This window comes from Catharus ustulatus, chromosome Z (genome assembly GCF_009819885.2).
Source record: "Catharus ustulatus isolate bCatUst1 chromosome Z, bCatUst1.pri.v2, whole genome shotgun sequence".
Lineage (NCBI taxonomy): Eukaryota > Metazoa > Chordata > Aves > Passeriformes > Turdidae > Catharus > Catharus ustulatus.
In genome coordinates, this window is record NC_046262.2 from 33,606,784 (window position 1) to 33,731,563 (window position 124,780).

The 124,780-nt window shown below is 40.6% G+C and overlaps 1 protein-coding gene across 1 annotated transcript; it reads left to right on the plus strand.

Moving 5' to 3' along the window:
- Positions 1-25,665: 25,665 nt before the first annotated feature.
- SH3GL2 (SH3 domain containing GRB2 like 2, endophilin A1) lies at positions 25,666-121,588 on the plus strand. The gene is made up of 9 exons (XM_033085356.1): positions 25,666-25,778; positions 101,290-101,358; positions 104,784-104,856; positions 108,605-108,748; positions 110,691-110,824; positions 111,859-112,017; positions 113,402-113,505; positions 117,581-117,711; positions 120,100-121,588. The coding sequence occupies exons 1-9, from the start codon at positions 25,734-25,736 to the stop codon at positions 120,297-120,299; spliced, it is 1,059 nt and encodes a 352-aa protein (XP_032941247.1). The 5' UTR covers positions 25,666-25,733; the 3' UTR covers positions 120,300-121,588.
- The last annotated feature ends 3,192 nt before the right edge of the window (positions 121,589-124,780 follow it).

Sequence of the window (124,780 nt, forward strand, 5' to 3'; positions counted from 1 at the left end):
AAAAAAAATATCCCTCCATGCTGTTAATGAAGGCTATGAGCTAGACAGAACTTATAAGTCATGATTGCATATGGGGACAAAGGGCATGAGTGGACCTCAAGCCTTACAATGCATCTTTGATGTATCTTTGCACATTGCTCTTTCTGCAGAAAAACTTCTTAAAATATGAGTCAAGGAATAACCTCAGTATGTGGCGATAATTATTGAAAAAGTAGTGTTATTACCTTATTCTCTTTGATCTTTCTCTAGTTATACATGCACAGACTGCATTTACTCTCTTAGCTACAACTCTGCATCAGGAACCCATGTTGAACTGGTTTTTCCGAGGGATTAGCCTCTATTCTATAAGGAATATTTATTCTGTCGAAAACCACACATCAGAAATAACTGTAGCCAACAGGAGCTCTAGCTATAGCTTTTCCATGTGAAAATCAAGGTTTGAAGGTGTCAGTTGAAAATGTAATTATTTTTACACTAAAAACAATGATTTTTTGTGAATGCAAATAGGAGAATAATATTGAATTAGAAAATCTTGGGTGAATGGTTACTTGAATGCTTATTTATGTAACTCACTATCTCTATTAAATTTAATTTGCGATGTTAATGTAGGGAAGCTGCTGATTCTGAACCTGTTTTTCAAATTAGAATAATTACATGAAATATAAAATCTGTTGTTGTACTAGCAGAATATCATATACATCAGAATATGTATCGGGGATTTGGGGAGCGCAATTCTGTGTTCTCCATGCTGCCTACCCTTGAGCATCTGGCTCAAGACAGGAATTTTTTTTGTCACTTTCTGTTTTCATGTATGTTTTCCCAGGTCTAAGAAGCCTGTGAGACTACTACTGGCACAAGCACGACATGATCTAGCTCTGGAGAATTGTGGTGTTTAAAGCAGGACAGTTTGATGTTCTGACACAGATACTGTGTGAGCTGGGGCTCACCCACTGCCCTCCCTGGGCCCTGAAATGTGCTTTCACCAGGAGCACAGTCTCCTCCAGCACTTGGGTCCAGGGGTTGTGACAGCAGGCTGCTGACAGCCACGCATTGAGTGACAGCCTGCAATCATCAGGCAACTGAAGTGATGACTTACATCCAGCATCAGCCCAGGAAAGTCAAACAGGAAACAGGACCGGAGACAAGAATTCCTGGAGTATAGCCCAGCCTGGGCTAAGGAGCTTTTTCTTCCTTTTCCAGTAGAGCAGATTTCAATTCCCACTTCAGGTCATCAGGTTCCTTTGTGCTGCTTCTCTCTTAGTTCTGCTTTGCTTCCTTGCTCTTTCTTGGCTCCTGCTCTGCTTCCAATCTGATTTTCCAAGCCTTCACAGTTATGATTACATGGTTGAGAAGTTAATTAATGTTTGTAGGTCATTGTTGGGACTATTATTGCATTTTTGGGACTATTATTGCATTCATTGCATTTATTATTTTAGAAATGATCTGTATTTGATAAGAATGTCTGTGAATCTGAACTAGAGCTCATGAAAAAAATCTAGTACATCAGTTCAACACTGACTGAAGATTGTGATCTTTAAAGATGGAAAAATGAAATGCCATGGTCCCTTCCTCATGGGAGAGATTCCATGGTGTGTCCATTCAAAGGGAAAATAATCAATGATAATTCTTTGAATATTTTGCTAATACAATTCCCTCCTTCAGAAGAAGTTCTAGTGGGGTTTGCTATGGAAGGAAGTGGCCACAGAGTAAGTTCTCAGCCTTCTAATATGGAGACAGCCATTCCCTCCAGACAATACAGACTTCTCCTCCAAACAATGAACAAACAGGGAACACATTGTTTGCAACTGATATGAGCTGCCACTAAGAGAAATAGGAATCAAATGAACTTCTTTTTTTTCAGGACATAGAGTTTCTCAGATCACTGTGATCCTCTTCCTTTTCTATGTTTAGCACTTGAAATTCTGTAATCAAATTTAAAACCTAATGCTTCTATAAGATTTTACATTAGTGTGTATTAGACATATGTGCTGTAAGTTGGGAAAGGTAAATTAGGAACTGAAGTATTAAAGCATCAGATTGCTTTTTTAGGTAAATGACCTCGTGTTTAACACTGGATGGCTCTGAAGTACATGCAATGGAGTCAAGTAGGGTACAGGAAGTGGCTAAGTTCCACTACAAAGCTACATTCTGCATGGAACTAACTGGATAAGGGGTTTTCATGGTATTAGCCTCTCCGAAAATAGTATCTCTTTAAGGTGCCATGCAAAGAGGATTTGTAAGTTGTCTGTGAGGTCTGATTCAGAATTTATCCTGGCATTATGACAGAAACTTAGCAGGCACTTGATAAAATTTAAAAATTTATGTTGAGACATAAGGCAGTGTGCAAACTTTATCTTGACACAATGTTTCTGTCTGGTTGCATGTGAAACTGTCTTAACTTCTGACTGACATATGCAGTTTGCTGAGAGTTGAATATAGGCCTTCTATTTAAGAGGCATATTTTTACGTTCATTAATATGGAGGATTTGCAGTGGTGCAACCCAGATGAGGATGTGAACTGAGCATGTGCTGAATTTTAAGCACACCAGAAGTCCTCTGGCTATTAAGTATCCTCTTGCTTCAGAGCTGACCATGAAAGAAAAATGAAGAATGATGCTGCAATGCAAACATCAGATGACTGTCAAGGTCTCCTTCCTGCCTTCTCATATCTGTGCCTAATGTGTATTATACAGAAAAAAGTCTCAAAACATTCCATTTCAGGGGGATTTTGAAGAAATCATCTAGCTTGAATTCCAAGTTTTGCATTTTTCTTAGAAATCCTGTGCTTCAGAAGTCTTGTTTAACAGAGCAATAAAAGGACAGGATCTCTCCTATTTTGTACATGTTAAAGACCTTGTCAAGTCCCTTGTCATTTGCTATGACACAGAGGCCATCTGCAGGAGTTGGGCTGATTCCTTCATGTAGAAAAAAATAGTAATATTTCACATAGCTAAGTACCAATATTAAGATTATAAATGTTATAGCCATCATTACCTAGATGAGGTCCCCCAGTTTCCTGTTTATGCAAAATTTATTTTTCACCAACTTTTCACTGGCCTCCAAAACACCTTCTCAGTTATGAATTCAAACTGAAGAATGTTCTGTGCTGGTAACATAAACAAATCAAAGCCTAACTTTAGCACCTTTGTACACAAATTACTGAGATTAGTAAGTTTTTATCTTGTGTGATGGAGACTGGCACATGGCAGCAGCATCTGGCTAGTAATTAATATGAAAACTCACTGATGAAAGCCAACACACAGATGTAAAGTAGTAGTTGTTCTAGTGGTATTTATGTCTCTCATCCAAAAACTGAAATTTAGTGACAGGACTACTGTGTCCATGTGAAGGTGTGGAACGAGTCAGTCGCAGGCCAAGACAGACATAAAAACCAGAGCTGTGTTTTCCAGTGTTGTACAACACCAATCACAGATCATAATAAGATATGACAGCCTGTAGAATGAGTTCCTCTTTCCGATGGCATCCACACTGCTATATTTTCCTACATTTTAATTCTCCTGTCATTTTGTGTTGTTGCAGACTCCTGTGATGGCAGATGTACGTTAGATACCTAACCTAGAAGACTAGAGATTGTTTCTAACCCATGATCAAAGAACAGGAAGTTTGTGCAGATGCTATGATAAGGATAGGAAAACTCCAACAAGGAAATAAACTTAGAAGCACTTTTTAGTAGTTAAGAATCTGTCTTTTATATATAGTTCCAAGGAAAAAACCTACATTAAAATAGAATATGTTTTTAAAATATATATACTTATATAATTCAAAAAGTGAGATGCAAACATGTCATAACATAATTTTTAGATTATCCAGTAATAAATTCTAACATTAATGACTCATTCCTTCACTTCCTATTCCCTGAAAACTTTAACAAAGTTTTTTTGACAGGGACGAGTAATGACTATTCACTTTTAAGCTCTGTTGTTTTGCCGACTGAAAAAACAATAGTGACTCATTGTTCTTGTGGTTCTTTGCTGCACAATATTTTTTGATAGTGTGTGAATTGCCACATATATAAACCAAAATAAATATGCCCCTCATTATGGTCTGTAGTTAGAAGTCATAAATCCTGAAACGTTGCTAAAAATAGTGACTTTCCTGTGAGTGAATGAAAAATGTCTCACCTTTTCATCAGCTGCTGATGTCCCTAAGTAAACAATTACTTGGTATAAAAGGAATGGATATAAAAACAAGCCTTCCTTCTTGTGAATTATCCAATGGCATTTACTTTACAAGGGTTACACAGAAGTCTATGAAACTAGGGAAAGGAAAATAAATCAATTGTAACATGTCTATAGATTGTCCCACAAAGTAATCCTGATCGATGCTCATGAAATTTTCAGTATAGTTCAACCCTGAGAAGCCTTAAATTGTTTCTGACATTGCAGTGGTTTATATATCATTTTTATTGGCTTAATGAAATATACATGTGTACATTCTTCCTTGCCTGCCCTTGACTCTTCCTAATGAGCTCATCTTTTTGTAGCTTTCATTTGCCATAACAACCACCTTAAAGTAAAAGGAGCAGTATAAATAATTTGATAACTACTGGGAGCTAAGCTTGATATTAAGATGTATTCTAGGTATTATATATATTCTAGGCTTGATTACAGTCATCCATTCAAGCTATCTGTCCAAACTCTACTGATGAAAAAATAGATTTCATTCATAAAAAATGTCTTAGATAAAATTATTTGACAACAATTATGCTGATGATCTTATTGTTTACTGCTTACTAGTATTTATACTAAAATTTTATAAACCACAGTAAACCCAAGAAAACAATCAGCAAGAAGAGGCAGTTTTTAATGAAGAATGGGACTAAGCTTTAGGTGTTGATTCCAGATCAAACACAAGTCATAAGATAAATGATTACAGTAGTTTCACGAATACAAGCCGCACGGATTATAAGCCGCACCCCCGGTGCCTCGACAATGTTGCTGTCTTTGTCAATAGATAAGCCGCACCCCGAATATTAGCCGCACTTTCGTTCGTCGCGAGAATCCGTGCGCAGCTTTCACAAATTGACCAATTAGTAACAGGATCGCGGCATAGCGGGCTTTACTGGCTCGGGGCGGGGCCAGGCAGGCTCGGCCCGCTCATGGTTGCTGACGGGGCCGGCCGGGTGGTGCTGCAGCCGCCGCCGGGCTCACTGGCCCCCCTCTCCCGTCAGCACCGCCCCGCCGCTGCGTTAACGTAGTCGCCCTGCCGGCGGGCCAGCCGCTGCTGCTGCTGGCAGGCATGCCGGCCGCGTCGCCGCTGCGTTCACGTACTCGCCCTGCCGGCGGGCCAGGCACTGCCGCCGCTGGCAGGCATGCCGGCCGCGTCGCCGCTGCGTTAACGTAGTCGCCCTGCCGGCGGGCCAGGCACTGCCGCCGCTGGCAGGCATGCCGGCCGCGTCGCCGCTGCGTTAACGTAGTCGCCCTGCCGGCGGGCCAGGCACTGCCGCCGCTGGCAGGCATGCCGGCCGCGTCGCCGCTGCGTTAACGTAGTCGCCCTGCCGGCGGGCCAGGCACTGCCGCCGCTGGCAGGCATGCCGGCCGCGTCGCCGCTGCGTTAACGTAGTCGCCCTGCCGGCGGGCCAGGCACTGCCGCCGCTGGCAGGCATGCCGGCCGCGTCGCCGCTGCGTTAACGTAGTCGCCCTGCCGGCGGGCCAGGCACTGCCGCCGCTGGCAGGCATGCCGGCCGCGTCGCCGCTGCGTTAACGTAGTCGCCCTGCCGGCGGGCCAGGCACTGCCGCCGCTGGCAGGCATGCCGGCCGCGTCGCCGCTGCGTTAACGTAGTCGCCCTGCCGGCGGGCCAGGCACTGCCGCCGCTGGCAGGCATGCCGGCCGCGTCGCCGCTGCGTTCACGTAGTCGCCCTGCCGGCGGGCCAGGCACTGCCGCCGCTGGCAGGCATGCCGGCCGCGTCGCCGCTGCGTTCACGTAGTCGCCCTGCCGGCGGGCCAGGCACTGCCGCCGCTGGCAGGCATGCCGGCCGCGTCGCCGCTGCGTTCACGTAGTCGCCCTGCCGGCGGGCCAGGCACTGCCGCCGCTGGCAGGCATGCCGGCCGCGTCGCCGCTGCATTAACGTAGTCGCCCTGCCGGCGGGCCAGGCACTGCAGCCGCTGGCAGGCATGCCGGCCGCGTCGCCGCTGCATTCACGTACTCGCCCTGCCGGCGGGCCAGCCGCTGCCGCCGCCGCCAGGCTCGCCGGCCGCTCCCTCCCGTCTGCACCGCCGCCGCGTTTCCTCGCCCTGACCGGCACTGCAGGCCCCCGCACCGCCGGGCTCCCCCACGCTGCTGGGCCCGATTCTGCTGGGCTTCCCCCGCTGCCAGGCAGCCCCACCCGCCGGCCTTCCTGCTTCTGCCATGCTCCCCTGCACTGCTAGCCCCAGTTTACCCGGGCTCCCCCGCCCTGCTGGCCCGGGCTCTGCCGCCCCCCCTGCCCCGCCCTGCTGGCTGAGGCTCTGCCGCCCGCCCCCCACACTGCTGGCCCCGCCTCTGCCAGGCTCTCCCACCTCAGCCGGGGCCGGCCGGGCTCCAGCTTGGCTTGGGGCTGCCGCAGGCTCTCACTTCTGTGTTGGCAGCTTTTAGAATTTTGTTAATGTATTAGCCGCCCCGGAATATTGGCCGCACTTCCGGGTTTCCACCAAAATTTTGGTTAAATTGGTGCAGCTTGTATTCGTGAAATTACTGTATGTTCATTTTGAGTATGGTATAATGCTGAGATCTTTGAATTCAGGGAACCAAAATCAGCAGGGCATACCTTGCTGGTTTTTCAACCCACAAGTGCTGTTCATATGATTTTGATAACAGAGATACCAGAAGGGGAAAGTGCAAAAATTATAATTAATTTACTTAAATTCTGATGGTATTGCTACATCAAGATAAACTCATCAGTCTATTTTATTTGGCTTCTTTACCATATTTTCTGTTTTGCTGTGACACTGTTTTTACCTCCAGTGTCTGATGCATAAGTGCCACAACTGTACAACCTTTTGGTCGACAGAACTCATCTGAGCATATATATACTATGAACATGCTTTGCTGATGTTTGTAAGCTTAGGAATTTTATTTCTTAGTTGATTACCTTGGCTAATAAGAATTGAGAGAGAAAAAAGGAGCAAGAGGAAGTTGAGGTATTTGATATTCTCAAGTCATTGCTAAATGTGAGGGGGCCCTGCTTTCCTGGGGATGGCTGAATACCTGCCCATCTGGGAATTGGTGAATTAATTCTTTGTTTTGATTTGTTTGTGTGCACAGCTTTCGCTTTATCTATTAAACTGTTTTTGTCTCAAGCCATGGGCTTTTTACTCTTGCAATTCTCTCCCTCATCCCCCCAGGGTGGTAGTGAATGAGCAGCAGCTTGGGACTCAGCTGCCCACCAGGGTTAAACTTGGCACCTGTCTTCTTCAGATATTTTTCAGATATTTTTCACATTGAATGCTCAGTTACAGAGTGCTGTGAACTTTTGTGTACCTTCATTACAGACTCTGACTTCCTGTCCCTGACAGTGTCTTATTGTTCTGTCAGAAATTCATTGTGTTTGCCCCACCTCGCCAGATCTGTGACGTCTCTGAACTTCTTGTCCCAGAATCTGCTCCTGATCTGCTCTCTCAATAGGTGCTCAGTTTTCAAAATCATAAGACTGTTTCTTTTTTAATGAGGTGAGCCAAATGCTCTTTTTTGCTCTTTCCTTAAAATAGAACTTTTTTCTTACATTTCACTTTCTGTATGGAGTGCTATTCTAGCTGGTTTCATAGAATTCAGTTACCATTGCCCCACAGCTGAAAGGCATTTAAATTATCATGTGCTTCAAAACCAAATATCTTCCTTTATTCTGCTTGCAAAGTGATGTTCAGTTTGAAATTTTTCCAGCACCCATGTCTACAGCCCCAAAGTCTGTACTCATCTGTACAGATTTTAAACTATTTTTTTTTTGCTTTTAGCTGCTCCATCTTTCCCTTTACAGTTTCTTTCCTCTGTAAGTGATGACCAGCCAGTGTGGTTTTACAATCTCACTAAATCTATAGAAATACTGGCTGCCATTAAAGGTAATGATCTCTCCATTACTTCCCTGCTTTGGTTCCACATCCTGCTACTATCCATGGCCTGGTGCTAGTAGCTATCTAGATAAATGAAAACTCAACCTCTTTTCATTGCTTTGGTTCTTTTTCATCTTTGTAAGTTTCCTGATCTAGATGTTGCACTGATGCAGAAATCCAGCCTGTCATTAGAGTGCCAGGGATGTATGAAGAGGTCACACCTTCACTGTAAAGATCGTAACGCAAAGAAGGAGTGTGCCTTGAGGTTAGCTAATAATGTTGTAACTGCTCTTAACTCAGCCAGCTGTTTTAATTTGAAATCTGAACACAGGACACTGCTGCAGAATTTGTAAATATACAGGGAATAGAAATGAAGGAAAACTATTCTTCATATAACTGTTTAAAAAGGCAAATAGAAATGTTTTCTTTCTCTATTTCCAGCTGAAAAGCAAAGCTGCTTATCCACTAATAACTAATTCATAGTGGGTTTGAAGTTGGCAAAGGATTTTTCTCTTCTACTCAGTTTTCATTCTGGAAACTTCGTGAAGATTATGGTCACTGCACTAATCAAATAGGTGACTGCTTTGGGAGCCATCCTGTATTTCCATCTTCCCTTGGAAATGACTCGCTTTTACACAGATAATATGCTATTTTTTATATATAAGGAAATACTTTGCAGTATTCAAAATCTATCACTAATCTTTCATCCAAAATAAGGCAGTATGTAAATTTCCATCTGAAGCCTCTGCATACATCGGCTTTTATATTTAGAATAAAAAAAATATGTTGATAACCATGTCTGATAGAAGCACATACATGAAAATTTTATTCATGGGATGAGTGAGACCAGATACTACAGTAATCCACTCCTTTTAAATGATAATGTGTTTGGTGTCACTAATACCACTGGTTTATCTCCCAAGGAACCCACAAACACAGGCCATTGTTTTTAAGAAGTTTGTTTGATGACCTGGACATTCATTTTTCTTGTTTCCTTTCTATCTACCACCAGAAAGAATGGTACCATCCCAGGTGCAGGTAACTTCCTATTGCATCCTTGTGACTGAAGGGAAAGAAACACAAAGATCAAAGATGCCATGAAGTAAAATCTAGCATGTAAATTGGAAAGCAAAACAGCTGTCAAGAGGAATCACCACAAAAATGTAACAGTGCACCAATGATAAAATATGGGGGGAAAGAATGATTGTGAAAGAACAAAGAAAAAAAGACACTAAGAAAATAGTTTAGTGGTTGAGGGTCAGGAGGAAATATACAAGAGAAAACAGATTTCATGGTTGTGAATTTTTCAATGACTGCTTTGAAAATGTATGTGAAAGACTGTTCCTTGAATGATTAATAGAAGTTGGGTGTCTGATATGATGCACATTTTTAGCCTCTTTCTACAGTGGCATAACTGAAATGATCTAAACATGAGATAATGTTAAAAATAATGTAGTAGTGAGATCACGCAGAATAGGAATTGGAAAGATTTGGATTTTGAGCTCTTTGTAAGTACTTCATGGAATAGCAATTGTGCTTGGTCTTGTCCCATATGCTATGAATAACTTCTGAAAGCATGATGTTGAGATTTTGGAAGTGATCTAAAATAAGGGTTTGTTAATATCTAATATCATGTAATAAAAAAATTTTAGCCTAATATTCTTTGAGCACAGAATCATGATATACAGTTTCAGTACTTAATTTCTCCATAGTAGTTATTCTAATACTGTTTTTTGCTTCCTAAACATGTCTACTAATTGTGATGATATGAGAGTTCAATGCACTGAGGTTTTTTTGCTGTTAATGCTAATCCACTGACCTTAAGCAGCTTGAACTGAAGATATTTATAGTTTGTCACTGTCTGAAGTCTTGAATGTTGAATGGAAAAGCAGTAAGTGCTTCCTTCAATTGTTCGTTTCTGACTATGAGCTTAGACTCTTGGCATTCCTTCAACATCTAGGAGCAGGTGGCCTGTTTTGTCTTGTATTCACTAATGCTCCTGAAGTATTTAAAATTACATTAGTGAGAATGGTCTGATGACAGGACTGTGCTACATGACCCGTGATCCAGGGTCAGTTTCCAATTTTCAAGCATTACGACAGAAGCATGTGCAGAGCAGTTCCCCTTTGAGCAGTTCTGAAGACCCTAGGGGGCTCTGATAGACCAAACAACAGATGGAAAGGAGCATTCTCTTTATAGCAGGCCTAAGGCAAGTCTTATTCTTTTTCACTGTTCTTCTTCAAAAGAAAACAAATAATATTTTTTTTTAATACTTGGATGGATTTATTGCAGAATCTGCTGCCTTTTGTTTTGTTTTGTTTCGCTTTTTTGTTGTTTTTTGGATTTTTACATTTAACTTCATGAAGCCAAATGAAATTTTGGGAGATAAAATTGATTCTGCACAATTTCTATCTCCTCTGTAGGTCTGACTTTCTAATCAGTATTTAATTTCAGTTTGCAAATGAAATGGTGCACAAAAATAGGGATTCCTAAAATGGATCTTCCTTTTAATATGGATGTTTAATTTAAGAAGTATAGACCAAGAAGTAGTAAGAGGAGAGTTCAGGGCAGAATGTCAGCAATATATTTTAGTTAATGTGCTGAGCAAGGACTGCACCCCTGAAAGTTTAAAATCATCTTTTAGAAGGTCCTTCAAGTCTGCAGGGAAAGATATTCCTTACATTTGATGTCCAGACTGGCATACTTGGAAAAAGAAGCCTTCTGCAAAAAGTTATGGAAACTTTAAAAGTACCAAAAAACTGCCTGATTTTACCAATGTTATCCTTTGTTCCAACAACCTACCTATAAAATATGGTCTGTGTGAATTTCAACAAAATATTATAGGTACTTAATGAAATACAGTTTAATTTTGCTGTTTATGTATATATCTTATGGAAGTCTCATTGGGACTTCAGCAAAGCATGCCTCTATTTGTTTAACTGGGAGGGGGAATACCTCCCATGTTAACCAGATCTCTCTTCTATTAGTTTACCTTCCTCACTCCCACATAATATTTCCTTTAGAAAATATTTTCAAAATAGTTTCCAGCAAAATTATTTTTAAAAAATGCTGATTGCTTATACCAGAATATTTTATTGATTCTGAGGTATTGTTTTGGCAGTTTAGCAAAGCCTCAGTGTAAATTACCGCTATATTTAACAGACAAATTGACTGATTGCAATGAATGTGACATTACTGGCAAAGAGGTTATGTTGCAAACATAAAAAACCCACAAATGATCTTTCTTTCATTAGGAAAAGATATGATCAGAAAGCAATTCTTACTTTAAAACGTATAATAAATTTTTAAGATATTGTCTTATTTCAAGATTTTTTCTTCTAGAAGGCAGCCTTCAAGCCTCTAAACTTGATATTCAATAAAAAATAAAGGTCACTTATAAGTTTAAAAACATCGAACAAGTGAGTTTTGCAACAAACAGCTGCAGTCTTCTAATGGCAAATTATGAAGAGTATCTGAAATAGATGCAAACTAAAAAAAAAGAAGTATTAATGAAAAAGGGGGAGGAAATTTCAGATTAAAAGGATTCCCCAAATATTATGAAATAGGCAACTCGAATTAAAATGCTTCTGCCTCTAACTATTTCTATAATTACAGTAATTTCACGACTACAAGGCACACCCTTTTGACTAAAATATTCCCCTGAAGGCGGAAGTGTGCCTTATAGTCCGGTGCGCCTTATATGATCTACAAAGTTCAGAAGTTTGCAAATCCGGAAGTGAGAGCTGCGAGCCACGGAGGGAGACGGCAGGGCGACAGCTGCCAGGTGGAGGCGGGGCTGTGCCTGGACAGGCATAGTCCGGCCCCGTGCAGGAGGAGAGGAGCCCTGGCAGGCATAGCTCGGCCCCGTGCAGGCAGGCAGAAGCCTCGGCAGGCATGCCCTGGCCCCGTGGAGGCGGGGAGGAGCCTCGGCAGGCTTGCCCCGGCCCCGTGGAGGGGACACGGAGGGGCGGGCAGCAGAGCCCAGTCCCGGGGAGGGGGCACGGAGGGGCGGCGGGCATGCCCTGGCCCCGCCAGGTACAGGTGGGCCTGGGGGCCCGCGGCGCCCCTCCTGCTGGGTATAGGCGGGCCTGGGCCCATGGCTGCTGGGTTGAGGCGGGGCCTCAGCCAGCAACCCCGTGGGGGGATCTGGGGGCGGAGCCTCTCTGCAAAAAAAACCGTGTACCTTATAGTCCAGTGCGCCTTATCTGATCTACAAAGTTGCGAATTTTGGCGACTCCCCGGGGGTGCGCCTTATAGTCTGGTGCACCTTATGGTCATGAAATTACTCTATCTCTTCAGTCTCTCTTCTTCCCCTCCATCATTACAAGGTTTTCAGGCTATTTTTGTAATGAATTAAATAATCTCTTTATAGCAATTTGCAGTCTCTCTTGGGAAACACTAGTATTGGGAAAATCTTGTGGACTTATCAGGTAAGCTGCCAATTCTGTCTTGAAAACCTAGTATTATCTTCTATGTGAATGTCAACGATTGGTTTACTCATACAACCTTCAGTTAGTAAGAAGTGGAAATATCTGTCTATATCTCTCCCATTGTAACAATCTCTCTTCTGCATATCTTTTGTATTTTTAATACAATAAACAAATGTATGTCCCTCCCTCTACCCATACAGTCTTCTCTTCTATTCTGTCTTCAGTAATATTACAATTAGCAAAATGCCTAATTTTAGGCATTTAATTACTAAAGAGTCCACATCTGAGGTGACAATCTAGTCTCTTTTAGAGACTATTGACAGAATGGGAAGCAGTCCTGTCATCTGGAAACAGACAGATGAATCAACTAACTTTGCTTTAGAAGATCTGCCTCTGTGTTAATAGAGAGATACAGAGATAGCTTAGATGTACCCTCAGTGTCTTTGCAGATGACACCAGACTGAATGATGTACAGTAATTTCACGACCATAAGGCACACCGGACTATAAGGCGCACCTCCAGGAGTCGGCAAATTTCGCAACTCTGTAGATCATATAAGGCGCACCGGACTATAAGGCGCACTTATTTTTTGCCGTGAAGGTCTGTGCCGCGTGCAACGAGGTAACTAATTAGTAACGGAATCCCACGATCGTGGAGTTTACTGGTAGGTGCTCAATTTGCAAACATTTTTCACAGATTGGCGTAGCCTTTAAATGCAGTCCCAAGTGCCCTCCCCGTGCGCGGGGCCCGGCACTCCAGCCCGCCCTCGGCGCCGGCTGGTGAGGCAGGGCTTGGGGCTGCCGCGGTTTGCAGCTTCTGTAGCAGCCCGCTCCCTCCCTCCCCGTGCTGCCCTGGCGCTCCGGCAGCCCAATGCAGCTCCGGGAGCCCCGCGCTCCCCCAGCGCTCCAGGAGCCGCATGCTGCTCTGGGAGGCCCGCGCCCTCCTGGGCTTTTCCCCCGTGGTGCCACTGCCCTGATGCCAGCGGCTTTCCCCCAGCCACCTGGGCTGCGCCGCCGCAGCACTTTCCCCTGGCCACCCAGGCTGCGCCGCTGCTGCTCCCTCCCTCCCTGCGCGGCTCCTGCTGGTCGTGGCCGCCCGCTCCTGCCCCCCCTCACGTCAGCACTCCAGCAGCAACCCCCCGCCATTGCAGCTCACACTTCAGATTTGGCAAATTTCGCAACTTTGTCCATTACATAAGGCGCACAAGACTATAAGGCGCACTTCTGGGTTTGCGGGAAAATTTTAGTCAAAAGGGTGCGCCTTATAGTTGTGAAATTACTGTAGTTAATAATTAAGAGGGAAGAGATGAAAACCAAGTGGACAGTCACAGGTTTGAGAAGTGGGCCCATGTGAACCTCATGAAGTTCAACAAAGACAGGTGTAAGAAACTGTACCTGTTTTGGGGCAAGCCCAAAAATGAATTAAGGCTGAGAGATCAGTGGATTGAGAGAAGCACTGCAGAGGACTTGGGGTATTTATGGACACAAAACTGAATATGTAAGTGTGCTGGTAAATGTGCACTTAGAGCCCAGAAAGCCAGTATTGTTCTGAGCTGTATCCAAAGCAGCATGGTTTGCAGGATGAGGGAGGGAATTCTGCCCATCTGCTCTGGGGAGACACCACCTGGAACAGTCTCTTCATTCAGCTCTGGCACCTCTGGCATGAAAAGGACATGGACCTGTTGGGTGAGTACAGCCAAGCTGACCAGAGGACTGGAATGCCTGTCCTGTGAGGAAAAGAGAGAGTTGGGACTGTTCACCCCAGAGAACAGAAGGCTCCATGGAGACCTTATAGCAGCCCTCCACCTCCACAAGAGCGGGGGGACTTTTGACAAGGGCATGTAATGGTAGGACAAGGGGGAGTGGTTGGTGTACGTTAGATGTCAGAGAAAAAGGGGGTGGTGAGGGTGGTGAGGCACCAGAACAGGTGGTCTAGAGAAGCTGTGGATGCCCATCCTTGGCAGTGCTCAAGGCCAGGCTGGATGGGGCTCTGAGCAACTTGATCTAGGGAAAGGTGTCTCTGCTCATGGCAGGGGCTTTGGAAAAAGATGATCTTTAAGGCTCTCTACAACCCATTATATGGTTCTATATCTCTCCTGTACATATCTAAAGCTGGTTGAGGAGATTATTATTACTCAATATTTACAATTTTTTTTTTCTTGCTTTCAATGCAATTTACTTACAGGAATTGAGAAAATTCACTTAGTTCAAAGTTCATTTTATTCTACCTTAGGGATTTCCATAGCTTCATATACTGCAGCAGTTTCATGTAAATCAATACAAAATATTGTCTAGGCAACACTGATGATCTCTTTAGTATACAGTAATTTCATGACCACAGGTGCACCGGACTATAAGGTGCACCCCCGGGAGCTGGCACATTTTGCAACTTCATAGATCATATAAGGTGCACTGGACTATAGGGCGCACTTTTTTTTGCAGAGAGGATCCGCCCCCAGCTCCCCCTGCACGGTTGCTGGCCGAGGCCCTGCCTCAACCCAGCAGCCATGGGCCCATGGGCCCACCTGTATCCGGTAGGAGGGGCGCCGCGGGCCCCCGGGCTCGCCTGTACCCAGCAGGGCCGGGGTATGCCCACTGCTGCTGCACCCCGCCTCCATGGGGCCGGGGCATGCCTGCCGGGGCTCCTCCCCGTTTGCACGGGGCTGGGGCATGCCCATGAGGGGGCCACCCTGCCTGCACAGGGCCGGGCTATGTCGGGGGTCCTCTCCTCCTGCACAGGGCCAGGGCATGCCTCTGCCCTGCCTCCACCTGGCACCCTGCCGGCTCCCCCAGCGGCTCGCAGCTCTCACTTCCAGGTTTGCAAATTTCCGAACTTTGTCCATCATATAAGGTGCACCGGACTATAAGGCGCACTTCCGGGTTCAGGGGAAAATTTTAGTCAAAAGGCTGCACCTTATAGTCGTGAATTTACTGTACTCAGAAAGAGATGGGTTGAGGAGTTAGATGAGTGCTCAAGATTCATTCTTTTCTTGTTGATATTCTGCTCCCACTTCTTGTGGGACATTTACATTTATTGCATTTCAGATGCTGAACAGCTAAAGACTGGAACCTTTCTGAAAAGACATTTAGGAATCTGCTGCCTGCTTTTATGATGCTCTGTCTTGCCTACAATGCAGAAGAAGCACCGGCAACTTTGCTCATTTCACCCTGTCTTTCCTTGTGAGGTTGCATTGAGTTCCTCATGCAGGTATAGAAAAGGTTATGCGAAAATACAGCTTGATAATCCTGTAACATTTCTGTGAGTTACTCGTCATGTTTCTGGGGAAAATGCCTGAGAGGCCTTGCAGCAAAGAAGAACAAGCTACAGAGAAGAGACCAGTAATCTTTGTTTCTGCAGGGTAAGACTGGTTTTTGGGTTGTTTTATAGTGGAGCAGGGGGACTTGTTTGTTATCTATTTGTGTTTGTAGAAGCAGAAAAATTAATTCCTTTTTCTTCTCCTCTCTAGTTTGAGCCTCGAGGTTAGTCCAAACAGTGGTTTCTAATCAATTAAAATAAGCCAATTTCATTAATTGCATTACTTCAGCCACTGTAGAGGCTCTGGTCGATTTGACACTTTCTGTACAACTGTACAAACTCTGTTATAACTCAAGCCCAGTAATAAAATGATGGACAAAAAACCTACATAGAAATTCTGAATGCCTATCTTGTGTAGGGAAGAGAAGGACTATGAATCATCTTAATAGCTGAGAGAGGTGTACCAGTTAGTTAATTAACAGTAAGGAATCTGTAAAGTGAAAGCTGTGTGGGTGATACCAAGATGTGGCTTGGATGCTCTCCCTGTTTCAGCTTCTCTTACTCAGTGAGGGGATGGAAACATAAGGCTGGGAACCTGGGATGTTCTATGCTCATATTAACACTGGTGCTTGTACAGTAGCAAATCTAGTGAGTGTAGAACCATCCACTTAATCAGGGCATGCTGAATAACAAAGGCTTCTTTCTTTCCAGCTTGAACATCAAGGGTAGAGAACTTTAGCACATGTGTTTTGTGATTGAGGTCCCTGGCTCAGTGCTTACCTGGGATCAGTCACATGGTGCAATACATAGCATTATTAGATGATAATTATTGCAAGATTTTTAGTGAAACTCTTAAGCTTTACATAACTAGTGGAAAGAAAAAACCAAACAACACGAACTTGGAATGGAGGGAGAGCGATCCGGATATTTCATTCACAGTACTTAACATCTAAAGCAACAGGTCAAAATCAAGATGTTCAAGGATCATCTTATTTCAGCTGAAGCATCTGAGTGCACCAATCAATCAGGCATTGTTTCTTTTGTCCACTGTCTGGCCTTTTTGGTCTACTCAAAAGTCTCAGAAATTATCTTTCTGCAATTAGGTCAAATCTATGTTAATTTTCAAGCTTGTGGAGCCATGGACTTACTTTAGTGTCTTAGCATCATTCTTTCAGTAAGGACCAGTGGGAATTGGTGCCAACATTTGCCAACTTTGTTGCTAATCTCTGTCAAGGATGGCAGAGAGTTCTTCTCAGTACACCAAATAAGCACAGATGAGGTAGACTCTAACCCCATGGACAGCAAGATGAACAACAGCTAACTGGATATTCAATAATACAGAAAGACCAGTTGATACTGAACTCTCACACAGATTTGTGGTAATTGAAAAACAAATACCTGGGTATGAAATTGTTATGACAGAGGTTAAGAGTTAATGGCACATCACTGAACTAGAATTCACTGCTTCAGTGTCTGCTGCAAACCTGAAAGATCTGTTTATTATTTAAAGCTCATATTCTAATATAATTTGTTACGAAACTTTGGCTGTTTCATGCTGACTGCAATGGTTATTTGCATCTCTAAATATTATTTTTACTGTAATGAGGTCCCTAAAGAAGAGTACATTGGAAGGCTCTACAGTTTCATCTAGTATTTCTGTAATTCCCTCCCAACACAAATAGTCTGTAATGTTCTGTCCTCACTAAACAACTTACATTTCCAGAAAAGAAGAGAAATTTGAAAAGTGAGCAGAATCGTAGAATGGTTTCAGTATGAAAGTACCTTAAAGATCATCTAGTTCCAAATTCCCTGGCATAGGCAGGAAAACCTTTTACTAGACTTGGTTTCTCAGAGCCGAGTCCAGCCTGGCCTTGGACATCTTTAGGGATGAGGCACCCAAAATTTCTCAGGGAAAGCCAGGCCAGTGTCTCACCACCCTCACAGTAAAGAATTTCTTTCTAGTATCTAATCTAAATCTATTCTCAGTTTGAAGCATCCCCCCTTGTCCTGTCACTACATGCTCTTGTAAACAGTCTCTCTCCATTTTTTTCTAGGCTCCCTTTAGGTACTGGAAGGCTGTGACTAGGTCACCCCAAAACCTTCTCTTATCCAGGATGAACAGTCCCAATTCTTTCAGCCTTCCCTCACAGCAGAGCTGCTCCATCCCACTGATCAACTTGGTCGTCCATTCTGACTCTCTCCAAAAGTTCCATGTCCTTCCTGTGCTGGGACCCCAGAGCTGGATGCAGCACTGCAGGTGGGGTCTCACAGGACAAAGCAGAGGGGCAGAATCCTCTCCATCCACTGCTGCCCATGCTACTTTGGATGCAGACTAGGATACAATAAACTGTCTGGTTGTCATATCCAGCCTCTCATTCCCCAGCACTCCCAAGCTCTTCTAGGCAGGACTGCTCTGATCTGTTCCTCCCCAGTCTGCATTGACACTAGGGGTTGCCATGACCAAGGTGCAGCACCTTGCACTTAGGTTTTTTAAATCTCATTAATTACTCTGGATCCACTTCTCAAGATTATCCAGGTCCCTCTAGATGGCATTTCTAGTGTCCTAAGATGTTTTTTTTCAGCAAGTTGAGAAAAAATGGCCTGTCACTGATTCTCAGGCCTAATAGTCTCAAGAGCCAGAATCTTCTTTATTAAGTATGCATTGGCTTGTGTTAGCTGCTTGTGTATCATAATGAGACAAAGACAGTAGGTTAAAAGTATCTAAAGGCTAAAATACTTAGAAACATCAACACTGGGATTACAGTAATTTCACGAATACAAGCCGCACTGAGTATAAGCTGCATCGCTGGGTGTTGGCAAACATTTCGTTTTTTGTCCATAAATAAGCCGCACCTGAGTATAAGGCCACTCTGTCGTTCGCAGGGAGGACCTGCGTGCAACAAAGTTGCCAAATAGTAACAGAATCATGGCATGGCGGGGGGTTTACTGGTTCAGCTCGGCCATGAGGGCTCGGGGCTGCCGACAGGTCTGGGTGGCCCAGCTCGGCGCTGCTGCTCAGTGGGGCCGCTCGGGGCCAGCCGCTGCTGCTGCTGGGTTCGCTCGTCCTGGCCCAGCGCTGCCCCGCGGTGGCAGGGGGGGCACAGAGGCCGCCGGCACCTGCGGCAGTGGTGGGAGGCGAGGATGGAGCCACCCCGCTCCTGCGGCGGTGGCACGCGGGGACGGAAGCCCCCCAAACCGCGGGGCCAGCAGCACGGAGCCCCCCACTTTCCCCCCGGGCCGCGGGGTCAGCAGGAGAAAGCCCCTGCCTCCCCCCCGGCCGCCGGGCCAGCAGGAGGGAGCTGCCCCGCCTTCCCCACCCCCTGTGCTGCCTGCACGGAGCAGCTCCACCCACCGCACAACAGAGTAAGAGTAACCAATTTGTAACAACCGCGTAAATGCCAGGTTTTACTGGCAGGTGCTAGACTTTGAAGTTTGCACTGACTTGGTTTGCACTCCCATGGTTGAAAATGTCAGAAAATTATTCACATATTGGCCACTCCTGAGTATAAGCCGCATTTCCGGTGAGGGAGCAAAATTTTGGTCAAAACGGTGCAGCTTGTATTCGTGAAATTACTGTAAAAATATACAGTAATTTCACGATTATAAGCCGCACCTGATTATAAGCCGCACGTTACAATACAGAGTGTGATAAAAGGTATCTGTTCTATCACCATCTGTTGAGGGTGGGGACAGTGATCCTTATCTCAATGGCAGATAATCTGCTAATGGGCCATCCATTGAAACCAGACAGGGCATTGTTCTTTATCTTTTCACACTCCATCCTCCCTCCAGGGAGTAATTGTCTGCTAATGGCCCATTGAGTCCCACTGTGTGACTGATAAAATTACTTCATCCCATTGGAAGTTGCTCCAGCCAGGGGGAAGAGCCCAACATTTCTTACCAAGACAAAAACAGAGGCTTTGGGACACTAAGGTAGCCCCTTTCTCCACTGGACTCCAGAGGAAAACCGGATTTCTCCATATCACCGCTGGACCTCCAGAGGGAAACTGCACCTTATACAGGAGCACTGCTCCAACTGAGCCACACCTGTCACTGCAGGAGGATGCAGCCACCGTGGAATGAGACTGCTACCAACACCCTTCCTGACGGGATGTCAGGTTGTACTCTGACTTTGTCAGGGTTTGGAGTTTGTTTCTTTGTAGTACTGTATTTCTATTTTGATTTCCCTAGAAAAGAACTGTTATTCCTAATTTCCATAATTTTGCCTGAAAGCCCCTTGATTTCAAAATTATAATAATTTGGAGGGAGGGGGTTTACATTCTCCATTTCAAAGAGAAGCTCCTGCCTTTCTCAGTAGACACCTGTACTCCAAGCTAAATCAGCAACTTTTTGTTCTTTGTCCATATATAAGCCGCACCTGATTATAAGCCGCACTTTGGGTTCGGACCAAAATTTTAGTCAAAATGGTGCGGCTTATAATCGTGAAATTACTGTAAGTAAATATAGAAAAATCACTTCAGTACAACTGGAATTACAGCACAGAATTGAAAAACTGAGACGTTTTCAGCATGAATATAATTGTGATAAGTTCTCACTCTGTATGATCTCTCTCTCTGAACATATTGTTATATATCTATATGTAATGAAGCTGTAATTAAGCAAAGAGATTAAATATACCACTATTAGATTAAGTCATCTTAAATGCCAACTCTTGCTGCAGTGCTTTGTTTATGACAATCTTGCTGATATGGTATTGCACGGAACTGCTTACCAACACAGAGATCAGAAGGAGCATTAATTTAATGAAGAACAAACAATGCTTACCTTTTCATGTTCTTGGTTTCCTGGGAGTTGGGGATATGGTCGTGCTGGCATCTGGGCAGCTTAGTAGCTCATCATCTGTTTCAAGAAGACAAGGGACAGAATATGAGCAATTTAGCCTAACTCTTCTACTGATTAAAATTTTTGATTAAAAAATCTAAGTTATCTGCACACCTAAGGTATGCTTCGTATTCTTCTATATGTTTACAAACACAGGCATATGTGTGCATGCCTCTTGTCTACTCTAGAAAGAACCTGGAGATATCCAAAATCCACCTTCAGGACTTCTGGCCTACTAAGACATCAATGCCTAGACAATGATTAAGTATATATGCAACTGTGTAAGGTGTTCCAGCATCTCTGAAATTGATCCAGGTTGTTCTGTGCTGCTAGGGGCCCTAGCTGTAAACTGGTGCTAGATTTATTGGCCAAAGACTGTGTCTTGTCTGCAGGTATGTTCTGATATTTCTTGGTTGTTATGCTGAAGCATATGCTCCTATGAAACATGGCTAAAAACTGCTACTTAAAAAAATGAAGGTGGCTGAAAATTTTAGATGTGATTCTTAAAGATTGAAAGATCCAGACTAGGCAGTATTTAGTAAATGAGGGATCTAACTACTTATTTAACTTCATGCAAAATTAAAATTAAAGGAGATATGAAGCTGGAAAATAACCAATCCATGCTCTCTCTTCATAACTAATGGAACAATTAACAAAAACTTACTGCTGGTGATAAACCACAAAGACAAGATTCATTATTGCATTGTCCTGCATTTTTCAAATACGTAATTTTAATGGATAAGACACGACATTCATGCAGAACAGCAGGATTAATAGCACACCTCACAGAACATGGACTGGAAGTAAATAAGCATCTTTGACAACAGACAGAACAGAGCTCAGCAATAATCTTATCAAAAGCATTTTGTCAGAAAAGGCTCTCATCAGCTCTCATCAAAGACAAACAAAAAAGTGCTTGTTACTAAGGTATGACGGAAAGAATAAAGACCTTGTTTTCTTTTGAGCGTGGGGACAAAAAACCTGCTGTACTTTAATGAACAGTGTTTGAGGAAGAATACTATGAGAGTAATGGTATTGTGTTCAGTCAAGCTTTTTGTACTTTTATAAAGAAGAACTCTTGGACATTGTAGGAAACCTCATCTGTTGATCACCAATTAAGAAAGAAAATGGAAGTTGTAAATTCATGAGACTGGAGATAGGTAATTTGGAAGGGTGAATCTACCAAACCTGGATAATCTGTTATGCTTCAAACACACAAAAAATTCAGCTATTCAATTGATATCTACTGCAGTTGGAAGAGTAATAATACTCAACTGATAAGAACAATGTCACTAATCCTTCTTTATTTTATTGGTTTGTGTGAAATGAAATTAAAGGGTTCCTGTAATTCAAACAAAAGGTTAGGGGTTATTGACATTTTTCTACCTTGATTTTTTTCCTTATTAGATGCTTCCAGCTTCTTGTAACTTATTGCCTATGTCTTGTGCACATTTTTACCTTCACAAGATGACAAAATATTTCCTAATCTGTGAAGGAATTAATTTTTTAAAGAGATGATACAATAACAGATTATTTTGTTTGCCTCCTTTATGTCTCACATTTACACGGCTATCTTTCACCCTTTTCAAAAGTCAGCACTATTTTAATGTTCAAGCAATTATTCATTGCCTGCTGATTCACACATCTTGGATTTAGATGTCTTTGCCAGCTGACCTGTAGTAGTGTAGCCCAGATTAGTTTTCAAATGAGGGCTCTGATTTTTAATTTCTGGTTTAATTTCTGACTGAGATACACACTCCCTGATCAGTTGTAGGTGACTGACCTACCTTCTGTGGAGCCTTTACTATTCGTAAGGATGTTTTTGCTTTTCTGTCTCAAGCACGTATTTTGTTTGAAAATATCAACAAATATTTAATGTAAAATTATTGACATAACACTATAGGGAACTTTATAAATACCCAAATACTTCCTCAGTAAAATATGAATGAATGCTCTAAGAATATTTTGGGGGTTTTTTGGTATTTCTTATCTAGAAAAATTTGTATTCATAACGCTGTCTGCTTTCTTTTTTTGTTTCATTATATTTACCTTTGGTTTTTCAATGTGATTTTATTACCTGAGTGATGAACAGAGTGATTTGCTTCCGCAGCAATTTCTTCAAGGGCTTAACATCCATGCCATCTTGTCCTGGAATTAGCTTTGTGTTTTTGCAAACATTTTTTGCTAGTGTTTTGATTGTATTTATCGCATTTCATTTTATTTCAATAGGCAAGTTATCAAGTGGATTTTATTATGCTTTACATGACTTTGTGTTGTTGAAATATTACTTACCTGCTTTTTAAGAGAAAAAGAATTCTAAAAAGCTGTATCAATTAAAGCATAAATCAAATTCTTGAAGACTTATTGAAGTGAATATTTCCACTTATTTCACTAAATGTCAGAATGAGAATGCAGTTCTAAATTTGCAGATTCAATTGTATGTTATATAAGAACTAAAGTGATTTACAACCTAATATCATAACAGGTCCTAAAAGAGGAGGACTAGGCTTGCACCTAGAGAAGCCTTTGTCCTTCCTGCATTTGATTATTTCTTGCAGCTGCAACAATGGTGACATTCTAAAGTTATTGATAGAATTTTTCTTTCCATGTGGAATAAAAAGAAGTGTTTAGCCTCCTATACTTATCCATTTTAAAATGGGGTTTGGACTTACAGGTATAGATCTCATAAATACATAAAAATATTTTAGAATCAGATGTAATATGTCATAGGCAAACAATTTGTTATTGTTTGCTATAGTTTATTAAAACCAAAAGTTGTCTCACTAAAGCTGATTTCAAAGCATTATTTATATTCCTCCAGGAGAAGAAATCACAAATTACGTGATCTACTGAGGAGCAAGCACTACATTAATTTCTCTTTGTCCAAGAAGTGCCACTATTTAATTTACAGAAAGGGGTTCTAAGTCCATTGACATTGATACACATGAACTGATTTAATAAACTGTGTTTTAATAAAGATAATACTTTCCACTCCCAGGAATATAGCTATTCTGGGGAAAAAAATAAGAAAATAAATAAAATAAAAAGAAAAGCAAAGAAGTGGGAGCAGAACCAGAAGTGTCAGATTCAGCTATGAAAATACACAGAAAATAATATAGGTGAGTCAGGGCATTAAACTACAATTTGGGTTGATTTATAGTAAGGCGTTGTACTATAATTTCTATCAACAAGCAGTGGGACAATCAGGGGTCTAACACCCTTGAAAATTAGTGATACCTTCTATTTCTAGCTCATCACTCTGATACTGAATTTGGTGGACATTTATATGTCTATTAATTTATTTATTATTTATTATTTATTTCTAAAATTTTCACATAAAATTTATAGCAGACAGGAATGTACTCTTTTGAAATAGCCAGCAAAAGTTAGATCCTGAAATGTTACCACTGAATTCCAGTAATTTAGCAACATACATTCTTAATTCCATAAAAATAATTTAGAATTATGACATTTATCATACATTTACCATTTAGTTCTCACTGTGTTTCCAGACTTAAATGCGCTTTCCCAAATACTAAGTACAATGGGAATTTTCTGTCCTGTTTCTGTGTTAAAAGCACAGTGGCTGGAACAAGAGACTTCTACTCTCTGCCTAGCATATCCATGTGGTCTTATTTCTCATACTTTAAAACACTGTTATTACTAGAGTGGATAGAAGTGTTTCTGGGACCTGGGACTGGGCCAGAGAGCAGTGCTCCTGCTTATGCTCAGCATAAGGTTGTTACCATTTCCCACTCTCCAGTGAGAAGAGAGGTATTCTTATTTTGCCATTCTTGATAATGAACAACTTTGAAAATACTACCAAAATACAGGATAATACTTCCAAAAGCAGGACTTCCATTTCAGACCCTTTTCTTCACCGCAAGTCACTTCCCAGAACTGCATTGTACCATTGTACCAGTGATCTGGAGGCCTGGCTGTGCCTCTGGGTGCCCAGAGGTGTGGCATCGTCCCTTTCCCCATACCTGACAAGGCAGAGATGTGTGCCTGAAGACTGCAGTGCAGCTTGGCTAGGTGCAACTAGCCTGCGTGGAAGCACCATGGCAAACCCTCACAGAGTTTATAAATAGGTGCTTCTGAAAATGCTAACTAGCTCGAGTGATGAGTGTTTGTTGTGTTGGAATTAAACGCCAATGTAGCATGGGCTGCTTTCGAACAGCTGACGAGCTGTGAGTGTGCATCTCCGTTGTGCTAATTTGCAGCACACATATGCAAGCGACTGGTTCAGCCTGCAGAGAAGGATCATTGTGTTTGGATCACATTGCTCATGTTGTTTAGTCTTTTGCTGGCAGAGCCTAATATTTGCTAATTACTGTTCTGCTGGTGTTTTTAACACTGAACTGCTGAAGTACATGACTTTTATCTGGGTTCTAGCCTTTTACTCTCCAGCCAACAGCCACACCAGCAGGCTGGAACAGGCAAGACTTAGAAGTGCTTTTCTATGCATCACTGACAATCTGGAGGGAGAGAAGCAAACAGCACTTGTTGGGAAAATCCTAATTAGCCGGGATTCGACTACCAACTGTGCTCCAGCAAGGCAAGAACAGGCCCAAAGAAGCTAGAAATGTTTTCTGTCAAAAAAAAGGCCAACACTGATATTCCCTCTGCTACTGCTTTCCCCTCTTACCCCCATTACTGCTCCGCCAATTTCTTTTCGAGTTCATTCCCGCGGATGATGTCCACTGGGGTGAGTATCCCGGTCCCTGCCGGGGAGGCTGCTCAGACCACACCGAGGTCGGCCCAGGGCGGGCAGGACCGAGAAGCCCCACGCCCCTGACCTGCACCGGCGCGGCCGGCCGCGGATGCCCATCGCGGGGTGTCCGCACCCACCGCCGTTCGGTCCATCGTCCGGACACGCGTGTGCGAGCGCTGCCCGCCACAGCGGGGCGCGGGTCCCCGGGGCCGCGCGGCGGCGGCTGCAGCGGCCTGGGCAGCCCCACGGCGGCCGCTGCCGGGGCACCTGCGGGGCGAGGGCGGCCAGAGGCGGCGCGTCCCGCCTGACGTCACGGCGCTCCCGCACCGCCGCCGTCTGACAGCCTCCGCCGGGCGCGGTGCGGTGCGGGCAGGCAGAGCGCCCCGGCTGCGCGGCTCGGCTCGGCTCGGCTCGGCTCCGCTCCGCTCCAGCGCGCTGCCCTCGCCATGTCGGTGGCCGGGCTGAAGAAGCAGTTCCACAAAGCCACGCAGGTACCGAGCCCTCTCCCCGCCCGCGGGGCGCGCTCGGCGGCGGCCGGAGGGTGCGTGGGCGTGCATCCACGGGTGTGCGCTGTGCAGGGTCGTGCGCGGGTCTCCGCTCGAGTGAGTGCAGGCTGAGCGGGTTTGCGCGGATGCTGTGCCCGGCCGTGCGTGATGAGCGAGCGTGCGGGGGCCGTGTGTGCGCACGGAGGGCAGTGGGTCTGCAGGGCTGTCCGTCTGCGGGGGCCGGGGCTTGCCGGGGTGCTCCCGCCACTCGGCTCCGGCCGCGCTGCGGAGCGGACAGTGGCTCCCGGGGTGCGGGACTATCTCCTGGGCTCCCCTGACCTTTGCGCTTGCAGCCCGCGGGGGCGGCTGCTGGAGCAAATACCCCTGCCGAGGTCTGTGCACCGTGTTTCCATAGGCGTTGTTTTAGCCTGACTTTGGGAAAACAGCAATAAACATGACCTTTTTGTTTTGTGGGTCTGGACAACAGCTGAAATCCGAGTAATGAGGTTTGGTTCTGTTGCTTTAGGCATGGTGTGATATTGCAGGAAGGTCAGGGTGAGTGTTTCACCAGTAGTTGAGTTGTTTCATAATACAAAATCTGTGTGTTACAGTCTGCAAGGGTACAGTTTCTGACTCACTGTGCTTTGGGGCTGAATCTAAAATGGTTTCATAGAAGTCAGAGGAATTGCTTTGGATCTAGGGAACTGACACCAAGACCCGTGCAGTGTTTTGGGGTTTTTTGTTTGGTTTTGGTTTGTAACTAAATGCAAAATCTCCAGTTATTTCCTACTACTTGCCATTACAGACATCTTCAGGTGGGAGTCTTGGTCACTGCAAGCAATCTGTAGATGCAGGCACACAAGATACATTCAGCTGTTAGACTTTTAAACACCCATGCATTTCCCTTTCTTATGCATCTAATTGCCTGAGCACTATGGGGAAGTATTCCGTAAAAGAATGATCCTTAATCCAAGTGTTTGTCCAAATTCTGATTTTCCATACCTTGCAGTACACATTATAACTCTGAATGCAGTGGTTTTATTCCATGTCCTGCATGGGTGCATGCAGGCACTGAATAACACTATTGCACCTTTCATGCTACATTGTGCTGCATCATTGGTAAAATAAACCTTGCAATAAAACACTTCTTCTCTCAAAACAGATGCCATAAGGAGCAGGTAAGGGTGCCTGAGCCCATCCAGCAGCGCCCATCTGCTGCTGCTTACTTTGTTGTTTCTCCTCCTGCTGCCTATCACCAGGAATCATCATTACTGCAATGAGTTCTGGTGCTGAAAATAAGAATTTCAATGTCTGTACTGTCCATGTTTAAGAAGCAGGCAAGCTGAAGTTCACTTTATAGTACTACAAGTCTCTGTTTTCTGTTATTGTAAACTAATGAGAATGCATCTGCAGCAGCAGAGGTAAACATCTTTTTTTGAGGGAGCATGGTGTGAAAGGTCTGTGCATGCTGTTTTGTCCTTCAGATGACACTCTCACAATACTGTCATTTAGAAGGAAGGAAGAGTTTTAGCTGTCTAGAACCTAAATATTTAAGTCTCTGATGCCAGATTTAGCAGCCTGACATCTGATGACCCAGGGATTTTTGGCCCCAGCCTTGACTTTCACAGTTTTTTTTCGTGCACGCCTTGAAGACATCTCATGTATGAGAATGAGTCACAAGTATGTTGAAGACAGATCTGCTTATTGGCTTGTTTGCATTATGAGTGAGAAATCCGCAACATAATTGTGCTGACCCTGCTATAGGGAGTAAACCTTTTGACTAGTGATTAAACCCCAGGTGAAATACAGATTGACATTGCTGGCATGAATGAAACATCCCAGAAAGGACCAGATAAATAGGAAGTTTTAAGAATTCTAAATTATTGATGTGGTTCTTATTCATGTTTATTCATATGATGTGCTGTTTTAATAGAATCCTAAGTCATATGAAGAACACATCTGGATTGTTTAATACAATGTAAACATTTTATTTAATTTCATTTATTGTTTTCTGACTTGTGAAATGTTAAGCTACATGACAAGCTGCATGAAATACTGCCAATTTAGAAGCCATGCTGAAGAACTTAATGCCTGTCAACTTTCATGGACCAGCTGCAACAGCAGTGAGTCATTGAAAAGCAGGAGGATACTTTGCACTTTCTGGAATGAGTCGAGTGTTCACCCTTTTGCCTTTAGGAAAAACTGACAGGTTTACCTCTGTGCAGCAGAGAAATAACGTTTAGAGAAATCTTCCTGAATTTGTAAAAGCAGGATGAGTCTAGAAGTCCTGACATTAATACAGAATTTCAAGACTGTATTGTTAGACTGACCAGTGTGGAGCGGATTAAGTTATTAATTTACTTCTAATACCCACAAAGCACCTAAGGAGAAGTAACCCCATTTAATTGTTAACATGCTGCTGCAGATCTATCATAACATCCTGAAACTAGGAAGATCTAAATAGTGTTTTTCGAGAAATGGGCACCAAAGTACTGTGCCACCACATACTCCCTTTTTCTTCAGGCATGCAGACTCCTTTGCCAGTCATGCTGTGCCAGTGTGACCAAGAGAATATTGCTTCTTACAGGTTTATGTACAGTTTTTAACACTACCACAATCAATTTGGGTGATAGAGATTTGACAGTCTGGGGCATTTAAAGAGTTGTTTTAAAATAGCATGAGCTTTGTTTCCACATGACTGCATTCATTGCATAATATGACTCTTGCGAGGCGCAGTCAATACTAAGCATTCAGAAAGTAATAATTTCATAGGGAAAGAGATTAAAAAAATTCTGGGAATGGTCACATCTGATATTTCATTTGAAACAACCGAATAAATGTGATTGACATTTAAGTAGCAGTATGAATGTGGTGATTTGAACCAAAATCCTGTCATATGGTTTATTTTCTACCAGAGTATTCTGCTTTTATGACAATCATGATTAAATTTGTCTCCACACAATTAACCATTTTATACAGTTTTATAGAGAAAAATGTTTCATATTGGAAGAAATATCTGAAGAAATTACTTCATTCGCCATTTTCAGTAGCTTGCCCTTAATTTAGGTGGAAAGTACTGTGCTTCTGTCTTTAACAGGGTAACCTGTGAATGGCACAGTAAGAGAATGATTCTGCTGGTTAGTAAGAGGCCAGTGAGACTCCTGCCTAGCTATGCTATTGTTCACAAGATTCTGTGATCTTCCTAGGGGTTCTGTGCTCATTCAGAGCCTGTCTACACAGGTTCTCTTGTGGAAAAGAGTATTAGGGTTCATCTGCCTGAATGTATTTTTTCATTCCTTAGTCAGAAGTATGAAACATGTATGTATGACACAATCCACTCACTAAACAAACTGCAGCTAACCAATTTTTACTGTTCTCTGTTGATATCAATACTTTCCTAAATCTCTAGCACACTGTGTATTTATAATATGTTCCTGACTGTCCTGCAGTGTTGAGGGGAGCCGTGTGTACTTTTCCAATGACAGGATCTCCCTGTCTTTCCCAGCTGGCTGTGGTTGAAGCTGGACTCACACCGAGTCTGCTTTTCTCCTTCAGTGTTTCCTCACAACCTCACCGCCCAAATAATGGTCAGTTCCTGTGTATGTAAAGGTACGTGTGGGAATTGGTCTGGAAAGCTGGGCAGCATTATATTTTACTTAATGCGAATGCTGCACCATGTGTCGCTTATGCAGAACTTAATGAGCTTCCTTCTCATGTGGCGTGGAAACTTGTGAGCAGTCTGAGGAAGGAGAACCTTTTGCAAGGTGGTGTGGCTCTGTGGACAGTGCCCAAATAGGCTGCTAGAAACCTCTGCCCGAGAGGTAGGCACCACCAGCAGTCTGTTGGTTTCTCCCAGTGTGGAGGGATACCTTTTGAGATCAAGGAAAGGCCGCAAATTTTTGGTCTGGAAATAAAGGCTATTTTTAGAAAAAATACCTACTTAGCTGCAGAGGGAATTATTTCCACAGCAGGTAGGGAAATTCTTATTGTTTGTGCACTCTAGCTTGATTGCCAGATACATTATTCACATTTGGCATCATTCCCACACGTCCTTTTATTGATATTACATAATTGAAAGGGTGAAAAATTGACTTTAATCTAAATTGCCCGTTAGTTGGATACTGTGTAACCCTTCTGAGTTGTTGATGGCTTAAACAGTCTGCCCCAGTTTCAAACCCGGTTTCTAAATCTGATTGGAGGAACTGCTGCTTTGTGTACTAAAATGATCTTCACTTTTTTTTTTTTTTAATTTCTCAAACATCTATTAATGTAGTAGCTTTCCAACTGACAGATACACTTTCCATTTTCATGTATGTAAAAGCTGGTGCACTAAATGACACCCATCTGTAAGTTTTTCCCCAGTGATGTCTGGAGGCAGAGAATACCCATGGATGCTGTGCTCAAAACACAGCCTGCACCTGATTTTTGCTTCATATCTTGACTTCCATCGTAACTGGAATTATTATATAGCAGGGAAGAACCGGACGGTCTTGGTCACTCATGCAAAGCTGAGTTTTAAATGTGTCCTCATGACTAGCATATTGATAGACAGCATGTTTCATGAAAGTGCTGGAGCAGCATGACCGATTTTAATTGAAGAAGATTTTGCAGAAGTTACTGTGCAGAAAATTCTCTAATTTTATGTAGCTCATAATTGCCAGTGGAAGGGAGATGCTGGGTTGGTCTGATGTATTTCTTATGAAGGATGAAGGGTTGAGGAGCTTGAACATTGACTGTCATGACCTAGTAGTGTACCAGTGAAGTCTTTAACTTTTAAAAACTCAGCAAGAGGGATGGAGCTGAAAATCTGCTTTGCAGAGGCCTCAAGGAACTGCTGCCACTCTGTGAGTACATCTGAAGAGAAACTGTATGGACCGCATAAGTGCCCTGATGAAGCAGACTCATGACCTTCTTATCAGTGAAACTCTGTGGTATGGCCAGGGACAGCCAAAACGTCCTCCAGACCTCTTCTGTTAGAACTAAAAGGTCTTCCTTCTGCTGCTTTCTAGAAACTTCTGTGACTCTGATTCTCAGTTTCTTTGCAGGTAGTGGCCTCTGATGGGCAATGGTGGTGCTTACCCTTTCTTACGTATATGGAGATAATCTGACGAAAGAAGATGGAGCTACAGCATAATATTGTGATGATGTTTGCCACAGCACAATTACTTTGCTTTCAGTGTTTAACTAATCCTGTGCTTAATCTTGGAGACAAAATAGTTGCATCTTTATAATCTGAGGTTGCAGCACATCACAGGAATCCATTCAGTCTGTCACAGAAGTGTTAGGAGTTAAAACTGATTTTTTTTTCTCCCAAAGTGGAGAAAAAAGAAATTGATATTTACTGTGCTTACACTTCTCATAAGATTTCCCTTTTTGCAGGCACTACATGGTAGAAAATGAGACCTGCATGGTAGAAAATTAAAAATTAGAAGTGGTTGTTTGAAGTTCAGCATATTTCCAATATTTCTGTATGTGGAATCACTGTGATGGACCTGGACAGAATGATTTGTGGTCATTAGTTGCACTTGGTGTAATAGTGATGATGCTCTTGTGTCCGTAACGAAGGATGTCTTTATAAATAAACATGTTTCAATTTTTTTTTTTATTCTGTAGACTGAAATTGGACTGACGTAGTTGTTGCAGCATCATATGGTTCTCACTGAGTGCAGCAGTTTACTCTCACCTTCTTTGCCCATCATCATTTCTCCACAGAAAGGGAGTGCTATTTGATCCCAGCCAAGGTGCTGCTGAGGCAGCAGCAGTATAACCTTGTGGTTTGATGTGATGCCAGAGGACCTTCTGAAAGAACAAGAAATTCAACCACTCATTTGGCTATTGCACCACTTACTGGAGGAGGGGTGGAGAATTGAATGCATATCTATTTCAGAGTAGATATGTGCCACTAGTTGGGATCACTGATGTGATTTTCATCAGACTGGGTTTTGGTTCTGTGTTCCTTGAATTTGTTATCATGTCAAAAAGGGGATGCTATGCTGAATCCTTTATAAGCAGGCATTCTTAAATAGAAAAAAATATTGGTTTTCCCTGCCTTTTCCCCCACAATTCTATGGCAGCAGAACACTACACACTGTTAAAATATTTACATTCCCCTCTGCCTCCATCATATTTTTTGTGGATTTCAGTTTTTAATGGCTTTTTTATTTTTATGTTTTTAATAACTGTGTTATTTATATATCAATTGTTACTCTTTTTTGGCTGATTTTCAGTTTCTATAGGCTGTGGAAGGTCTTTGCATGTGAAGAGAGTTTATCTAAACATTTTGATATAGGGCTTGTTTTTCACCTTTGTGTAACGAAATTCGGTGACTGTTGTGCAGAAATACCAAAGATACTGTTTATCTTTCAATTTAAAGTGTCCTCAAGTGCTAGACATCACTTTTGTTCTGCACCTTTGGGAAAGAGTGCAGCAACGATAAAACAGAGTGGTAGGAGAGCGAGTGTCCGTAGAGATAAACACTGGGTTTTTTTCTTCAGAAAGAAAATTTTCCTTTAAATGTTGTTGATTTAGTCTTTTATGACTTCCAGTAGACTAACAGAATTTGCTCTTTTAAGCAACACTAGACAGATATTTTTGCTGAGTTCTTTTCCAATCCGAGCACTTTTCAGCTTTAAGGTATGTGCCAGAATTTACTTTTCATGCAAAATCAATCTAGATGGAGAAAACCAATTAATAATTCATAAGGTATAAATGTCAAAAATAAATGGTGTTTGCCTTTCCAGATGAGTCACTTAGGGCTTCTCTGCCTTGGAAAGTTACAGCATCGTAATCTAGGGGCTGAATTTGAAGTGCTGCAATTTTACAAGTGTAACTCTGCAGTGGATGGGTTTCTTTGTGCTTGTAGAACAGTTTTTCAACTTAATTGGTTTTTTTTTTTGGTTTTTTGTGGGTTTTTTTCTAAAGGGAATTGAGGGTATCAGACTAAAACTCATTCTTCCACTGCAATGGAGCTGTTTGCACAGAACTCGCTAAGGCATTGAGATCACCAGTTAGTGTTTTTTCCTCTTCTAATTTACCATATTAGTTTGTTTTTCTTTGGTAATGCTATCTTTGTCATCCAAACACAGCTAAAACTGTGTTTTGCTTCAGTTTAAGTGAAAGGTGGTTTCAGTACTTCAAGCAGGTCCTAATTGAGTCTAATGTTGGTTGCTTCATCCCATTTCTTGCATTGGTCAGGAATGGATGGAATTTGTTTTTATTTTCTACTGTTAGGGAAAATAATTAAGAACTTTTAAAACAGAGTAGTGGCATGAAGAATGCTCTAGCCAAATGCAAACATTTTTAGGAACCAGAATGTTTGAATGTGGAAATGTGCCTTGATGTGCAGAATAACCACACAAGTCCACATTTTATTCGCTGGATTTAATCATCCAAGGAGCCTTTCACTAGTATTAACAAATGGAAGTTTGTCTTTTGGGAAGAATGATTGGATCTTGTGTTTTTATTTGCAGTCTAAATTTGGGTTTTAAATATACACACAGTATTCTGAGGCTGATGGGGAATCTTCCTTTCTCACGAAATTGCTGAAAAACATATTGCCAAATATGAGGCAAATTCACTACTGTCAGAAGTGGATATAACTGTGGCAAACAGTAAACATAATAGGCCTTTCTTTTAAACTGCCGTAAGTATAAACAGGTAAAATATGAGTTTTTGAAGCATGGGAAGATGTAATTGCTGATAGCTTAGGCAAGCTTTGGTAAATTATATAAATCTTTAGCTTTTTAATACAGAAAAGTATTTTTTCCTTTATCAGACTTTTTCTGTTTTGTTTCACCTATGTAAGCTGCTGCAAAATGAGGCATATAGGATCAAGAATTAAGCTTTGCATGGTACGAGTGGGACTTTCTTACTAGAGAAAGTAAAAGCCAAAATATATAAAACATCAAAATATCAAAAGGCAAATAACTTCTTTGTTTTACCATATTGTTATTCAAAGTATGTAAGGGTGATTTTGGACCTGTGACTTTTCAAAGGCCTGAACTGGCATGTTTTAGGAAGGCTGCGCTTTTATGGCAAAAAATCTGTAACACTTGAAATAGAATAACTGAAGCTCTACAGCTTCTGGAAAGTATCCTGGTTTTTTATTTAACAGTAGACTTGGGTGGGAGTGAAATACTAGAAAGGAAGTTGAGTGAGGAGGAAAGACTGGAAAAATTCACAACAGGAATCCCTGAAAACTGAGCAGAGGCAAATTGTCTGCTGTGGTATGTATGGGTGAGTGACTAGAGGGAGAAGGAATGGTAAATGTTAGTAAACAAAGCTAGAAATTGCTGTTTCCTGCTTTATTAGCCTGCTATTTCTAGGATTCCAGTTCCTGATCGGGACATAGTGATGATGTGTGTTGTTCCAGCCTAGGAGGAAAGGTGACTGTTCCCAAAACACATACAGCTTAAGTATCACCAATGGGTTAACAAGGTCAGTATGAATTTGATGGTGTCCGTCAGTACAGGTGGAATCAAATGTGAACTAACTAGGGAAAAAGCCAACATTGTTTCTAAGATGACAACCCCAGCTGTTGCAGATTTCCTGTCTCTAGGAAAGAATAAGGACAAGGCAATACTCTGTTGCTCTGCTTTCAAAATAGTCTTTTAACAAGAACTGCTGGACAACCACTGAAAAACAAGCTTTCCATGATTTAGTGCTTTTTTTTTTTTCTTTGGGGAGAGTTTGCTGTTCTGAGTAGACTGACAGAGCCTTTATGTTTTGTGTGTGGAAAGTTTCCCCAGCACCGACTACCAAAGGTTCTGCTAGGTTTTGATCAGCCAAATCCCTGTATCGAATCAGTGACTCATTCAGACAATCCAGTGAAGCTCAAAACTCTCCCAGGCAGAAGCTGAGCTCTGGGCTAGCGTATTCCTGGGACTCCCTGCAGTGCAGTGATGTGCTGGGGCCCGAGGGGCTGCCAGTGACTGAAAGTACCCAGCCAGGCTGCAAAGGCAGGATGCAGTGACGCATGCTGGCTATGCAGATGTGTAGCTTTTTGGGATGAAAGGCAAGGTTGTGTCGTGCTTCTCCATAGCCTAAAGGATAGGGAGATCCTTGTACATTAACATGAGAAAGCATTTCTGCAGACTCCTAAGATGAGTTTCAGTGTATCTGTAGAAAAGGAGTTATCCTTCTGTTCTGTGCTGTTCAGTGTCTTAAGTGACTAAACCACATTTATTCACCTTCATCAAAAGCACATAAGTCTCTGGACATGGGTGCAGTTTGAGGTCTGGATGATGGCAGGAGCTGGGGTTTGGCTGTCTTGTTCCTTGATGCACAACCTGAACCTACTAGCCAAGAAAGGAGATGAGCATGCTTGGGTTGAGCTTCTGACAAGCTCAGTAGTGGGGCCTACTGGTTCCACTTCAGAATCAGTTCTAATAATTAAAATAAGTTCCTGGGATAAAAACAAATTGAAATATCAGTGGACTTCTGTTTGAGAATGTCTGCCAGACTGTAGGCGAAAATTCACGTGATGCCCAAGGACTGGCCTTACACTCATTTCTTTTGGGTAATTTATCCCTCTCATCTTAGGAACTTCCTTAGCATCTTGAGCTCACTTTCCAATTTGTGTATTAAAACAGCTATATGGAATTTCTAGCAACTTTTATAAAATGCAGGCAGTCTTCCTGACCAGATTTGAAAGCTTCTCTAGAGATATACAGACATGACGCTGTTATATCCTGTTCCTTGTAAAAGATTCTTTCTTTTCTTCCACAGCACATTAGAGCTAGAGAGATTTGAAAATTTACTGAAGCTGCAATAAAACAGCCTATTCTAGTTCTATATTTTTCTCATTTCTGTTTGCAGATTAACTACATGCATTCCCAGGGAAACTTATTGACCTACAAACAGATTGTCTGCTGTAGACTTTTTTTTTCCTGATTTCCTCCTGATATTTCTTTAAAGCCTTTGGAAAATATTGTTACAGTAAATTTAATTTCCTTTAAATGCTATATTAATTTTCTTGCAATAAAATTAAAGTTGGGAAGGTAAATTAAGCAGCTGAGGGAGAAGCCATGGTTGCCAAATGAGCTATTTGTTAAAGAATGAAGACCAGATCAGGAATATAAGTAACAGCCTTGTGGATAGCTGAGACAGCTGGCTCAGGGCTAGAAACATAGGGCTTTTTGAAGCATGTGATGAAGCAAGTAGCAGGGAGCTACAGCAAGTGGGGAGAGTGGGATCATGTGTTGTTTTGTATGCCATGTTTTAGCAATTTTATTAACTGTACACTAAGGACTTAACAGAAGAGAAAGTGAAGAATATTTTCTTTGCCTGTTCTCTATTGCAACATCATGTATGTAGTCATGATACCACAACACACCATGGGTGTATCACTATCAGAAATCATCAGGTGTCTGGTATGCCCATTTCCTGGCCTAAACTCCTCACTGTTCCCCTTGAGAGTGAATGGCTTTGTGGTTATAGGTTTAAGATGTGAAATACTGAAGCTTAGAAGCATTAATAAGCATGGATGAGATCATGCCAACTTGCTCCTTAGTATTCCCAGGTGAGAGATGAGAGTGCTTTAAAATGCTGTTGCCCTATTTTTGCTTTCATGGTCTTGCCTTGGAAGTTACTTTCTATATACTGAAGAAGAAAGTAGCAGTCATTTCAGGTGCGTATGCTAAGCTACAGGGAGGACTTGAGAGAAAGGCATAGGAATTCTGTCCTATCATAGCACAAATAAACTGTATCTGACAGAAAATTTTCTGTCTCTGACAGAGAATCCTAGGGAAGAGTAGAAGAGGCAGGGAGGAAAGATAAAGTATGTTTACAAGTACTTTGTTTCCTGCCGCAGCCCTCCTGAGCCTGTGCCAGCAAGGTCTGCAGTGCCTTCTTCTGCAACCATTCCTTTTCCCACATCTCTGCTGCAAAGTGACTGACCAGGAAGGCAGAAAAAGAGACTTCTTTCTTTTTTTCTGTGCCATTTTTTGACATCTAAGGAATTTGTGGCAGGGTTTATGGGCTTAGATTCCTCTGCAGCAGGTCAGGGTGAGCAAGGAGCTGAGACTTAAGCAATTAATTCATTGTTTCTATTATTGTGACTCCTGGGCTAATGTATTTAGTTAGCAGGCTGGAAAGGTTGGGTTTTGTTATGATACCTTATTTGTTTTTAAACAGCAAAAGTCCTGTTATTAACTATTGCTATAAATTATGTAACAATGTAGTATAGCTCTTAATTCTTTGATGTAATATTTTAAAAGGTGGATAAATCAGTTAAGGAAAGCAGAAAGCATTTATGATTATGCAAGCAGTGCATAATCAAGATTTACAAACGTTTTCCCAGTATTTTGTTTTCGAAGGAGACTTGATACAAATGTGCAATGGAGGTGACCTTGTTCTTAGAGTGAGGCGTTCACTAATGCTTGTCGTATATGCCTTTACTCAGCAGCAAGAAAATATTCTGCATACTAAATTCTGTAGATCTGGGTTTTTTCCTCATTTATGTTAAGCATTCAGAGATCAATTTTAACCCAACTTTAAAAAAAAAATTAACAGTGTTTTAGCAGCATGTAATCCCAAACATTAAGGAGACATTGCAGAATCCAGATGTTTTAAAATTAATAATGCAAGAGCAAAACCTAGGCTTTTGTTATAACCACATGGTTTTAAGACTTAGAAGTTTTGAGGGGGAAACAACACATAGCAGACAAATGACAGGCACTGCAAAGACCATCAGTAATTCCTCTGAGTCATTTTGTCGTAGAATTTACCTCCTCCTTTGAGAGCTGTTCCAGTTTAAAATGTGTTCCAGATCTTTGACAGTGTGTGATTGTGCCCCTCCTTCTTGCTTTCTTTCAGAAGACTGATGTAACAGCTGACCTGAACTTCTGAGGCAGTGTCTATGTTGTAAAGTCACACAGTGCAAAGAGCTTGTGAAAATTGCAGGAAATATTCCAGTTTCAGATGGATTTTTCTGTGTCATGTGAATATCTAAAGTTTTTGGTTTTTTTTCAGACAGCTGTGAAGAGCTCTGTTCAGCTGATGGGTTGAGTAGAGTTTTAAATTTAGTAAATTGATTGACTACCACTAGTGTCCTTTGCAAGCAAGGAGGTAGGTAGATGCAAGAAGAAAAGTAGTATCATCCACACAGAAAATAAATTGTGTAGATTTATGGACAAAGAGGGCTGTATTATAAGAAATGGTGTAATAATGAGCAGAGCAGGTTTCTTTACTTTCATCTCATTTTAAAGAGCTAGATTGTATTTTCTGAGGCACAGGAAACATGGGAAACCAGGATGGAACTCCTGAAAAACTCCCTGTGATCTCTGGTGGTCATGGTAGCACTGCTGGTTTACCATCTAGAAGTGTCATCTTCAGGTACTGGGTACCCTGCTGCAGCACTGATTGTTCACATCTCCAGGGTTTGAATACTGCACACCAGGAGGCTGGTGAGGAACCGCTTCTGTGCTCCAGCATGAGTTTTGATGTCTGCCACAGCTGGCCTAAGAAGTGAAGGATCCTTAACCACTTTCTTTCTGTGCACCCAGACATAAACTAGGCAGTAGATACTTGTAGTAACCAAGGAAATCACACTGGCAGTGCAAGCTTTGCTCAGAATTCCTTTCCTGGCTTTGCATCACTTTTGTGTCACCAGCGTGCAGAAGTTGTGACAGTGGGAAAGCAGCTGCAAACTCGTGAGGAAACTGTGAATTCATGATCTCTGGGTGTGCCAGAGATGGTAGCTGTTATAGACGTGGCCCTGAAGGCAAATGTCTATTTATTCTGCTTTTTTTGCTTTCTATTTCTTTGTATTTTGCTGATCTGAGCCATTGCTGTTATATAGCCAGGACACAATGATTAGAGTGGTGTATCATCTTGACTGATGCTGGTCTTGCTGAATAATTCTGTGTAATTCTGATTTGCTAATTTACCCAAGTGTGCAGTGCTAGTGACCAAAACTATAAACTGCCATACCTGTTGATTGTCAGTGATTTGAAATCTGTTGTTTTAAAACCCCGCTTTGCAGACTAAGATGGACCTGTGATTTCTCCTTGACATGACAACTGTAGTTTTGCTATTGATCAAGTAGTGAGACTGAAAGATATGATTAATTTAACCTACATTTAACAGGCAAAGCTTATTGTAGAAACTGAAATATTTTAGGTGAGGATGGGAAGACCCTGCATTCTGCATCCCTCTGAAATGTCAAGAGCATGATGCCTCCTGGCCTCTGGAGGCTTATCTTTCCAGATACTTCCAGTAAAGCAATGCACTTCATCAGAACCATAGGCCGTCAGTTTTAATCACCTTCAAGTTCTTTATTTGCACCACAACCTGGTTTTGGTGTGTGGTAGGAGAAAGATGTATATTTATGTTATTTTTTAGGCCTTATATTTAATTTCCTTGAAGAGTTGAAGATTTAAATGAAGAAAGTGTAGTTGGAAAGGTAAATTTTCAGCACTGAGTTGATCATAATTAATCATCTTTTTAAAATTTGGGCCGTTCAGCTACACTTCCCAAAGTTCACACAAAAGCTTGATAAATTGTAATATTATTACTCGTGAGTGATACTTTAATCAATCAGGGAATTTATAGTTTTGTTAATATATGTGGGTGAGAGCCATTCTGTATTTAAACTGATTGATGTATTTAATCATAGCATTGGGCATGTCAATGTGTATCTGTCTGGTTCTGTGAGTTTGTTGTGATCTCTGCAGCTTTGCTTGGCAGGGGCATGTGCATGGCAAAACTTTCAGGCTGCACAGACTTTTGAAGTTTTCAGAAGATCCTCTTTGTTACATAGAGCAGTCATGTAAAGTGTAAAGTTTGTTTTTTTCTTTAAATCTTCCGAAAGCAAATGTCACCATTGGTGTACTTTACTGTCGTGCTGCAGAAAGGAGGCTTATCTGTACTTATGCAAATAGCATATGTGAGAGTTCTGTTGCTTCTGTTTAATTGTGTTTCTAGGGCTGTTACAACTTTTCTTCCCATAAGATGTAATGACATCATTGAGCAGCATTACAAGTGATCTTCATCCTTTAATATGTACTAACCAGTCACACAGAATTGTCCAAGGAGTAGTCCACAACCTGAATAATCTGTGTTGTATTTTTTTTGTGGAGTATTCACAGGAGTTGCATGTAGCAAGGTCCAAGATCATGTGTCTAAATAACACAGAGGTTTTTTTGCCTTCAGACTGCTATAGCTGGTGTTTCTTTCTTATACTACAAATGTATTTGGGTTTATAGCATTTCTCCGCCCACGTAACCTGAATTTTTCCTGCTAATTTCACATATGCATTCTCTGTGGAAAGATCTTTGAGTCAGTCTTTGCTTCTCTGCATTTGGAGATGAATTTGAATCTTGAATCCAGTTGGAGTCTGCCTGTAGACATGCAAACATTTTTCATTTCATGTTCTGGTTTACTCGTCCTTGTGGAACTAGCAATTAAATTATTGTGGTGCATCCCCATTCGCATATTGTATATGATTATGTATCAAGCTGTCCCAGCCATTAGGGATGTGAATGTAATACTTAGACAAAGGAGATAGGTAATTTTATGCGTATGACCGTATTATTTATGTATCTGTGTTGGAGATATTTGGATGCAGACAGCCTATCCTGGTAATCTGAAGTTCCTCTTTAGGTGATGAAGTGGTACATCAGAGAAAAGGACTGGCTGTTGTTACTATGTGACCAGTGCAGAATATCTGAAAATGGTGCATTCATTGGGTATATGTGTGCTGCAAACATAAACAGAAGGGCAGAGGTAGAAAAGAGATCATCAAGCTTTTTGTAGCAATCTTAAGCTTGAGCATTCAAATCAAGGGATGAAAGTGCCTTCTGAAGTGATAATTAATATTTGATGTTTTATATCCAAGTAGTAAATCATGGTAGTTTAATGAGACAAGCAGTATTTTTTTGATATATAGTGTAATCAGCTGTGAACATTAAAAAATCTTGAGGTGTGCCATTTTGACACTGAGAGGCTGAATTAAAAGCATGATTTAAAAAAATTACACTGGACTGAGTTAGTATTGTTCTTGATTAGAAACTTTGCGTGTTCATGATTCCAAACCTTTGAAGAAGTGCAGGGGTCAAATGTTTCATTTAAAACTCCATGAAGTAGATATTTTCAAGTAAATTGTTGGTCTCCAAGTTCTGAAGCTTTTGTGAAAATAGTAAATAAAATTGCAATTTCATAGTTAAAAAATCACAGACATTTCATAATCAAAGTGAATTCCTCCATAGACTAAATGTAATGTATGGTGTTTTCTTCCCAGTGTTGGCATTGGAATAATTTTTCCCAATAAGTGACGTCAGCTGCTTTTTTGTAAGTGTTTCTCTCAAGGTCTTTCACCCCCTTGGTCACCTTCCTTTGGACACGCTCTAATAGTTCCATGTCCTTCTTGAACTGAGCTCCCAGAGCTGCAGACACAACTGGAGGTGAGGCTGCACCAGCACAGAGTAAAGAGGGACAATCATTTCTCTTGCCCAGCTGGCGCTGCTGTGCCTGAGGGACTCCAGAACACAGCTGCCCTCCTGGCTGGCAGGGCACTGCTGGCTCATATTCAACTCACCATCAATCCAAACTCCCTCTTGTTTTTCCATGAGGCTGCTTTCCAAAGTCTTGTCCCTCAGCTTGTACATACAACCTGGATTATCCCATCACAGGTAGAAAATCCACCACTTTCTCTTGTTCAATTTCATGTTGTTGATCATTGCCCACCTCTCTAGTTTTATCCATATCTCTCTGTAAGGCCTGTCCACCTCTGAAGAAGTTCACAGCTTTTCCTCTTTTGGTAACATCTGCAAAGTACTTAACATACTTTCAAAATCTGTGTCCAGATAATTTATAAAAACATCAAAGAGCACTGGCCCTAAAGCTGAGCCCCATGAAGCCTGCTGGTGACTGTTTGCCAGCCTGGTGTGACGTGACTACCCATCAGTCAATTTCTCACCCAACATGTTATAGACTTTCCTAGCTGTGTGCTGGACATTTTGTCCAGCAAGCTACTGTGAGAGACAGTATATTAATCATGCATAATCAATGCTTTAATTAATTGCTACACATCACATCCTCTCCATTATATAACGTATTTTAACTATTTATATCCACAACAGAGTGTGAAACTTCTTTAGCCAGTTCTTAAGACTGTTAAATAAAGTTTTCTTGAGTCCTCTATAAAATTTGTATTAAATCTCACGTCTTCTAGTTCTACTCTGTGGATTGTTTTCCTATGTCTGAAACTGCAGAGATGACTCACTGTGCTGGGCAATATCTTGACCCCAGTGAAGTAGTTTTATAAAAACAAAAGTATTGCATTTTTTTTTTTTACACTGAGAGACAGCTGCAGATATTCTGCCTGTAGGGTGTTGTTCAGTGACAGAGGGAAAGGGAGGCTCGAGCAAAAGAAGGGTCACTGTATGTGTCACCAGTATGGAAATATCATGTAGCACTGATAAATAACTGTGACTGCTGTATTAAAAACATGCTGGGATTAGAGCCATTATGAAGCTTTTACAAGTCAAATGAACTGTAGAAGAAAAAATTGCTTTGCTGCTTCTGTGTGAATAACTTCTTTTGGCAAAGGTCTGGAGATCAGGAGTCAAGTTAGTTCCCAGCCAACATTTAGCCATTTTATGGCAAATATGCAGTGCAGATCTACCTGAAGGGTGCGTGTGAAAAAGGAAAGACAAGAGTCTGGTCACGGACTATTACACATGGTGGCCTAAGAGCCTGAAGCAATAATGAGTTGTGAGTAGCTTGTGGGGAGGACCAGGCTGCAGGAGGCTGCTGAGCCATGTAGTGTCATGGGGATTAACACCCATGACACCCATGATCTTCAGGTTCTTGGAGGATGCACGGCCTGGTCTTCAGGTACTGTGCAGTTAACAAAATAGGAGGCTTTCTGAAACATTCAGTTATGCTTTCAGATTTTTCATCTAGGTTTAAGGTTTTGATTTAAGGCTAGGAAGACAAATGTAACTCTGAAGTTAATAGAAGGTTGTGGCACAGATATTTATACACAACATATCAAACATTTATGTATAGGCACTTTCTCTAGCTAAATTAATTCCAACTACAGAAGACATGTGGACATTTAAAGTTCTCAGTATCCTAATTTTTATAATGTATAATAGAACTTTTGTTTTACATAATTTGGGAAAGAAAATGCATTATTTTTCTAACTCAGATTCTGCACATTGATTTTCTTTGAACTTAAATTTTCAAGTAAATTCTTAAGCTACTTCAGATGTGTTAAGGAATATTCAAAACCCAAATACTTCCAAGGTTTGGTAAGGACATGAAACAGTGTATCCAATGATGATGCCAGCTATTGTGATTGTAGGGGGAACAACTCTCAGTGATTCTGAGGGAAAAGATAAGTCTAAATGAAAGGTTTATGACATCTTTCACTACTGAGTGATAACTGAACAATAGTTAAAGCCTTGTTAATCTTGTGGTATATTTAAAGTGCAGATATGTATGGGAGATTAAGTATGCTTTTTTGTGTCTATGTGAAATACAAGTTGACTGTTAAGTTCCTAATTCAGTGTTTCTTCTCTTTGTTGGTGGAGCCATTGGCTAATTTGTGTCATAGAAATGGTTCTTCCTAATAAGTAATCCCATGATACAGGAGTAATGTTTTAACACCATCTGTAGAATGGACCAGTTTTGCTAAGAAATACAAATTTTGACAAAATTTTTGGCAATTATTGTTAAACTGCAACATTTATCAATGACATGTAGAGTGTGTAAGAATTTGATTGGGGAACAGAAGTTTCAGTTTGTGTTTCAAGCAGTTTGTAAGCCGGTGTTTCACTGATTTTCTGCTCTTCTCTCTTAAGCAACTTCAGTTTCTTAGAGTAGAAGAGGTAATTTAGAAGTGGAAGGTTCTGAAAGCAAGAATGACCTCCACTGGTACAGCCTACTTGTGAGCAAGTAGAGGTGTAGTGTTGGAAGAGCAAAGGAACTTACCTGCTGAAAAATTCTCTCTCTGCTTCCACAATGGCACAAAATGATCCATATCTTCTGGACCTTTGCCTTAAGTCTTCATGCTGCTGCCATCAGCAAAGTCAGTTTTGGTTCAGATGTCCAAGTGAGGGAACCCCTCACCATCACGGATGCAAGTGGCAACATAACCACTTTTGGGAGAAAAGAAGGAAAAGGCTTCATGGAGTATCACTCTGGAAAGCACTGTTGTCAGGAGACAAATCAGGTCAGTGATGAGCACTACAGTGAGGATTAGTGGACAAGGTTGGTAAATGAAGTCTCACTGGTATTTTAAACCAAATAATGGTGTTTATTATCTTTCTTCTCAGTGCCTCATGTGGAAGCTGTCTAGTTGTGGAAATATGAGAACTGGGGATTTAATTCTGCTAAAAAAGAGATATTGAGTAAGTCCTTTCATATAAATAATGGCTTTTTCATAGAAGCAGAAAAAAGACCTCTTTAAAATTTGCGTTTCCATTCTAAGTGGACTAAAAGGGTAACACAAACATTCTAAAAGACAAATATTGGGAATAAAAAATGTATTTTTTTAGAGTTGTTTTGAGGGAGGAAAAAGGCTGATGCATTTCCAAATGAGGATACAGTCTTTGTAGGAACTTCTGACACACCTTTTATGTTCACACAAGTAACTGTAGGAAATGGTAGTAAACAATTAGTTAAGAAATGAGTAATGTGTGGTAGTAGACAAATGCTTTTGACTGTACAGTCCAACTTACACCAATAACAATTGGTCTTTCAATAACAGTCTTGTTTCATGTGATAAGAGTGCCTTTGTGACATGATAATGGCTATCTGACACATATCAGGCTTTGAGACAGTCAGTGATGCTCATTATCAAAATGCCACAGCACAGCAAAGCCACAGTGACTGTTGTACTGCATGTTTTACTCTGCAACAGGCCCAATCCAATTTAATTTGGTAAATTACAGTAATTTCACCATTATAAGCCGCACGTGATTATCAGAGGCACTTCCGTGTGTCAGCAACTGTCTTGGGTTTCAATACAGAGTGTGACTGATAAAATTACTGCATCCCATTGGAAGTTGCTCCAGCCAGGGGGAAGAGCTGAACATTTCTTACCAAGATAAAAACAGAGGTTTTGGGACACTAAGGGAACCCCTTTCTCCACTGGATTCCAGAGGAAAACCGGATTTCTCCACATCACCACTGGAACTCCAGAGGGAAACTGCACCTTCTACAGGAGCACTGCTTCAACTGAACCACATCTGTCACTGCAAGAGGTCTGCAACCACCATTTAATGGGACTGCTACCAACACCCTGCCTGACAGGGTGTCAGGTTGTACTCTGTCAGGGTTTGGAGTTTGTTTCTTTGTAGTACTGTATTTCTATTTAAATTTTCCTAGAAAAGAACTGTTATTCCTAATTCCCATATCTTTGCCTGAAAGCCCCTTGATTTCAAAATTATAATAATTTGGAGGGAGAGGGTTTACATTCTCCATTTCAAAGAGAAGTTCCTGCCTTTCTTAGCAGACACCTGTCCTCCAAACTAAAACAGCAACTTGTTCTTTGTCCATATATAAACCACACCTGATTATAAGCGCACTTCGAGTTCGGACCAAAATTTTAGTCAAAATGGTGCATCTTATAATCGTGCAATTACTGTACTTTAAACTTCTTTTGAGTACTCTGCAGAATCAAGCACTGTCAAAGCGGTTGTTCACTGTTCAGGCTTCCACTATGTGGAGGCCTGCATAGGAAATCTGAAGAAAGTAGATGTGGATGGCAGATTCAAGATAACTGTGTTTTGTAGGAATGGTATATCTAATTAAAACATAAATGGAAATACTTTGCAGAGTATTTTGGTTGTTCAACGGCATCAAAAAAATAATGTCTTTGTAACTGAATTATATATAGAAAAGTCCATTTGACATTTCAGTTATATTCAAAATACCTAATTGTCAGTGTGCATACTTGAGATTTAGGTGGTGGCTATGCCAGCTACTAGAGGAATTATCAGCTAACTGAGGGTTAAATGGGCTCTGATTTATGGCAGTCCAAAGGTAGAGGAGCACTTAAAAAGGTCACCACATTTGTCCCAGGAGTTACCAAATGAGACAGTACAGTAATTTCATGACTACAAGCCGCACCGTTTTGACTAAAATTTTGCTCCCATCCCGGAAATGCAGCTTACACTCAGGGGTGGCTAATATCTGAATAATTTTCTGACATTTCCAACCCCGGAAGTGCCAGCCAGGGTGCCGAGCTGAGCACCTACCAGTAAAACCCAGCTTTACGCGATTGTTACAAATTGGTTACTCTATTTTGTGGCAGGTGGAGCCGGGCTCCGTGCCGGCAGTGGGGGGGGGGGGGGAGAAGGCGGGGGACTCCCTCCTTCAGGCAGCGCAGCCCAGGGGAGAGGTGGGGGGCTCACTCCTGCTGGCCCCGCGGCCTGGGGGGAGGTGGGGGGCTCTGTGCTGCCATCCCTGCCGCCCCGGGGGGAAGATGGGGGGCCCCCATCCTTGCCTGCTGCCGCTGCTGCCAGAGCAGGCAGGCTTCCGTCTCCGCCTGCCGCAGGAGCGGGGGTGCTCCTTCCCCTACTGCCGCCGCGGGTGCCGGTGGTCTCTGTGCCCCCTCCGCCACCGCAGGGCAGCACGAGGCCAAGGCGAGTGAGCCCAGCGGCAGTGGCAGCCGGCCCCGAGCAACCCTGCCGAGCGGCAGCACCAAGCTGGGCCACCTGGCCCTGTCGGCAGCCCCGAGTGGGCCAAGCCCTCATGGCCTGAGCCGAGCCAGTAAACCCTGCGATCCTGCGATTCTGTTACTATTTGGAAACTTTTTTGCACGCTGCAAACGACAGAACAGCTTATAATTGGGTGCAGCTTGTGTATGAACAAAGAACAAAATGTTGCCAACACCCGGAGATGCGGCTTATAGTCAGTGCGGCTTGTAATCGTGAAATTACTGTAAATGAAAGTATATTGATTTGTTTGCATTATGGTCAAGATTATAAAAATATGAGCATTTTATTTTGAGCTGTGGCAATTGAGAAATCACTGCAAAAGATACTCAGCAGGAAAGCCAATCATGACCTGAAATTTGCAACATTATGATAATGATCCCTGTCTGTGGGACAATTCAAGGTTACATTTTGTCTTGGCTTCCCTAAATACAGTAATTTCACAAATACAAGCCGCAGCAATTTGACAAAAATGTTGGTGGAAACCCGGAAGTGCGGCTAATAGTCGGGGGCGGCTAATATGTGAATAATTTTCTGACATTTACAACCCCAGACGTGCCAGCCAGGGCGCCGAGCCAAGCACCTGCCAGTAAAAGCCGGCATTTCACAATTGTTACAGTGTTACTGTGTTGCCCTGGCTCCCTGCAGGCAGCACGAGGGGCGGGGAGAGAGGCGGGAGAGCTCTCTTCTTCCCTCCTCTGCTGCGGTTCGGGGAGGACGGGGGGCGGGGCGCGCCGCCATTGCCGCGGCTTGGGGAGGAGGCGGGGTGCTTTGTCTGCGCCCGGCGCCACGGGCACAGGAAAGCTCCGTCCCCACCCGCTGCCGTAGGAGCGGGGGAAGCTCCGTCCCTGCCTGCCACCGCGGGGCAGCGCCGACCTGGGGTAACCGAGCCCAGTGGCAGTGGCGGCCGGCCCCGAGCGGCAGCACCGGGCTAGGCCACCTGGCCCCGTCAGCAGCCCCTAGCGGGCCGAGCCTGCACAGCCTTAGCTCAGCCAGTAAACCCCGCCCTCCCGCGATTCTGTTACTAATTGCACGCGGGTCCTCTCTGCGAACGACAGAGCGGCTTATATTCGGGTGCGGCTTATCTATGGACAAAAACCGAAATATTTGCCAACACCCAGAGATGCGGCTTATACTCAGTGCGGCTTGTATTCGTGAATTTACTGTAATTGCTGATTTGAAAATTGAGTCTTCCACTGTTTTTTCCTTTCTGCTTGCTTGTGAGACATCACTGATATTGGAAAATGATGCCTCTTCTGGCACTCCCATCAAATCTGTGGTTTCCAGAAGAGAGTGTGCTATATGTTGAAGTCTCAGACCATATTGCTCCCCTGTGAACTCTCCTTCAAAGAAGCTTCACTTACTTTCAGCTCTCGCTTTTGTTTATTTCAGCCTAAGGAAAAATTCTCTGTGGAGAAGTTTGTTCTTAATCCACTTTTACCTTCCTTCCAGCAGAACACTATTTATTTTACATTCCTTTTCCATTCAGATATATGTAAAATGTCCACTAAAAGAGTGACATTTAAGGAACTGCTGTCTTGTATTTCTCTGTTCCATCTTTCTTTTGAAGTCCCCCGATGCTAGTCTTGAGGAGGCACTGAAAAAGTACTGATTAGCAGGAAACATCATATTCTAAGATAAAAAAAAGTCAGACTTTTTGGGAGCTCTGTCTAGACATGATAATGTTGCACCAAACTGGAGTGGATTACAAGCATGGCTGCTGCTTTGAACAGCTGTGTGATTTGGGGCTCCCTGAGGGAAGCAGTGACATGGTCAGTGTAAGTGAGTTGTTCAATATTATTTTCCATTCGAACCTCACACTCTTTCAAAGGCATGGAAAGTCAATAGCACTTTACCTTTCAGCCATGGCATTTTCAGGATACAGAGAAACTTCTATAGGCCCTTATCCTTGCTATTTCTTGACCTTCTTGCCACTGATAGCTTGGAAGCAGAAGCACTTTGCAGAACCGATTCCTGCAGGGAGTTACTAAAGAAAAAGGAGTTCTCTGCAATACTTTGCCTCTCTTTGCATTTCTGGCAATAAACGGATGAACACTACAGTCAAGACTATATTTTGAAATTAAAATACTACTTTTTCAGTGTTAAGTAGTCAATTAATTTTATATGCATATAAACAGAAAGACATTACAGTCTCAGCCAGAAACCTTGGCTCTGGTTCCTGCTTAAATGGCGATTACTGTTGTGGCTGACTGTTGGGTGACTAAATGAGGAACATCTGTGAATAAAGGTGCAAGATGATTTAAGTTAATCTTGGATCTGTAGACTCCCTGTCTGGGTTTATTGCCAGTTTACATGATGCAGAGATAGAGGATTGGAAGGAGCCTGTGTTATTTGATCAGGGCTGATTGATTCTGTTCATCCCTTAAAAAAAAAAGTTGTACTCTTTGTAGCTGACCCAAGCCAGGATGCTGGCAACAGAAAACAAAAAATTGACATTGTTTTTCTAAGAGGCACAAGTCATTCAATTCCTGATGAGCCGTACCTAAAATGTATTTCTGCTGTAAAGAGTTAGTCACCATCCTCATCTCCAGACAAATATGCTGTTGTGGCTGTGTCAGTAGCACTTATTAAGATGTTCTGTCCTGCTAGCAGCTATGCTGAAATCTTTTAAACTCATTTCTCGAAGACCCACATCGGTCTATTTTTAGGGTGTTGCGAAGCACATCAACATTGTTAGGAAAGTTTTAAGGATGGGACCTTTGATGCCTGGAATGTCTGTGCCTGTATAAGTTTTGTTTCCTGTGTCTTGCACTGTGAACACTGTTTTGCCTGTGTTTGTTGTGAGGTGAGGCAGCAGGAAGCAAGGGCTGATCGCTGGGGAGAGGCAGTGCATTCCGTGGCAGCTGGGAGCTGCTTGGTGACTTCAGCACAGCATCAGTTCAGGCCCCCACTGAACAAATTTCAGTTACCATCAGTTATGAGCACTGAGGAGAAGCGGGGCAAGGGAGACACACTGCACCCCGTGTCTGGCCACTTCCAGTTGATTTAAGAGTCTTACAATGGTTATATAATGCAGTGTCCCAGGAGGAATGGGCAGCAGATCGTGTACAGGAGGTTGCCTGATCAGAGAAATTCTGGCTTATCAGCTGTTGTGGGGCAACCTTGTCCCCCACCCTCCTGAGCTGATCTGTTGTCAGCTCACAAAGCAGTACAACCTACTTTTCTTCTTTTCTTTTCTTCTTCAAATTCTCTTGATTCGTCTGATAGGATTTTATTTAGTCACAGGGTATGATAAGCTCTATATGGCTTATCTGTAGGTTATATAATGCCCCACAAACACAGGCTGGGGTCTCAGTGGGTCCTGGACTGGCTGTGCATGGCTTGTGCTGTAGCATTATTATCATCGCCTGTATTTATCCATTTATTTAGAAACAGCTCATCCATTTCATATGGTTTTTATAAAAGACGCTAAGGACAACCCTTAAGATGCCAAAGCATCTGGAATAAATCCTGTTTTCTATTTTTTTTCAAAGTTGTAATGGTACATACATAGAAACTGAAAAGGTGATATGATGAAATAGTGGTTGTCAGTGTTTTGCCATTCCTGAACTTTCATGTGCTTTGGTGAGACCGTTTTTAAATATGTAAGAGCCATAGTTGTTACCAAAAGCTGATACAGTATTCAGTAATAAAAACCTGAATTCTTGAACAGTTATCTTCAAGATCATTATTGAAATTTGACCCTGACAGGATTTTTAAGCTGTTTCCTTTGTGCTTTATAAGCACTGCCCTTTGATGTTTAAAAAATCTGTTTAATAAAAGTGAGCTAAAATCAGATATTGTTGCAGGTTTATGAAATTTGTATTCCTTCTGCAGACTATATACAGTAATTTCACGAATACAAGCCGCAGCAATTTGACAAAAATGTTGGTGGAAACCCGGAAGTGCGGCTAATAGTCGGGGGCGGCTAATATGTGAATAATTTTCTGACATTTACAACCCCAGACGTGCCAGCCAGGGCGCCGAGCCAAGCACCTGCCAGTAAAAGCCAGCATTTCACAATTGTTACAGTGTTACTGTGTTGCCCTGGCTCCCTGCAGGCAGCACGGGGGGTGGGGAGAGAGGCGGGAGAGCTCTCTTCTTCCCTCCTCCTCTGCCGCAGACCAGGGGAGGGGGGGGGGGGCGGGGGCCGCGCCATCATTGCCGCGGCCCGGGGAGGAGAAGGGGGGGCCGCACCGCCATTGCCGCGGCCCGGGGAGGACGGGGGGGGGGGGGGGGGGGGGGCGCCCCGCCATTGCCGCGACCCGGGGAGCTGACGGGGGCCCTGCTCCGCCATTGCCGCGGCCCGGGGAGCCGACGGGGGGGGGGCGCCGCCATTGCCGCGGCCCGGGGAGCCGACGGGGGGGGGAGCGCCGCCATTGTCGCGGCCCAGGGAGCCGACGGGAGCCCTGCGCAGCCATTGCGGCAGCCCAGGGAGCCGACAGGAGCCCTGCGCAGCCATTGCCGCAGCCCAGGGCGGCGAGGGGAAGTGTGCGCCGCCATTGCCGCGGCCCGGGGAGCCGACGGGAGCCCCGCACAGCCATTGCCGCGGCCCGGGGAGCCGACGGGGGGGGGGGCGACGCCATTGCCGCGGCCCGGGGAGCCGACGGGGGAGGGGGCGCCGCCATTGTCGCAGCCCGGGGAGCCGACGGGAGCCCTGCGCAGCCATTGCCGCGGCCCGGGGAGGCGACGGGAGCCCCGCACAGCCATTGCCGCGGCCCGGGGAGGAGGCGGGGTGCTTTGTCCGCGCCCGCCACTGGCGCCACGGGCGCGGGAAAGCTCCGTCCCTGCCCGCCGCTGCTGCCGTAGGAGCGGGGGAAATTCCGTCCCTGCCTGCCACCGCGGGGCAGTGCCGACCTGGGGTGACCGAGCCCAGTGGCAGCGGCGGCCGACCCCGAGCGGCAGCACTGGGCTGGGCCACCTGGCCCCGTCAGCAGCCCCTAGCGGGCCAAGCCTGCACAGCCTTAGCTCAACCAGTAAACCCCGCCCTCCCGCGATTCTGTTACTAATTGCACGCGGGTCCTCTCTGCGAACGACAGAGCGGCTTATATTCGGGTGCGGCTTATTTATGGACAAAAACCAAAATATTTACCAACACCCAGAGATGCGGCTTATACTCAGTGCGGCTTGTATTCGTGAATTTACTGTATCTTATTTTCCCTATATTGCATTGGTTTTAAGGCAGTATTTCCTGAAAGTATTCAAAGGCTGCTTAGAAGACTTTTGCTCTTAATTAAAAGAGCGAACGAGAGATATGGAAAGAGAACAATAGGTATTGAATGATATACTGTTTTAATGCTGTTTAAAGACATTTTTCCTGCAAGAAACTTGTACATGGAAATGTTTTTCAGTACGTGTTCTTCCCCAACTTGTTATACACTGTCCTATGATTTTATATCTTTTGAAAAATGACTCTCTCTGAAACACGCTTCTTGAACACACAGCGCCTTATAACATAGCACTATTGTAATGATGATGAGAGGCTGCGTATATTGTCTACCTGGACTTCAACAATGTCTTTGACACTGTCTTCCACAGCACTGTCCTGGCAAAGGACGGGTGCAGCCTTCATTCTGTTAAAACAGCCGGGCTGGACGGCCAGGCCTAGAGAGTGGTGGTGAATTCAGTTGGCATCCAGGCACTGGTGGCATTCCCTAGGGTTCAGTGTTGGGCCCAGTCCTGGTTGTTATCTCCATTGATGATCTGGATGAGGGAAGTGCATGTGCCCTCAATAAATTCGCAGGTGACACAAAGTTGAGCAGAAGTGTTGATCTGTTGGAGGGTTGGAAGGCTCTGCAAGGGGATCTGTTCAGGCTGGAGACAAGCACCATGACATTCAACAAGGTCCAGTGCTGGGTCCTGCTCTTTGACCACCACCACCCCAGACAGTGCTACAGACTGGGGGCAGAGTGACTGAAAAGTGGCCCGGCAGAAAGGACCTGGGGGTGCTGCTGACAGCAGCTGAACATGAGCCAGCAGTGCCCAGGTGGCCAAGAGGGCCAATGGCATCTTGGCCTGTACCAGCAGCAGTGTGGCCAGCAGGGCTAGGGCAGGGATTGTCCCACTGTACCCAGCACTGGTGAGGCCACACCTTCAACCCTGTGTTCAGTTCTGGGGCTCTCAATTTGGGAAGGACACTGAGATGCAGCAGTGTATCCAATGAAGGGAAATGGTTTGGAGCACAGGTCCTGTGAGGAGTGGCTGAGGGAGCTGGGGTTGTTCAGCCTGGAGAAAAGGAGACTCCGGGATGACCTTATCTCTCTAACTACCACCTGGGTGGCGATCGGCCTCTTTTTCCATGCAATTAGTGACAGGCCGAGAGAATATGGTCCTAAGGAACACCAGGGGAAGTTTACAAATGGCCCTAGCAAGAAATTTTTCACAGGAAAGATGATTAGGTGCTGGAATGGGCTACCCAGGGAGGTGGTGGAGTCACTGTCCCTGGAGGTGTTTAAGGAAAAACTGGATGTGGCATTCAGTGTCATGATCTGGTTGACAGGGTGGTATTCAATCACAGGTTGGAAAATGATCTCAGAGGTTTTTTCCAGCCTAATTGACTCTGTGACAATACAAGTATCAACCTTGACAATGTCCTTTTAATACTGTTGGCTCTTGCCATTCGCTTGAGTCATTTCTTCTGGTTCCTAATCTACTAGAAAATGATGCTTCAGCCACAGATTGCAATACCAATGTGACTGCTGTGAGAGATAAAAAAAAAATTTGAGAGTCTGTTACTGCAATACAACCAGTTGACCAATAGTTAGCTAGTTACCAGTGTATAGCAAACATTTATTTCTCCCAGGCTTATTTCCATTGCAGCCATGAGCAATGATAGAGCTGCAGGCCCTTCCTGCAGCTACTTATAGATGGTGAATAATGTTTCAAAAGCTTTCAGATCTTGTAGAAACTATTTTCATCAGGCTTTGACAGATGAACTTCTGATAGCTGTAAGGCTAGTGTGCATTGGGAAAGTACAACATTTAAATGGAAGTGAATTGCTTACCTTTGAAGACATACATGTGAGCTTTCTGTGGTGTGATTTTAAGTGCTTATTTATGTTATGAATATGCTACTTTCTGTCTGAAAGAGAATGTTCCTGTGTTGAAAAGCTTCTGTTATGCAGATGCTGTTAAAATCCAGGGGAATGTCACTAGAACTTAAACACGAAAAGTAAGAATTTGTGATTAAAAAAATGATTATCCTCCTGTAATTTAAATGATTCTCAGCTTCAGACCCAGAAACCAGTTAATACAGGAAGGACTATTTAGGTCCATTTTTGAATATATGGAAACTTTGCAAGCTGCAACTGCACTGAAGTGACATTCCAGCTTGTCATGGACTCTGTACTCTCATTCTTAAGGTACTGGCTTATTAATTGATGCTTCGAATATAAGTTATCAGTGTGCAAGCATGGAGATAAAAGATTTACAAATAAGACATTCCGAAAGTAGCTATCATGATTGCATGAAAAAGTAAAAGATGAGTAAGCAGTGAAGATGTGAAAAGATAAAGAAGAAGCTCAAGATGTCACAAAAAAGTTCTGTCCATATAAAAAAAGGTGCCATCACTTAGGCTTTGATCAAGTTACAGGAGCCACACTTTCATGTGGAACTGTTGCTTTAGCCATGGCATAGTTTTATTCAGTCACCCCACTGTTTGTAAACATTTTCTACGAATAAATCAAATTGCAATGAAGCAGTTGGATAACCTTGTAACAGTATTTATACTTTTCCTTTCTCAGCTGTATCAAAATATTCTGAGGAGTTATCTGTGGTAGGATGAAGCCTACACACTAAAGAGGACTCTCAATAAATTAAAATGTCCAGTGAAGACAGACGTGGAAAATATTTGGGGTCGAATATGAGTAATCAATGAATAAGTTTTAACATAAGCTCTTCTTAACTATTTCAGCAGAATCTGGTGTCTTGCTTACTGTATTCAGATGGTGGGAAAAATAATCTCTGTAAAATCAGAAATCAGAAGGTTGTCATAAAAAGTTACTGGGCTCATATCGAACTCTAGGACTTGAACTTTGAATAAAGATTTTTTCAAATATCTCACCGAAAACACATCAGTGAATCTTCTATTCTAGTGCTTTTGTGCGCATCAGTGTACAACCTCTTGAAGTTTCTCACAGGAAAGGACTAGATAGGCATTGAAATTGAGGGAGCAAGAGAATGGAAGTACAGTAATTGTATGACTAGAAGCTGCACCATTTTGACTAAAATTTTGGTCCGAACCCACAACTGCAGCTTATAATCAGGTGAGGCTTATATGGACAAAGAACAAAAAGTTGCTGGTTTAGTTTGGAGGACAGGTGTCTGCTAAAAAAGGCAGGAGCCTCTCTTTGAAATGGAGAATGTAAACCCTCTCCCTCCAAATTATTATAATTTTGAAATCAAGGGGCTTTCATGCAAAGATATGGGAATTAGGAATAACAGTTCTTTACTAGGGAAATTAAAATAGAAATACAGTACTACAAAGAAACAAACTCCAAACCCTGACAAAGTCAGAGTACAACCTGACACCCCGTCAGGCAGGGTGTTGGTAACAGTTTGATTAAATGGTGGTTGCAGTCCCCTTGTAGTGACAGATGTGATTCAGTTGGAGCAGTGCTCCTGTAGAAGGTGCAGTTTCCCTCCGGAGGTCCAGTGGTGATATGGAGAAATCCGGTTTTCCCCTGGAGTCCAGTGGAGAAAGGGCCTCCCTTAGTGTCCCAAAACCTCTGTTTTTATCTTGGTAAGAAATGCTGGGCTCTTTCCGCTGACTGGAGCAACTTCCAATGGGATGAAGTAATTTTGTCAGTAACACAGTGGGACTTAATGGGCCATTAGCAGAAAATGACTCTCTGGAGGAAGGATGGGTTGTGAAATGAACAGTGCCCCGCCTGGTTTCAATGGATGCCCCATTAGCAGAATATCTCCCATGGAGATAAGGATCACTGCTCCCACCCTCAACAGATGGTGATAGAATAGATACCTTTTATCACATCCCAAGACAGTTGCAGATACCCAGACATGCGGCTTATAATCAGGTGCAGCTTATATATGGACAAAGAATGAAAAGTTGCTGATAACCGAAAGTGCAGCTTATAATCGTGAAATTACTGTACGTACATTTGGAGCCTATATCCACCCTGAAGTACACCTATTTCCTATCAGAACACATTTTTGAGCTAAATAAGAAAAAAAATACACCATTGCTATAACAATAGTTCCTTCACAAAGTCTATCTTTGTAGTCCTCTACAAAGATTTTAGACAGGAAATAACAAATCAGTTACAGAGTAAAATATAGACAAGGTATGATCTACAAAAGTTGAAAATATCAAATTTCTATGCTTTTAATCTCCCCAAGAGAGATTTAAAAGTGTGTTAAGAATAATAATTATTTTTGGGGAAGAATTGTCATTGTTTAGGAAATAATGTTTTTCTGTCCACTGGAAAATAGTAACCTTTTAGCAATATTTCCCTAATATTCTAAATAGAAAAAGCTGGACATAGCAATGGGGTTCAGTAATGGCAGCAGTTATGGTTTTCACCAGCCTCACAGTGTTTATCTTTTTGCGTGTATGAGTAATCTGCAACCTAAATTGAACCCAGCTGTCTTAGCTTGTTATTTAACTGCTGCAGCTTCTGGAATAAGCGTGTGTTCAGCAGAAGCTTCCTGGGGATTATCCATGCCAGTGAAAAGGAAATTGCAAAACTCTGATATGTGCCTCAGAGTAGTGGAAAAATTAAAATTAATTTTTGCTTAATGATCTGGGCCAAATAGGTAAAGTTGATCCAGCTGCCTTCTAATTTTGATGTGTAATGATTATGCCACTCATCTTGAGAGCTTTTCTTTGCGTGCTCTCTTCATAAGTCTTTAAATTTATTTTTGTTAGATAATAAACTTTTAACATTCGTGCTTATTTAAAAAAACTAAACCAAAAACCAACCAAACAAAAAAACTCCAAAACCCAAAAATAATGAGAAAAGAAAATATAAACTTTGAAATTTCTGCAACCAGCCAAAAGCAAAATCCCTGGAAACCTGACATCTAAAAGATGACATTTCCTTCCCTCCCTGGTTCTTTGTGGCAACTGATGTCAAAATGGAATATTGTGTCCAAATAATTTCTATGATTCTTTTTCAAATTAAAGCACAGTTTTTGGAAGAATTTCAGAAAGTCCACCTTTTGGAATAATTTTGCGTGCTTTCTAGACTTAAAATATCTAAACTTCTTTTGTTTTTAGTTTTGAGTCTGTGAAACCTACCATATGTATAAATAAATGTTACCCCAACCATCTCATATCTCATCTATAGGAGATATGCAGTTTAAAACAACATTCCTTTAGACTTTTCCTTTTCCTTTTGTAGTCTTCCTAAACTGTCTGTCAATTCCTTGAAAGGATTTTTCTCATGGTCGGTCTTCATTTTTGATTTCTCAATGGAACTTCATTCTGAAACTATGTTTTATGTCAGGAACTGCATGGATCACATGTCAGTCTCTTATCAGTTAGTGATGACTTCTAGTTATTGTTAAAGTCTGATGCTTCCACTCTATTACATTTTTAACCTGCATATAAATCAGGGCCACAAGAAGATGTTTTCCCTTCTTATTTTCTAGAATTCTGATTTGTGTTTCATCTTAATTAAAACCATAGCCACAGGAGAAGTTGGAAGATGATGACCCTTGCAGGTTTTCCACTTTACAATAGTACTGTTTGTTTTCTTTACTTGATAGATAAATGATGATCTTGGGAAGTGTCTGTTACAGACACAAACAACTATCTTCAAGAGAGATTATTTGTTTCAGTTTTCTTTTGCTGCTCAGCATTTGGATAGAGGTTGTGTTTTGGATTTTGGGGTAGGGTGGGGTGGGAGGGAGGAGATTCTGGTGTTTTTTCACTTAGTACAAGGTCAGTGATCTTCTCTGGAAATTAGTTCACAGGCCATCATCAGTCAAGCTGGTAGATGAGATTAAAACAAGCAGAATTGACATGATTGTGATGAAACTGCTTAAGTTTTTTTACTTTTCCTAAAAATAAAACTATTAAGTAAATAATAAAACTATAACTATAAAACTACGTATTTGCTTTCACAAGAACTGTCAACTTCTGTAGTAAAAGTTTAAATTCTTTTATTAAATATAAGAAGTACGATCTGAAAATTTCAGTGAATGTAACTGGAACATATATTTCAGATGTATTTTTCCCTCTATGGGCTGAATTCTCAGGAGGGACTAAGCTGTGGGAAAATGGGCATGGTCTAGTATGCTGAGTTACTTTGCTTAAAGAGCCTTCCACAAAAGGAGGGGCTGTATGAGGCACTTAGATATTATTTCTTAGAACACCATAATACCTTTCTTGAGTTTTCTGCATAGAAAATTACAAAGATAATTTATTTTTACTATATTTGATTTGATGCTAATAAGAACATTTTAAGGTAATCATCAGACAGTAAAACTAGCTTTGCTTCTCAAGTCTACTAGTGCTATTGAATTCAAGACAGGGAAAGATGAAGATGATACTTTGAAAATTTTGTAAATGTTACTTTTTAATGAAGTAATTTGAATTAAAGTACTAGTAATTTTATTTTTCTTTTTGTAAAGTACAGTAATTTCACGACTATAAGGCGCACCCTTTTGACTGAAATTTCCCCCCGAACCCAGAAGTGCACCTTATAGTCCAGTGCGCCTTATCTGATGTACAATGTTCGAAAATTTGTGAACCCAGAAGTGCAAGCTGCGAGCTGAGCCGGGACCCATGGGAGCTGCAGCTGTGCGGGGGGAGTCGGGAACCGCGGGAGCCGCGGCCGCCAGGCAGGGGAAACCGGGAACCGGCCTGGCTGCCGGCTGGGGAGAAGCGGGGGGAAGCGGCGCAGCCGTGGGGAAGCGCCAAGAAGCGCCATGGGAAAGCGCTGAGAAACGGTGAGAAAGCACCCCGGGAAAGTGCCAAAAAGCGGCAAAAAAAGCACTGCAGGAAAGCAGCGAAAAGCGGCACTAAAGTGCCGCAGGAGAGCACTGAAAAGTGTCGAAAAAGCACCCCGGGAAAGCACCAAAAAGCGGTGAAAAAGTGCCCCGGGAAAGCACCGAAAAGTGGTGAAAAAGCACCCCGGGAAAGCACTGAAAACTAGCGAAAAAACACCCCAGGAAAGCACCGAAAACTAGCAAAAAAGCACCCTGGGAAAGTGCGGAAAAGTGGCGAAAAAGTGCCCCAGGAAAGCACCGAAAAGTGGCGAAAATGTGCCCCGCGATAGCACTGAAAATTGCCGAAGAAACACCCCGGGAAAGTACTGAAAAGCGGCGAAAATGCGCCACGGGAAAGCACTGAAAAGCGGTGAAAATGCAGCGAGAAAATGTTGCGGAAAAGGGCCGAAAAAGCGGCGAAAAAGCGCCGCGGAAACGCAGCAAAAAGCGACGGAAAAGCGCCGTGGAAAAGCGGCAAAAAAGCGCCGCTGGAAAGCGCGGAAAAGTGGCGAAAAAGCACAGCGGAAAAGCAGCGAAAAGGTGCCCCGTGATAGTGGCGAAAAGCAGCGAAAAATCACCCTGGGTAAGCACCAAAGAGCGGCGAAAAAGCGTCCTGGGATAGCGCTGAAAAACGGTGAAAAAGCACCGTGGGAAAGCGCTGAAAAGCGGCGAAAACGCGGCAAAAAAGCACTGCGGAAAAGCGGTGAAAAAGCGGCGAGAAAGCACCGCAGGAAAGCTGTGGAAAAGTGCCCCGGGATAGCGCCGAAAAGCAGTGAAAAAGTGCCCTGGAAAAGCAGCGAAAAGCAGTGAAAAAGCGCTGCGGGAAAGTGGCAAAAAGTGGTGGAAAAGCGCCGCAGGAAAGCGGTGAAAAAGCGGTGAGAAAGTGCCACAGGAAAGTGGCGGAAAAGCGCCCCGGGATAGCGCCGAAAAGGTGCCGTGAAAAAGCAGCGAAAAAGCGCCACGGAAAAGCAGTGAGAAAGCACCCCAGGAAAGCACCTAAAAGCAGTGAAAAAGTGCCCTGGAAAAGCAGCGAAAAGCAGAGAAAAAGCGCTGCGGGAAAGTGGCGAAAAGCGGCGGGAAAGCACTGCAGGAAAGCCCTGAGAAGCGCCGCCACCGCCGGCCGAGGAGAAGCCGCGACGCAACACAGCCGCGCGGTGGGAGCCAGGAGCCGTGCCAACCGGCCCCAGAGGCGGGGGGGAGTGCCAGGGCCTGCTGCACGGGGAGGGCGCCTGGGGCTGCGTTTAAAAGCTACACCGATCTTTAAAAAATGTTTGCAAATTGAGCACCTGCCAGTGATTTGTAACACCGTGCGGCTCCTCGCTGCAAAAAAATAGTGCGCCTTATAGTCCAGTGCGCCTTATCTGAGCTACGAAGTTGCGAAAGTTGCCGACTCCTGGGGGGTGTGCCTTATAGTCCGGTGCGCCTTATGGTCGTGAAATTACTGTAATGCCTTTTTTCAGCTTTTATACAGGAAGCAGATCAATTTGCTTCAGTAAAACCTTGACAGTTACTAACTGTGAAAAACTGTGGACAATTTATTAAACTGAGAGTGGACAGCTCTGAGTTTAAATTACCTGATAATGTGGTGGTAACACTACTTTTGTGACATAGTATTTTACTGTATTTTCTTTTCCTTGCTGTGGATTTCTTTCTCAGTATATGCAGACAAGTAATGACTGTGTCACCTCTGCTTTCCTAAAACATAATAGCTGCTAAAATAGCATGTCACATAGTTGTCTTTCAATGTCTGCCTTCCTGTAGTTTCTGCATTTATCCTATGCACACTTACAGAAACAGAGACATAAAAAGAGACAAGTCCTTTTTTTTTAATACAGTGGTTTTGGATTTACTTGCAAAAGTCACAATGTCAATGTGTATATCTGCACCTTTGCATTCCCATACTTAGGTTAAGTGTATTCCAGTACTTGGATGTTTGATTGTTGGGTGGGTTTTTTGAGGGGATATAGTGTTATTTTGAGTATAGAATTATTTAAATTGTCCAAATGAAGTAATTAAAAGTCTGCCACGAGTGACCTCTGTCTGTTGCTTTATTCAGACATAGGTAACAGAGAACCTCAGCCAATGGGAAAAACTTCTTAGTAACAACAAGCACTTAGTATAGGAATCTATTAATGGCATGCTGCTGATTTTTTAATCAGAGAGCAAACCAAATCATCCGTCTTTTCCCCACTTTCCCACTTGGAAAATTAGTGGGATGACAGTCATTCATCTTGAAATCCTACTTGCACTGATACTTGAACATCTTCCACTGTACCTATAAAATGAGTGTTTTACCTCTTTCTGCAAAGAAAAACATGGACAGAAGTAATACTAATGATACTCCTCATTATATAAAATAATTTGATGATACTTTGACAACATTAGGGAATGCAGCAAGGTATATCTACTAGGTAAGTAATTTTAATTGCTTATACAACTAAACATACCCATCTTGAGCGTCCTTGTAGTTCCTGAGAACTACAGAAGAAAAGCCCTTTTGGGCTTTTTATCCATAATTTTTAAATTTTGTAGGTTGGTTTTTTTGTTGTTTCTTTTTGGTTTTTTTGTTTGCTTGTTTGGATGTTTTTGTTTGCTTGTTTGTTTAGGAAACAATGAAGGCACAGGCTTTTCCTTGGTATTTTTGTTTAGACACAAATAATAATTTAAAACAAATAGATATTTTTACTGCAGTGGTGTGAAGTTTACAAATGCAAAACATTCTAGTATCATCTGATACAGTCTTTTCTAGGCTCCTTTGAGATTCATACTGTCTACCATTTAGACACTTTGTTAAATCTTTATTTTGAATTAAGAAAAAGGAGGGAAAAGTTTGAAACATTATGGATACCCTAGAACAGATCTCTGCTCTCTACAATAAGGAACTTTTTGCCATAGGTACTCTGTTAGGAGGGAACTTGACCTAACATGATATAATTTGTAAGTTATATCAGAGATTAATCACTTGTTATGAAGTAATTAATTTTTTGGACTAAAATAAATAGTGTTTTTGAGATATTTTGAGTTTTATCCAGCAAAATAAGAATGTGCTGTGGAGAAAGTGATAAGAAGTTTATTGCTTGGCTGCTGGCAGTATTTCAACAAATACAAAATAAATTGAATTAAAATGTTGTAACCCACAGTAAATCATTGTCTCACTACAAACTAGCAAGTTTTGTCTCACTAAAAGCTTTCAAGTTTTTTTGTCAGTTGCTGTATTAAGCAGACAACAGCTGCTAGCTGGAATGCATATAGGTCTGTACTTACACTCATAATGAGTCATTCTGATTATGCTTACCTTTGGGTACCTAAAATAAGTTATCTCACCTAGTCATTCCTGTATTTGACACTCATGTGCTTATTATACCATTTCTTCAGTCTGAATTTCTCTCTAGAAGATACATTGCCATGGCCTCACAGCAATGAATCATCTTAAATTGTGGGGTTTTTTCATTTCAAGGGTTAAACGCCTTTAATCCTTTCTCAGATAACAAAAATTCTGCTTTCAAACTGCTTATAGGATAAACTGTCCACTTAAGTATAAGGTTTGACTAAAAATTTAGGATTTAAGAAAAATTTGATAATACGCAATAGTTTATGATACAAATCCAATGGGGCCTGAAGTAATAGATACTCTTGATGTTTTGATTTTGAGGAATAAGAACAGAAAAAAACCTGTCTCCATCACTAGGCTGATTCCCTTTTGATTTTTTCCTCATCTGTTGGATGCAATTTGCACTAGTCTTGGATAATAGGTCATCACTTCTTGTGGCTGAAATCATGTCACTTTTGCTTCCTCCAGTCAGAAGGTGTGTCAGTCACAGTTGCCTGATACTTGGTGTTTGGGTACTTCTTAGAATAAGATCAGTCTTATTTTCTTTGACTGAAGAGCTTGTGTTCAGGCATTGATGAGCACAAAGATCGGTAATGAAAGAGCCATCTGTTATTTTTCATTTGGGGCGCATCAGTGATAACAGATCATTAACTTATAAGCCAGTTTTTCTCTTGTTGTGGTGGATTCATTGTACCACTTCTCTTACCAGGGCCTAAAACACTAATTTAGAATATGGGAGAATTCTTTTTAAGACTAGTAGTGTTCATCGTCCATGCCTCCTGTTTTTCTTAGCAGTCTTTCAATCACCAAATAGGGAATATTATACCTTATTTCTGTATCAGATCTTACAAACAAGTGATCTTTTGAGTGACTGGGAACATGGCTGTGAGATGTGATCTTCTCCTACGTGGTTTCTCCATATTGGATTTGGAAGATTTGTCTAGGGTCTGAGAGTAGGGCAGTGAGTCACACTGGTAACATCTCTTGCTTAAGTTGTTTTATTGCCATATCATTTTTGTTATACCAAGTTTTAATTTAATGCTAGCCAAGACTCTGCAAAGGGTTTTAAGGCTTAGTGTTATAATTAAAAACCTAATGTAAACCATAGATGTGTACAGTTACTGAAAATGTTTTTCTATACTCTCTTTCCTTAAACATTCTCTGAGGGTTTGGAAAGCTGCAAATGGAACAGAACTCTGGCTGCAGGTGAAAGGTGAAATACAGGAATAACAAACAAAAAATTGTAATTTGAAAATTGAGCTTCCTCTGGTGCATGTGGGCATTAGGGAGCTCCAAGTGGTCTCCAGATGAGTGAATCAGTACATTTTCCTTTCCAGCAAAACATCATAAACAATTAATTACACAGGATAGCAGGGCCTGCTGGCATCTGTAGCATAAAGCAAACAGGTTTTAGTAGTAAGTGCTATAAGAAAAGGAGGATTGGAATGAGGGAAAGGAAGTGTAACGTTTTGGCTTCCTCACAACAATATTTAAATGTCAACTGTGTCCTAGGCCAGCTGGTTAGAGCATTTAGCTGCATTTAGAGCAGTTGGGTCAAACATGTACTGCAGACATCTGCTGCAGTACAGGAGCAGGAGAGTGGGACAAGGAGAGAAGTCAGTATACAGAATATGCATCAGTATGTCCAGATCCTGTGACCCAAAAGGTACCCTGTCTGTCAAACAGCCAAGCAAAGAATCAGCCAAGCAAAGAATTTATATATCTTTCCTAAGCTCTTTTATCATGCTGGTGTAACAAGGCCTCAAAAGTAGAACTTACCTGCTTTTCCTCTTTTTTTCAGAGGGAAGTGGGTGAGGGTCTGGTGAGTCTTAACTTCACTCATGTATTGCTTTACATGAATGAGTTCCCTGTATTTTCCACTGCTTCTGTGAGTATTTGTGGATGCAAAGTTCTAGAAATTATTTTTTGCAATCATTTTTGTAAAGGCTGTTTTTAAAAAATGAGGAGAAATGTGGAGAAAATGGCATCTGGGAGATTTAATTGAACAAATACTGTTTCACAGAACAATAGCACTTATCTCTTATAGTGCCTCCTGTGGCAATGTCTAAAAGATTTTTATCACTTTTCAAAGATGAGGAAACTGAGGCAATGGTATAGGCAATCTCCTATGCAAATATCATTTGTATGGGATGTACGTTTTAAATGAGTAAAATCAGAAGCTATTTTTTAAATGCTTTTAGCGGGAAAATGGGTCTTGCAGAGCTCTCTCAGGGTTTTGGATGCAGCATTACTGAGATCCATTTCTGTGTATGTAGAAAACCCTAACAAACATGGTGTGCTTAGCAAACGTGTATCATTGCTACTGATGTGCAGGCAGAAAAATGCTTCTTATGTAGTTACTGCTCTTACAGTTTTGTCTGTAGAGTTAAAAAGCAGAATAGGTTAATGACATAAAGATTACTAGCATGTTAGTTTTACCCTCCTGGACTTGTGAAGACCTTAACAGGCAAACTAATGTTTCGATCTCCAGTTTAAAGAGATTGTATATGGAGAAAGGGAGGGAAGGTAAATACTCTTACCAATTCCTAGTTTTGTTAAAAAATTTGAGCTTTTCCATTCCGATACTGGTGTCATGATCACATAGACACCTGCACATTTATCACTGCTGCAGTTAAGCTGCATAAACTTAGCACCAGACAGGATCACTCTAACAGAAATTTTATTTAAAGAGCGCTGTGGGCCTGATAAAATCTGTTTTCAGAGGGATGGGACAGACACAAAAATACAAGTGGAGGTGTGATTATCTCACAGCTACTTACATCTGTATTAGTCAAAATCCCTGGTAAAATGTCCAAATGCACTTGTTCCTTTCCAAATAAACAGACGTTGCGTGTAAGTGAACAGCTTGTGTTAAGAATGTCAAGCTGATAATTAAATTTTGCAATAGTTTTCACATTTATTTCATTTAATCACCCAGTGAACATAATCCTAAGAAATATCTTACAAGAAGAAAGTTTTACTTTGTGAAACTGCATGTCCAGAACCAGAGCAATGAATGGTTCTTGACATCCAGTTATCTCCCTGCCTACTTTAAAAAATAGAATCTGCAAGTACCTGACCTTCCATTTGGTTATTCACGTATCATCCATAACAAACAGAAGAACTAAAATATGTCCAGTTTGGGTGATTCTTTGTAATATTGTAATATGTTACGTATATAGCAAGAAAATGCAGATTTCATGGAATAAGTGCAGATCTGCCCACAGCTTTACCACCAATAATGGCCAGTATGAACTGGCACATTTTTTTGTCCAAATTAGTTAAATCTGGAAGGAAAAACTATTTTGTCGATGGTGCCTCCTTGTCAGGATATGCACAGCTAATTAGGATGCAAACTCCTCTTATCTGTCACGTGGTGGGTATCTGGGTTAGTTTAAGTGTCCCGAAGATGTCGGTTTGATTTTGGGTACCTTGTTCATATTTATTCTGGTAGTATCCTGAAATTGACGGTATCTCTATGTTGATATGTTCTTAGCAACTAAGATTTTACTGATGCAGTAGGACATTTGGGACCTGGTAGTTCGTATTGCACTTTATAGTAGCACCTGAGCCAGACAGTCTAATGGGGCGTGGCAGTGCAGTTACTCTCACTAGGACCAGATGGAGCTGCACAGTCAAACTGCAGTTGCCAAGGGTAACTGTGGTAAAGGCAAATTCAATATTTGGAGGCCTGAGTTCTCTATCTCAGTATTCCCATGGGGTGTCTGGACCCAGTTTCTCTGCTGTCTTCTTCCTCCTGTGATCTGTCACTCACTTGAAGTAGTGCTTTAACTCACTGTTGCAGTTTTTCAATAGTATCTGAAAGTACTTTGCACTGATGTGAGGAGCAAATACCAAATGATCATTTAAGATAATGAATGACTCTGGCACCCTGCTGTTGAAATTGTGAAGAACATTGGAGGTCAAAATCAGTTTTGCTTTGTATCCTTTGCCTACATCCAAAGTCTGGCCTTTGATCCTAAGTTTACTCTTAGGATTCTCATTTGCTGTTTGTATCAGGGGCATTTACAATGCTAGATGATCAATCTGAAGCTAGATGCATGCTGAACAGGCTGCCCTTTTGATGCAGTTGGTAACTGCAACATCCTGATCAGAAATTAAAACGTGTAAGTGAAAATTATTGAGATATGACATGCTAAGAGTCTTAAACCAATGAAAAAATAGAGCTTTGCTGCACCTTTTTTCTGTCTCTTATTCTGTGCTTTGGGCCATTGTCCCCTAAAACAGAAGAAAACAGAAGAAAGGAAACATACCTTCTGCATGGAATAATTTCAAGCCTCCACAGCTTAAAAAAGCAACTAGTACAAACAGTTTTTAAAAAGCATATTGCATTATCAGGTTAATCATTCCATTAATCATATCATTAATCATATTCAGCAAGTGTAGCTTGCTTTTCAGCCCTTTAATGCTGAAGTTAGATGGTTCTGGTAGACATTCCTGTAAAGTCCAACAGAATTTTGACCCCAGGTGATTTGTTTTCACCTCAAAATGTCCATCTTCTTTTTTGAGTGGTATCGCTCTGGCTTTCTGCATGTCAGTGTTCTGTATCTCTCCAACAAAAACAATGGTTACTGCAGATATCAAGCAGCCATAATATCTTAATATATTTCAAAGACTGGTATTTTTGTGCTGTACATCCATTAAGTAATAATTATTTTATATAAAATTGCTGCAAATTATATATATATGTATAGTGTATAGTATATTTCTATACCATATTCTCTTTTAAGAAAGCCTTGTTTTGGTTTGGTTTAAATAATTGCAACTCATTTAGTTTAAAATGTTGTAAATACTGCAGCCACATATGGTAGACAGATTTCTTACAGCTAGATAATCCTTTTGATGTTGGTTCGGAGAACACTGCAGACCAGGAAGAAAAGTCTTGGCCTTTCCTTTAATACTTAAAGATAGCCCCCCAAAACTCACAGAAATGCTTCTGCACAGCTCTGATTTATTGTTCCGCAAAATACATCTTCGGCAGGTAAAGCAAGGGAAAGGTTCAGCAAGGAACAAGAATAAAATAGCATAAATAGTAACCAGCCTAACCAAAAAAGTAGGTTTAGATTCTCTCCAGCTGAGACTCCATCAGAGTTCAATTGATGCAGAAATAGTACAACTTAAATTGATATCACAGGAGATAGAGTGTCACAGAACCTCTGCTGGGAATTGAACTCTCAGATTCTAAACCCTCTTTTTACTGACTGTGGATGCCCTAATAATATATTTAAGAGGAAGAAATGTGAATTGAAAAGAGTTGAAGGTAAATTAGGGTAAAGACCTAGGATAGAGAGTAATGTACCTCAGTGCTGTAGTGAGTAACAAGCTTTTACGTATTCCATTAAAAGGTAATGAAGGCTCCAAAATTGGCAGTTCCATCAGGGAGACTTCCCCATGACTCATCTTGCGTAAGAAGAGATGAGTCCTTGTGCCAAAAATAGAATAAAAATACTCCCATCTTATGAAGTGAAAGCAACATAGTTGTGGAAAAATATATTTTTTTCTTTTTTTGTGTATATTGTTTTGTTTTTCTTTTTTCTTTTTTCCTTTAGCTTTTTTTAAGTTGTGATTTTATGGCTTTTAATTAAGCAAGATTTTCACAACCTCATAAAGTCTCAGCCTGGCATTTAAAAAAAAAATCAATCAGATATGCTTGTATGTATAAAAAATTGTTATCACAACCATATAATTCAGTACCAGCATTTTAATTGTGATAATTTTCAATTTGGAGGGCATCTTATTAAAAATGGACATTAATTTCTCTGTGTTCCATCATGATTTTAGAAGTGATGTCTTTTTAAGAACGTTAAGGAGTGCTTTTGTTAGATGTACGGAAAAATAGTCCAAGTCAGTTTTTTCTTCTATATTGTATGACTGTTAATGGTTTAGATTTTTAAAAAAAGCCAAATTTTTACTGTGTTTTCATAGCACCATGCCCAAAGATGTACTTTTTATCCCTTATAATTTGTCATAATACTATTTTTAAACACAAAATGTTAGTCATAAAAAGTCAAGACTTTTGAAGTAGCAGTAGCCATGACAACCTTCACTCTTGGGGGTGCAGTACAAGGTCTGTCGCTGTGTGACTGGACGTATATTGCATGTGACTGCATGAAATATTACTGTGATGGTAAAATTACTTATGACTCCATTAAAGACTACTTTTTCTAGGTCATGCAACAAATCAGCCACAAGCTGCAATTCAGGAAATTAGTTGTCACTGCTATGCTTGTTCCATCAAGCAGTAGATAACAACACTGTTATGCAGCGAAGGTCTATTAAACCGGGCATGTTTTGTGGATTATTCTTTTTATTTCTTTCTATTTTCAGTTTTCTTCTCACATTCTGCTTGTTTTTCTTAGTTTCCTCCCTTTCTTTTTACTATTTCTAAGGTTTTCCCCCTGTTTCTCTATTTTCTGCTCTTGATCATCCTTTGTACTTAGCACTGGTGAATTTGTAAAAGAAGTGATTTGACTTTTTTTTTCCACTTACTTGGAAGATGCATATGTTTTTTAACCTCATCTGAAATGTACTGGTATTTAACTGCATTATTCTTACTGCATCAGTTGGATTAATTGACATGTCTTGTGATAGCTATCTTTAAGTATTTCAGAATTAAAATATGACACGTTTTCTGAAGACGTGTTTTCCCTGAGGACATGTGGGACTCACCAAGGCAATATTTAGATGAGTGATGTTCTCTTGAGCACCATCAGTATTCAGCAATGCAGTTAGAAATATCTGAGTGAAACTCTGAAGCCCCCGTCACTACTGTACTGCAAAACAAAATTCTGTGAGCAGAATTTTGAAATTCTGAGGGTTTAAGCTTCTTACATAACAGGAAAGGTGTTTATGATCATGTATGCTGGTCGATGTATAAATGCCAGATTAAAAGAATATCAGAACTGTATTTAGCAAATGTAAAAAAATGATAGGGTTTTCTACAGACTTTTAAAACAAAATAGACTCAAACATGGTTTTTTAGCTCTCAGGTAATAATTAATACGATGGGAAATTATATTACAAAGAATTTAATCTTTATGCAAGTTGCAGTTTTGCTGTAAGACAATTCTGTATTGGTTGCACAATAGAACTGAAACAAAGTAAAACCCATGGGTTTTTTAAATTATTGCTGTGCATTCTATATAGTGAATGAGAAAATGATAATGAAACTGCAACTAGTTCAAAAATAGTAAAAGTTTATGTACTTTAATGGTATATGCAGAGAGCATATTGGGAGCTACATTGAAGTTACTTAGAAAACCTAATAGTGCCATTTTGTATTTTTGAATGCATCTATAAATCCTTCCTTATCTTTAAGACAATTTTATGCATATGGCTTAGTTTATGTTTTTATGTCTCTAAAATTCAGTTACAGTATTTTAACAATAAATATAGAGACCGTATTTCAGAAATAATGTTAGATTGCAAATAACTCATTAGAAATGCAATTTATTATTAAGGATATGGTTACATACAAAACTAAACTTACATACTATTATAAATTTTAAATATTTATTTAATTTAAAATTTTATATACATATATATAAAATCAAATAATACGTATCTTCAGTTAATACAACTGCTGCATTACTACTCTGAATGTTGAGGAATTTTTACTTTTCAGTTGGACAACTAGAATGAAGCTAACCTAGATTTTTTATAAAGTTGCTTGGAAATGAAATAGGAAAAAAATTGTATCCAGGCAACAGCACCTTAATAATTTTGCAGCATCTTGGATCCACTTACTCAATATTGAAACCATCATCTGGTCAAAAAAGAACAACTTACGTAAATGACTTGTTTTGTGTGTTGTTCATATGTCTGGATTTCTGGTAAATGTGGGAGTTCCTTCACGTTAATACACAGCTAACAAGAAGTTAAAAATTAGTTCATTTGTGCCTGAATTACGGGTGTACACATAAAGCTGCACTGACAGCAGTGTAAAGTGAGGTGTTTCTACAGGAGGTTAGTGAATAAACTTCCTCCCTTTTAAGGATCTGGTGGCACCCACTTCTCAGGGGAGCCAGTGTGAGGAGGTTCTATTCCTGCTCTGTTGAGCGAGTGGAGACCTGGGGTCTCTTGCCTTGAGCTTGCTTAGAGGGAGGATGGTGGGGCATTTTCTGTAGTACCCAGAAACAGTCTTGGAAGGCAGGGGACAGGGCAGTAATGCATTATGGACCATGACATTTAATAAGTTATTTGTGTTGAGCAAAACACCCAGGAAATTCTAGACAGAAAGGGAGGAGGAATTTAGGGAAGAGCTAGGTTCACTGTGGCATTTCACATTATGTAGTGTGGGGACAGACTGTGGGGTGGGAGCTTTTCCTCAAGGGAAATTAAGGAGAGTCTGGCAGTTTAGGGTGGTGCTGTCCAACAACTGTCAGTAACAGCTTCTCTTTTGGCCCGCTCAAGTTGGTCTTTAATGCACGGAATTACAGAGGTGACAATCTTGTTTGTGATCCAGCATCTTCCACCAGAGTTTGCTTTAATTTTTGTTCATTTGTACAAATTAAGAGATAAATCTGGTCCCAAGAGAGCTTCTTGTGATCAGCACAGAATGTTGTTATGCACTACATAGGCCAGTTACATGCTGCATGTTTGTATCTCACATGACAGTGTGAGCAAACAGACCAGTCTGATTATAACAGTGCTACAGCTGATATATCAAATTATGTAATAACCCTTTGGTGAACTTCAACATAATCATGTCTGTTGTTCTGGTATGTTTGACTTCATACCTTCAAGACAGATTAGTAATTTCTGTATTTGAAGAAAATCTTCTCTAAGGTGCACAGTATGTGAGCATATGAAAGGTGAGCATAGACTACAGTATGTTTGCTCCGAAAGGTAATAGCTGCGTTTTTCTTTTGACTTGTGGCAAATGTGACTACTCTTTGGCAGATGTTCCTTTCTCTTTGACATTTGTATATGTCAGAAAGTCAGTGATAGCCCATGTCTAAATCTATCTGTGATCAAAGGATTGCTTCCAATATTACATTTTGTCATGTCTACCCACTCTCGGTGTGTTTCTTCTAGAACACTTAGATGAAGACCATTCCTTTATTTGAAGGTGGTCATTTAAATTTTCTTAAAAAAATTTATATCCAGCTGAACCAGCATAAAAGAAGCCTGTCTCATAAGCCAAAAGGAACATTAATCTGGAGGACAAAATGTGGAAAAAGATAAGTACAGGAATATATTGAGATCCTATGCTTTGTGGTGTTAAAGAGTTCATTATTTCTTGAAAGGAATACCGTAGCAGGTTTTTGTTAGTTGGTTGTTTTTTTAGCTTATATTTTTTGTTATTGTTATTTTCAGCTAATTTATTGAAATAAAATGCTCTGACATTTTTCTGAGTATTTCTGAATGGCTCAGGAAGCTCATTAAACAACCTGGAACAATGCTAGGGTATAACAGTGGAAAAAAAACCTGCTCGTAAATAAATTATGTTTGCTGACAGGAAGCCAGTGTACTTCTCTGGTAATGATTCTAGCATAATAATGCAAAGTATCCTGTAGTTCTTAAAGGATAGGGGATTTTTTTTTTTTTTAATAATTTTATAGCTGCTTGAGAATGCCTCATTTTGTAAGAATTCCTTATTTTGGAAGAATTTGTCTTATCTTAACTCTTCAGTGAAATATTTCTTTCAAATTCCACCTCCTTGAATACTTATAACAAAGCCACACAGTAAATTTAAAACAAAAATTATTTATTAATGATCAGGTGATGACTTCTATTTAAAAGCTGGTAAACCTTTTTTCATAGCACAAGTGATAATGTTGAAGTTGCATGTCTGTATAGACACATGCTGTGTGCTGCACACAGCAATCCCATGTTATTTATTCTGAATAATTCAGGGAAAAGAAGGGCAGTGAAGCTGGTAAAGGGTCTGAAGCCCAAGTCCTGTGAGGAGTAGTTGAGGGAGCTGGCGCTGTTTCACCTGGAGAAAAGGAGGCTCAGAAGAAACCTTATTGGTCTCTACAACTGCCTGAATGGAGCCCAGGTAACCAGTGACAGGGCAAGGGGAATCAGCCTCAAGCTGCACCAGAAGAGGTTTGGATTGGATATTAGGGAAACACCTTTTCATAGAAAGGATTATCAGACACTGAAAACATCTGTATGGGTTGATCAATATTCCCCAGAAGTGTTAAAAAATCATGTGCATGTGGCACTTACGGGCATGGTTTAGTGGTGGACTTGGCAGGGCTGAGATTAACTGTTTTGGACTTGGTGGTGATATTTGAGGTCTTTTCCTCAAATCCTGAATCTATGATTCTAAGACTACCTGTGGAAAAGACATATTTTTAGTAGTAACATACCTAAGACCATGGAAAATTGTTGATAAAGTAAGGCTATCCAAAACTCAAAATTGCCTTCTGGTTTTCTGTGCCTGCTTTCCCTCTTTTGTGAGGGTATGAAGCATCTGTCCCTGGATAATGTTTGCTTCAGAGACTCCCAATGCCCGCCTACCCTCTCTGGTTCTGCATGAGCAGCACTGCACTGCACTGCGTTGGATGCACATTGCATGAGATTCAGGTTTGGTTGGATTAATTCTCAACCTCAGTGGGCTGCATTCTGGTTTTGCAATGTGTAGAGCTCTAGAGCAAGAGCTGTCAGAGCTTACTGGAGTCTGTATGTTTTTCCAGATAACCTGTTTCCTTGTGATATGTATGACTCCTATTAAACCATGCAAAGTTGTGAGGGAGTTGTGAAGGACCTCCATCACTGATAATATCACAGACAATGATTTCATCTTAAAGATAGTTCAAAACTTCAGCAGAAGAGAGAGAACAGACCTGACCTGGTGAGGTGCTGGTCAGCTGCATTATGTATAACTGGAGCTTGTGGAAGTCCCTCTGAGCCTTGCAAATCTGAATTGCAGTAGTAAAGCTGAGAAATGGCAGACTGTCAAATCACTGTCTCAGGACAGTCCCAAATAGGAATCACAGCTTGAAAGCATTCTGCAGTTGATTAAAGTGCTCTGCTCAGTGCTATGCCAGAGAGCTCTGAGAAAGCGAATACTTCCTGCAGAAAACAAAGCCGAATTTAAAACCTCTTTAGGACTCAGAATTCAGCATCCCTATTAACTAAGTGAGAAAATTTTTATAAGGTGAGAACAAGGACTGAAAGCTTACTGAAGCAGGAATCTCTTTCATATAAAGAAAAGATGGTTTAAGACTAAAAGTCTACACTACAAAGAAACAAAGACTTGTCTGTCTCAGTGTTTATGTCATCAGCAGTCACAGTGGGTCTCTGTAAGCCGAGTACATTCTGTATGTAATGTAATCATAGTTATTTCTCTTTTTCAGACAGTGTTAGGAACAAATTGAGTTATGCTTCTGATTTTGTACTTCAGCAAAACACAAAGGTTTTAATTCTTATACTGCTACAGAAGCAATATTAATTTATAGTATGTACAGGAAAAAGTATGGAAATTGGTTCCTGTAAGTTGAAGCTTACATGTTTGAAGAAATTAATTCAGGAAAGCTGTGATAAGGGATGATTTTGTGTTTTCTAAAGTGGATGTTAAACAAACCAATTAATGTAACCTAGAATGACATATGATCTGTGAAAATGTTATTATATGCATTAGTAAGGTAATTAAATGACCTGTCTCAAGGTGCTTAAATCACTCAGTACTGGTAATGAGGTTAACAGAGTTTGATCTGTAGGTCACCAGCTTGTATCAAGCTTAATTGTGTAGGTGGAGCTAAAAGTAATGATGCTTCTGGTCTGCTGCAAAGCAGTCCACTACCCAGCTTTAAAGCAAAACTGACCACGGCCAGGGAATTAGTCTTCTAACTCACAGGGATGTTGCTGTGAACACTGAGTGACATGGCATCTTACAAACAAATTTCAGCTGTTGCCAGTCCAGGAATTTATGGCCTCAGAAAGAAAAAACAAAACAAAACAATTTCTCCAACAATTTATATAAATTTTCAATTAAATAATAAAAAAGTGGTATCTCTAATGGGTTTTGTTTAGTAATATCTCTAGACTGTGTATTCTACTGTGTCAAAAATATTTTTACTGAGTGCAGAGTTTTGTCTGGACTTTGTTAAAAATAGAGCGAGGTAGTGCAGTATAGTTTCATGGCTATTTGTGACATGAATTTGTTTCGCATGATGTATTAATGTTCACTTATATCAATAACCTGATTCAACATATACAAAACAAGGGCACTGTTTATAAAGTCATATTCCCTCTGGGCCAGTTTCATAAATTGAAATCATTATTGCTAATGACTTGACCTTCTGTGGTTTTTTATTCAGCAATATTTTATATAGATCCAAGGTCTCTCTGCTATGCAAACAGATTGGTATTAGCGGAAGCATATTCTAATCTTTTGTTTACACTGCAGAATTCAAAATGTATTGTTAACTTTAGCATTTTTTCACATAAATCTCCTTATGTTTTTACCTGTTGATAGAACTGACCCTTTCTGAGTTAATTTGTAAGAGAGCCAGCATTTGCTAGACTTACTGTAACAATTGGACCATTAATTCTCATTGAGGCTAATATGATTTAGGAAAATAATCCAACTGTATATTTAGTTGCCAAAATTCATAATCAAGTTTTAACCTTAATATCTAGAAATTAAACTGAAGTTATTCAGCTTTGAGTAATAAAATACCATTAGATGTTTCAGAATTGAAACAATTCATACTATGAGAAAACTGTGGTGTTGATATATGTGATGTGTGGAGGCACTGCATAATTTTGTCATAATTGTATCTTTTTACTTGTCAGTAGGTGAAGAGAATATTTATTGTGGCCCTTGCTTCCTCTCAGTTTTGTGAATCACTGTAGCAAAGAGCCACAGTGTTTGTTTTTCTGAACTGAAACCCTATGGGCTTGCAAACTGATAGAGAGTCTGCAGGTGCTTTCTGCAGGATGGGTGATGATAAGGCCAGTTATGTAGGTGATGCTTATGAGTCAATGTGTTAGCAGTCAGTTGTTTTGGGACACTGGTATTATCTAAAGTTTCTTGCTGCCATACTCTGGGATTGAAAATACAGAGCTGTGAGGTTTCAAGTCTGTAATGGAGAAAAAGTTGGGAAAGTTTTATGGTCTAATAACTCTGGGCTGGTATTTTTTCAGTTCTGCTTGTGAGCTATGTGCTGTGTTTTATCTGTGAAGAAACATGTATATTCTAGGGAACAGCTGTTGAACTGGTATATGTTAGCCTGCTAGTTAATTGCTCATCACAATAAATGCAAAAACCACCAAGGATAAGGAAAAGATCAGAGAAATAATGAGAGGCTCAAGCCCTTCTAACCTACTGCAACATATGCTGAATCAGGGACTTGTCAGTATAAAATACCAAATAAATACTGTCAGAGGGGGAATGTTGGATCATTATACCTAGTGCAAAATCTAAGATGATTTAAAGAAAAAAATACCTCACCTCAGTAACTAATTCCTGTGGTTTGAATTGACAGCAGAGAAATCCTTTGCTTGGACAACTCTTGCACAACTTTGTTCCAGTCTATGTCTCTTTAAAAGATTGCACTTGTTGCTTTGACCTGAAGACTTTCCATCCTCTGCATGCATAATTACTCCTCTTGCAGGAGGTCTCTGAAATAAATTAAAATGCATTGTTAAAACCATTGCCAAGTGCTTAGATGAAGGTAAGACTGTAGATGTTGAAATGCTCTTCCAGTTTGTGGTCTTGAAAAATTGTTTTTATTGCCAGAAAGATGTGTTCCACCATGAGAGGAAACACAACAAAATATTTATATAGTGGAAAAGTAAACTTCATTTCATACTCAAAAGGAAAAAGATTTTATGTAGTGGTTAATTTGAATATACTTCTGGTGCAGCTACAGGAATTACTTTGGTAACTTCTCTATGCAAAAGTGCTATCATTAGTACTGCAGAATGTCATTTTATAATTATTGTTGTAATGACAAACATCTTTTCTTGTTATTCAGCCAGCTGGTGGACATGGACATTAATCTGAAGCAGAAACAACGTTGAATCCATTCAAGATATTGAATATTTGCTTGGGATATAGTCCTGGCCCTGTAGCATTAGATACTGATTAGATTTCAGAAAAAAAAATTGCTATGAGTTAGTCTGAGGAACAGCAATAATTTGAAATTTGGTTTAAGTGGTTACTAAGAGAGGGAAAAAGTTCTGTTAAGAGCATTATAAAACATTTTAACACAGTATTTATTCTTTTCAAATCCAAGTTAAAAAAATTAAATAATTGCCATTTCTCCAACAAGTATTCTGTTGTATGTGAATATTGTAATAGCACAAAACGATCCTGATCTCTGTGGTTGGTAGATTCTGATCTTAGCGACCTAGGGATTTTTTTAATAATAAAATACCTTATTCCTGACTCTTGTCAACACATACCTTTCCTATTTATTTTCTACTTAATAGAATTATTTTAATTCCACTGGTGCCTCTCTGGAAACTTTGACTCACAAATGAAAATTGGAGTATGAAGCACCTGAAAGATTCAGCTCTGCAGCTCTCTCATACTTTTGAGAGTGTTGTTAGCCCCTGAAGGTCTTTCTGTAGGCAGCTGTGACTGGGTCATGTCCTTGGTGCTGCAGGTCTCAGGTCGGGCTGCTTTGAGCTTTTGCTGTCTTTCTCTAGCTGAATTTCAGCTGAATTCCTCACTACCCAAGGCCAAATTTTGATGTCTGTTACAAAGGTGGGTTTAGCTTCTTACTGAACTATGAGTTGGGGGTAGAGACCTTCAATTTGCAGAGAACGGAAAAATTCACCCCAAAAAGATTCTCTTTGAAATGAAAGTACTTAAAATTCTCCTGCCTGTCCAGTTTAGCTGAAATGTAAATCACAGAGTCTAGATACTTGCACATAATCTCTTAATCTAGCAGGGATTTTGCTTGTATTGCGTCCCTACCAGAAAACACCATCTGTCATTTTCTGCACTCTCTGGGACCTTCCTTCCTTGTGTTCAAACCACCTGGACTGTATTTCTCATGCTGGTGAATAGGAGATGCACAGCTCCATGATTACATACATTGCAGTTTCAGCTGTCCTTTTCCATTTTAGGTTTGTATAGCTGAAAAATCTCTGCATGCACTGGCATTTTTTCTGTTTCATGTCAGTTGTTTTATTCTTGCATCCAGCAATTTCTCTTCAGTTTTCTGTTTCTGGACTAGTTTAATTTTCTTGTTTTGATTGTTCTAATTTTCATCACTTGTTTGATACTAGATGCTTTTCTTTATATGCATTTTTGGTTATTGTTTTTATGACCTTTACAGTTCTGTTCTGTATGGTTTTTTGCTTGCACTTCCCAGTAAATCTCTCTCACATTTTGTAAGTAAGAAGAGGCAAAATTGTAGGTAGTATTTCTTAGAAACAATATTATTAGTGGCTTTACTGACAGTTCAAGATTTGTAGAATGATGTTGTAGATTTGAAAAGCATTATAGAACCTTCCCTGAACCTAGCTTGAGACACTGCGTATGTCTTCAATAGTCTGTTTCAGGCTGACATTTAAGCATCTACCACTGTTTACAATTTTTATTTTGTAGCTAGTCTCTGGAAGTCTTTACATGGGGCTTACAAAGTTCTAGAAACCTGCAAGTTTACTAGTGTTAGATGTTAGCAGAGTGATGAACTTCAGATAAGTCAGTGGCACATCCAAGAGTTAGAATACCCATCACCATCTGTAACAAGGAAAGATCTGTGTCCTGATTGTGAAAAAGGCTCAAAGATAATATTCTGTGAGTCATAGCTCCACCAAAGTTTGTATAGATGGTATAATTGAAGCTAAACTGTGTACAGAGATATATCTACAATTTTTCAAGTGAAAGACTGACTTTACCCAGGTACAAACACAGTATCTTGCAAAACAAAGCTGGAGCATGGTTCCTCCTGAACAGTCTTAGACATAAAGATTTTTAGCAAGTCTCTAATATCTTCATCAGACAATGGCAAAGTATGATCTGTGTCTTTGAAATAATGAATATAGAGTTGTGCATAATGGTGGTACTGTCCAAAAAAATAAGATCTTCTCTATCATCATCTTGAATATCAAAGAATACTTACAAGGTCTCCCTGTTGCTGATAGTAACTGGCAAAATTGACAACAGCCATGACAGACTGCAATTTAAAGTTCAAAAACCACAGAGTTATTTTGAGGAACTGACTGTATTAAAGATGCCTGGTAGTGGTGCCCCTGTAAAGAGGGAGGAAGGTGTCTTAGGGAGTCAGACACTACAGTCCTGAAGAATGTGAATTGGGTAAGAAGTAAAGTTATTCCCATGAACTTAAGAAAAACAGACATCAGTTCTTCAAGGAGATAGTCAATAGGATTCCCAGGAAGCTGCCCTCAGGGACAAGAGAACAGGACAGAACTTGCAGATCTTTAAGGAAGTCTTCTCTAGAGCACAAGAGCTGGCACTGTCCAGGAACAAAAATTCAGGCAAAGAAGGCAGGAGACAGCATGACTGAGTAGGGAACTGCTGCTCAAACTAAAGGAAGAGAAGCAAATGCAGATACTAAAAACAAGGACTCATAACCTGGGAAGGGTATAGAGATCCCTACGTTCAATTGTGCAGGGATGGGGTGAGGAAGGCCAAGGCAAAGCTGACCTGAAATTGGTAAGGAACGTAAAGAATAAGAAGGGCTCCTTCAGGTATGCTACCTGAAAAGGAAGGTCAGAGAAGTTGACCCGCCCGCCTTCCTCATAAAGAATGCTGGAAAACTGGTAATGATGGATAAGGAGAAGGCTGAGATAATCAATATTTTTTTTTGCCTTAGTCTTCAATGGCAACCTATCTTTCCACACTTCTCAAGGGGATGGACAGCAAGGGGGTCTAAGTACTCGCAAATGTAAGTAAATATCAGGTTCATGATCACCTGAGGAACCTAAGTATGCGTAAGTCTGTGGGACTTGAGCTGCATCCCAGAGTCCTGAGGAACTTCCCTGATGTAGTTGCCGAGCTGCTCTCCCCTTTGTGCCTGGGAAGATCATGGAACAGATCCTCTTAGAAGCTGTGCTAAGGCACAGGGAGGAGCAGGAGGTGATTTGAGACCTCCTGCATGGCTTCACCAAGGGCAAGACCCCACCTGCAGTGTTCTGTCCAGCTCTGGGATCCCCAGCTCAGCAAGGATATTGACCAGTTGAAGTGCTGCCACTAAGGTAGTCAGAGGGTTGGAGCACCTCTCCTATGAGGAAAGGATGAGACAATTGGGATTGAGAAGAAAAGCCTGGAGAAGAGAAGGCTTTGTGTTGACTTAATTATGGCCTCCCTGAAGGGAGCTGCAAAAATATGGAGAGAGGCTCTTTATGAGAGCATGTAGTGACAAGACAAGGGGAAATGGCCTAAAACTGAAAGAGAATAGGTTTAGATTAGATATTAGGAAGGGATTTTTACTGTGAGGGTGATGAGGTTTCTCAGGGAAGTTATGTATGCCCCATCCCTAGAAGCATTCAGAGCTGGATTGGATAGGTTTTGAGAAACCTAGTCTAGTGGAATGTATCCCTGGCTTTGGACTTAATTGGAACTGAGAAGCTAATATGCACAGGTGAAATAATGTGCCAAAGCAATGAATGCAGCACTGATGGTTGGTTGAGACTTATTAATTGGTATTAAAATATTTCAGTGTCATCTTGAAGTAGGTTTCCTGGATTTCTTCTATGTACATGTTTCATGTATGAAGCAAACAACTAAAGTAATGTAATATTTGCTGCTTACAGCATGTTTGATGCTTACTGTACATGTAAAAGTTTCAGATATACAATTTGTTTGTTTGTTTTTATGTTAATTTATCATTCTTTCTTTGAAACTTCTCTGTATTAAGCTCTGATTTGATAAAAGTCATTCTGTCATGTCTTTGCAACTCTCTATTTGGCGAAGTTGTGTATAAGTGTGATCAAACTGCATAGCCAATCTGAGGATTTCAGTGCATTTCCTTCTGTGTCATCAGAGCTGCAAATTGCATATTTGCATCTTCAATATTTGTGATTTTTGTTTCTCTAAGGCCATTTCTGCTGTACATAGATTGTTCACAAGAAGTCTAGTTAGTAAAATATTTCAGTAGGTGGGATCAGTGGCAGATAATTCTTTTTCCACCCATTTCTTTTAGGGAGAAAGACCTCTGAGAGGGTGGGAGAGAAATGTCTTCAGTACAGGACAACTGGGATTCCAAGAAAGGAAATGTAAGCATGTGGAATGGCTGAAAACAGGGTGATTACATACAGACAGTAAAAAAACTTCAGGGTGAAGACTAGAGTTCCACAAGCACTGGACACTGGAATACTGTTTTACCATAGTCTAGTGGTAAAGTATGGCCAGCTAAGGGAGCTGCCTGTGGCTGAAAATTTATGGGGCTGAATGTCAAGTATTCTTATAGTACCTGCTATCTTGCATCTTCTGCCTTTTAAAAACACCCTGTGCCTCCTGCTTGGAGTAAGAAAAGGTCAGAAAACAACTCCTTCAGTAGTGGGAAAATTTGTGCACAAAAAACATTTCAGGATCCATTTTGTATCAGGACTGGGACTGTTCCAAGATGCTTCTAAAGTTATCCACAGAGATTGAGTTTTTTTGTTCCTTTTTTTTCCTCCTTCATCCTGTTTTGTTGGGTTTTTTTTCACAGCATTGTATAATATCTCCCTTATGACTCATGGCTTATCTGACATCTTCCCAAACAAAACTACAACACATGAGGCTAACCTGATAATAAATTGGACTAGCTAGTAAGAAATTCTACTTGCACAGGAAGTGAGAGTGAGATTGTTTGTATAAGGCTGGATTATGATACCTCAGAGAGTACCTCTCAAATCCAAACACAGGTGAGAAAGCTAAATCAGGATGGATGTACAGCTGACAGCATACCTGCAACTTTTCTGCTCTTTAGCTGCCATTAAGAGTGCTTGCAGAAAAACAAAACCCACTTGTGGTGTGGATAGTGGATCTAAGCCTTTATACTGCTATATCAATAGTATATTTTTTCTCTGAGAGAGTAATATTTAGAAAGCAAAAAATTGTGCAAGTGTAAGAAAAAGTGAAACAAATTTTGAATGATGGCATATTTACTCCTGAGTTTTTGCAATAAAACTCTATACTGAATTCTGTGCAGTAATGGTTATTAAATACATGGTAAAAACATCTATATGATGAATACTGTCTCCTGTCTGTGCAATCCTAACTCATATCTAACTTAACTCTATCTAGGTGTGTTTTGTTGTTGCTGTTGTTTTTTAAATAGATATAAATTAGTTACAGATAGATTTTAAAAATAAAGCGTATGTTCACTGCTTTTCTAGAATAAGAGCATTTGCGTGATTTAGGGAGTTTTCTGGGAAAGATTTCACCATTTTTTCCAATAATTAATGATCTTTTAAGAAAAACAATCGTAAAGTTCACTCCTGACTTATTTGAGGGACCTATCTTGTCTCCTAGGGTTTACAGTAGGCATCAGTATTGTGAGTACAACCATTGAAAAGGTGGTAGTTTTTGGGATTTTTCAATGCCTATAGTTTTGAATCCTAGAACTCCCTTTTTTTTGCTGCACCCTCAGTTTATAAATCAGTAAAAATGTACTGTGTTTCTGAAACTTTATATTATGCAATGGTATTTAGTGATTGTCAGCCTTGAAGCCAGCATATTTCTTTTTCTGCATGCATTTTGAGGTGACACTTATGTAGCTCTGCACTGCAGTTGTGGTTTAGCTATATCCCACTTTCTTAAAATTTCTTCTTCCCTAAATATTTAACTTGATGAAAAGGTGGTGAACAGATGTGAGATTCCAGGACAGACCCTTGATCACATTCAATTGTTATCAGCCTATAGGTAGAGTATGAACCATTAGTCCCTGAGACTGACTGAGCCATTTTTTCATTCATCTGCTTGATTATGCAGACAGTAGAATCTCATGACAAATACTGGGATAATCTCAAAAAGTATCAGTACTAAGATTAGGAATGCTAGACATTCTGGAATTATCCACATCCCTTACAGTTGTTCCCACCCTGTTCAGCAAGGGGCCTCCATTTGTCTCTTAATTCTAACAAAATGAAAGAAGTTTTTCCTGCATTTCTTGATATTTTTTGCTGGTTCTAGCTTCAGCTGATCTCTGATGATTTCCAGTGCTGTCCCTGTATATGCAGTCAAGATTCCTACATTCCTTCTTTGCATCCTCTCATAGTTGCCATTTTCTGTGCATAGAAGCTCAGCTGTGAGTGCCTGCTTAGCCAACCCAAACACCTGATGTGTTTGCCTGTTCTCGGTATGGAGACCCTACTTTTGCTCAGAGGTGGCTGCCCTTCAGGGCATGCCAGGCTTGCTGCCCTCCTGTACTGCCTTCTGTGCAATGACATCCATCATAGCCAGGCTCTTATTGATGAGCCAGCTTTCCCAGCGGCAGCTGGGTGTATTTGTCTTGGGACTGCTTAATGCAGTACAGACGTATGTATGTGCCACAATGGTGTCAGACAATTATTTGTTAGGATATAGGTTTGATACTAAATTCAATTTTGCAGCTTTGTCAGCACCAACATCATCAAGTTTTGTTACCTCTGTTGGTAACAAAGATACCAACAGAGTACCTAGGTAACTAGGAATATAGAGGTAACTACAAATATAGAATTGGAAAGCAAGCATGGGAGTGGGATGTCTAGACACAAAGGTTTCACTAGCTGACTTAGTCCTTAAAAATTTTTACAAATACTGCCTGGGATAAAACCCATCAATTCTTTGCACTGCAGTGATGCAATTGGCTCAAATATCCACAAAGCAGCAAGACCTGTCTGAAAACCCTTATTACCATTTTCTTCATTGAGAAGGCTGACAGATGTAATACAAAATTACCATTACTACTTTATCCTTTGTAAAAGCAAAACCCTTGATTAGGTAAGCAAGCTACCATGCAGTAATTTTAGCATCTCAATACAATCAAAATGCATAGTTTATAGCTTTTGGTTGCATACAAAAGAAAGTAAGATTTGCTGTGCCTTAGTAGCATCAATAACAGCCAGAATGCCCTTACCCAAGTAAGAATGGTTGGTCATTTAACTCAGCAAGAGCTATAGATGAATGGATTTTTAGTGGGTAATTAAATTAAGAGACACTGTATAATTAAGCTCGTGGATCATGGAGACTGTTCCTTGATATTTTTGCTTGGCAAACAAGTCGTCTCTTGTGTATTTAATTACTTAGCACTTTCTGGTACCTTTTAAGTGGGAATTGCTAAATGAAATCTCACTGGTGCTATGATAAATCAACTAGACTTGATGGTATTCACACATATCGGGGGAGCGGGGGGAATCACACATTCTACATGTGTAATATTGCCTTCTGCCTTTCTTACCTTACTCTGTAACCCATACATGTTTACTGATGACTTAATTCTCACTATTGCCAATATCATGGTAGAAAAGAGGCTGGTGAATCAAAAGGTCACCAACCTCCAGTGCAAGGCGTCTTCCATAGGCTCTGTTAAAAACACAAGAAACACTTGAAGATACAAAATTCATCAAATGAGAAAGCGCATGATTTTCTTGCCCTGTGCAGCCTTGCAAAATGGCAGAAAATTCTCTTACTTGCATGACACTGGAAGTAGTTTTGAGGTAGCAGAGAATTTTTGTGGAAAAAGATGAGAGAAACCTATTTGAATATGTACTGTCCGCACAAATTTTTTCTGTGTACTGCTTGATCTTAATAGTTTCTTTTAGACCTCCTCCACTTTATGGGAGTTTCTTCTTTCCCTTCACTTGCTTCAAAATTTTAATTCAAACTGTCTGAGAAATTCCTAAACATACCTAAATCTACTCTATAGTATACTAGCATTTACGATTTATAGGTATTGTTCAGATGCCCTGAACTACAAAAATCTTTCTGCAGTTATTAATGGTGCTGATCTTGTGGGCTTCTCTCTTTGCAAAGGGGATCTGAATCAGGAGCAGGAAGAGCAAAACATCTTCATGCTGTATCATTTGGCCTATTTCAACAGATTCAACTGTTTCAATCAGTCATCTCCTTGATTGTATCACATGAAATGGCCAGTGTCATAAAAGCTTCAGTTTTATTGCTTTTGTGTGCAGCTTGCGGGAGGCTTTATAGGCTTCATGCGGAACATGAGAGGTTTTTAGATGTATCCTTTTGCTGCATTTTTTATGTCAAAATTGAGGTGTACCTCTCCTCAGCACAAGTGCCTTAGCAGTGGCAAGCATACAGTCCTGACAGATTGAACTAGCATGGTGATGTATATATTGTATATAAAAATAGTCTCAGCGTTACCCAGGCAGACTTAACAGCTCCAGGATACAAAAGAGAGAAAAGTTGAGGAAGTAGATAATACTCTTCACACAAAGAACAGTGACATAGACACAGCTGCAACCTCATTTAGGCTAGCTCTGTTACTTTGTAGGTTAATACATCTGGTCTCAATCCTGCAATATTTAGAGGTAAAATTTATCAGAATTTTAATTTCACAGGATTTTTTCCTGTGTCAGGAGAACAAAATTGTAACTTGATACTGTTTTATGTTGATTTATTTTTCCAGTTTCAAATTTTATGATGATTGTAAAATTCGTTATCAATAAAGCTATTTCAGGGCATAATGTCCTTATTTTAGAGTGTTTTTCATACTTAAAACTCAGAGTGTTTTTCCTTTTTTTTTTTTTTTTTAAATTTTCCTGACACTCCCACAGTATAAGAGAAGGGAGTACTCATTTGCAATGCTAACTGCTCATTTTGCTCTGTTTGACAGAAGCAACATCATATGTTAAGAAAAAGTGTCTTGGAAAAAGCCCAACTTTACAAAAGAACTTTATACAGCAAATAAGAATTAGAAACTTATCAGTTACTCCTAAAGATAAGTAAAATGTTTGTTGTAAGAGCAAATTACATGCTCTTTTCCATTAAGCACAGTAATTCTTTCTTCAATTTCCTCAGTAATTTAAAGTAGCATTATCCCTCAGAGTGGCTGTGCTGTGGTAAGAGAAGCTTGAGAATGAAATAGAAACTGTAAAGCAGCAAAGTCTTTTCATCCCCCCCTTTCTACTAAATAAAATGGGCCATCAGTCATGGGAGTGGAGTGCACTGCCAGGTTATCTCAGCAGAGGTTGTACCGCTGCTGAAACTAAAAAAAACAAAGTCAGGGTAACTTGTGGCACAACTGACACATGAACAGATTCTACTGTGGTGTGTAGTGATCAGAAATAAAAGCAAATGATTGGGTGGCCACCAGGACAAGAGCTTGTAATGCTTTTTCTGACAGCTCCACAAATAGATGCTGCCTCATATTTGTGAAGTACAGGAGATAGTGTATAGCTGGGAGTAGCCTTTCTTCCCTTACAAGAAAGACTTTGGGCTGATGCATTTTTACCATCTTTTGACATCTTTAAAGGAGCTGCAGTTAGCTTTGGTGTTCCTAATTCCACCCCTCCCCCCCGGACATACCACTGTTTCCTTTCACAAGCGTAATGGCAGAACCAGTCATCCATTTCTGTGATGCTGGAAGGAAGTCTTCTCCAAGCCCCTGTTTTCCTACCCCTGCAACAACCACAGCTTGCTTTCCCATATGCCTCTCTTGAAACTTCTGATACAAGCAGGATTCAGTGGATCATGGCCCACCTTGTCATGGTCCACGTATAAGAAGTGAAAAGTAAGTCTTGAGAGCATCAGTAGTGCATGTATCCATGCAGTTTTTTGCCCTGATTTGTCAGATTGTGTCTATCAAGCTAATTTTCACAGTGTCATTATATGTGATGTTATTTTAGGTTTTGAAAGGGGCTGCTAAATTGTGTGTCGACAATCTCTTTTTGTACCTCTTGTTTAGCTTTTGTCCGTGTTTATATTGGCATAGAGTGTGCGGATGTGAGATTCTTGGACTATAATCAGGAGGCACAGCATGACAGATTTGTAAATCCATCACAACTCCTGCATATTTTAAGAAGACATAAAAATGGTTTCTTTTTCTGTATCTTACCAGTGACAGAGTAGCTAAAGAACTGGGCCACAGGGAAAATGTTATTCACTATTCATCCATATTCACAACACAGCTTATTTATTGCCCCCGTCTATACAATTTCAAAGTGAGTGACATATCTAGCATAAATGTAGTATAAAAATGAGATACTGAAAAATCCAGTATGATTTATCTCTCTCTGTACTTCCTAGTTCCATTTCTAAATAGTTTCCAACCACTAAAATCCTTGATTTTGAATGGTGGAAGAGAGTACAGTAAATTCACGAATACAAGCCGCACGGAGTATAAGCCGCATATCCGGTGTGTTGGCAACATTGATGTCTTTGTCAATAAATAAGCCGCACCGGGAATATTAGCCGCACTTTAGTTCGCCGCGAAATTTCACAAAGTCGTCATTTAGTAACACAATCACGGGATCGCCAGGGCTTACTGGCTTACTGCCGACCTCGGAAACACTGTTTCCAAGTGAAAAAAGACACACCCTTTATTTACAAGCCGAAAAAGACGAACAATAGTGTGGTCATTTTGCGAGCATTCCCAATGGATCCGCGTTGCCTTTAAACAGCCACTCAGCTGTGTGGGCAGGCAGCTGAGCTCCGAGCGGAGCCACGTCTCCATGCTGGCACAGGAGCAACCGCTCTGGCCCTCGCAGCCCCGCGGGCCGAGCAGCTGCTCTAGCCCTCTCCCTGCGGGCTGAGCGGCTCCCCCAGCCCTCTCCCTGCGAGCCCAGCCAGCCCCGCAGCCGCACAAGACTGAAAACACTTTAAAAAGTGCAGAGAAATATCACACACTTTTATCGAACTGCCGAGGTAACTCGCCGAGGTAACTCACCCCAATAACAACCCCCGCCCCTCAGTAACGCTGCCATCCACAGGCAGGCAATAAGCTGTTCTCTGATTGGTTTATCGTCGGAACAACGGGAAACCATGGATTTCAAACTGTTTCAGCTCGGGACTGGACTGGTATGATACTAGGTAAGGGCAGATATCACATTTTTGTTCATAAATTAGCCACACCCAAATATTAGCCGCACTTCCGGGTTTCCACCAAAATTTTTGTCTAATTACTGTGGCTTGTATTCGTGAAATTACTGTATACTAGCACTCATATGTCTACATCTATACATATGTTATATATACTATTTATGTATTTTTTACTATTTAAAAAGCCATACTCATCTGTATTAATATGTCTTGTAATGCCTGTATTACTCTGACCCCAGCCTGTGGTACTGCCTGGGACTGTTGTAATCCATAGGTGAGACCCAACCCTTGTTGAACATCATACACTCTGCCTTCAGCCATCAATCCAGCTGTTCCAAATCCCTCTGCAGAGCTTTCCTGTTCTCCAGCAGATCAAACTTCTGTTCCACTTGGTATCATCAGCAAACTCACCGAGGGCAAGCTCAACCTCCTCTTCTACCATTAAGATATTAATGGCCCCAGTTCCGAGCCCTGAGGAATACCCACTGGTGACCAGCTGCCACCTGAATTTAACTCCATTCACCACCATTTTCTGGGCTCAGCCATCCAACCTGTTTTTCACACAGTGAAAAATGTACCCATCTGGTTTCTTCCAGAGAATGTTGTGTGAAATGGTGTCAACAGCTTTGCTAAAATCCAGGTAGACAATATCCACAGCCCTTCTTTCCCCAACCATAAGCACGTCAGATGTTTAACACTGCATTACTTCTGCCACTTTCCTTTTGTAAAGTCATTGAGAATTTTTCTGCTGATCTCTGTGGTACAAGGTCAATTCTGCCAACTACAGCGTGTTCCTAAGAAGCAAGTTCTGCTAACTTTCTGCTGAGAAAATTTGTACTTCACAAACATTCTAACTCCCGGATGCAGTGGTGACTGGGATCCTCATTAATCCATCCTTCTACTGATGTGGTGTAGGGAAGAATGTGTATGTGCTGAAGTCTGGTTGCAGGTCACTGCAGGACATGGCCTAAGTTAGCTCATTCAGCGAGATATATCACTGATATATCACAGTGGCACCCACACATAGGAGAGGAACTGGTGTCTTAAGATGTCTGTAGGGTACAGTTTCAGCTGTAATACAGGGTTTCCTGGTTTACTGGTTTTCTGAAGACTGTGACGAAAAATGAGTTAAAAACATTTTTTAAATTATGTGTATGTGAGACACCATCACAAGCAGATAGTAATGCGAAGTCTGTGCTCCTCATAAACTCAACAGCCTTCAGGTGGTGTTGTAGAAGATGCGAGGGGCTTCTGCCTGTCACTGAATTGTTTGTGCAGGCTGGTCTAGGATTTTCTCTAGATGGAAGATGCATTAAGGCAGTTAAGACCAATAAAGCACATTAATTTGTTCAAAGCTGACCACCTCTGGATATTATTTTGCTTGCATGTTTCTTTCAGAAGGTAATTTGAAAATAGTATTTTATAGCAAGAAATAGCAGTGTAAAACATTTAAGACTTCCCAGCAATTACTTTTTGCTTCACATTGTGTTAGCAACTAAGCAACTTCCAAGGCAGAGTAAACCAGTGGAATATTTAGTAGCCTTTCGATCTCTGTGTTTCTTTTACAGCTAACTACATATCTCAAGGCAGTGTAAGAATACAGTCCAACTTATTTTTCCCCTCACCTCCCCAAGATGAAATTGTTTGGGTGAAATGAACATATTAATTGTCTGCCAAAAATTGTCTGCTCTGAGCACATTGATAATTAGGCTAATTCGTCTCATTCAGTAATTAAATCAAGAGGTTACTGATGTATTTTTATTTGTGGTTCTGGTGTTTCAATTTTGACATTTGAAAACCCCATCTGGTTTGCATTTTTATTACTTTTTGCTTTTACATCATCATAGAATAACATGCGGAAAATTTCATGTTGAACATAAATGTTCTCTATTTAATTAGCAGATTAACATAAATCATCATACATACTTTGATATCCCATGCAGACTGCAATGCGTTTTTATCCTAAAATTCATTACGTATTTTAGTACTTGCCAGTATGGAAAACATGGGGAGGACAGAGGGAAGAAAAAGTACTCCCTTCCCCTCTAGTGTAAGATGATTGTCTTCTAAAAGATTTATCATTAGGTTCTTTCAGATAAAAGGGGAATCCTATGTATTTCAGATCTTTATTTTGCATGTCTCTTTCATCTTATTCTGTAAAGTACAAATATTCATTCTGCTGAAATGTAATACCTCTGGCATAGAACCTGGGATAAGCAGATCAGTGCCTGCAACACAATGTACATGTTTTTAAGAGAACAGATGAAAGAAGAAGGAGTGAATCTTCCACTGATAGGGCAGCATAGAGCATTTGTTAGAATTCCTTGTGTCATAAAACAGAAGCTGATTCATGTGTGTTACTCTGGCTGAAGGCCTGTCTCCTTTTTGTTCTGGTTTCCTTGCTTTTTTTTACATACCCCTCTTTTCTCCTGCCAGGTAGCAGATTGTAACCTCCATGTGTTTTACAGAAGCTATAAAATCTCTATGCATGTGGCAAGGACTGTATACTGCTGCCCTGGGGTGACTTCCTGATGCTCGTATCCTCAGCTGTCTGTTCTGTTTGTGCTGGATATTGAGTTCTTCACCTTTAGGACTGGTTCTGAGAGCAAAGGGGAAGAAGCAGCACATAGTTTGTTTGCAGAAGCTGCTCTCACTCCCTGTCTCCTTCTGCTGGGCTGTGCTCTCTGCAGTATGGACAGGCAGCAGGACAGAGCTCTCCTTGGCTTTTTTAGCTAGCTGAGGCACAGAAGTTCCTGGGCTGTGGTTTTTCTTTTTCTTGGAACTGTTCAGCCCTGCTCTGGACTGAAAACCCAGAAGAGCACCTGGAGCTCACACCTGTGTCCCACTGGGGCCGGGATGTGGCGTTTTCCAGCAGGAGGGACCGAGGGAGACTGAACAAGCCCATGACAAGAACTTCCTGAAACTGCCATCTCCTCAGAACAGTGAGGGGTTCCATTGTGTGATATTACTTATTGTCTATGCTTGTGAACACCTTGCCTGTTAAGTAAACAGTTTTTTCCACTTTTCTCCAGGGAAATCTTTTCCTGAACCAGCTGGAGGAGGGGCCGCTTGAATCTGCTTTGTAGAGGGACCCCTTTGGAAGTTTCCTCCCAAATTTGCCCTAAACCAGGACAAGTGCAAAATGGAGAAAATAGGTGTCAGTGAGATGCCTGTAGATGTGGAGGCAGACAGAGGCATGGGCCTTTCCAAGTCTCTCAAAGACAGACATGGCCTTTCTAAATGGGTTGAAATAAACTAAATAAACTAATCTAAATAAACTATTTCTGTGTAAATGAACTTGACATAAATATGCAGCTGACTTTCTAAAAAGAAACTCTTAGGATAGCTCTTCATCTGCATTAAATGCTGCAAGAATCAGGTGGGGCTTTAGCTCCAAGCAATATATTCCCATGTCTGCATTTCTGCACTCTTAGTTGACAATATTGTTCCCTTTATGTAGATACGGTTTTATTAAGTTTGCACTGTCTAAAATGTGATTGCCCTTTCTTCAAAGGAACATGCCTCTGGTGTGGTTTAGGAAGGATGAAATGGCAGCATTTATAAAACCTTACCTCTTGAAGACTTCACTATTTTTCAGACTTATTTTATCTCATCTTTTGAAATAGTCTATTTACATGTGCGTGAGCACATTAGAAACTACTTTACTTGTTCTGTTTTCTGCATAGGCTAATGGAGTTTAAGAACACTTTCCTTATCAGGTTTAAAAGCACTTTCATTATTAGTGATGGGCTTCCAGATACTGAGGGCAGGGAGTAGCCATAAAAATGGATTAACTGTTAAAGGCAATTTGGAAAAGAATCTATCATCACTTTTCATATTTTTGTAAAAGTTAAGAAATGAAAGCAGTTCCACATTTGCATCTTCCAAATTAGTTTTTAAAATTCAAATTCCTAATTTTAATAGCTTGCACAGCCAGGTCTTGAAGGCTTCATAAGCTGCAATAGCTTATTCTCATAAATTGTTGAAATTACAGGGAAAAGGCAGAGGGCAGCAACTGAATTTGTACATGAGGAGAAACTTTCCTCTTTTTTGGGAAACTTCAGGTATGTATATAATTTCATCTGCAATAACTCAGAGGTTTGACTGCTGTGTAAGCCTGAAAGACTGATTTTAGAAGACTGCAAGTATCTTGAGATATTCAATGATGTAAATTTTTAAAAATTTTGAGTTAACCACAGATCCTTTGAGCAAGGACCTGTGTTCTCTGGTGTTCGACCTTTTAAAAATTCTAGGGATTTTTTTAAATCACATTTTGATCAGGATTCCATCAAACAAATTGTGAGCTAACATTAGCAAAAATGCCTTTCTCATTTTATCTGTATATTCCTTCTAGTGGGGAAGACTGTGTTTTGTAAACTAGTTAAAGACTTAATGAAAGGTTGTAATTTTCCTTTGTCACAGGAGCCTTCTTAGAGCATCAATATCTTGAACACCAGCTAGAACCATAGACTCATTACTGCAACTAAGGCAGAGTTTCTTGTGTTGTTCCATGTTGCATTGTGATCAGATGTGACAGGAGTCATGAACCAGTCAGTGAGATGAATGCTATTGCATGATCTATTTCCAGGGGAATTTTATGATCATTTTTCTTATTTCTTTGGTACCTCTTAGAGGGCACTACCTGTCAGAGAGAAGCAGACTCGCCTCTGCTTTTGCTTGATGCAGATGTGTTTGTGTAGCTGCATGGATGTCAGAGGTGCTTCTGGTGGGCCTCTTGTTTATTTATGCAGGTTTTGTTTCCTTACGTTTTGAAATGACCTTTATCATTGGTAACTGATACACACAGTGTTGAAAAGATGAAAATTAGCATCTTCAAATTTAGGTATGAATCCCTGAGGCTGTGGCTGTGCCTTCATTTTGGTAGGAAGGGTGTGTTCTTCCTCTGTGCCAGGGATACTGACAGAATCCCTCTGCTGACCTTGCTGCCTCTGCTCTGTGTAGCGTGCTCGTAACACAATACATTGTCAGGATAAGTGGTGCCTCCAGTCATTTTCCTCTTCTGTATGGGTTTGTTTCATCCAGTTCTAACTCACTCAGTCCCCTTTCTCTTCTTTCTCTCTTCATACATCTCAGAAACACAAAAAAGCACGCCAGCATTTCAGTCCATCAAGGGGGTCACCCCAGAAATGCCCAGTGGCTGGCAGAGCGTTTCTGTTGTATTGTAGTGCTCTCCAGCCCCGAGAACAGGCCAGTGCTTTGGGATATATTGCTCTTACATGGTGAATTGAGACACAGGGCATCAGTTTAATGGGAAGGCATTCAGTTTAATTTATATATGTTCATGTAAAAAAAAAAAAAAAAAGAAAAGCTTAAAGCAGATCTGAGCAATTTGTAAATATGCTGCTACCAAACTGAAAGTGTTGGATGGGTTTGGCTTGTTGTGTATGTAGTTAATAAGCTATCAACACTGCCTGCCAATGACATAAGAAAATAATTTCGACTGCTGCTTTGCTGTGCTATGTAAACTGCCTTTTAAATGTAGTGGTAATAGAAAAATGAGAAATAAAATGTATGTCAGTACTAGCAACAGCAACTAGCAACAAATTTCTTTTAATGCCTTTTCTTAGACAGATAACAATTAATTCAGTCAGAGTTTCCAACAAACTCTTTTCCAAATGTAGCAGGAGCAACTTCACAATAGCACAATTTGTACGGCTGTTAAATTGATGAATCATATTTAAACCATGTTTTCTTATCCTCTAGCAACTTCTGAATGTTCCCTGTATTCTCACATTTCCAGATGTTAAAGACTAGGCTAACTTTCACCCAGCAGAAGACATGTAGACTGATATACATTATGTAGAGGTGTAAACTATGTCGTAAATGGAATTTATTTGCTGTAAATTTCTCATGCTGTTATTTTGACTGCTTTTTTGGGGCTTGTAAAATATTTTTTTTGTTTGGTTTGGTTTTGGGTTTTTTTGCTTAGTTTTGTTTTGGGGTTTTTTGTGGTTTGTTTGTCTGTTTGGTTTTGGTATTGTTTTTTTTGGGGGGGGGGGTTGGGGTTTTTTGTTTGGTTTTTTTTGTTTGTTTGTTTGTTTTTTTGCCAGGTTATGCCATATTTATTTCTGCTAGACTTTAATTCATTCCTGTGTTGAAAAAAAAATTACAAAGTTTTAACACTGTATAAAAATGGGCAGTTGATTTGCCTAACGAAGTCATGTCTGCTTTATTGATCAATTTTGTTGCATCGTTGCTTGCATAGTGCTGTTCAAATACTTGGGGTCTGTATTGTGGAGATCTTCACAAACTGTAGACTCTGTCCTAGCAGTCTTTACCTGCTATGACTGTTTTTCACTGCCTGTGAAATACTCCAGTATTTTTCAAAGCTGACATCTAGCACTTGCAAGTCAGCTGGATCAGTAGCCAACACTAAATATTGTGATGAGTGAGCGTGAGCTCAGCCTCCCAGCTGGCAGCATAAACCACTGCTGCAGGAGACAGCTGGAGTAGGTGAGGACGAACAATCTGGTGATACAGTTTAAGAAACCATAGGATGCTTTAAATTTCCTGTCACGTATGCCCAGATTATGTCTGCTTCGTGGTAAGGTAGATATGTGCCAAGTGTAGCAGTGGTATGGTAGAGATAATTGGTTTTTTGCTGAATTTAGAAGCTACATGGATGAAGCAAACATGTTAATGCATGTATTTTAGCTAAGATGGATCATGATGCGTAAAAGTGCTCCAGATTAGGATGCTAACTGGATGGATGCCTGGTCTGTGTTCTTTTCCTCTCTTTTTCCACGCCCTATATCGTCATATTGTACATGTGCCACCCATCTGCCCTAAAGCAGAGGCACAAGATTTAAAGCTGCAATTCTGTCTACCTAGAGGAAGGAGCTTCCTTTGAAAACCTCATAAAAATTGCTTTGGAGACATGAGAGGGGTATGGAAATTCGCATGAATGTGTCATTTTATTGTGTACACTCTTTCAAATACAAACCTTATATTTGTACATGATAATAGAGTGTGATAGGTCAGGAGCTGGCAAATGGTAGCATTCCAGATGAGAAAGCCAGTGCTATACACCTTTCTAAGAGAGAAACCTGAGAACTCCAGAAATTTTTAGTGGGTTTGGACTAGTTTTGCCACTCTCAGAATTTCCTTATCACCACCCAGCTGAATGGACTGCTTGCATTAAAGAAACGGGCATCTACCAAAGTTTTTGGCACTCTGAGAAAAAATGTCTGAGAAAAAAAGCACAGATGTCTTCTTTCTCTGTGGCACTGCAGTATAGGGTAGGGCTCCCACTACTGATCTGTGGTGAACTTGTAAGAAATGTGGGTCTGAATCCAGATCCATTTCCACAAAAGTGAAGAACTGTGGGCATTTTATTGCCCGCAGGTTCACTATAGAGACTGGCCAAATCATGATACTGTTGTCATCGGAAGTGGAGATATCATACAGGAATATATATATATGCTCTTTTCCTGTACTGCAAAAAAACAGTCTTCCAGCTAGCACAGCCACCTTTTTAATACCAATTTCTTCCTTTTCTCACACTGGTGTCCTGCTGGGGAAAGAGAGTGTTGAAAAAAAGCACACAGTGTTCTGACTGTCTTCAGCTTTCTGTCAGCTTTTGAGCTTCTGCCAGCTTCTCTTTGTCAGCTCCCAAGGCCTCTCTAAACTTCAGAGGTTCTGGGGTTGTGACCTGCTTTCTGGCTGAACTTAAACTTCGCACAGAGCCAGCCTCCTGTGTTTGGTAAACAGGCAAGACTTCAGTAATAAGTTTAAATGCGTGAAATTAATTCTGTTATCATGGATGCATTGCAGTGTCTCTGCTGTCAGCCCACTTCTGGCACTGGAATGTATAATATAAATTTCAATTTTTGTGCTCCGTAGGGTAGTACCTTCCTCATGTGTCATGATGTGGGTGCCTCTGGCCAGGGACTTCCCTTACAGAGGTAGAGCACAGGGCAGTACTACACCAGTGCTTCCTCAGCAGTTTCTTCCCTTCCCTCACCCAGTTTTATTTCAGTGACCGCAGGACAGCCTCCAGTGTAATGCAGCAGCGTTGCAGCAGAGACTCTGCAGTAACTCCTGTCAGTGCAGAAGCTTGTGGCATACTTTCACACTGTGCACTAGCGCTGAGTGTGAATGATTTCCCCTGCATTGCTGGAGTTGCAGAAATTTGCAGTATGGCCCTTGGTTGTAAGGCTAGATCAGCTTGAAGAAAGGATTGTTCCAACCGCCTTCTTCCCTTCCCATTGAATATTCTAGCTGAAGATGAAAAATTGAAAAAAAAGGGATTGAATCTAAATGAAAGGAGTAAGAACATGGGACAGGTTTACAATGCGTATTTCTTACCATGTTAAAATGTTGGAGGTTGGGATCCTGACCTCTATGTGTCCTTCTTGAGGAGAAATTGTTCAGCTGAAGTATTTTGCTATTGCTCCACACTGGCATTACAGGAGAGCCTATCCCACAAAGAGTTTCATTCATAGTTTGACAGGCTTTAGCGGTGCCTTGTCTTTTACGCTGACAGTTCCTGTGTCTTACGTATGTCACATCTATAGCCAATTTCCCTAGCTTTCTGACCTGCCTTCAGACTGCTAGTGGAACTCATGAACAGAGCTGTGGGCCTACTACTAGCAGCTGTGAGGACTAGCAAGGCCAAACTATTGTGTATATATAAAGGGTATTTAGAAGATGCTTTGTGAGAGAAGAAGGCAAGCCTTTTAGAGTCCAGTCATAACCTTCCCTGCTTGAGTTTCCAAAATTCAGTTTACTTCCTGGTCTTTGAATAGCACACTTTATTGTTCACACTCTGAATCCAGCAGCAGAGTCAAGGGAACTTTCAAGGGTGAATAAAGCTAGTCAGCCTATGGCTAGTTTGGTGTTGTGACAGAACAGGCCAGTAAACAAAGATTTCTAGCAGGAAGAAAGTGATTTCAGGGCCATCAGGGGACATAGTATATTATTCCCTGATTAAATATATCTACTGAGCGGCAGAAGGGAAAAAGAAAAGATAATCTCAGGCTTGTCTGGCAGATGCTTACCTAAAATACATCATGAACATTTCTTTAAGATATGCTGCTGATGGCAAGCAGTAGCAGGTGCAAATTAATGCTAACCATTTTCCCATGTGCTTTGCAAGTGCATTTCTTCATTTTGCCATGGAAGAAAGTAAAGCCTCAGTGGCATGATCAAAGTCTCAGTGAAAACAGGAAATAAAATATTAAGTTCTCTGGAGATTCCTAGATCTCTAGGGTTTTTTACTTTTGTCTTTCACACTGTCTTCAAGACCTGTTACAGCTTCTGTGAGAGCGAGGGTGTCACTGTGCTCCTCACTTCTGCATGGGAAGGATCTTCTGGTGCTGAGCTCCATCTGGCATGGTGGCCTGCCATTGTGGCTGTACAGCTGAAGAAGAGCAATTTACTAGTGAAATGTAAATGGACATTACTGTAACTTACATGTATGTAAAATTTGGATCCTGTTTTCATTTTACTAGAAAAGTGAATTTTTAATATTCTCACGTTGTTCTATTGACAGTCTCTATTTTGCACAAGTTGCTTACATATTTAAAAGAAAAATAGAATAAAATTCAAATAATATTAAATGCAACATTGAATGTGATAAGCTTTCCTTTTGAAATCTATTGTGTTTAATAGAAGTGTGGGGTTTGCTCAATTTCACTAACAAATAACAACAGTGTGAATGTAAGGCTTATCACACACACTCCTGCCTTTTTGTGAGATCTATCACATTTCTTGAGTTTCCTGAAGCTTTCCAAAACTAATGATAGTGGATCATTTGGCTTGTAAAAGAAGACTACCCTTATTTAGATGGTTTTTCTGGAAAAATTGAATGGGATTGCTCTACGTCAGCTGAAATAATTTTCAGTATACGATAAGGTGCTGTGAATCAACACTGATATTTTCTACAACCTGTTAATGTTTCTGAAATAAGGTGTCTGCATATTAATCTGGAAAAGTCCTTTTTTAATTCTATATTTTGATGCCAATTGAAAAACAAGAAGTCTAAAATGCAGCTAATTTACATATGCTTTTGTGGTGGGTTTTTCTTACAATTCCTATTCTAATTTATCTGAATAAACAGAAGAGCTCCTCTCTTGCAGACTGTTATTGCTGAGAATGTGATTTACCACAAGATGTTCCCTAGTCTACAGAGAACCAGGGTCATGATCATAAATCTAAATTGCAGATGTCACATGTTTTCTGTAGTAACAAATTCTGATACCATAAGTGCCAAACAGTGCAGTTTCAGCCAGACACAAAACTTGGCCTGCAAGTGGCAGGTTTTTTCTTTCTCTAGTGTGTGGAGTGACAGAATTAAAAAAAAGAAAAGTCTTGGTTAGAGACTGCTTTTTTAAAAATAAAAATGTTCATTTTCAAATGCTTTCTCCTGAAAATCCTGCAATGAAGGAAAACCTTCACATATATACATAGACTTCTTCCCATTAAAATGTGTACTTCTCACTACTTTCTTTTGCAAGTTAGCCGTATCTTCCACCATCACAGCATTTTAGAGCTTATTTGAAAATTTTTAACAAACCCTGAAGATAGTTCTATCACTGCGCTTCCTTACTGGGACAGAAAAAAATCAAAATGGCAAAAACAGCATGGAAGAACTGTAAAAACCTGTGGAAGAAATACTGAGCAATCAGGAATGAGAAATCAATAGGGTGGCTTTAATTTAATTAGCATGAACTACAGAGAGCATTATCTTTCTCCACTGTGAATTTGTAAGCTTCATTCATTACTCTTTCCCACAGCTTTCATATTGATAAAAATTCTCTTTCTATCACTGTGCGACAAATAGGTCTGTGCTGTCAACAGCCTTCCTTTGAGGAATAGAAAATTGTGCCATGGATATGTATTTGGAGTTAGGAATGCATGCAATAAGGAGTCTGTTACTTTTCAGTCTTACTGTGGCGTGGCCACTTTGCGAACTGGGCATTCAATTTGTGTTATAGGGGAAGGCAGTGTATTGTGTAGGTAATCTATTTAAAGCTGTTTTTCTCTTCCTTTATAGAAACAAAGCTGCTGTCTGTACTTGCTGCCGAGCTATTATGTCATTAAATTAATTGAGTTGCAAACTCGGGTGACTACTTGTGTAGTTTAATGCAGGTCTTACTGCATTTGCAAGTTTGGGTAGTGTCATATCATACCCTTCATGATTTTCTGTGTTTCTTTGTTTGACCTGTGGATTGTGCAGAGCTCTGGAACAATGCAGTGTCCTGGAATGGCTGTCTAATGCTTGTTTGATTTATATTAATATTTGTGAATAGTGAGAGATTTAAGCATCAGAGACCTCTTTAGAGGACTGCTGTATGAGACATTTATTAAGTGATCATCATTGTATTCTGTAATAGATTACTGGAATTTTCAAGATATTCGTAGTGACTGCATTAGCATTCTTTTGTCCTTTGACATGTTCCATCATAACACAGCAATACACACACACACAAAAAAAAAAAAAGGCTTATTTGCATAAATACATGAAAAATGAAACAAATAGCTTCATAAATATGGCTTAACAAGTTTTGTTGTTTCACACAAAATCCATCTCTCAAACCTCATTACTGTTACTCTGACTTAAGTTCCAGCTCCTGTCAACATTTACCAAAAATTACTGTCTTAATATTAACAGACAGGAAAAAAATAGTTTATTTTTTCCCCTAAGAGTAAGAATCCGGCAAAGTTTTTGTTTCTACTGAAATCATTCTAACCAGCAGATGTCAAATTCATATTCTACCTGAGTGGAAATAGGATCTTTGTAAAATTGGACTTTACTCTAAGGAGCTATATAGCACTGGTTTTTGGTCAAATAAAGTATGAAGATACCAACAGTCAAACATGACATTATTAGGGATAGAAGAAGTCTGTATATTCTTGATTAATAAAAATGTTTTCAGGATATCTCCTCCTTCCTTTAAAAAGACAAATTTCAAATCTGTCTTAAAGCAAGAACCCAAATGTTGATACCTGGAAATGACATGGTCAGGGAGACTGAGTTTCTGGGTAGCTGTAGCTGTTAAGTGTCGATGTTCCTGAGAGCTTCTTAGATCTTTGGCAGGAGAGCAGATCCTGAGCTGATGGAAGCTGGCATGGCTTCATGACCTATGATAATCAAATCTGACAGTCTTAGATACTGATTGAGGAGTGGCAGCCTTAGTGAAATGCTTTAACAGTTCATTTGGAGGGTTAATATAAACAGACTGAAAAATATCTCTAAATTTAGTCAATACTACTACATGGCATTAGATGTGGACCCTAGTGCAAATACCTTTCTCAGGACCAAAGGTCTCATCTGACCACTTTTGATTTTGGTCTTAAAAGGGGAGTTTGATTATTCCCTTGAGCAGATTATCCCCTTCTGCCCCAAGAGGCAAGAACTGTTGAGAGTTAAATTTTTTTTGGTCCTTAAATCTGAATTCTTAAATTGAGTTCTCATCTCTGACTGCTTAAGTGACTGTGGTCTTCAAGGAAAAAAAAATCTAAACCAAACAATACTTAAATTTTTAAGTAGGATTTTAGTTCTGCTGTTTTTTGCTGCGGTCTGGTGGTGCTTCTCCAAACCCGAGGTTTATCTGGATAATGGAGATGAACACAGTACCTTGAGGGCCTGTGATGTAACTGTTCTGAGAGAAGAGACTCCCAACCCCAGAAGGCTGAAGAGTTAACAGCTCATCTCTCTCGCTCTCTCCTTTGACTCACCCCTGCTCGTAGCAGTACTTGTCACAGAGCTTTACAAATTAATTTTCTACTTAGCACGCAGATTTTTTAGCCACCTTAAATGAATTACTCTTGGTGGTAATCGTGAGCCTAATATTGACAAGGTGAACAAAAGTTCCAAGCAAGTGTAGAAGAGAGGGGTGACCTGCCTTTTGACTCTGCAGTGACCACTCCATAAAACTGTTGGCCTCTGCTTTTTGAAATGTCATACATTCCTCAGCTAGAGTAGTGATGGATGTGAAAGAGAGAAGCAACTGCTATGGTTTATAGATGTGAATTAGGACATTTAGGGCATCTGTGGGGATGAATAGACATGTCTTTGGAAATCCTCATCATCCATGAAATGATGAGATGTAGAACTGCAGCCAAAAAGGGCTGGGAGCTTAATTACTTTTGAGTACTTTGCAGCCCAAGAGTTGAACCACAGATATTAAAAATCTATTTTAAATATTTAAGTGCTAGCATATTAGCATACTGTTATTTTTGGGATGTGAAATCTTTGTGCTAGGAAGCTTCTGTGCAGATTCAGCCATATTATCTGTAGTAGAACGTCCATTTGCAGAAGATTCATTCATGAAACATAAAATGGATAAAAACTTTTTGAACACTGGAACTATCCCTGGTCCATTACTCCTAATAGTACTGTTTGATTCTTTTGTGGCACTTCATTTATCTCTATAGTGCACAAGTTTAAATTCATTTGTATTCAGATTATTGGTAAGAGGATGTCTGTATGGTTTTGAGCATCTCTTTTACAAGAAAGACAGGATAAACACAGTTCCTTGTTTTTGTCATAGTATTGTTGTTTCATTAATGCACCATTTTAGCTACTAATTTGTGAGATGCTGACAGAAAATAAATAGAGCTGATAGCTATTTCCTGTTGCACAGATAATTACAGCCTGCATTAGTAAGTGCTTGGCCCTGATGCCCTTGCAGCTTTGTTGTAGTGAACCAAAGTGAATTTCAAATCGTAGAGATGTCTGGATTTTACTAATTGCATGTGAGTGACTGTGGGCATTCCTTTTCTTTATACTAAAAAGTAGTATGGAGGACTTAAAACAGTAGTTAAAACCGAGCACGGTAAAGTGAAATTTTTCTTTCTTCTTGTTTGTTGCTGGAATCCCTTCACTGAAATCAGTAGTTAATAACTTATATGGTGATTAATTTCTTATGACAAATAACATCCCAGTGAAAGACTAATGCATTCACTGGATCATACGTTCCTGATTTAGTTGAGGGATTATGCCACTAAAAGACTTTGTGACTGACAATGCAATTGTTAAAATCCATTTTGAATGGTGCTGCATAGCAGTTACCAATCAAGTCTGTTATTGTCATGATTACTGTAAACATAGTTCAATGTATTACATTGTATCAAGGAAATTAACCACTAGCACAATATAATTTACCAATCTGTTTTCAAATTGAATATTTTATTAAAAACCCCGTGTATTTGTTAAATTCATACTACCAGATTTCCCTTTCTAGGTAAGTGAGGTGGGTATTTTACATATAAGCTAAATAACATACAAGCTCTCTATCTGTCTCTCTGTCTATCAAGTTTATTTATAAAATCTTGATTTTTACTGATGACCTACTTTGGGTTGAGTCAATATCTGAAAGTTCTCAAGAATGGGTACCTCTTGCCTTCTTGGATTGCTAGAGCAACACCTTGGGAACTTCTTGTTGCTTCATGCTTCAGTATGGTTTCCATCCTTGGTCAAAGATTTGGTCTCTCAGGCTTGAGCAGTTATATGTTATTTCTGGGTGTTTAACTGTAGAGTGTGTTTGAAGTAAGTTTTTTCCAAAGGAATAATGTTGCACTGACTTAACAGAAAAAAATCTAACATTTCTACAAGGACATTGTAGTTAGATTTTTCAGTTGTTGCTGACTTTGTTTGTTGTTTTTTATTTAATTGCAGAAAGTGAGTGAAAAAGTAGGAGGTGCAGAAGGAACAAAGCTAGATGATGATTTCAAAGAAATGGAAAGGGTAAGTCTAAATACAGCATATATTCATTATTATCATGCATTTTTTCTTTCTAGGACAGGAATTTCAAAGGTTTTGTCCTGGAATCACTCAGAGAATTTTGAAATACAGTAGTTTCACGAATACAAGCCGCATGGAGTATAAGCCGCACTTCCGGTGCATTGACAATGTTGATGTCTTTGTCAATAAATAAGCTGCACCCGAATATTAGCCGCACTTTCGTTCGTAGCGAGAATCCGTGCGCAGCTTTCACAAATTTGCCAATTAGTAACAGGATCGCGGCATGGCGGGGTTTACTGGCTCGGGGCGGGGCCAGGGAGGCTCGGCCCGCTCATGGTTGCCGACAGGGGCGGATGGCCCAGCTCGGCGCTACGGCTCGGCGGGGCCGGCCGGGCGGTGCTGCCGCCGCCGCCAGGCTCCCTGCTCCCGTCTGCACTGCCGCTGCCGCGTTTGCTCGCCCTGCGGGCGGTGCTGCTGCCGCCACCGCCGCCAGGCTCCCTGGCTCCCCGCTCCCGTCTACACTGCCACTGCTGTGTTTGCTCACCCTGGCCAGCACTGCTGGCCCCCGCACCGCCGGGCTCCCCCACGCTGCTGGCCCCGGTTCTCCTGGGCTCCAGTGGACTGCTAGCCCCCCTTCTACCGGGCTTCTCCCCGCCGCCGGGCAGCCCTGCCCGCCGGGCTTCCTGCTTCTGCTATCCTCCCCTATGTAGTTTGGCTCCCGTGCACTGCCAGCCCTGCTTCTACCAGGCTTCTCCCTGCCACCAGGCAGCTCTGCCTGCAGGGCTTCCTGCTTCTGCTATCCTCCCCTATGCAGTTTGGCTCCCGTGCACTGCCAGCCCTGCTTCTACCGGGCTTCTCCCTGCCACCAGGCAGCTCTGCCTGCAGGGCTTCCTGCTTCTGCTATCCTCCCCTATGCAGTCTGGCTCCCGGGCACTGCCAGCCCTGCTTCTACCGGGCTTCTCCCCGCCGCCGGGCAGCCCTGCCCGCCGGGCTTCCTGCTTCTGCTATCCTCCCCTATGCAGTTTGGCTCCCGTGCACTGCCAGCCCCGCTTCTGCCGGGCTCCCCCGCCCTGCTGGCCTGGGCTCTGCCGCCCCCCCTGCCCTGCCCCGCCCTGCTGGCTCAGGCTCTGCCGCCCGCCCCCCGCACTGCTGGCCCCGCCTCTGCCAGGCTTTCCCACCTGTGCCGGGGCCAGCCGAGCTCCAGCTTGGCTTGGGGCTGCCGCGGGCTCTCACTTCCGTGTTGGCAGCTTTTAGAATATTGTTCATATATTAGCCACCCCCAAATATTGGCCGCACTTCCGGGTTTCCACCAAAATTTTTATCAAATTGCTGCGGCTTGTATTCATGAAATTACTGTAACTTTTGTTCAGGAGAACTGAGTTTTCCATTTTCTGTTTATTTTTGTTTTCTAACCAAGGGATGTGTAATGTATGGCACTCTATAATACAAATGTTTCATTCAGAGATTGAGGCTGAAGTCAGCTACAAATTAGCTGCATTTAAAACATTTTAGAGGATCTCTGAAAATTGAGTCAGTCTACAAGACAGCCACTTCTGTGGTGAAGGTTGCTGGTAATTTTCAGGTCCTTGAGTATCAAGGCCCTGGGCAGGGCAGTGGCATTGGGGTATTAATTCACAGGTTCAGAAGTCCTGTTGGGCAGCCTCCACTGGCAATGTGCTTCAGGTAGATGGGGCTGACCCTCCAATAGGCTGTTTAGTGAGGGCAGCAGTGTCTCAGTGGAGGGGAAAAAAAAAAAAAAAGCCACAGCTGTGTGTGGCAGTGATAGTATTTCACCCAAAAGGAACAGTAGGAGCAGCGTTTTTTTCAGGCTTCAGCTTTGAAAGCTGCTATCAAACCTGGTAATAAAAGCTTGTGCCAGGAGTTTTGTAACGTAAGGATCTGATCTATAACTCAGATTAAGAGAAAAAGAAGCTATTTGTCTGTACATTTTTATAACACGGTTGGGAAAATTTTTGGATGGACAATAAAGAACATATCCTTTGTACTTCTTACAAAGAAAGCACAGACCTGGTTTCTCCTTCTCAGCTTCTGCTTGAATGGGTAACCAGTATAGGCATTCCTGCTGGAAGATGTTAAAAAGGATTCAGAAAACAGGGGTAAAGTTTAGAGAGGAAAAGTGCACGTTGCAACAGCCAGGTGTGGGTCCAACACCATGATTGTGGGCCGGATGGGTTGGCAGCCCAGGAGACAAGAACACTGAAAGCTGCAGAAAGAATAGAGTAAATGTATTAGTTGCCTCCATACTCCCCACCTGGCCTTGTATCCACTTCCAGCTTTTCTGCAGGCAGTGGACATGATCCTTCTGCATGTCCCTGGCCTTCTGTTCCCTAGCCCCCACTATCCTCTGCAGCCTCCTAGCCATTTCTGTGTTGCCTGCCAGGCGGTTCAGCTGCTTATTCACCCAAGTCTAGCAGACCTCTCTTGCTTCCCTATGTAAAGGAAAGAGCAAGACCCAGCAGATGGCAGTGGCAGTAGGAAACAGGAAAGACATTATGACAGCATGATGAAACCAACCTGTCTCAGGTGTTCTTTTTTAAAATAGGAACTTGCCATTATGCTAAAGGACTTCACTCTGTGGGACACAAGCTACCCTGCAGAGAAATGCAATGTGTCCTCATAAATAAAGAGTACAGGACATTATGGGGATCCCCAGATCTGCCAAAGCAGTGTTTTTTTCTCTGAGACCTGATTCTGAGAGTAAGAACAGTAGCATACTTTGCTGCAATCAGTCTAGGATGTTGATAGGGGCTGCTTCCTAAGAAAGGAAGACTTCTAACTACAAAAGAAAGTAGAAGAAAGTAATGCTATTCAGTTCTAAGTTTTTTAAAATCCTAAATATGGGAATCAACCAGGGATAAATACATGATCAGTGCATTAATGCTGATAGGTTTCTTGAAACTAGGAACTGAGTGATTTTTAGTCTTCCTTACCATGATTTAGCCAGATCTTCCTCTGGAAGAGGTGTACAGCTCATTTTATCGTTAATGGTTGGTTTTGAGTGACTTCTGCTTTTATCTCATTTTGCCAGTTATTAGGGGATCAAAGATAGACAGTTCTCCAAAAAGTTGTTAGTGACTGTTCTGTCAAAAAGTGTTCCCTATTGTGGATGGCTCCCAGGGTGATAAAAGAATTAGCACTGCACAATAATCAAATGTATCCATAACACTGTACAACGTACAATTCCTAACACATTCTGACGTATTCCATACTAATGATTAGCCTTACTTGAGAACGGACCTGCTATAAACTGAAATGGCAGACTGATATTCTGCTACCAGGGCAGTTCTGAAGTACATAAAAATAAACTTTAGAAGAGTTAAAAGAATTTATAAGAACAAAATGAGAGAAAAACTTCTTCCTTTTGTCTAACTTTAATGTTTCTTTTTGTTTAACCCTCTGTCCTCTAGAAAGTGGATGTTACCAGCAGGGCAGTTGTGGAAATAATGGCAAAGACAATAGAGTATCTTCAGCCAAATCCAGGTAACCTAATTTCACACTTTTACAATTTTGCAGCCTGTTTTGAAAACACTCTTCCTTACCAGTATAAACTCTGATAGATCTCATCCTCACTGGTGCAATTAAGGTTGACACGAATTTGGTGAAGTTACCGCACAGTGAACAACAGAGATGAGTACAGCCTCTATGTTAGGCTGTCACAGTGAATGGAGACTTTGGAAGGCTTTGGAAGGCTTGTTTCCCTTCTGAGTCTTCTTTCTCTAGGTAGGTGAGCAACACATTCCCACGAACTTGGTGCGCTTACTTGTAGGAAGCAGTGTGTCAGCTGGGATGGTGCAAAAGAGCTGTTGGTGCAACACTGGAGAAAAGGACAGCAAATCAAGTGTTACCAGAAACGTCAAAACTGAACCCTCAAAATAGAAACCAATGAGTCTTTTCCATATGGAGATGAAAGAACTGGTTTGATTGGGCTGATGGAGAACTACATGTTCCTCTTTTGCAAAGGTTTCACACAGGGATGGGTGATCTGGACCTGCAATAAACAAGCAAACTATTACATAGAATATTATGAAGATTTCTGTAGTGATCAGGAATATAAGTTTTTTGATACTAGTGTAAGTCAATGCCAGCATCGCTGGTAAGATCAGCGGAGTTATCTTGTGATAAATCACAGAGTCACAGAATATGCAGCATTGGAAGGGACCGTCAAGGATTATTGGGTCCCGGCCCTACAGAACACCATCCCCAAGAGTCATACCATATGCCTGAGAGTGTTGTTCAAACACTTCTCAAACTCTGTCAGGCTGAAGGCAAAATTAGGCCTTCTGTCTACCATAAGCATCTTAGAGTTTCTTGGAACTGCAGACCAAATTCACACATCTACACTGAGAAATTTTATTCCTAATAGCTGGAAATAAATTTGAGCTGCTGTGAAATGTTTCAACTCCAGTGCATTACACTGAAGGACTATTGCTGGTACAGATTAATTGGTGATATTTTTATACTAGGCCACAGAAGAGAAGAAAATATTTTGATTATGCTGAAAGTGGAGTGAAAAAAAAAGGAATAGTATTTACAAGTTCAAGAACTGCTAGAGAAAAAATAATGATGACTGGAACACTTTCTATGTCAGCAGATGAAATTCTGTTTATGACTTGAGACCACAGCTTCATTGCTCATCATAATGTAGTCTGCAGGAAAAGCAACAGCATTGGCAGACATTATGGGGATAGTGATAAAATTGTTAACTGCTGTCAAACTGTTGTTAAGCAACGCTGCATAGACTGAGTAAAAACCTTTGGCTGTGCAGTGCTTCTCTGACTGCCCTCTTGACACATCTGAGTGGTTATGAGTGCTGTGAATCGTGGAACAGGCTCACAGCAAAAGCAGACAGCAAAATTTCTACAGGTAGCTATGGGTGTGATTTCAAGCAATTCAGGCAGATGTAAATTTGAGGTTCTGCATGAAAGAAGTCTCCATAGTTCAGCTACATATCCCTTCATCTGCTTGTGGCTCATGCAAATAGAATAAAAAACTAGCATCATGATAGGCAGGAGGAAGATTCACTTTCATGCCTATATAGTGAGATAATGTTTTTCATTCCACAGGTGAGAGGAAAGGAGGACTAAAACTTTTCAGCTCTCACCTGATCTTAGATTGTTTTATGTCAGTTGCAAAAGGGCTCCCTGTAGTGAGAAGAATTGTTATTTATTTTATCAATAAAATAAATTTTTTTTTCTCTTTTCAAATTCTCGCAGCAACTGTGTCACCTTTTACATGGATACTCTTAAATGGCAGATTCTAGTATTCCCATTTGCTTTCTCACCTTCATAAAATTAAGAATATTACATTGGGAAAAGAGAGGGAATGTAATTTTAAAAACAAACAAAAAAAAACCCTAAAAACCAAACCAAAACAAACCACAAACAAGAAACAAACCTTTTAACAGAAGTATTTTAAAGAAGATTAAATGCTTACCTGGGTTTGGTAGGAAGGAGTTGGGATGCAGCACATATTCCTTGATAAATAAGATGGAAAACATTTCGATAGCATAGTACTGTGGAACTAGAGATCACCTGAGTCCATGGTGTTTTGAAATACCAATAAAAGAAGTATGCATCATTGTCTAAATTTTGCTTTCTATTCTTACCTTGCTGTCCAAAATATAGCCACTTCATTTTTTATATTCCCTCCTTATATTCCTTAGTTTAATTTCTGAAAATACTGCCATTTACTCCTGATTTAATTCAGCTTGCTGCCTCCGTTCCCCTGACTAATTTTGTTTGTGCCTTATTTTCTTTAGTGCTTCTGTATTTTCTTAATGCCACCATCATTTCAATGACATTTAACTTTGTTAAAATGCAGTTTCTTATACTGAACATTCAGAGTGTCTGCTGACTGCAGTTTTGTAGTGGGTAGAAACAGAAGGCATCGAGAAATTCAGATGTTGAAAAACATAATCTGGTTGCACTCGAAGACAGCAGGAAAACTAAAAAAAATCGTAATTGCTAAATGCTAAAGATACATTGCCCTTTCATAGCTGCTTCTCAGGCAAAATAAGTGCTGTGAGACTTGCCTGATTTTCTTGCGTCTGTTTCCATGTCTGTATCTGTGCAAACAGATGCATAAGCTGCAAAGTGAAACATACTCTACGGAAACTGTCTCTTGACATGCACTTTTTACATTAAAAATATGAATAACATTTATTGACTCCAGTCTGCTAATATTTCACTTTACTGAAGTAATGTGTGAGAGGTTGAGTTTTGACCGGTCAAGTACACAAGAGTGTGAATTACTAATGTTTTGTAAACAGTAAAACTAATTTTAAGAGCACCATACAAAGTCAAGTATTTGTGAGGGGAAGGAAGAGTTATTCATAGCTGCCCTCCAGTAGCACACACAGTAACACAGATAAGAAATATGCTCTGAGTCCTATTGATGGCAATAGGATTTAGCTGGAAAAATTTGAAGTCAAGTGGCATTAACTAATTCACTCTCTTCAGGCCATTTGCATACTGTGGTTGCAAAAATTCACTAAAGCACATCAGCAAACAAATTAGTTATTTTATATTTGCTATCTTTGTTTCCATTGATTATGATGTTTATGTTCTTTCTTTTAATATCAGTTCTTCAATTATGCATCTGAAATAAAATGCAAGATAAAGTACAGTTGAAAACCTTATTGAAATAGGAATTTCCCTAAATCCTCATAAAAAGCAAAAAGCATTGCAAAGGTTACTGCACATCATGTATGGGGACACAGGCTTTCCTTAATGTTCTGCAACAGAAAAACTTTAAAACATTTTAAAAACGAGGGGTGCCACAGTTTAATCTTTAGTGTACCCAGTCTGAACTTTTCCTTGAGGGGAAGACTGGCTCAATCTGTTATCCATCTGGTACCTAGGGATTTTAAGATTAAGGAGAATTTGGAGATATCGTAAAGATTTTCTTCTCTGTCACATGTCAGACATGCTATCTTGGGAGTGTTCCTGGGCTTATTTCTGTCCAAGTCATTTCAAGGGAAGCTTTGACTTTAAAGTTCAGAACAGACACTCTTCTCTAGTCTGCCAGCAAAATAAAAAGTATTGACCAACAATATTTCATTCCTTTGCTCCAAAAAGAATTGATGAAAAACAGGGCTGTGTCCTAAACTTACATAGTGTCTTTAAAATGCATTTTAAGTTGCTCAGAGAAATTTAAACACAAAAATGGATTTATTCCTGTGTCGGCAAATAATTGCATGTTTGTAACCTCTGTCATTTGCCTTCTTCAGCTTCCAGAGCTAAACTCAGCATGATCAACACTATGTCAAAAATTCGAGGCCAGGAAAAGGGGCCAGGCTACCCTCAGGCAGAAGCCTTGCTGGCAGATGCGATGCTGAAATTTGGCCGAGAACTTGGTGAAGATTGCAACTTTGGTAACTTGTTTACTTCCTTTGCCATTATAATGCAATAAAAATGGTAGGAAATTTTCATATAGCTTTCGTTATTAAAGGGCTGCACTCTTATAGTGGGGGAACATCTGCAAGGAGCATTAGAGTTCTGCTTCTCTGCAAGAAGCTAGAGTTCTGCTTCGTCTCACTTTTCCTTTAAGGTTGGTCCAGGCCTGTTTTGAGTATCTTTTGAAGATTTCGACTAGAGAAGTTTTTCTTATAAATGGAAGTCAAATTGTTTCTATTTGGACCCATAGGTTTTAGCTCTCTGTCATAAATTGTGATCCTATGGCTGTGTTGGGTTGAAATATGTACATTTGCAGAAATTGTATTATTGTCTATGCATATATAACAAAGTGCTTTTGCTCTCAGAGTCCTTAAACTAACTTACTGTCATCATTGCAGGCAAGGAAAAAAACCTAATACTTTTTTTTATAGGCTTTGGCCTTTTTTCCCTGACCAAATTTCACATTATAAGGCACTAGTGAACACTCCTGTCTTACCTCTTAACTGCTCCTCTTTCCAAGCCCAAATGAGTTCACAACTGTCTGAGTTACAAATGTTAAACTGACTCTTAAAACTATGTTCAGCAGTCAGATTCTAAATATAAAAAGATAGCATTCACAACAGAATACCAACAGAATACTTTGTCTTTTGGTCTTGTTTGTGTGGACTTCTCTGTGGCCATTTTTACATGACAACACACAGGATCCTGAAATGGGACTGTGAAAATCCTATTGTCTATTTGAACCATCATAAAATTGCTTTCCACATAAAGACATTTGGAATGGAAAAAGTATTTCCTTATTTGTTTTATGTAATTCACTAGTAGGCTTGACAGATGTAGTTTGATTTGTGCTAAATACCACTGATTTTTTTTTAAAATTGGTTACCTCTCATTTACTAAATTTCAAACACATTTTTAAAAGGAAAATGAAGAACTAATATAATCTACTGTCCACAAATTGCTTTATCTTCTGTAATAACTGCACTACCATGCAACAGAATAGATACGGCAATTATTTTCACATTCTTAACTAATAGCAGCTGAATTATGTCTTATATATTAATAGCAGCTATTATGGCTATTTTTCACTCTTTGTCCAAATGTGGAAGGCTCTCTCATTTTGCAGTGCATTGCTGGCATCTGCTGCTTGGGAGACAAACTTCTTCTGGTTTCTCGCATATTTTTGTTTTCAGATCCTTTGTATTCTATGAAAGTGGGCTTTTTTATCTCTAACCTGTACCTCCTCAAACCAGGAGGGTATGTTTGAGCTTCTTGCTTTTCATTTTATGCAGCAGAAGTAGAACAGAGTGTTAATTTTTGTGGCCCCCGAGTTAATCTTGGAGGAAATTTCAAAAGGTAGTTAGGGTTATTGAAGTTTATGAGCTTCATAGACCTTTGTAGTAAACCTCTCAAATGTAGTAGTACTATGAAGTCTATAGTCTCATTAAAAAAATAAACTTTCATTTAAAAAATAACCTGTGAAATTGTTAAGAATTTTTACATTTGGTACTGTCACCACTCTCACTGATAGAAATGGGGACACCTAGACTCCATTTAAAACTAAATTTTAATGCAGTGTGGTGCTGGTGCCACCGAGTTACATATAGTTAACTACAGTTAATTGTGTTCTAGCATGTTTATTTCAAGAGTGAGGAATGAACAGACAACAAGGGATGTGGAGGAGCCTGTCTTGACACAGCATAGAACCACAAATTCAGCTCTATCACAAGGCATGAACTCTGGTGGCTGCAGGAGAGTAAAATCTATGTTGCTCTTTCACATAGTGCATCATCCTGTTTTTTTCCTAAATTTGAGACCTGAAATGAAATACTAACTGAAGTTGCCATGAAGTTTCCATGACTCAGTTTCATTCTACAGTGATTCAAAACTAAGTTATTTTGACTGCATCTTTTCTTTCAGGACCAGCACTTGTTGATGTGGGAGAAGCTATGAAGGAGCTTTCTGAAGTCAAGGACTCATTAGACATGGAAGTGAAGCAAAACTTCATTGACCCCCTTCAGAATCTGCATGACAAAGATCTGAGAGAAATACAGGTATTGCCCTCAATGCAGTATTTTAGTAATGCCTGATATGTGGACTGTCTATATGTTAAGAATTTTTGTTAGTAATTTAAAATTGAGCATTCAGGTTTGAAAATGACCTGATTTTTATCTCTTTTGGCTTGAATTTTACTTTTCAATTCTGTGTCTCTCATTGATGCTTTAGAAAGGAAAAGATAAAAATTTGAACATTATTTGATGGCAAAATTTTCAGTCTTATGGAGGCATGAACACAGTACTCTAATCTTGCCATTTGAAAGCTCATTTCACAAAATGGATGTAGCAATGTTTGCATTCCATTTTCTAGTGTATGGCAAATGCTTATCTGCATAAGTAGCTGCTCTTCTCAGCTCAGTATGGCTGAATGTTAAATATAGAAAATGGGTAGTTATAAATATTGTAGTGGATGATAAATTGATTCTTCTGAGATAAAAGAAACACCTGAAGTAATCATGGTTGTGAGAATAGCATTATCTTCTCGACAGTTGGGCGTGGCAGCTGCTAAAAAGATGAATGAACATGAATGTTACCTCAATTAATAATCTAGGAAATCTTCAGTGTAAGAGAGCATTAAGATGATTTAGTGGTCTGATAAAAATTATAAAAATAATTCCTGTGTTTCTTTGTTTATAAAAACTGTTACCCCGACAAAAAATGTATTAAACTGTGCTTTTAGAAGAATTTTCTCCTGAACATCTAGAGAAAAAAACCCCCAGTGTTCAGGTAATTCTTCATTAGAGCTAAAAAACAAGAAACCTGCCTATCTTTTACACAGATGGCAATTGAAGTTGTCCATTCTGTGTGACCTTTTATTAGAGTTGGCCTGTCATTTAAGTTTTTGCTTCTTAAATGATATATAAACTCATGTATTTCATTGTTCCTTATCTCTCTTCTCTGGGAAGGGATTAGTAGACAGCAAAGAGCATATACTTCCAAGTGTGCATGGACTACCTGCTTACAATGCAGTATCAGGAGAATTGGGGAAGGTCCTTAATGTCTGCTTGCATTTGTGCTTTTTGGTTTTTTAGCATCACCTGAAGAAAATGGAGGGTCGACGCCTGGATTTTGATTACAAGAAGAAAAGACAGGGCAAACTCCCTGATGAAGAACTTCGTCAAGCTCTGGAGAAATTTGATGAATCAAAAGAAATTGCTGAGTCAAGCATGTTTAACCTTCTGGAGATGGATGTGAGATAACTTTGTTAATCTTTGACCAGCATCTTAGAAAGATAGTGGAAGCACTTTCCTCCTTGTGGGACACAGTGAAAGGCTCAGAAACTATAGTAATGTACAGTATGTTCATGTAGGAAAAATTTCTTAGGTGTTTTATAGGTAACTGAGCTAAGAATGTAAGTCTTCTCTAGCATCATTGTGCTTCCTAACTGCAAAGCATTATTTACAAAACCAAAGTACCTTTTCTCTTAGAATTACGTAAATGTAACTAATTATTTTTACTTGTGGTTATAGGATTTGTGCCAAGGATTTCGTTCAAGTGTGTGGGTTACTGAGAGAACTGTAAAGATCAGAAATTATGACCTAATAACCCCATGGTTACCCATGGTGATCAGATGCCATAGTGAATAGAAAACTCAAAGTTATTGTGAACTGTTGATATCTGACTCTGCACAATATAATTTGCTTATAGGTCAGTTGGGATTGAACATTTTCTAGGTTTATCTAGTGTTTTATTTATAATTAATGTTGAAATTGTAAAATTAAGGAAGAAAAAACATCTCTATAACATGTCAACTGAGGTCTGTCTTATAGAATATGTAGTCAAAGGAAATTAATTTTAAGTATTTCTGTTGATGTGAATTACTTTATTATTACTCCTATTCTAACTCCTCATTTTGTTACCAGATTGCTATAGAGGAACTATAACAAACCTGAAAATATTTGCATATAGAACTTAATATTTGCATAGGAATTAAGTACACCTGCACTGAAATGAGGGAAATACAACAAGTCTGTAGTTTTAATCTTTGTAGTAACATCCATACCCATGTGTGCAAATAGTGCTGGCCGACATTACACCATTGTGGCATTGTGCACTAAGGAAACTGCTAACAATGGCATTGTCCACAAAGCGGGGGTCTGGATGTTCTTTCTGTTATGAAGTGGAATGCTCTCTGCCTCGACTACAAATATTCTGCATGCCAGAGTATGTAATAACTTTCTGTTTCGGTCTGCTTCACAGGTCAGAATACAGCAGAAGCATGACCGTAGTCCCTATGGTTCTGCACCCTTCAAAGGCAGGGAGGGAGAAGGTGTATTATACTCTGATTACAGTCTCGTTTTTACTTTCATAGTTTTTGCTGAATGTGGTAGGTCTGCAAATCAGACTTGGAGAGATGATCAGCAGAGAAGAGTTGTAGTTACCATTCCAGATCAGGTCATAAACAGAATAACGAATAAAGACTGATATGTAAATATTTACTGCTAACTACAAAGATAATTTAAGATTTTAGAGAGATAAGTTAAACTGCCTTTGCAGTGGACAGAGGTCTCTATTCTCTATTACCTGAGCTGTTACTATTCACCTAAGATCTGATGTTTTAATGTCAATCCTCAGATTGAACAAGTGAGCCAGCTTTCTGCTCTTGTGCAAGCCCAGCTGGAGTACCACAAGCAGGCCACACAGATCCTACAGCGAGTTACTTCTAAACTGGAAGATAGGTAATGCACTTTTTGTAAGTTTCTTGAACAGTTAGTTTTACAGAGGTAGAAAACCTATGAGTAGAATCAATGCTGTTATCTTCCTCTTCTTGGTACTTGTCCTTTTTGTGAAGGGCCATTTCATTTGAGGATTTCAAGCTGAGATTTTAATGTTTTGGAGACGCATCTATTTCTGAGTATGAATTCAGGAAAGTACCTCAGCTTGTTAAAGTTAACTGAAAGTGTTTATAAATACTGAATTCAGTGATACTCACAACTTTGGATTTCTTACTGTTTGTGCATGTATTCACAAAGTGTGCTTATTCTGAAAGAAGATGTTAAAAATTAGATTTTTGCAAAAGAGTATCTTTTTTGCATTCTTGTCTACCTGAAGATCTTCCTGAGCCTCATTATTAACCACTTTGTTAAATACTTCTTCTATTATCAGATCAAACTTGATACAAGACTTCAACTACCTCTTCCAGCCCCGTTTGTATAACTGCATATGCTATAAGAATTCCTACAAGATCTTTTTGAAAAGCATTTAATAATTTTCACTTTAGAATTTTTGTTTCCGTCATAACAGGTTGATCACCTTCTCATGCACACATCCTTTTTCAAATAAATTTAATGCTCAGGAAAGGTTTCTCTACCAATATGCTTCTGGCATACTTAGCAAAAGCTGGATATAATTCCCAAGAGGAGGTAATGTTCACATACTGTGCAAAGGCAGCTGTTTTCTGATGTCATTAGTATAGATCAAGTTGCTAATCTGTCAGTATTAATTTTCTCAGAGGTCCTGAAAACCTCATTCAGTTCTAAGTCTTATTGTGACTAGGAGCAGCACTTGTTTTGGTGGATAGGCTGTCCAGCTGACTGTTCCTGGATACAGTTTGCAGTACAGTCTAAACAGCTAACAGAACAATAAATAGCAAAAGTACACTTGCAATTCACTTTCTTTACAGAAGCATTAAAAATTCCTCAGGAACAGGTGTTTTATCCAGTAGTCCATGGATTATATCATTTAGTGAACATACATCTCTACGGTAGATTTTTCTTCCTGTATCAATTCAGATGATCCTTTACCCTTTTGAAATATCTGCTATCTGGTCAGTATTTTTGCTTTAAGTTTCCGCTGTGAATTATTTTAGCTTTTCAAGGACCTTGCATCATAATGCTATGCTAATTCAGTTAATTAAATCTTTTGAATGCCAGATGTAAAGAGGCTGCTGGCTGAATCATACTTTATCCACACCACTGGACAGAAATTGGGCGCTGTGCTGTGTTCACACCAGAGATTAATCAGGGATGTAGAGCAGTTACTACCAAACTGCTACAGTAATTTCACGGTTATAAGCCCCACCATTTTGACTAAAATTTTGGTCTGAACCCACAACTGCAGCTTATAATCAGGTGCAGCTTATATATGGACAAAGAATGAAAAGTTGCTGTTTTAGTTTGGAGGACAGGTGTCTGCTGAGAAAGGCAGGAGCTTCTCTTTGAAATGGAGAATGTAAACCTCCTCCCTCCAAATTATTAGAATTTTGAAATCAAGGGGCTCTCAGGCAAAAATATGGGAATTAGGAATAACAGTTCTTTTCTAGGGAAATTAAAATAGAAATACAGTACTACAAAGAAACAAACTCCAAACCCTGACAAAGTCAGAGTACAACCTGACACCCCATCAGGCAGGGTGTTGGTAGCAGTCCCATTAAATGGTGATTGCAGTCCTCTTGTGGTGACAGATGTGATTCAGTTGAAGCAGTGCTCCTGCAGAAGATGCAGTTTCCTTCTGGAGGTTCAGTGGTGATGTGGAGAAATCCCATTTTTCTCTGGAGTCCAGTGGAGAAAGGGGCAACCTTGGTCTCCCAAAACCTCTGTTTTTATTTTGGTAAGAAATGTTGGGCTCTTGCCCCTGGCTGGAGCAACTTCCAATGGGATGCAGTAATTTTATCAGTCCCACAGTGGGAGTCAATGGGCCATTAGCAGAAAATGATGCCCTGGAGGAAGGATGGGTTGTGAAAAGATAAAGAACAATGCCCCACCTGGTTTCAATGGGTGGCCCATTAGCAAAATATCTCCCAGGGAGATAAGGATCACTGCCCCCACCCTCAACAGATGGTGATAGAATAGATACCGTTTATCACACTCTGTATTGTAATGTGCAGTTTATAATCAGGTGCGGCTTATGTATGGACAAAGAACGAAAAGGTGCTGACATAATCCTGAAATTACTGTAATCTTTCCCTGCTGGTGATAGGCAGATAGCAAGTAATGCATCACCCCTGGGGTTTGGTTGGGTTGGTTTTGGGGTTTTTTTGTACTATATGGACCAGAAAATAAATGATTATTTACTTTTAAGCTGAGAAAATTTGTTACTGTTCACTGTCAGGGATGTCTACAGCACATAATGCCCATTTTGTAGGTACTTTAAAAGAGTGAATGGAACCTGTTCATGCTGGCTTCTGGCATGGACAATGTCTTATAACTACCAAGACTGTCCTGTGTATAATATTCAAAAAATAATTCTTTAAAAGTATGAGATAGACTGCATACACTATGAACAATTTTAAAACACACTTGTCTTCTAATTTTTTCTGGGCTGTTTAAACTTCAAGACTTTCTTCAGGAAGTACAAGTGAAATAATTTCTTTTTTTTTCTACACATCATTAGTGCAAGTCATGAACTTCCTTAAAATGCCATGCTTCCAGGAACTGGGAAACATTAGAAGCTTGATGAATATTGGGAAACTTTCAGTAAAATTAATGAAAACTAGAAGGTCAACAAAGACTATTTTAAATTCCCTTTTTCACCAAGTGAAATGGAGATGTAGTTTTCCCTACACAATATCATGACAGAGCAGCTAGAAAGCAGGAATAATTTCCTTGGAGGTATTCCTTCTCTTAAGAAACATGGCTCATGATGAACTTTTGGGTAATTTTTAGCAAGTCACTAGAACTGTCACATTATAATTAATAATCTGAAAAAAATGGTGTTTGTTTCATGAAAGCATTAAGTGTAACAGAAGTAGTTTAATTCTTTACTAAAAATTCTACTGTCTTGAAAAAGTAAGGAATAAGAAAATAAGTAGGTAATAAAAATGTTTCACTCATTTGGTAATGAGTGAAACAAAACAAAGGCTTTTGTTTTTTCACTTTGACCGTTTCAATTTTTCAAGTTTCTTTTTGCTTATGAGTCTGGTTTTTCAGTGTGGAAGAAAAGTACTTTCTGGGAACTGGCTTATATTGGTATTGTGGATGGCAAGGAAAACCTTGTTGTAAGAATCAAAAGACAATAAGTTAGATGCAGATCTTTTGAACAGATACATCAAAATCTACTATCTGTCTAGGACAGATATAGAAAAGGTCAGTGAAATAAACTTGTCTTTTAAGTACATATGAAATGTTGTTTCATATATGGAATTAGAAATACATGTGGTAGTTCTTCTGCTGCTCTGATACTGTTCATCCCTTTCTTGGATTTTACCCTGTTATCTGTAAGTAGACCCTTCCCTAAAAAATTTAGATATCTCAATTAGAAGTATAGGTTGAAATTAATGATAAATAAATGGTTATTCTGAGAGTCAGGAAAACTAGACTTCTGTCCCTTTGTGAAACAAGTATCCCAGATTGCAAATTAACCAAGTCTGAAGCTGAAGTCAGTACATTCCCACAGAGTCTTCTTATAAAATGGCAAAAGTTGCCATCCATCAACTGAATAGTTAATGCTTGCAAGGGTTAGAAGCAAAAAGTCATGCTAAAAATGGGGACAGGGATGTTTGTAAAGCCCTTCTCTAAGCATCGATAAGTCACGTAACAAACTTTTCTTTCTTATGAACTCTGTTTTTGTTAGGTGAAAGGAAGATACACAAATGTCTAGGTTTCCAAAAGGAATGAAGAATTAACAACTTCATGGCACAGTCACATCGACTGGTTTTGGTAATTTAAACTGCTGTTGTAAACAAAAAGAATACTCCAAATGACTCAATGGATGATTGGTGGATGAGAGCTTCAGCCATAGAAATAAAGATATTTGGTGCATCTCATCTGCTAACAAGATAATAACTCTTGACATTTAACCTTCATGTTTTGGCAGAATAAAAGAGGCATCTTCTCAGCCCAGGCGAGAATACCAGCCCAAACCCCGCATGAGCCTGGAATTCGTGACTGGTGACAATACACAGCACAATGGAGGGATATCCCATGCCACCACACCCAAGCCATCAGGTGATGTCAGAGTTTTGTATCAATCCAGAAGCTGCATGCTTTCTTCTGAAGATTAGTTTTTCCATAAGGGAAAATGAGAATGGAGTTAGTATACAGGAGAGAGATGTTTGAACTGTTGTTTCTTTGTGTTCATATCTTCAGGCAGTAGAACAAAGATGGATTATCCACTGCTTTAAATGTGTCTTTTGGTCAAAAATTTATTTTGTCCTAGAAGAGTACCCTGAAATAGAGATCTTTGCAAAATAGGTATTTAGAAAACCAAAATAAAATTGGAAAGTTTTCCATGAAAAGGCAACTAGACCTCCATAATCATATCCTGCTTTTTAAAATCAGGTATTACAACACAATGAGCCTGAAAGTAAAAATAATAAAAGAAAAACTAAGCTATATGAGCTATTTTCTTTGTCCAAATGGGAGCAGCACAAGCAAGATTAAGCATTAGTATGAATATGCATAATTACTATCTTAAAGAATGGTTTATTTAATATCAGCACATACCACGGAAGGCTTATTATTTGTTTCTTACACAATAATGGTCTGTTATCCCATGATATGGTGAGGGCTGGCCTCTGTCCACACCCTGATTTTAGTTGTTCCAGTTTACCTCAATGACAGTTGCTAATATTCCACCTTGCAAGACTAGATTTTTCTTCACTAGATATTTAGTCAGGATTTAGTTTCTTTCCATCACATCCTGATGTTTATGTTTGATTTTCTCCCACATATAGACAAGCACAGTATCTCTTTTTGGCACTAGGAACTGGAAATTATCTCAGTCTTGCAAACTCCTAGCAATCTCCTCACTATGCTAACAAGGAGAAGGATATAATAGAGATTCCTTGGGCATGAGTATGGCTTGAGTCTTGCCTGTGGGAGCTCTCCTCATTCCACCAGTAATTTTCTTCTTCACTCCTTTTGTGTAGTGTCATGAACATTTGTCTGTGCTAAGACAGAGCAGACTGATGTTCATGTATCTCTTCAGCATTTATATTTCCCTCTTCAGAGAGCAGTATTTGACATTTTCTTCAAGATGGGTTCTTCTCTTCTTTTGAAGTGTTTATTGGTTTCGAGGAACGCTTTCTTTGAAAATTCTTGAATGTATGTTTGGGGTGAATAATTCAAAGAATTTATTTGCTAATTCTTCTAAATTTCAGCTGGTAACAATGAGAATACCAAACATGCTCTAGGGCTTGTTGATGTCAGCACAGTAGTCTTCATGACAAAGAAACCAAAATACACTTTGAGCAATATGTTAAGAAATAAAATAAGATTTCACTATAGAATTTAATAAATTAAATCTGATATTTGAAAAGCTTACTTTATTGAGATCTATAGAAATGGAAAATTTTTGTCCTAAAATAACTCAGGCATGGGCCTTCTAATTACAGTGGGTGTTCAAAATGAATATGCAGAACATTTGAATCTGAGACTTACTAATCTTAAAGCCACTATTCAAAAAGTAGAATATATATTCTTAGAACTATGATTATGGTGAAGTGGCATGTGTTGGTTCATTCAGATCACTGGAAGTGCATGAAGTTTTGCTATGGAAATTCAGGGAGGGATATAATTTCTTACAGTTTAGTGCTGCTAAGTCCTAAATATTTTGACCAGTAAAAATTTTGGTTTTGGTAGGCTTGAAGCTATAGACACTTCAGGGGGAGGGAAGAGGGAGAATATTTTTTCATTTCATGTAACATATGAAAATCCAATCAAACTATGACTTATAATAATATCCATAGCCATCCTAAAGAGTTTATGGTCAGATGCTCATGAACTACCATATTAGAAGCTCTCAATTTCACAATTTTTCTGAATCTATAATGATGGCCATGCAATTAAGTATTTTGTGGAAATGAGGACTAAAAGTATTTGGAAATGTGATACTGAAATTCGGAGGATTAGGAGCATATACAGCGGTATAGCTGCACCAGTGAAATTTCCAAATAAAGGTCAAAGAAACAGTTGACTCTTCTCTGTTGTTTTAAGTTATGACTTAAACTACTTAGTTAAATAGACAAAGCATCTCTTTGCCAGTAAAGCTGAAAATACATTAGGGCTGTTGCTTGAATTTTTGTGTTTTATAAACAGATAAAAATTAGATTCCAAATTTATCATAGACTTTCAGGTCTGGGCTTGACTGTTTCTTGGTTCTTTTGGGATTCTCAGACTTACCAGCAGACACTTACAGTAACGGAAGACTGTCATAAGCTAATAGTCATCTTTTAACAAAGTTTGGCAGTTCAAATATAGATAGTATTGAAGAACTGTTCTCAGAATATGAGTGATAACAGAAATAGCAAAATCTGTCATAGGTACAGTAGTAAAATGGGTACTCTCAGGCACTGAGATTTTTAAGCATGTTGTTTCTGTGTTTCTTCTCCTTAGGTACTCACATGGATCAGCCATGCTGCCGAGCCCTGTATGACTTTGAACCAGAGAATGAAGGGGAGCTGGGATTTAAAGAGGGTGATGTTATTACCCTCACTAACCAGATTGATGAAAACTGGTATGAGGGGATGCTTCATGGCCAGTCAGGTTTCTTTCCCATCAATTATGTCGATATTCTGGTTCCATTACCCAATTAGGAATGCTGATCCACCACCTCTGACACAGATAATTGTGTCAGCACCACTGCTTTCAAAATGCTGCTTCTTACACCTTACAAGTGCAAACTGCAGTGGTTAGAGTTACCAATTCCTAATGAGCATCTTTGGTTTACGTGTTGTCATACTCTGTGGTGGTGATGCGTTGTATTTTCTGAGCCAGCATAGCATGGATTAGTTTATTGACTGTGCTGGCCTGGTAGTAACCAGGGCCATTAGTGAGATGAAACGGGGAAGATGATGGCAAGCAAAGTGTGTAATTCATAGTGAAGTAGCAAGAAGTGACGGTGGTGTTGGGAAGATTATGCTTATCACCACCATATTACTTTTTCAGTCCTAGTTCTCTATAAAATGAGGGAAAAGTTCTTGCCATTCCATCTTTCCCTTCCTGATGATACAGTTCACACAGGTCTAACATTGACTAACCAGAATTGTATCTCCCAACCAAACTGGCTGGCTGTTCTCACAGAGAGAGCGTAAGAGTAGATCCTCTGGTTTCTCAGAAAGTGAACCACTGTACTGTGTGTCCTGCTGCTCTCTGCTAAGTTTGTATTCTTAATTATTGTTAAAAGGCCTATTTCCCAGAGGTAAACTGTAAGCTATCAAATGGGGATTCCTGTAGTAGAAATGTTGGACCACAAACCACCTGAATTTGCCCTTCAGGAACTTTTAGCATGCTCACCAAAATGCCAGTAAATGGGCAAGATGGGGAATAAAACTGGCATTTATTTAATGTTTCTTGTCAAGTCTTGGCACAAAACCTTGCTGCTTAAGCACCAGATATCCTTTGTAAACTTATTCACTGAGGAATACAGTAACCAACCAAACATAACCCTCATTTCATTTGTTTCTGTCTGCCATGTGTTCTTTGAACATCATTTGTGCATACTCTCTCCTCAATGAGGACAAAATAAAACATGTTATTTTTTTGTTGAGCAACTGAAGACATGTGGCTGTATATACAAAAAACACTTCCCATCTGTTTAGTTGGTTCTCCTGTGTTCCTCCTTCCTGCACTTGGTGTGTACAGTGCTGTGCCTAGCTTCTTGGCATTCTTTTGGTAACAGTTGCAGAAGTTCTGTTAGTTTAGTTATCCAGAGTTCTATTTATCTAAATTGTACAGACTCTATCAGAGGTTTAATGTGCTGCTTCGAATGTGCCACTCCAGTATTGGATGATGTGAAATGAAGACAATTCCCTACTGCTTAATGTATAAACTATATCATGGAAAGTATTGTTATTTCAAATAAATGCTGAGAGAATAATGAGAATAATGTTGTGGATTATTGCTTTGTTGCTTTAAAATCCCTTTTGATAACTTCAACTAACAAAAATTTTATTTTAGGAAACATGTTCCTCATTTCCTACAAATGTGAAAAATCTTTTTCTCTTTTGGTGTGTTTCTTTTTTTGTTGTTGTTTGTTTGTTTTTGGGTTTTTTTGGCATTATCATTTTACTTCAGTCAAATAAATCTCATGCATTGAATAGCCTTTATAAGGAGGAAGTACTTAACACTGACCACATTAAATTAGTGTCTCAATGACTAGTATACTGTCTTGTAGATACAGGTTATTTCTTATCAAAAAATCCTTGTGTGTCCACAGTAGTTTTTAGTAAAAACAGAAATTTTTGTTTTAAGTAAAATTTATGGTTTTAAGTGAAAACAGAGATATTGTCACAAGTAAAACAGACTTGACTTGAAGAAAACTACAGTAATTTCACTATTATAAGCTGCACATCCGGGTGTCGGCAACGTTTAAGTCTTCATCTATATGTAAGCCGCACCTGATTATAAGTCGCACTTTCGTTCGCAGTGAGGATGCTTGCACAAATTTCACAGAGTTGCCAATTAGTAACAGAATCGCAGGATCGCAGAGTTTACTGGCTCAGATCGGGGCCATGCGGACTTAGATCAGTCCCGCTTTTCCCCCACCAGGGCCATGTGGGCTCGGATCAGCCTCGCTTTTCCCCGACCGGGGCTGTGTGGGCATGGATCGCGGGCATGTGGGCTCGGATTGGCCCCTCCGCCCCACCACTGGGGTCATGCGGGCTCGGATCGGTCCCGCTTTTCCCCTGCAGGGGCCACACAGGTTCCGGCTCGGCTCAGGGCCATGCGGGCTCGCACTTCTGGGTTGACAAATTTCTGAACCTCATCAATATATTGGCCACACCTGATTATAAGCCTCACTTCCGGGTTCAGACCAAAATTTTAGTCAAAATGGTGCGGCTTATAATCGTGAAATTGAAGTCCAATTCAAGTATTTTTGTGCAGTGAGAGCAAAAAGACTCATTTTTCCTGTCCCAGTTCCCAAGTTCAAATTCACTCCCGACTCTCTCGTCCAGCTCCTCTCTAGCATGGGTACTTGTAGATGTACAGTATGTCCATAAAAGCTCCTCTCTGCTACTTCTCCCTCGTTTTTTCCTCCCTTTTTCAGTGGTATGTCAAGCACAGGACTCATCTGCTGGTGTATCATGGACTGTCTCCACCTCATTGTTTTTCAGCCTTGCCTTTCCCTCTGCTACGAGAGTTTCTCACTCTTATTTTCCCCCTTCTCTGCTCTCTACTGTATGTTGATTTCTCAATTGTCCTGGTTTTGAGAACAGGTGTCTGCTGAGAAAGTAGCCTCTCTTTGAAATGGAGAATGTAAACCCTCTCCCTCCAAATTATTGCAGTTTTGAAATCAAGGGGCTTTCAGGCAAAGATATGGGAATAGGAATAACAGTTCTTTACTAGGGAGATTAAAATAGAAATACAGTACTACAAAGATCAAACCCAAAACACCCAACAGAGTCAGAATACAACCTGACACCCCGTCAGGCACAGTCCCACTAAATGGTGGCCGCAGTCCTCTTGCAGGGACAGATGTGGTTCAGTTGAAGCAGTGCTCCTGTAGAAGGTGCAGTTTTTCTCTGAAGGTCCAGTAATGATGTGGAAAGGTCTGGTTTTCCTCTGGAATCCAGTGGAAAAAGGGCTACCTTGGTGTTCCAAATCTGTTTTTATCTTGGTAGGAAAGACTTGGCTCCCCTCCCTGGCTAGAACATCTCTCAATGGGATGAAGTAATTTTATCAGTCACACAGTGGGACTCGATGGGCCATTAGCAGAAGATAACTCGCTGGAGAAAGGATGGGTTGTGAAAAGATAAAGTACAATGCCCTGCCTGGTTTCAGCGGATGGCCCGTTAGCAGAATATCTGCTATGGAGATAAGGATCACTGCCCCATCTGGTCTCAACAGATAGTGATAGAATAGATACTTTTGGTCACATCCTGTATTGCAATCGAAGACACCAGTGCACGTTGACATAGACTGACAGAATAGAAGAGATGGCACCTTATTCAACGATCTGTTCAAGGTCAGGCTGGATGGGGTTCTGAGCAAACTGGTGTAGTTGAAGATGCTCATTGCAGGGGTCTTGGACTAGTTGACAATTTACAGTCCCTTCCAACCCAAACTATTAATATACATTAAGATAGAGATACGATTCCTGCAACTTTTTTTTGCAGTTCAGCCGTAAATCCTATGGCTGGCCTCTAAGGAAATTTCTGTCAGTGATTGAAAGAAATCTGTTTCAAACACAGTGGATGTGAAACTTTTTTACAGATGCATTAATGGTGCCATACTACAGTTACTATCAGTTAGTATTGCTATAAACAGTTGCAGAACTGTTAAGTAGGTTAATTATCAAGGCCTAGCAGTCACAGGTACTGCACCAGCACACCTCTGTTTTGTCAGATTATTATTCTGTGGCATTTGTGGAGAGCATGCAACCACAGGGCAACAACCTCAGAGACGAATTTACGTGATTTAGAGCAAAAGGGTGGTTGGCATGCAGTAATGCCCCACCCTGCTGAGGGGCCCTGTTTTTTAAGGTGTAGGGAATGGTAGTGTCTTTCAGCAAATGGGACCAGAAGGATTGTACAGAACAGTCATTATGATGGCATGGGCCTGGTCTTGACATGTTGCACAATTCTTGGCACTTCCTTATTGCTCTATTCTGTGTTTTTTGCAGGTAGTATCTAAAGAATGCTTTATTCCTGAGGTGGTAAGATCAAAATCTGACTTGTCTAAGAGAGGAATTAGCAGGGCTGACAAAAGTTTGCATCTAAACCTTCAGTACTAGCATAAACAGAGTGATCCAAAAAAAAAAAAAAGCAGGAGGGTGTTTGCGTTTGCACATCAGGTAGTTCAAAGCTTTGCCTATGGAGCTCACTGACTCTCTCATTCTATAATCACATAAGGTATGTTGTTGATGGATAGAATAATTTTTCTCTGGGACATTTACAACTTTGTCATCCTGCTTCCTAAGCTGTACATTTTCAGAAATATTATAAAAATACAACATGGGTTCCTAGTTATCAAACTTGGCTGCCAAACTGCTCCTCACAGAGGAAATTAGGAAGCCTGCCAACATTCAGCTATCAATTGCCAAATATAACTAAATGTTTTGAGTTTGATGTTGGCT

Coding starts and splice junctions, on each gene's coding strand:
- SH3GL2 (XM_033085356.1), top strand. CDS start 25,734: ATGTCGGTGGCCGGGCTGAAGAAGCAGTTCCACAAAGCCACGCAG. Junction 108,749..110,690: donor TGGTGAAGATTGCAACTTTG/GTAACTTGTTTA, acceptor CTTTTCTTTCAG/GACCAGCACTTGTTGATGTG. Junction 113,506..117,580: donor ACTTCTAAACTGGAAGATAG/GTAATGCACTTT, acceptor ATGTTTTGGCAG/AATAAAAGAGGCATCTTCTC.